Below are 144,179 nucleotides of genomic sequence, written 5' to 3' on the forward strand. Positions count from 1 at the left end.
CTAACTTAGTTGCAGCCTGACATCGCGGCAGTGAAATAACTGGAGACAAAAGCTCTTGCAGATCTTAAAGCCCAAGAGAAACTTCAAGTAGTGCAACCCAACATGTTTCCAAAGTAGTCTCCACTGAAATGCTTCTGGCTAAAATTTTTCTCTGAACAGTTACCCACTGCAAATTGTGGTTTTTATCTATCATACCCATTAGGCAATATTTAGGCATAAAATTTCCCAATAATAGGCTCAGAGTCATATTCTTAATACTCTGAAATATTGATTATGCAGGGAAAAAATGACCTGAAAGTTTTCTTTGAAAGTATTACTTGTATATAATTTATACTGTTTGCAGTCTAAAGTCAGTCCACATGTTTGAAGTTCTTACAGGCATGGACTTGGAGCTACCATGTGATGCACCATTATGTTCTAAACAACCTATATTAAATTAAGTATATATTGTATGAAAGAAAAGAATATTCACTCTGAAGTAGATTATCAGTAGTAGATTCCTGAAATTTAACTCAGCATGAAATTCACTCCTGAAAGGTACTATTTGGGAAAGGCACGTAAGATAGGAATTTCATTTGCTAAACGTGAACTTCAAGGTTACTCAGTTTAAGTTAAGTGCAATTACATGGAGGAAAATCACATCCCATCAACAACATTCCATCTTTAGTTTCTTAGGAGCAACCTATAGGGCGTTATCTACAGGTACATCTTTGAATCTGTGGCATCAAACACATTGTATCGACAAGTTCAGTATGTACATTCATTACCAATCTCCTGAGCTACCCAGTATTCCACAGTTGTGAAAACATACTAAATTGCTTTTTTTCCTCTGGTTTATCTAGTGCTCAGGAAAGGAGACTGACAACCTGGGAGACTGTAGTATTCTGTTTAAATCACAGGTAAAAGGAAAGAGGCAATGTCAGACTAAGGAACCAATACTGAATTAAACCCTTGTTGAAGCAACTAGATGAGAATAGCACAACAGCCTACTATCGACAAAGAGATCTCAGCATTAGTGACAAGTATCAAACGTCATCAAAACCCACATTCCACCACACATTAACCTTTTTAAATGCACATGTCTGCAGGGCAGGTCTCTTCACTGGTGACAAGTGACAGGACAAGGGAAAATGGCCTCAAGTCACACCAAGGTAAGTTTAGATTCTATGTTAGGAAACACTTCTTTACAGAAAGGGTAGTTAAGTACTGAAATAGGCTCCTCAGGGAGGTGGTTGAATCACCATCCCTGGATGTGTTTAAGAGCTGTCTGGATGTGGTGCTCAGGGCTATGATTTAGCAGAGGGCTGTTAGAGCTAGGGTGCTATGGTTAGGCTGTGGCTGGACTCGATGATCTTCAAGGTCTTTTCCAACCTGGGTAATTCTGTGACTCTATGATGTTCAGGGGGGAAAAAAGAAAAAAAAAAAAAAAAAAAGAAAAAAAAAAGGGCCATTTCCCTTTTGGGAAAATTAAGGATACATCCCTTAATGTATCATTTGACTCCAACCCAGCTCCTCCCAAAAATGAACATTTTCAGCTGCAGTGCGGTGCATATTGAATGGCTAGGATATGACTGAAAAACAAACAAACAATAATAGAGATGGTGATAACTTGTTCATATTTTCTTGTTGATTAATATTTGGCCATTGCACAGTACAAAATAAAAGGTTAATTTGTTAGAAATAGCACTTAGGCTATTATCCTTTATTTTGCTAATAACTCTCTTAAAAGCTTGTGAGAATCAACTTGCCTCCAGATGTGGCAATGAGTCTTGCAATGGCACAGTCTATCTGTTATTTTTGAAGCAAAAAACAAAAATCTACACCACTCGTTATCAAAAGTTGCAAAAATTTCCCGATTAGGATTTCTGTGGAAAGGGAAGGAGAGATTTGTTTGTTTATTTTAAATATTAGCTGTAAAATTTGGAGGCCTTGTCCATTTTACTTGGAAATGAGCTACTAAACACTAAGTCAGTTTGATCATCAACTGTACACTTGACCATCACTCATCAGTGAAACATTCTCACACTAGCAAAGAACATGTTCATTCAAGCATTAGAATTGAGTCCTCTGAGGCCTAGCTTTAGTGCTCTATGTTAATATCCAGCAGCTAACTACTAATAATTGTCCACACTTGTAGGGGAGGATGACACTGGATGAAAAAAATCACAGCTTGTTCTAGTAACGAATTTAACTTACTGCATATATCCTGGAAACATAGCAGGCATTGAGAGTAGAAGGCTCACTGTCAGAGAACACAGAGCATATGTGCAGTATATTCCCACACTGGGAACGGAAGCTTGCTATTGTACCCTAGTGGATTAAGTGGATAAGGTTTCTCAATAGTCACTGCTACAGGGAATCTCAATAAATATTCTGCCTGGATTCTCTTTTGGAAAACAAAGATCTTGATAAATGTATTTCATTACTGAGAAAAAAATTGCTACTTAGTCTCCATTGGGCTTAGGAAGGAAAATAACACCTGCTTCTTTTCATCTAGAAATACATCATCAGATTCATCACAAAGAAATCCTACATTAATGCAAGGATCTGAAGAAGTCTCTTCAGGTCTATACCAGGACCTAAAGTTTTGGCTATGTTTACGTCCGTTACCAAATAAACACTGTGGGTCATACCCTTAGCTGATTTAATTAATGTTGTTCTACATGTGTGCCTTGGAATACACCTAACTGAATTGTTATAGAAGGATGTAGATGCTACTGAAAATTAATTCTTACTTTAAAGACCCTCCAAGAACAAAACTATAACACAGCAACAGGAACAGCAAATCAAACCTGTGAAACCTCAGTTTTTAAGACCAACTGGCTAGTAGTTAACCACAGACCTTATGAATAATAATCTACATCACTGACAAGACTGGTAAACTAATATGTGGGTGGTTTTTCTCATTTTTTTAGTTTTTTTATTTATTTATTTTTTCCCTCCAGATACATGTTTTACATCCTGAATGCATTTCTCTTAAACAGAGCACAAGTAAATTAATCCAAAACATGCTGGACAGGTCCGCTTTAAAAGGAATATCAGGAAGATGGAGCACAGAAGAACTGTTAACACATGTGACCAGAAAAACATCCTTAATCCATCTCAATCCTCTGCCCTCTCCTCCCTCTGCATGAGCAGACTTGTTCACTTCTTCTACCAACAAGTATCATCTGTGCTCTCTAGGAATTTTATTTTACTGGCAAAAGGCCTCTTTTTTTTCTTTTTTTTTTTTTTTTTTTTTTTAAGAACAAAGCTTTGGGCATGGCTAAGCACATTACTTTAATAATAAAATACTTACATATTTTATAATCAGTAATGTTAGTTGTCTCAAACTTTCTTCTTATCCTTTCACTACTAAGTAATGTAAGAACACCCTCCAGAACAGAAATGTGTAAAAACATTAATAGATTAAATTTGACAAAATAGGCAAGAAGATTTTTTGTTTTGGATCTTTGGAAAATGGTATAGTGAAACCAAGTCAAAAGAGAACAGTTCTAGTAAAACTGAGATCGTTCTATTAAATTAAATCATCTTTCAAACACCACTGATTGTAAATACAACCTGACCAGCCAGCTGAATTGAAGCAAACCAAAATAACTAAAAGCAGTTAAACTATAAGTATACAGCAGAAAAATCCAGTGGTCTTAAGTAGCCCAAACATGTTGACAGTTCCAGCAACAAACATGACTATCTAAAAGTTTCATACAACTCCAACTTTTCTTTAATAAGAAACGTGTACTTCTCCACTATACACCGCATTTCTCACTGGCAGCCACAGAAGCGCTTGGTCAGACTTCTGCCACTCTGGGACTCACGGCTCTGTTTGACAATTCTCAGTTGGCAGATGTTTCTTCCCGTCTGTTATGTTTTCATTACTCAAGTGGATGGTAAAAGCAGATGCCACTGTATGTAAGACAATTTTTTCCCACATACCTATGAAACAAGAAGCATATTATACTTAGGCTTTGATTCGTTAATGTTAACTTGTGATTTCCCACATACATACTTATTACATAAATATTTCTAAATACACATGGCAACACCACATATATTGTTATGATATTGTCACAAACACACGCTTGCATAGCACAAAATACATTACTGCACCAGTCTTAGGAAAGCAAAAGTAAAAATCTAAGCTTGATAAAACATCAGCTATTAATTTTAAAACAAGTGAAGGGACAGGCACTGCTTGCTACATCAAGAGAATAGCAAAGTATGAAGAGCTGTCCAAGAAGAAAGGCAAAGAGTAAGTCAAAAGTTTATGGGTGAGAGAGACCAAGGTAAGAAAGGGAACTCTGTGGTTGGTGTCTACTGTAGGCCACCTGATTGAGTGGAGTCTGCTAATGAAGCCTTATTACTCCAGCTACAATTGCCTTCTGGATTACAGGCTCCTGTCTTGCTGAGGGGCTTCAACCAAGCTGACACCTGCTGTAAAAATGGTATGACGAGTATGACGATCCATGATTTAGGTGCTGGCAATTGTAATATTTTTCTTTTCTTTTTTTTTTTTTTTTTTTTTTTTTACATGAAATCATATGCTGTTTAAGATTTTGTATTTTTAAAGAAGAGACAGCAAAATTAAGATTTTTTTTTTTTTTAAAAAAGCAGTGTTCTTAACAGTAATATAAAAATGAGAAAGAACAACGAGACCAGGATCACTAATGAACATTAACTATGTAATTTGTAGATGGAATTAATACATAAGCACTACACATCTAAAACACACAAGCACTTTACTGAGGAGTGAAAATGTAGAACTATATTCACGTTCCTAAGGTCAGCCAGATGAATATATTCATTTTTAAAGACTTCAATGTAGCACTTTTCACAGTGCCGAGAAACTTGACATACTATTTAACACTTTCACAGGGAGCATTCCAGGCTGACTCAATCTACTAGAATGACTAGAACATTAACTGCAGACACACTGAAAGCACTTGCACTCAATTATTGAGTCACACTTTTTTTTTTTTTTTTTTTAAATCATAAAATGAATATTCCCAAGGACTGCAATTCATACCAGTATCATCCTCACAACTGAATATGGACCCTTCAGCATGACTCTTTTGCAAACAGCAAACTTGTTGCTTACTGGAAGCTGAATGTTCACAGGATTAGACTGCTATAAAGCCTATTTGCATTCTATCAAAAGGAACAGGCAATAAAGGAAAGAAATAGAAAGTGATTTCACAGATTCACTCTAGTAAGCTTTTATTCATCAATCCATTAGGGAATTATACTAAATCTTACTGCTGAGCAGCATCTTTCCCAGTATAATGAGAAGTCTAGCTTTCATTACTCCAGATACCATAGACTGATAATAATTGACTTTAAAATTTACCTTTAGTTGCCATAAAGTTCCCTAGATAAAGAACAGAGTGTACATTTGACCTGTTAAAAGATGGATCCCGCCAAACAAACAAGGCGATACACATTCTGAGCACTTATATGGATTTGCAGAAAAAAAAAAACAGAAGAGGCAGGAGCCTCTGTCTATAGCACGTGCTTTATAGCAGAAGACAAAGGTGATCACCCTGGTCCCCCTGACTTAATGACCATTTACACTGTCCTGAACTATATTTGTTCTGGTTACCCTGAAAAGAATCCAGTTCATGCATTTCTAGAGGACCCCATGATAGAAACTAAACAATGCTAAATGAAGTCAATGTTGTAATGCCACTTTCATCACAAGCTTTGCCCTCTAATACCATAGTACCCCAGCAGCATAATCTTGTTACCTGCATATCATATCTGTGGTAGTATTTAAGGTTCACAAGCTTCACAGGAATTGTCTCCAATTGAGAAGTCAACATGCAAAGTCGTATGCATACATACTATGAACATAAAGTAGTGAATGTAGGATATAACAAATGAATAACAAAAGACATAAAGCTGGCTAAGAGTTACCTAGGAACCACAAACTTGCCAAACTACTTCTATTTTATCCTGTAATTTCCTACATAGATTTCTAGGCCTGACTGCAGTGAGAGAAAGACTTCAAAACTGCCATTTTACATGAGAACTGCGTAAAATTTGAGTTCCTGGGAAAACCTCCAGTATTCTTTACAAATGAGTATATTCAAGAACTCCTCAGTTCTTGATATTTTGAGTGGGCTAAAGGTGCGACATCTGAAAGCCTTGTTTCTGCCCTAGGGCAGTGAGGGAAACAAATTTAAGACAAAAATCTTTTTGCTTTAACTACTTTTGTACAGTACACTATCTTATCTTGAGACACTTAATTCTGATAGATTTTAGTCTGTACAATTAATCTAAACAAATGTAAAGAACTCAGTATCAGCTTGCTGCCTGCTTTTAACAGTGAAGCACTATAGTTTTCAATATAAAATGCTTACATTGCTACTTCACTAATATTTTGATTTGAAAATGCCTTCTTTCCACTTTCCGCTGGTTACACTGCAGGGGAATGACATCCAGTAGTTTTTTCAATGTATTTTAATAATTACGTAAAATTAATAAGATGACTATTTATTTTAAATAGATTCTCTGAGATTTACATGGCTGAGGTTTTTATCTCTTGGCATAATTTTCTGCACAGAGGTTGTAATCCTTTACTTTATTATACTGCATCCTAAAATAAGAATCTCAAAAATCCAGCTGAAACCTCAGTACGGTTATATGAATATGAAAGTCAATTTGTAGAACACTGTCCAAGAAAAGTAAAAATCAAAACCTATTTCTGGTTGTGCTACACTGCACTACCTTCATCTCTCAGTCTCCTTTTCATGTCCACAAGATTTACCTGCCATTATGAGCATCATTAATTATCTAATTGTACATTTTTCTTTACAGCAACCAATAACATCAATAAAGACGACTCAGGTCAAATTCGAAGATGGCTGTATTTGGATTGCTACCATTCTAATCCAATGTTCTTCTGAAATAAATACTACTCAAACTTGGCAGAGATAAATCACGTGAACAAAAAAATGGTTAACACAATTTCTAAAGATCCAGTATTTGAATCAGTACATACATCCTTAATCTTACTTTATCAATAAGTAGAACTCAGCTGGGCACATTTGTTCTAAAGGGTTTTATTTTGTTCCATTATACTTTTACAAAGTAAAAAGCACAAGGAATCGTTAACTTCAAGAACTAAGCTAACAAGACCTGACACATCTGGCCTGCATATAATTTGTTACAGTAATAAATGAACTGGTTTGAATCAATCTTGAAGTATTATTAAAAACTAGTGATAATAATACTTCATAGAATGTTATGACTATTTTAGAGATCTATTTATACATGGGCCTTTCTCCATCCCTTTAAAAAATACTTCAAATTGCATCCAACTTCTAGCTTTCCATGCACAAAATTAACTTTCAAAATTACATATTCAATATTAATAAGTTACTTAAGAAGCGAAGCTGGCTAATCTAGTTAACTAATACTGATTTTTAGAACTCTCATTATATTGGGCATGAGGGAAGAATTAAGCACTGAGCGGAAGAGGCAAGCAAACAAAAACCTCTGAATTTCTCAGACCCACAGTGTGACTGTAAGTAATTTGTCAGTGTTCCACTTGGGCCTGACTGCACCGCAATGACAGGGAACACAGTTAAAATGACTCACCTGAATAGATAATGGACAAACACTATGCATGGCATGGTTGTAAGCCTGAGCTAGACTTTCCTTGCCAATTCAGTGGCTTTGCAGATTGTTTAATTTACATGCTGATTTGAGAGCACAGAAAAAATTACAATTAATATTCCCTTAAACTGATCCTATGACTTATTTAGCATCCTTAGAGTATAAAATAAGTGGAAAATTCTCATTAGATTATTCTCACTACTGGATTTTTACATTTCTTTTCCTCATTTGGCAGAAAGATGACTTAAGTAAGCATAAACAATTTTATACGCTAGTTGTTTTCAGAGTAATAGTTTATACATTTGGATAAGCTACTTAATCAGAATATGTCAAGTAATAAATCAAACAAATACTCAGAGAAGAAAAAACAACAGTTTTTCCTAAGCTTCAGTAAGCAAAACTAGCTTCTTCCCATTTCTATTCTAGGACAAATCTTTGCTTTCTTCCTCTATAGCTAACCAAAGGGTCAGAAATGCATTTTGATTTATTCACTGTTCTACTAAACAATATATAGAAATACTTAATGACAAGAGCCTTAAATCTAAGCACACAAGAGTAAACAGCACGTACTTGAATTTTATGAGCTGTTTAGTTGAACAACCTTATCTTCTTCAACACCAGACAGCTCTATCTAATGAACTTCTATGCAGTTTCATACCTTAATTATACAAACTTAACGTTATTTTCTTAGATATCACTGGGAGTTGTAGTATATAACAAGCAATGGATAATTTAAACCCTCTGTATTCAGGTAGCAGCACGCTCTCTACTGCTGTTCAACTTCACTGATGCTCTTCCCCTGACATTCTTTTCTGCTACGAGTCTTTCAAACAAGCTTACAGCATTGCTAATTTATCATGTCAAGATAGAGCTAACTGTGTAGGGTAAATGACACCACTAAGCCTTTGATATCAGCAAAGATAGCTCAGCAGAATTACTACCAATAGTTAAGTTACAGTCTTCCCCTCATCCAACAAGATTTCTATTGAATTTTAATTTAGGATAATTGCATCTGTTAAAAGCTAACAAGATTTTGACAATGTGTACTAAGAAATATATTTGGTAAACTGATAGAACATATTTAATTTTGAATACATTCATTAGTACAAGACTCCAGTTTCATATTCATTAGCTTCCTTGGATAAAGATAGATACTTGAATTTAAAAACTCAGAATAGATTTAAAGGTGTAGTCTGAACTTAAATTCAAGTGCCATGCTTAACTCCTTGCTTGTATTAGCTCTTTATGTCACTCATTACATAAATAAGGTTACTTAAGTAGGAATCCCTTACTGAAGAAAGAGAAAAAAAGGTTTCTTTCAAATGTAGCATGTGTATTTCATTGTGTTCTGTTTAAAACTTCTTTCACATTAAAAATATCATTATCTCTAGCAGTTATTTCAGTAGTAGCATAACTTATTATATAACATACGTGCTTCACAGTTGGTACACTTTGGCACAGAAATAATACCTTATAAAAAAGACAGCAATATAAAGTTTACTCCCATTTTCCAACAGCTCAAAACACGTTGGTTTTTTTTTTGTTTGTTTGTTTGTTTTTACTATAGCTAAAATACTAATAATCATAAACACCACAGTTATTTAGTGCTTAGAGCTATTCTCACTGTGATTTCTCTCCTTTCCTCCCATGCTAGAAAGGCAAATATTTATACCCTCTCACTCACAGGTCACAATAGTTACCTGTATATTACTCAGCGCTAAGCAGCGTGGCTTAAGGAACCATTCATCCTGGCCAGGTACAGGGTTGAAACCTACTTCAATTCCACAAGACCCTACCTGACACGAGGCAAAGACAGAGTTCCGGTGTTGGCAGTTGTCAGATAAAAGCCAGCTCCTTGCAGCAATCCTGTTTGCAAGTACCTTGGGGAAACTTTGGATGCAAACCTCAACAGAAATTAGAGTAGGAAGCTCAGGAAAAGGTCTGCTGGATTACTTTATAGACATTTCACAAAGATTTCTAGCTAATTTTTCAGCTTTCTCTCTTCTATAGAAAACATTTAATCTCCTAATCAACACCCATTCAACCAGCCTCCTATACTAGAATGAAGTTGCAAACCCATTTCTCCTTTTGCTATCTGGAAGGTTGAATATATAAATGACTGAGGCTACCATAGGGGCTCAAGAGCCCTCAGAGGGCTTCTATGTAGTGGTGACCATTGCCTTCCTCCAATTGGCCATGCCCAGCTGTGGTGGTAACAGCCAAACACTGCTGTGTCCGAGTCCCAGTGGCCCTGCTTTGTGCCTTCCAAAGTTGATTAAACATATTATTTATGAGTCTTTGTGCATATTTCTATATTTCATGTAGTTTAGCATTACATCTGAACATCAAGATTGGTCCCCCATCACATCCTCATCTCCAAATTGGAGGGAGGTGGATTTGATGGGTGGACAACTAGATGGATAAGCAATTGGTTGAAAGGCCGCAGACAGAGGGTGGTGGTCAATGGCTCTATGTCCAGGTGGAGGCCGGTAACGAGCGGCGTCCCTCAAGGGTCTGTCTTGGGACCGGTGCTCTTTAACATCTTTATTAATTACATCGATGAGGGAATGGAGTGCACCCTCAGCAAGTTTGCTGATGACACCAAGCTGAGTGGTGCAGTCGATACGGTGGAAGGAACAGATGCCATTCAGAGGGACCTTGACAGGCTGCAAAGCTGGGCTCAGGTGAACCTAATGAGGTTCAACACGGCAAAGTGCAGGGTTTTGCACTTGGGCCGGAAGAACCCCAGGCACCTGTACAGGCTGGGAGGAGTTGTCCTTGAGAGCAGCTCGGCAGAAAAAGACCTAGGGGTCCTGATAGATGAGAAACTTAACATGAGCCAGCAGTGCGCTCTGGCAGCCCAGAAAGCAAATGGGATCCTGGGCTCCATCAGGAGAGGGGTGGTCAGCAGGGATAGGGAGGTGATCGTCCCTCTCTACTCTGCTCTTGTGAGGCCCCATCTGGAGTACTGTGTCCAGGTGTGGAGCCCTCAGTACAAAAAAGATATGGAGATTTTGGAAAGGGTCCAGAGGAGGGCCACAAAGATGATCAGGGGGCTGGAGCACCTCCCCTATGAGGACAGGCTGAGGGAGTTGGGTTTGTTCAGCCTGGAGAAGAGAAGGTTGCGGGGTGACCTCATTGCAGCCTTTCAATACCTGAAGGGAACTTACTCCCAGGAAGGGAGTAAACTCTTCGAAAGGGCTGATAATAGCAGGACTAGGGGAAATGGTTTTAAGTTGAAGGAGGGAAGATTTAGGTTGGATGTTAGGGGAAAGTTCTTTACTAGAAGAGTGGTTAGGTCCTGGAACAGGCTGCCCAGTGAGGTTGTGGATGCCCCGTCCTTGGAGGTGTTCAAGGCCAGGTTGGACGGGGCCCTGGGCAACCTGATCTAGTAAATGTGTATGTTTGGTGGCCCTGCTAGGCAGGGGGGTTGGAACTACATGATCCTTGAGGTCCCTTCCAACCCGGGTAATTCTGTGATTCTGTGATCAAACCTGTAAAGGCAGTCATGATTTTTTTTATTGCCACAGAGCCATCACCACAGAGATGGCTGCCAGTCAATAAGAGGCACAGACAACGATGAGGCCTGTTGAAATGCTTGGGAATAAGGTGAGAAAAATTGTAGAGGTAGGAAGTGAGCATAAGGAAGCCCCCCTTCCTTGTTCAGCCTTCTGAGGCATCTGGCTGCCTCAAGCGCTGGAATACAAGCCAGTGTTCAGACAGCACAGAAAAGCAGCAATGCTCTATAGTGCACTGTGTTGTCCAGTGTTTTTTCAAGCACATGCTCTGAAAGTTGTAACAACAACCTACATCAAGAGCGCTCCACTGTCTTCACAGGTAGAAGTAATGATAGCCAGAGATTATGTAGAGATTCCCATTCTCCATTTTCTAGTATTAGTAAGCAACAGAAAATCTAAGAGATAATAACACGTCAGTTTTTGTTTTCCCTCCTCCTTACATTCTTCAGTAATTTTACAAGCTATTTATCTATGCTTTAGCATGTGAGATTAATTCAATTATCTGCATCCAGTAATTAATCGAATTACATGAAAAGTTGACATTTGATCTAACATCTTTTGTTCTTTTGCAACCAAGTAACACTTGATAACAGTTTGGCATTGCTTGTAAATCCTTGAGGAGCAAAGAAATTAACATCTTAGCACCCAACTCTGTAATAATATGCTTGATTTCATAGAAAAAAATAGACAATAAATTAATTTCCATACTTATATAATACTTCTCTAATGCTTTAGCTGAATAAACTCATTGAAGGGTGAAAGCTGAATTTTTTTAAGCATATCTGGTTCTTTGAATGTGCGATGGCATGGAAAAATGATAAATCTGAATCTATGCGATAATTAATATTTCAATGCAAAGTGAATATGCACACTAGGATTAATTAATTGCTGCCTATTTTTTATCTCAATAGTGAATAAAATACTCACCTAGTATTCTAGGGTATGTTACATACATAATTAATTTAGCACTGATCATTTGTAGCCTGCTATTTGTTGCACCTCTCACTGTTTTTAGACAATTTCACAAGAAAGTGAGAGAAATGTCACAAACAGCTGGGAAAGGCCATCTCATCTGTTAGCTCTGCCCAACAAGCACTCTAATAACTCCACAGTCACCACTATTAAGTGGCAAAACCAGGGGAAAATTTATGGCCTTATAGCATTATCTATGTCTCTCCTTCTTGAGGAAAACATTAGTATATTATTTTCTTCTTCCCTATGAATCCTTCTTTAATCTACATTCCTATGTTTGTTTTTGTATTTTTGGTTATGTTACATAGCTCTTTAAGATATATCAGGCAAAAGCCTCTGCTGTCAAATAAGAGATGAATTGTCATTTGTTATTTTTACCTTAAGGGGATTCAGTTTCCTAAAATAATGTTCAGCTCTTGAGGATAACAGCAGAATATTTACTTTTCTCACTGTTGAAGCACTGAGCGCACAACAACGGATCATCAATACATTCTATCTGGACTTCTCAAGGTTTCTAAAATAGTGAGACTAATAGTTTCAACTCTGATTTTCTCATTTGAACTGTTCAATGAAAGTTTTTTTTTTTCTTTTCTTCTTACTTTTATTTAAAGCACCAGAAATATTTATACATTTGGATCCTGATCTGTGCTTTGCCATAGAAAAAGAAAGAAAGAAAGAAAGAAAGAAAGAAAGAAAGAAAGAAAGAAAGAAAGAAAGAAAGAAAGAAAGAAAGAAAGAAAGAAAGAAAGAAAGAAAGAAAGAAAGAAAGAAAGAAAGAAAGAAAGAAAGAAAGAAAGAAAGAAAGAAAGAAAGAAAGAAAGAAAGAAAGAAAGAAAGAAAGAAAGAAAGAAAGAAAGAAAGAAAGAAAGAAAGAAAGAAAGAAAGAAAGAAAGAAAGAAAGAAAGAAAGAAAGAAAGAAAGAAAGAAAGAAAGAAAGAAAAAAAGACCAAAGGTTTTATTTATAATTAAAACACATTAAAAGGGTTAATTAAGTTCCCAGCCACTGTGGGTATGTTGAGGATGAGTGAAATTAAGAGCTTGTCTGTTGAAAAATAAAGTCCCAATTCTTGGAAAAATATAACAGTCCTGACCCTGTAAATAACAGCTTCTGCTGCAGCATCCACAGTACACCTTATTTATGATAGAGGATACTCTGAGCTTTGTTCTGAACTGAATTAAAAAGAGCAAAAGTTACATATTATGTGTGTTTGAGAAGTTTTTCTTTGGGAGATTAAATAACTAAAAAGTATTTTTCCGATTACATGCTAAAAACCAGTCTTAGGTTGCTTTCAATGTAATGGAAAGAAAAGTACTCCAGAAGGACTTCACAATTAAATCAACCTAAAAAGTTGACCAAAAAGCCATAGAAAGAACACTGCCTGGGAATAAGGTCACTGCAATACAATCTTAGATGCTTATTGAGTAACCTTGTTCATACACTACAGAAAGTTCTAGGAAACTAATTCCCTGAACGCAAACTTCAAGGTGAAGAAATATCAAAAACTAGGAAAAAAATAAATAATATTAATGCTTTATGAAGGAGACTGTGGAAATTTAATGACTAATTATAATTTAATCCCTGGTAGCAAGGTCTGGCTTTTTGATTCTAAGCATTTACAGCAGCAAGCTCACTTCTGTAGTCAATTCCATACCATAACCAATGTATGCAGTTTTCAGAGGTATTTCAAATTAGTCGTGACCTAATTTCAAGTGCTCTAAAAAAATATTAAACCAATAGGTCACATATTTCTGTAATTACCTTTTAAGTATCTCAACATAGCTGCCCAATGTTTTAATATTCAGCCCTTAATATTTACATCCATTATGTTAACTATATGTCTACAATATAGCCAGAATTAATGAAAACTTAACATACTTAAAATGCTAGCATGCCAACATGACCAAAATTAGAATTAAATAGAAAACAAATGATCCAATTTATTTGAAGGGAAAGTTGCAATTGACCTATGCAAGAGCAGCTGCAAGAAAAATGGGTTTGTTGTATCACTAGAGATGGAAGTGTCCAAACTACAAGCAAGTTTAACCTCCCCACTTAGGAAGAATGGAATGTCATGCACAGCAATGTATTCTTTACTGATATACCTACTTTGCTTTTCCATAAAGCCTTCTCTTAAAATAAAAATGAAGAAGTTTAAATGGGTCATTAAGAATTTAAAAGCTGTATGCTCATGGATACTGTTCTAAACACTTTTTAAATCACCATAGTCTATACCCTGCTCATCGAGGAAAGGATTTCAACATTGGATACTTATACAGCAACACAGAGGTAAATGCATTGTAAATATCCATTCTGCAGTGTCAATTAAAAAGAACGCAAATCAAAATATCAACCTAAGAAGAAATCTGTGTTACAAAACTTGTTTTAAAAGTGTAAATGTTATTACTTACAACACATTGAACACTTAATCAGGTTCCTTTTACATCTAACCTACCTTCAAAAACACACAGTTGTCATTAATTTCTTGTACACAAGAGGACATAAAATTGGTAAAATTTATAATAGAAATCTCTTCCAGGCAGAAAAGTCCCTAAATGTAAAGAATGTGTATTTAGCGCAAGATCATATGAGGATCAATAAAAACACAAACGCAGAATCAGGCATTCTCAATTCAAAAGTAACTTGTGAGTGTGATAATTTCATTTCTGTAATCTTAATACAGCAATTTCCTAGCATTAAAAATGTTTGGCAGAAGCAGTTTTAGTATGAAAACTTTTTTTTTTTTTTTTTTTTTTTTTTTGAGATAGCAGCTCAGAAGAATTAGATTGTATATGTAAGTGTACAGATGCATGGGTCTGGTATTCTCTACCATGCATTGTGTACATGTCTACGATAAGACTATTAGAAATAAGCTTCATGAAAAAAAATAAAAAATCCTGCAGTGCTGCTTGGTTTTCTATCATGCTTGTTAGGTTTCTTTCTTTCAGCTTACATCAGAAAGATTTATATTGTGCAACGATTCTTGGTTTGCTTATAATATGAGAAAATATTTTCTGCCTTTGTTCTTCACAGTTAAACACCAGCTGAATTTTTCAGCTCCCCTCCCAATACTTATAAAACACTTCCAGAGCAAAGAACTCAAATGTAAGCATTGGTTTGCACAAGGCTTAGAACCTTTTATCAACAAGTATCGCTGAACTTCACAAGAAAGATAAGCATTACTTGCTCCACAAAGGAACTGCAATGAAGTAAGTCAAATGACTTGATCCACTCCATACACAGCTAATACTGACACAGTTAAGGACAATGTTAAGAATTCTGACTATCAGTCACATTGTCTCTACACTGAAACACACTACAGCTGTACCATTTTGACAAATGGTGAGCACGATGCAGCTATCAACATGTCCTGTAGTTCTGATAAGATTTTTGTAAATAATAACTCTGTCCACCACTTTTGTTTCCTACTAATTCAGCCTACATTCAAACTAGATCACTTTTTAATCAATCACTAGATCACTAGAATGTCATTTGCTCTTTTCCTGAAGGGTGATAAATCCATAGCTCTCACAAAATCTAAGTCACGTGATTATACAGCCTAGAACACGCAGAAAACTTGCTAAAGCAAACAATAATGTATTTTGTGTACTACTGGAAGAAGATCCTAATGACTGACAAAATAGTGTCAAAATAGACTTTCTTGTTTCACAAGAAAAAGAAAGCACTAGCAAAACCAATTCCAGTTCAGTATTCTTATAGCTATAAGCCTGTTTCAGACTTCATTGATTACCTATTGATATAAAACACATACTAGATGGAGTGAAGTATTTTGAATAGATACAGTCCATCGACGTACAGTCGAGGTACGCTTTTGATTCTACAAGGGAAAGTATGAATCAATAAATCACCCAATTAAGTAACTTCAAAATTCTTTCAATGACTTTGAAAATATATTTTTTAAAAAATGGAAATGTATACAGAAGATTCATTGAAAAATTATGTTTTTGTTTGTGGGCTAAAGGGAAGAGAAAAGTTTCAGCATAGAACGAGGGTCTTTGATCATTTGAGAAAGATAAAAATCAACAATGACAATATACTAATAAATAATGTTTGGTATTTCTACCCTCCGATTTTAAAACTCCTCCTAAGTGTAAATAATGCACCACTTAGTACAGGAGTCTCCAAAAAAAGTGAGTAATGTATTTTAACTTTGGCCCTGGCCCTGTACACACCATTAATTCCACAGCAAATTTACCCATACGGTTCCTAATACAACCAAGGAAGCAACACACAGAAGGAAAGCTTCAATGTGTAATAATAACCCACTATCAGAGTTCATAAGTTCACAATCAGGGGTGCGGTCTAATAGGAGACCTGTAGCTCCTGGTACTCCCCAGTGGCCAGTACTTAGTCTGATTCTGTTTAACAACTTCAACAGCACCCTGGATGAAGGGATAGAGTGCACCCTCAGCAGGTCTGCTGATGATACAAACCTGAGAGGAATGGATGACACACAAGAAGGTATGTTGTCATTCAACATCACCACGATATCTAGGGACTTGAAAAAACGAATACCCAGTGAAAGCAACACTTACGAAATTAATGAAACTGGGTTGTTTCCTCCAAAGACTTGACTTAAAAAAAAAAAAGTGTCTTTTTCAAACTGACATGATTTTATATCCATCCTATTAAATACCCTGTAACTTTAACCAATTCATATACAAAGGTGTTTTTCAGTCAGTACACAGCAGTGTACCATTATGATTCGTCAAACCAAAATTCTGTTACAATGCCAAGCGTATTATTACATTTTCTATCACATTTTACATAGTAAGCAAGATATTAAGGGACATCTGTTATAAATGTGACGATCCATCTTGGCTGGGTATCTTAGCACTATAAAATTTACTTTATCTACTAAATAGCACAACTGGTTGCACTAGACTATAAATTCAAACATGGTAAGCTCAGCATAAAACAGAAATATTTAAGTGTTTTCTAGAAATGGTTTCCATGGATTTTTAGCAGTGGCATAAATTGAAAGTCTCAGTAATTTTTTCAGGTCCTGAAGAACAGTTATATTGGCATCTCATGGATCATATTGTTCATTTTGATGATGTAAAATGCTGGCATTAACTCTCATGTAAATGGCCTCCATAAATTTGAATTGTGGGATAGAGGCCCACTTATATAGATTGGTAAATTAATTCTCCTCTAATGCTACAAATGCTGTCCTATTTATCATGGCTAAATAAATCTGATATTTTAATCGTTAAGAATTCAACACTAGAAACAGCTGGACTTTTTAAATTTAAACCAGCACGTAAATTTACCACCACAGGTCTATAAAACAAGGTCCTAACTCTATCAAGGACTTTAGAAGCCATCAAGCAGTTCTTTATTAGGGAAACAATATTTATGGAAACTTCAAGAGTCCAAATTAGCCATAGTTAAAGGATTTCATCCACTTCTTTTCTTTCTTTTTTTTAATGCTTTCCCCAAGTTTAATTCAGATTTTTTCAAAATAATAAAATATTTCTGCTGTCTTTTCAAGGAATCCAATAATAGTAAATCTTTAATGATTAAAAATAGATCATCTGCTAGTCATAAGGTGTGTTCAGATCATTATATTCATTAACTGCATCTACTCTCAAGGAATGGGCAAACAGCACCAGGCTACAGGTTTTTACCTATGCATTCAAGTTATGACTCTTTTGCTCTGCCTGATACGTGAAGCTCAAATCATATTGTAAAGCATAATTAATTATAAAGAAGTGAGTTGAAGTGGTTAAGGAAAAAAAAACAAAACAAAACACCTTTCCTTAAAGAATATAAGCAAACTGAACCCAAGATAATTTCTCAATTAATAGAAGGATACCGAAGTACTCATCAATAAAATATAAAATAAACGAACCAAAAATTCTCCTTGTGTGCATGCATGCTTTTTCTATTTAAAATTTATGCACAGTAAGAGAATATCTTAACTATGCGCTTCAGATCTTCAAAAGATGATTCAAGATAGTAACAGTGTAAAGTTCTTGGGATGGCAACTAAAGGAACGGGTTTTTAAGAGGTAGTTTCAATATTAAACATTTTTAAAGTTAATGTATTCTTTATCACCTGTGACCATGGTGATTTTCACTTGTTAACACATGCAAAAACTCTGTGAATTACGATTTTTGCTTTTTTATTGTATTTATTAATCTTTCATTTTTCCAGTGTTGCTATTTTGTTGGTGCTCTTTTTTTCCCCACGAAGAATTTCACAGAACACCCTTATCAGATTGTTGAGTCAGAACTGTTCAGTCAGACACACTTTTCATTGAGGCAATTTTCTAGATTTTCTGTGATACTGCATTTGATCTTTGTCTGCCCTCATCCTCAGAGCGTAAAGTGTTTCCAGTAATTCAGTAACCTATGTGACTTGCATCTAGCATCTGCTGTTTTGTTTAGTGCTATTACCCACTTCTTTTTATATTTATTTATTTTAATGCTCATGAAAGTTTTAATTAAAATGACTTCAGTGAGAACAACAGCCTCTATTAAGGGTTCAAGCCTCCAGTCCATGGGAGCCAGACATTATCTGCCAATATTTCTTAGGAAACAACATTTTGAAATACAGTACATAAATGGTTTCAGTGAAACTGTGAGACACTAAACACTATAACATTACTCTGTGGCTTCAATTGCACCTAATGTTTTCTAACTCAGAGGATGAAATGCCCAAATGCCTTAAAGCAGAATGAAATAATACTCGAACTCTTCTCATGAGTATCTACCTGACTTCTCATCTACCACAATCCCTAAGTACTCCTTGTTCTGCTGTATGGGTTCTGCTGTTGCCTCAAGAAAAGGAGAAATAATCTGGTCAGCAGCAGGAAACAGGAAGGATTCTCAAGCAAGGAAGAAGTCAAGGTCAATGAAACAGAGTAAGACAGTGATTCCAACGAGATGTGAGAAACAGGCAGAGTTTGGGTTAAGAGCACTCAGTGGCTAGCACCGTTCGTGGCTGAAGAGTGCCATGTAGTGGAACAGCCTCCTATGGGATTGCTGCTGACACTCTTGTCACAGCTTCGTGCCCCACCTGCACTGCACCATCAAGCTGGTCTGTGTATATACTGTCTAAATTAAAGTGTATATTGCTATCTGAAAACAAATCCATTCCTCCTGAACAACAACGCATGTATAGAACGAATAGCACGCATTCCATTTTTAGCATAGCCAGCAGATCTTCTATGTAATACAAGGAGATACACATTATAGAGGGGGGGAAATAAAAGAACAACAAAAAGAAAAAAATTACTTTAGACATAATTAAATGTAACTGAGCTACTACAGATTAGGGTTATAATAAAAATCTAAACCTGAAGTTTTCTAGCTGCTTTCAGCCATAAACAGAAGTTGATATCAAATCTGTGTCCATGTGAAGTTGAGTAAGCAATGCCAAATGGAGCCTGACATCCAGCTGCTTGATTCTCAGCAAAATTTGAGCAGGCAAAACAGAGTGGGCGTACATTAAGTGTAAGGACTAATTTTAGGAGATCACTGTTTTAGATCACTGCCATTCCAGATTCCTAAGGCTTCCTTCCGCTGGAGCTCTGCTCCTCCTGTACTCTTCCACCAACAACATGCTTTATTAATTTGGCTGTACATAGTATTGCGTCACTTCAGAAGGGGGAATCTCACTCTTTACTGAAGTATATACGTCATAATAATGCAAACACACACACACAAACCCAATTCCTATATAAGCATTGTGAAGCTACTGCTTAACTCAGCACTTACTGCACAAGCAGTTGTGCAGATTACAGATTAACAAATTGTCTATTCATAATCAACACCTTCCATTTACCAATTCTTACTTGCATTGGAAAGTTAGGAATAAAAGCCCATGCTCTCAGTTGTGATTTTAATTGTAAAACCAAGAAGCGATAATGTCAGAGTAACTGCCAGCCTCCTCAGGCTGATAGCATCTATGTAACTGCAACCCTAAGCAGCCTGCCTCAGAACAAATGAAGTATATGCTAGTGACAAACAACTGGTATATGTGAGATAAACACAAAAGCATAAATCACATTTTGCGTAGCCTATTTTTATTTAATTTACATCAATCTTCTTGTTATTATTCACTGGATAACAAAATACCCTAAGAAAAACCTGTTTCTTCTTTACCTAATATTAGATGCAGCAGGAAATTATAAAGAAACATTCATTAAAAAAACCTATAATAGTTTCACATAAACAGAGTGAAAATTGTAAGTGAATAAATTTCAAGAAATCCATTTAACCAGTATAATCTAAGTGCATCACCTACTGAGATGAAAGACAAACTCCATTTTAACTCCTGATACCTCTTAGGCTTGTTTTATGACCACAGCTACTCCTGTGATATGTACAAATAAACTACCTTCATAACTTAACCACGGGGTTCAATAGATTCATTGGTTTTAGTGAGTGCTCTTGGTGAAAGTAGCTGGCCTAATCATGCAAAACTGAAACCACACATCAATTTTTCCATTGCATTTTATGGCAGCTAAACAGAAATGGAATAAATGCTACTTCCCACCCCTCCTAACAGACTACATTCAAGTTTCCATGGAAACCGTGGACACCTGTGCAGAGAAAAGTAGAAAAGGGTGAAAATGTTCTCCCCGTTTTTTACCATTTCCCCTTTTCTCTCTTTGATCCACACAGAAACGTTTTATGTATAATTCATTTTCTGCTGTCCCTTATTTCTCCCTTCACTCTGCATGCACATCCACGCCTCAGGAAATTTCCCTTGTATCATCCCCTATTGGCTACCCAGATGATTTTGAAGTGTAATGAGTGAAATTTAAATAGTTTCAGATGCCTAGTTCTTATTATTACAATTACGGGTCCATATTTCAAGCCAGGAGATCATGAAAGAACCCAGCCAGAAACTCTAAGTACTCAGGATGGTCAACTATATCTTAGAAGATCTTTGGAGATCTTCCTCAATTACTGATACAAAGCTCTGAGACACATACCACGGGATATTAGAGGTGGTACCAGACAAAACCCAGAAAGGGTTTAAATGGCATGCACCAAACAAATCCCTAATAAGCCTTAGAAGAATTTGATTTGTTCTTCCTGAGATGAAAAAAAAAGACTAATAACTGTATTGACTAAATATAAAAAGTTGCACACTTAATGCAGGTTTAGCTGTAGACTCAAGATAACTGAGGAGGCAGAGACCAGAAAATAAATCAATTACAATTCTCATTTTATCATTATTACATACTTCTCGATTTTGAGAACACCCACTTACTGTAAAACAAATAGTACAACTTTCCACGAGAGGTTTAAAATATTCATAGCACATAAACTGTTCAAAAGCACCCACCATTAACCAGACTATTCTGAGACTTGCATTATTTTTTTGTGGGAATGATCCTCACCACCTTATCTCTTTGGAAGACTGTATCACATCCTGCAAAAAGGACCCATCAAAGTAGCTGATGTGCTGGGCCAATTGTTTTCCATAGCTAGAAGTTGCCTGGTATCATTTGTGTGTTCCTAATAGTTTTCTGACACACAGTGACTTTACTTCAATCAGGTTTCACCAAACTTTCAGAAGCTGAAGTTTTTTCTTACAATAACATTTCTGCATTTTTACAAGTTTATGCCCCACTCCCTCAAGCTATTTTCCTAGGCCAGCCCACAATTACATAAGATTACTGTTAGCACTGTTAGACCTTCTCCATAACATGGAATAGTTGAAAAATAGCATCCTTCTGCATGTCACAATACTATTTGTTGCACCCCATTTTCACTCCAAGAATTTGTCTGAAGAACTTAAATAAACAGCTCTAGTATAGAAAAAGCACCTGAATGTCTTCCTGAATGCTGTAATGCTATAACGGGATGGAAAGTAACACTATAACAGCAGGCTAGCAAAGTCTCCGGCCACAGCAACTGAAAATGAGCCCAGATGCAAAAACAAAGGAAAAGAACTGCTTACCTTAGAAAGGCCTCAGATAGACAGTGATATACAGCAAGAAGCCCTCACCTCTACTGCCACCCCTTAAGTGAGGTCTGGGAAGGGGCTGAACCTGGCTCCATCCCTTCTGGTCACTCAACTGCATTGCGTGCACCTGAGCTCTCCTAAGTTGGCCCTGCCTTCCCACCAGGTGATCCATCACTGCTTCAGGCTATGACTTAACATTTCCACTGTAAATGTGCTGTTCCAGATTACTTAGTTGCTTCACAAATAGTATCTAATCACTAAATCTTAAATAAGAGAGCACAGGCGCTAAATTTCTGAGCATATTTTGATATTATTGTAATTCTAAACTCTCCTCATCAGTGCAACTGATTTTCTCACTCACTATTACTGTCATGTAAAAAATAGAAATGCAGAAGTATTCAAACAACCTGTTTCCATGTATCGGCCTTAAAAAAGAAAATCTTATTGATGTCATTGCTTCTTAGCATTGAATACACTGTAAATAGTATTAAAATAAACAAGACAGTAGGAAATGGAAAGAAAATTAAAAGAAGTCCTTACAGTTGAAGTATTTTTTAAGGATGCACGGTATGGTAACAAAAATACCTTGACTCTTTACAGGGTAGCATTTTCACATGAAGTGTTACCTGGAGTAACCCATGGAGAAAATCTGAATAGAAACTACAGAAATGGGGACAGTGGGGAGGGCACAGACTGATTTTCAGAGACAGAAAGCACACATCACTAAATATTTCATGAATGCCTTCATGATTCCTAATGTCTGTTGGAGGATGTTTGAACTCCATATCTCTTACTGAAGCACTTAAAACACAGGATGAAGCGATAATAGTAGTAGATGGACTCTGCCTTACCTGTGCCTTTCATCTACTGCCTCACTCGTTTCAGTATCACATGTAGTAATAGTGCTTTCTCTGCCTGAAATGAAAAATACAAGTGACCAAAGATGTAAACATTCCCCTCAGCCATGTGGAACTTAAGGTCAGCCTATTTCCTTTCTTCGTATCTACATTCTGTCATCCTCATATGCTGCAGTCTCACTATATCCACCTCTCCAATTATAGCATCTGAAAAGAAACATTGCTCTCCTCAACTGGTTACATACATCCCATTGTTTTGGGAATGTAACGTTGCTCTTTCTGTCACAGACACTTTTACAGACAGGGTTAAAAACTGGGCATGCTTACGCTGTTTGAAAGAACACATTAAAAAACAACTGGGAATATCACACGTCTTTATATGGGATTTAATTCCTGAGAAGAGACAAGCACGCTCGCCCAGAAAAGCAAAGAATGCTTGTGAATAAACTTTGTTGGTTTCCTAAAGGAGTTGCCATGGGGCATCAAAGCAGAACACGTTCTGGAGGAGGGAGGCCTACGAGTGACCTTAGGGATGAACTCCAACAGCACCAGATCCTTCTAGATTAATAAATTATTTTCTGTTTTTTAAAATGTGTATTTAAATCCATTGGTTTCTTGCATATATTCTCAGTTCCTTGATTTTTGATCACTTTGGAAACATTTATGTACCATTTATGGACCAGCTAATGGTGCCTCAGCTTCGCTTGTTTTCTTTACGGATAGTGCAAACATTAGCATTCAAAGAGCTGCTAAAAGCTTAATAAATCCCAACAAAGAAAATTCTTCATAACTAAAAAGAGGGAATTAAATTGCTCATCCTTTCTACCTCAAGAGTCCTCTGCCAGATAAAGAACACTGACCATGGGTAGATTATAAATATTGATAGTCTTATGATTATTACATAATAGAAACATTTTGAGTATCTAAGCTCAGGATTTCTTGTAAAAAGATGCAAATTTGCTGAGGTCCTGGAGGAACTTACCTCAGAGCTCAGGTGCCAAGAAAATTCTACATCTTGCACATTTTATTTCTATCTTACAGTTAGGAGTCTCAGCACACAGAAAGGTATTTTTAATGCATTTTTTGCAAGTAGATCACTCATTGAAATAGATTGCTTCAATACTTCTTTCTGTTCATAAGGTGCAAGTATGTGCTGTCTGGAAGGTTCTCGAAGCACAGCAATACAGTGATAAATTTTGAATGAACATTAGCAATTTATCCTTTACTCTTACACTTAGCTGAATTCCTTTAAAACTGTCAAATGAGAATGAACAGCAATAGCTAAATTAAAGATCACTACCAGGTACAGATAAAAATGAAAGTTGCAGAAGTATTTTTTTAATTACTCAAGACATTCAGCTATAGGAAACACTTGTCTCTCCATCTGATTGCATACGGTACAATGGCGACATATATAAGCCTCTCCATTAGGGAATTAACATGACCAAGCTCCTGCAGGCCAGCACAAGTTGTCACTTCATATTGCCTTTTCCTTTGGACACAACTGCTTCCAGCTTTCTCTGGAAGACACAACACAGTGCAAAACTGCAGGAAGTTAACACTTGTCATCACAGTGTGTTTTAAAGCATTTAATTTAAAACGGCAGAAACGTGCAAAAAATGAGAAGAATCACTTTTCTGTATCACCATGTCAGCACAGATATAACTAACTCTGTCCAGTGAAATATGCACCCCTTTAAAAGAGAAATACATTTCTCTCCTGTTCTGCTGTTACCAAGGAATAGAAAGCTGCGGTCCACTTCATATAGCCTTATAAGTAATTCATTAAGCCTATACGACCCTGTTCTCTGAGGCTGTATAATCACCATGACATTTCATATAACACACAAAATATTGATAAAGCACACATTGAGCAGCTACTTAAAAGAATAGGTCTCTGGATCAGTGAGCTGATATAAGGTAATATAAAAAGCAAAACAGTTACTGAGACTAAGCTCTGGGTGAGCTGCACTGCTAGATTTTTCTTTTTTCCATCAGTTCAGCAATATAGAAAGCAATTTAAAAGAATAAATATGTATCTACGACTTGTCTATCATGTTACAAAGCGATTCATTAATTTTGACTGCATAAAGTAACTGATATAAAGTAATTAATTGTAGAGGATATATTATTGCTTGTGCAGAAAGACACTCTACCACTATGATGTCAACACAGTTTGTGTGCAGATACTAGAAAATGTGCAAGAAACATAAAGACAGGATTCCTATATACTGGAATGTCTCTACTGCTGCAGCTCACTACTGAAGTACTTTCAGTTTTTCCATGATGCCTTCTCCCCTTCAGCTGGCCAAAAGATCTGAGACCAAAATCTATCTATTGATAATTTTTATTCTTTCTTGAGGGGCAAGACTACGTATATGAACAAAATGCTAATGATATTAGAAAGCTCCAAATTACAGAAAATTATTTTGCTATTTCCTCAGCAACATAGAAGATTAAACACAGGTTATTTGTTTGTTATTCCCTATCTTCATAACAACTTTTCATTTGAGTTCAAACACCCATTCCTTTCCTTATTAGATTCTCTATGTTCTGTCTCACAATAAGGCAGATTCAGCAAAGCTCCAGGAGGAAGGTTTTCTACTTCTTCAGCATACTGACACTCTCTACTAAAAGAACAGATAGTAAAGTGCATGATTTCTGTGGGGTCTGAACTCCACAGTTCAGACAGTTGGTCCAGAACATCAACAAACCTGATGTTTACCATTTACTTTTTGCAAAACAGCCTCTCTAAACACTGTCTCCTCCATCACATTTTGTCTAATTTGTACACAAGATGTGGTAAAAAAAAACTAACATTATAGACATCATAGTTTTAATCATATATTTAAACTTGAGAGTCCACATGCTTTCCTCTCCAAGAGGAGGTAATAGCTGTACTTTGTGTCATATAAAAACATGAGTGAAAAAAAAACAAACAACATTTTGAATACTCTAAGGAAGCAAATAGAAAAAATAATTACTAATGTACGCTTACTGTGAGCTTTGCTAATTTGCCCTCTAATTCATAGTTTCTTTCCCAGCTGGAGAAAGAGGCCCTAAAATAAGCCCCATCACTTAGAGGTAATTAAATACTTCTTAAGTATTTTAATACCTCCTACTTTGGAAAAAACATACAGTGAAATAACTGAAATACAGAAAGAATGGTAAAACATAATTCTCAGCATAGAGGATCATGCTGTCCACATTTCATGATCTACCTAATAAATATTGCAAAATAATCCATGTGAATGAGTTTGCAAAGGGAAGAAAGCACTATTCGTGATGATGAAAGAATTCAGAACTTGCTCAAGAGCACACAAGTGAAATGAATATTGCACGAAGAGGATATGCAATTAAGAAATCCCAGAGAAAGGATGTAACATTGTTTTCCTTTGTCACCTGGCACACCGCACACTTAACCCTGGACCTTAGCCTGGCTGCTGCTGCCTTTTACAGAATTCAGAATGAGGATGGCTGACAGCTTGCTGAGCTCTCCATCCTTTGCTGGCGAGCTAGTAGAGCTAAGGAAAAAAAAAACAACAACCCTCACTTTTTTAATTGCAGGGTTCCTGTGTGCTTAGAGGCATCAGAGAAAGTTATGACCAATAATAACTAATTGTCCAAACAAGCTTACATCAGGGAAGTTTCAAATAAAATAGCAACTTTGGTCCCATGCTTAAGAAATGATGTGAATCAACTTACTGTACACTGAGACTGTCACTTAAGGCATATATGCTATTTAACCACTCTACCTATAGTCCATATCTTTGTCAGCTGAAATGTTATCTGGCCAAGTTCTCTGCTCTGACAAAAAAATTTCTGCCTGCCTGAACAACAAAAGAAGTCCTACTTAATTATTCTGTGCAGTCACTTCCATGTTCTAGTCAGGATTTGTAAATATGCAGTAAGAGTTAATTAGAAAGAAGCCTTGAAAATAAATTTAATGGTACGGCCTCTGAAATGACTACAGTAGGGCATTAATAATGGTGGGAGAAAAAAAGTGGTAGACTACTTTTGACGAGACAGAAGAAAAAATCCCTTCTTTTAACTTATTTAAAATGGTGTAATGGTAAAAACATTTGTAAGTCAAAGCAGGGCATAATAAAAGGAAGAAAGTACAGCCGTGAAGGTATGATCCTCTGTAAATTACAGACTATAGTTTTCATTTCATTATTCTTACAAATCTTTTATTTCCCACAGAATTTGTGAAGTCTCTCTAAAAGGACCATACGTGATGATATATAAGAGGTCAAGACTGAATTCTTTCTTTAGAACAGGCTTTACATTTCTCAGATATGGCCACATCTGCCATTCCCTGTGGTGAGAGAGATGAAGTGATCTCACAGCACTGTCTATTCACACATCTCTTGGCCTTTCCAACAGACATCATCACAGATCAAACAGAACGGCACACAGCTCACAACTGGAACGGGATGAAAAGTGAAAATTAGGACTGATGGAAATATTTTCCCCATTCTTGCCAAGTTCATTTGATCGCTACAGGGAAAGCTGAAATAAATTAGTTTGAAAGGTTCCAAAGTCAAACATTAAAAGAAAATTAACTATTAAATACACTTATAGAATGGCTCTGAAATGGTAAACTGATAATCTTATTAACTATTTTCCACAGTTTCATTTGTGCAATGATGTCGGTCAATACTTGGCATTCCTGTGGACTTTTTTCACCTAGCCTAGTGCAACTATGGCTTGCACACAAAGCATAGAAAGTTCATTTTCTGATCACTTCAAACAAGAGGGAAAGTGAGCTTACAAGAGCTCCTGAGAAGCCCTTTTTTTCAGTACCTCTTCCATGAATTAACCCTTATCACAACTAACATGCATCTGCAGTCAGCTTTCCTAACACAAACAGATTTGAGACTAACATCTACTTCAGAATGGATATCCTGAATGCTTGTGCAGCTACAAAATTTGAAGTCAAAGCCAAGAAAATTATCACATGTAACTAACAGTACATTTATGTACTGTCCTACTGTGCAGTGTAGTATTTTTCACCATTTTAAACACCAGATTTAGCTCTGCTGTACTGTTTCTGTGCCAACTAAGATACTTAGAATGCCATAAAATGTCCTCCTCTGGAGAAGAGACATCTCACTGGAGTGAGATGCACTAATAAGGAAATAAAACTGTCAAAAACCCCTAATGATTCTACCAAAGATGTTCTTCGCTTAGTCTTAACCAAAATGAAAGGTTCCATCTCTAGAAAAGTCTGTTATAAACACTGAAAAGAAAGGATAATATGAACTACAGTGGAAACAAACCACACATTTGTGTTAGGAGTGACCTTTATCTATGCTACTGCAGTCAGAAATGCCACAAAGTTTGAAAGATGTGGCAGGTCAGAAACAAGAGACATGTAAGGTCAGTGTAGAATCATAGGATACTAATACCAGCAGTTCCAGTTACAAGAACTACAACAGTTACAAGCATATTTTAAAAAGCTGGAGGGGACTTGATTGCTTTCTAACGGATGGGAGCAGACTGGAAGGAATAAGAGGTATTACAAGCACAGAACTGATTCATACTGCCAGAGTGAAAAGAATAGAATGCTAAAGTAGTTAAGTTTTCAAAACACCACTGAAAGGATTAAAAACTTATTTCATTGTCCCTCTCAAACTTTTGGAAACACATATTGCAACTGTTACAGACACTATAAATCATAGCAGCAATGTAAACATACTGAATTTCCCATATTCAGTTCCAGTTTCCCATAATCCAAATTACGCTCATATGAGTCAATTTCTGATGATTAACCATCACTATGATTTAGTAGTTTTTGGGAATCATACAAGTAAGTATTCTAAAAAAGAAATTATAAATTTTATATTTATTTACAATATTTTTGGAAAACTTTCCTTTAAATTCTTTTCACTATATAATAGCATGGTAAATTGCAACATAATAATTTTATTCTCAACATAAAAATACCACTGCTCAAGTAAGATCATTTTGATGCCATATTTTGGTAGCCTATGAGTGCTTCCAGTTATGGTAAATGAAATACAGCAATACAGGAAGACAAATACTTTCCCAAGTATATCGCAGTCAGACACACTTAGCAACATGTTTTTAAGAGGGAAAAATAATATGTGTGCTAAACAGTTGTGTTCTGAATGTCTTTCTGGCTAATATGATAAGTTTTTTCTTACTTCAGGCAGCCGGAAAGAAAAATATTTCTCTCATGAAATTCTTGTTGAATAAGAAGTCTGATAATAACCAGACATACACACAAAAGCTGTCATCAGATTCCAGTCCAAATCTTGAGGTGGTAAGTATCTATGTATATAATAACTTATAATTTAATTTATTCTGCACGTTACCAATTGAGAGAATAGAGACTTAGATGAGGATTGAAGGCAAAGAGTATTCCTCATTTTGAGCATTTCAAGTCTCCACACTTTCTTATTCATGTTTTCATCAAAAGCTATTAATTAAGGAACCAAACAGCTCTTATTGACAAAAATGCATTGAAAACAGTAATCAACAAAATGATTTCTCATTATCATCAGATAAAAAGAATGGCTATGTGATTTTCTTTTCCAGATGCATCAGAACCAGGCATGGAAAAGGGATGGTGAATGGTGAAAAAAAAGCACCCTCTCTTCCTATCTTTTGTCCATCTGGGAGGATTTAAGGAACTAAAGGAAATGACAAACCATGACAAAGTCAATGAGAAGCATTTGCTCATCCCTCTAGTATGGGTGGTGGTGCTGGTGATGATGTGTTGTAATTTCCCGTCTAACATATAAAGGAATTCAAGACTGCTTTCAGCAATAATACATCTTGATGTGGGCTGCTGTAGCATGTAATTTCTGTAGCCTAACAACATCAGACTTCTGCTGAGCTGCATGGCCTGCCCTGATTGCTTAAGCCAGCTAAGGCCAAAGTGAAGCATAAGCAAACACTGATGCAGATCATATCAAGCATTTAGCTATCTCAAAAACGAGCCTATGAAAAACAAATTCATGATATCCAAATTCTAATTCTACTTGCAAATACTAATTCTTGATTAATAATTTAATTCCAAATTAAAGTAGAACTTGAATCAGATGATTGACATCTGAAATATTCATGTTAACCACGACTGGGTTTTGCTCTCTCACCCCAATTACTATCATTCTTAAGCTAAATATAAGGGTTAGTTTCCAGCAAGATTTTTTTTTTTTCTAAAATATATATATTTAGCCAGTCAATCCTCTTATCTTTATACTTAGAAAAAATGGGCTCTCCCAGGGACTATCTGTGATTCTGACCTAATGAGATACCATACCGTGCCTCAGAGCACTTGTAAGTAATATGGGATTAAAGAATTCTTTCGTTGAATCATGTTCAGAAATACAAAAAAAGGAACATACAAAGCTTGCCCCCTATTGACATCTGTAGCACTGTCGATTGTTTGAAGATGTGTGTCAATCCAAGGATTAAAGGACACACACATAAAGGAAAACCTGGAGATCATTCCAAGCCAGCATTTCTCAGAACTGTAAAGTCATAAGAGCTCACCAAAAAATAAGATACTGACACTGATCTTAGCCCAGTCTTCCCTAAACCAACAACTTGCCACTCCTCATCTTCATGCAAGATTAGCATAGGGCAAAACTGTACTGCAGGGTTCGTGTGGAGCCGGATCTGCCTGCTCCCTTTTCACACCTGGATGTGGCAGTTCATACATGACTAACAGGTGCTGCTGTCACCTGTACAGGTGACCTGCTTTAACACAACAAGGCTTTAATGTGCATGGCTTTAACATACTTAACGTAATGGTTTTTAGTATGCTCACAACTACAGAAGTTATAAATCAGTAGAAAGCTTCATCCTGGAGAGATAATCCTGAAACGTCACTCTAGCCATACTTCCACAGAAAATGAGACTTACCAGCTTTGCTCAGCTGGAAAGACTACCTGAGCATGGCCAATATCTACATGTGTGCTATTAAAATTTCATTTTTTTCACCTGATGTTATGTTTTAAACACTTGGTCTTGAAAACTTCTCTTTTTCCATCAGTTTTCTCTGATGAATACAGATCTTTTCAATAATTGACGCTTAGTTTGCTTATTGTTGGTTTCCAAAAGGAAAAAAAAAAAAAAAAAAAAAAAAAAAAAAAGCATGATACTCTTCAAGCTCTTGTAGCTTTAGTTTAAATAAATTCTTACTTTCATGTATACATACTGATATGATGACGTTGCTCTTTCTGACAGAGAGAGAAGTACAAGTGTGGCTGCATACAAAATCACAACAGTGGGTGACAAACTTTTGCAAGCTGGCTGCAAATAAAATGTTAAAATCTGCAATTCTCTTAGTCCAAGGATCATATCTGAATGCAAATAAACACAATTCTTTGGAAAGTGTGAGCAACAGATGTGTTCATTTCCAATACCCTTGTAAGGGAAAAACACGGGTTGCACTGTTCCTACAAGTTGATACCCGCAGTCCAATCTAGATGAAACATTCAGATTAAGCTCAGAAAGCAGAAAGGCAACCCCAAATTGTCTATGTCTTAAAAGCTAGTTAATAAGTACTTGCGATTAATCCATAAAAGTGATACTTCAGTTCACTGATCAAAATACCTTTTAGAAAATAATACCATCTCTTTTGCAAGTGTTTACTCTTGTAAGCAGATTTCCTTTTAAAAGAACATCTACAAATGGAGTCTTTGAAAAACAGAAATACCATCGTGACTAGCACAGTACAGGAAGAGTAATGTCATGCTGATGGCAGAGTAATAGTATATAAATACATAGGATTAGACAAATTAGGTTTTCATGTATTTAACACAGAATTCTTATGGATTAAAAAGCACATCACTCCTTTCCCAGTGAAGAGGACAGCAAATATAACAATCTGGGAGAAATCAGGCTGAAAAAAAAATATATATGGAAACTTCTGCTATTTCACAATCGGGGTAACTAGGGCAAAGGATGTCTAAAAAGAGGCTGATAGTGAATTTTTGGACTTGCATTTTAGATACAGTCTTCCTAATTATGATTCGTGATTTAGTTATGAAGACAGAAAACCTACATTGTTACAGTAACCACAACATCCTTAAAATTCAGTTTCTTTTTGGTGCAATAATCATAAATATATATATACATATACTGTTTATATATATGTATATAAAGAATAAAATATTTTTAAGTTTCTGGATACAACTGAAAGGCATTAAAGTGGAACGCTGAAAAAAATGTATACAGATAAGATTTGAGGAATGCCAAACTAAAATGTATGGAATGAGTGTTATTCCAATTGCTAGAGTGTTAAAGGGGAAACTTACAGTAACCTTAAGAAACAGATAATGAATGGCAGTCTCTGTTTTCTGATTAAACAGAAAGCCAAGACTAGGTGTGAAGCGTGAAAATAAGATATAATTTTACCTCTAGCATTTTTGTTTTAAATACTGACCTGATTTGGACTGATTATATTAACTGCCTGCTGTAAATCTCCAAAAAGTTGACTCATTCCTTGCTGTATAATTCAGAACGTTAACTGTTCTCTGAAAACCTCCAGGAAAGTTCATTCCCTTCTTGTATAATTCAAGCACATGTTTATGAAAATCCAGACTCGTGTTGTTGTTCTAAGTATGATCAGCCCAAGCAACACTCAAAATGGAAATACATAGGAGATAAGACTGTTCAACAAAGCATGTGGCATAAGAAATAAAGCATTCTGGTTTATCTGTTAGAACTGCAAAAGAACTTTTGGGAGCAGTTTTATTTCAGTTAAAGTAATTCAATGCTCAAAACTAACTGGTCAAAGGGAAGATTTACCTGAAACATTGAGTAATAGCAAGTAAATAGCATAATTTACCAGAAGTGAAACACTAACATTATGTTATTGCCTTTACACATTATGCAACCCAGTTCATCAAGGAAGCTGTTATCTGGGAAGGCCTGGCCAAAAAAAAAAACCAACACCAAAACAAACTACAAAAAGCACAATTAATGCATCCTCTGCAGGAAAGTAGAATCATAAAAAAAATCAACTCTAACCCAAGCATAAACCGTCCACACAATGACAAACACCACCTTCACTCTTTCAGATTTCATCACCGTTTGCAAGCTAGCAATCAGATGCAACATGCCAGTCCTGGTATATTATTGCAAACACAGGCTGGCTTGGCATCCATCAAAGTCTTTCACCTAAGCTGTGGCAAAAGCACTTGGAAAGATTTCTTAGTGTGATCCATGTCACTGATGCCTATTTTGTTACTAATTCTCAAGGTTCTTCGCAGCATGAGAAGCCATCATTATAACCATCAAATCAGAACCAGGTTAAAGAAACCAGGCATGTCTGACACTACCAGGGGCTCTACAGATTCCTTACCCCCTCTGTGAGTAGGCAGCATAATGAAGGGACACAGTAGGCTTTTTTTCCTTCTCCCTCTTAATTTCAATTTACGCTAACAAAAACCTCTGAATTACTACAGAAAGTTACTTCTTTATGACAAAATGCCACATCTTCCTTAAAACACAAGATTCGGGTTTACCCAGGTCAAAGATATATCTTTTTTTTTTAAATATATATATGTATAAATTGTGTTATTCTATCTTAACAGAAAATTAAGGCTAAATATGCACAGTACTTCAGTGAAAGTGAGATCTCGTAATCCATATACTAAGTACATTAAATACAATCTAACATAAACAAACACAAGCCATTCTTAACTTCCACTCTGACGAAGTGGACCAAGCAGGGGAGTACTTCTACACAGTCATTTTCCATTTCCTGAGTGAAATAAAACCCAACATCTCAAAACATGAAGCTATCTACAGTACTTAGGACAGCCTGATGGACTTGAGGAAAGGGATTAACTCCGTTCTAACACTGAATAAGAAGGAACCAGTAATCTTCGGACTGTTAAGGATGAGGAATAGAGACCAATCATGTTTTGCCAAATGTTTCTCCTACTGGGCTCCAGAAGAGGTGACAGCAGTAATGTCTTAGGGTTTGATTAATTGATAATCACAGACTCAAAGATACACTTTTTAAAACACATATTCACAAGGTGTTGCACTGAGGAATTAATATCTTTCCATTTCATTGCAGCAACTGTCCACTGACCTGCTTTCTTTAAGACCTTTGCTCCTTATGGAGAATAAAATTTACTTTGTAGAAAACAAAATAAATGCAACACAATTTGTATTTTGCAACCCTTTTCTTCATACTGTAAGAAATTCAGGCAAATTTTCATCTACCTTGTTCGTTGTTGATGGTAGGCATATGAAGTAATTAGAAGTCCGACAAAATACGAAGGGCAAAAAGAATGGGAAAGAAGCCCAGAGAATCAAGCAAACAGTTCAAAAGTAACCAGAACTGACAGCAAGAAAGTAGGGAAAGCATTTAGTTCAGCTTGGTTTTGAAAACTTGGACCAATTTGAAAAGTGACAGAATAGTGAAGTACCAGCCTTGGGGCATCAGAGGAACTTCCAAAGATTAAGCTGTTTTCTTCATAACTGACATTAATAATGAGTTTGCTGAATGGGCCAACAGACTGTTGGGAACTTGGCACATAATTGCAATAGCCCAGCTTGCTATAGTGCTTGTCAGCACTCCCTGCCAATCTGTCTTTTTGCTATTTCCACTTATTAAAGCTGTTTTGCTGTAAGCTTTTCTGGAACAAGCGCTTTGTATTGGCCACATGGCTGCACTGTCCACAGCATGACTCAATGAAAACCAGTTCTAGAAATTGGGATCATTGCTGTTAATAGGCTAGAAGTACAGTTCCCTCATTTACACTACGGATTATAACATGAATCACAGTATTTCTTTCATCATGGTGAGGAAAATGCCCTGGCAAACATTAAGTTGGCTTTGTGTGCTTTTTGACCTAACTAGCTTTGCCTTTAACAAATATTCAGCGCAAACCAACAGCAGAGCAATTTTACACTTTCCTTTATCTGTTTCTTCAAGCAAGTTGTCTAATTAATGATTCTATCAAAAGGCTAATTTTAAGAAGCTTCCGAAGGCAAGATTTTGGAACTTTGCTGTACCATACTAGTAAGATTAATTTCCTCTTATTGATCTTATACAATTTTAATACTGCTAGGTTAGCAAATTAAACACTACTAGAAAGCAAGAAAATGTTGATTACATTCCTGTAAGGATGATGATAAAAACAAAGATAGGATAAATATGGCTTAAGAAACACTTGAATCAAGTCTAACCATATTTGCTTTGAGAGTTGATTTCTCTTAAACTACTCCAATAAAGCAAATTAACTTTTCACAAAATAAAATAAAATTTAAAAACTCTATTAATAATATTTCAAAGAAAAATAGGGTTTGTTCTGAGATTGCTCCCTAAAAACTGGGAGAGAAAACTCAGTTCTAGTCTCAAATACTCTCACTAAAGACAGACGATAAGGAAGTAAGATACCACCCTATATGCGTTATCATTTTGATACTGTATTTGCTTATTATATCCAGATAAAAACACAACTCATTTCATTTCATGTTCACTTCACAGTTGGTGAACGTAGCCAAATGATAAAATTATTCCTGTCTGAACTTGGTAGAGGGAATGAAGAAGATTTAAATACTTGTTTGAGGGACAGAGAAAGGTGAAGAATACAGAACACTGAGATAAAGTAGAGAATTACAGAATAAATACTGAGGACACTGCATTTTAACACTCGCACTTGGGATAAGCTTCTACTGAAAAATCCTGGCCAAAAAAAGTTTACAGTTTCAGTAGTTTGCAGCTGTGTGAAAGCAGCAAATATTCCCTTCTCTCTGAAAGAGTATTTGGCATGCAATGGCCAGCCATGGCACTGTGTAAAAACAGCCTCTTAATCTAAATTATTTCACCCCAAACCTGCTTCATCTTCCTGATATAGATTGCTAAATGATACTAGACAGGACATACAGTTCTGAATGATCACCCTGTGATAGGGGATGTTTTGCAATGTTCCAGCTACTCCTAAAGCTATTAAAATAATGATCAAAAGAAAAAAAGACATTAAAACCAAGTACGGATCGCTTACATGAAATATAACTTGAAAATTTAGTTAATCCTGTACATTCTACTGGAGATGTGCACGTGTGTGTGTTAAAACAGGCAAACGCACCACAAGATTTACAAAGACCGCCACTCACGCTACTTGTCTGAAAATTAGTCCTGCTATCAGAGGCCTGCTTAGAATGTGCGTTGGACTCAATGATCTCAAGAGGTTCCTTCCAGCTCCTACAATTATGTCATTATGTGAACAGCGTCTAGATAAGATACACATATCACAGAGAAGTTCTATATCCCTAAAGCATTAAGGACTTTAAGTAAGTCACAGATTAATATGGGTATTTGTTGACAAAAAAAATCCCAACTCAATTTACTGCCTTGTTTTGTTAAAAACACATAACAGTTCTTTGTTTCTGGCAAAGCTTTGTGTTAAGCCTGAATCAATATTCATCTTGCTGGCATGAAAAACAGTATTTGGTTAAGGGATGATACACTTTTCTCAATAAAAAAAGATTTCAAAAAGGATGTGTGAATGTCTGAAAAATATTATAAAAACATAGTTATTGGGAAAGATGCCTAAATATTTAACTTGATAGAGATAGCACAAAAATTAATCAATGTATTTAAGCTGAAAAACCTCTGACTACCAATGCTGCTTGCAAAACCTCTACTGTTGGAAACACACTCATCAGGTAAGCATGAGACCAGAAGCAGTTTCACAACCTCGCAAAGCAAAGTTGCTCTTCCTAAGCTACTGTCCTGACTTCTTATCCCTGTGTCTCCTACCTTCCTACTTTATAAACTCGCACACCTGCAAGAACACAGAAATAAGAAGATTTATTATTTACATACTGAAGGAATAAATAAGAAGCTTTTTTTTCAAAAAAGTATTAGAAGTATTCTCCATTCTTTTTAATTTCCTTGTTAAATAGGATAGCAACACTCTTCGTCTAACTCTTCTTCTGTCTAAAACCAGATAAGCTGAAGCGGACAGGACTTTGTATTTGGTCATATAGCTGATAATTTTTGCACTAACACCATGCTACCCTTAAACACAAGTGTCTTTGAGTTAGGGAAGCTGAGCCATAGAGAACTGTCTAGACTTTCTAAGCTTTGTCTTATATGTGTTTTGATAAACTTCTTCAAAATACCTTTAGAACAGAACAATATCCCCATGGCTTTGTGAGATCAAAATGACAAGGTCATCATGCTGGCTTGATCGATAAAGTTTTGATTCATCTGCTCGATCAAAAGCGATTAGCATCACATTGGATGGGTGGCTCCTAGGATGCATCTGACTGAACTTCAGTAAGACCAGCAAACTGCTGGCATCAAAGACCCTGAAACAGGGTGTCACGGTTTGAACTAAAAATCCACCTGCGTCCGTGACAGGGGGCCGTAGGCCCCGGAGGGGCCCTAGGCCGAAAAGAAAAAGTTAATTAGGAAAAGAAAACAGCGGCAACGATCTAAGGAGGCACACTTATTTACTAAATACTATATCGAAATACAGGATAACACAATATAATACAATATAATTGAAAATTGAGCTAACGAATCAAGCAAAATAGGAGAGAGAATGAGTCCCGTAACCGAGAGGCCTACTGTAAATCTAGGCGAACGGCTGAAGGCTCCCACACACTCCCCTGAATGCCAGAACTCGAAAGACCTCAGTCTGTTCTGCGACAGAGTTAATATAGAGTCCAGGTCCCGTGACCTATCGTGTTGTTCCCTGGGAGATGTAGTCTTCTTCTGTAAGTTGCAGATTCAGTAAAATTATTCATGCTTTATATGATGTTATGATGTGGAATACTGATAGCAAAAATTACAACATTATTAAACCATGACATTCCACCCCTTATTCTACATCATTACATTATGTTTATGCATACATACACACTCATATGTATAATTGTGAATAATCAGCAACCTTATTTTCCTCAACAATTTATATTTATTCCATACAAATCCCTAAGTTGAGAACAAAACTCTATAACCTAACCTACTATTTATTAATTTTGAGAAAATGGCAAAACTGCCAGAAAAAGGAAAACGTGTCAGCGGTAGAGGGAAAAGGCAGCGCTAGTAGGGCGTCCCCCACATCAAGGTGCACTCATCTTTTCCCAGCCACCACAGCAGATTTCCTTTTGACTTATACTTCTTTCCATGTGTGCTCTACACATGCATGGCCAGTGCAGGATATAGAGTCCAGATGGAAAACTTGCTTACAGAATGCCTAATTAAGGTATATAGAGAAAAAGTGTTTCCTTAATATTATTCCACTCTATCTTAAGTCCTATACCTAATTGAACTATTCTGTACCTAATTGAAATATTTTCTGAGACTCTACCTATATATTTACAGGAAAATCATTGGCTGCACTCCCCCAACATCAAATTCCCTTGTGGTACACATTGAACATTCCCATTTTTGTCCATCACCCACCATGTGCACCCAGGTCCCTGGGCAAAGACAGTACCCCGGAGAGGTTTGCCCTTTCCAGACGCTGGAAGGACCCAAACTGTTTTTCCCAACACACTCTTTATGTGTACTACAGGAACCTTATCTCCCTCCACGGTACGTAGGGAACTGGATTGGTTAGGACCATTACGATTACTAGATCCTCGAGTGTTGACCAACCAGGTGGCTTCTGCTAAATGGTTCTCCCAATTTTTATACGTTCCGCCACCCATTGCTTTCAACATAGTTTTCAATAACCCATTGAATCGTTCAATCTTACCAGAAGCTGGTGCATGATAGGGAATATGGTAAATCCACTCAATGCCATGATTTTTGGCCCAAGTGGTTACAAGGGAATTTTTAAAATGGGTCCCATTATCTGATTCAATTCTTTCCGGAGTGCCATGCCGCCACAGGATTTGCTTTTCCAACCCTAATATGGTGTTTCGGGCGGTAGCATGGGGTACTGCGTATGTTTCGAGCCACCCAGTGGTTGCCTCCACCATGGTGAGTACATAACGCTTACCATTGCGAGATCGTGGCAAGGTGATATAATCAACCTGCCATGCCTCTCCATATTTATACTTTTGCCATCGCCCTTCCCCCCAAATAGGTTTCATCCTCTTGGCTTGTTTAATTATGGCGCATGTTTCACAATCATGAATAACTTGAGCAATAGCGTCCATAGTTAAGTCCACCCCTCGGTCTCTGGCCCACTTATATGTTGCATCCCTTCCTTGATGACCTGAAGTCTCATGGGCCCACCGAGCTAGGAATAATTCACCCTTGTTCTGCCAGTCCAAGTCTATTTGAGCCACCTCAATTTTGGCAGCTCGATCAACCTGATGGTTATTTTTATGTTCTTCAGTAGCCTTACTTTTAGGCACATGAGCATCTACATGGCGCACCTTTACAACAATGTTCCTTATTCGGGCAGCAATGTCTTTCCACAGTTCAGCAGCCCAAACAGGTTTACCCTTTCGTTGCCAATTATCATTTTCCCACTGTTGCAACCACCCCCATAAGGCATTTGCCACCATCCATGAATCAGTATAAAGATGAAGCATTGGCCACCTCTCCCGTTCAGCCACATCTAAAGCCAGCTGAACAGCCTTTACCTCTGCGAATTGACTTGATTCTCCTTTACCTTCGGTGGCCTCTGCAACTTGTCGTGTGGGGCTCCATACAGCAGCTTTCCATCTGCGATGCTTCCCTACAATACGACATGATCCGTCTGTGAATAGGGCAAATTTTTTTTCGTTTTCTGGTAGCTCATTGTATGGTGGTGCCTCTTTAGCACGTGATACCTCTTCTGTAGGTGGTGTTTCAATTTTTTTACTCTCAGGCCAGTCCATGATCACTTCTAGAATTCCAGGACGGCTGAGTTTTCCCATTCGAGCTCGTTGAGTAATTAATGAAATCCACTTACTCCAAGTGGCATCAGTAGCATGATGGGTGGAGGGAACCTGTCCTTTAAACATCCAGTTTATTACTGGCAAGCGAGGTGCTAGAAGAAGCTGAACCTCTGTCCCAACTACTTCAGAAGCAGCCCGAACCCCCTCATACACGGCTAAGATCTCCTTCTCAGTCGGAGTGTAGCGCTCCTCAGACCCTTTATATGCTCGACTCCAAAATCCTAGGGGTCGGCCTCGGGTCTCTCCTGAGGCTCTTTGCCACAAACTCCAGGTGGGACCTTTCTCTCCAGCAGCAGTGTAGAGGATGTTCTTCACATCCTGTCCCGTCCGTACTGGCCCCAAGGCCACGGCACGGGCTATTTCTTGTTTTATCTGCTCAAAAGCCTGCTGCTGCTCAGGACCCCATGAGAAATTATTCTTCTTCCGTGTTACCTGATAGAGAGGGCTCACTATGTGGCTGTAGTTTGGGACATGCATTCTCCAAAAGCCCACTACTCCCAGAAAAGATTGGGTCTCTGTTTTATTTGTGGGCGGAGACATAGCAGTGATTTTGTCAATCACATCTGCTGGGATGTGACGACGTCCATCTTGCCATTTTATGCCTAAGAACTGGATTTCCTGGGCAGGCCCCTTCACCTTGCTGCGCTTAATGGCAAAACCAGCTTTCAAAAGAATTTGGATTATCTGTTTCCCTTTCTTGGAAACCTCTGCTGCTGTATGGCCCCACACCACAATGTCATCAATATACTGCAAGTGCTCAGGAGCATTACCCTGTTCCAAAACAGCTTGGATCAATCCATGGCAAATTGTTGGGCTGTGCTTCCACCCCTGGGGTAAACGGTTCCAGGTATACTGAATACCTCTCCAGGTAAAAGCAAACTGTGGCCTACATTTTGCAGCCAATGGGATGGAAAAGAAGGCATTAGCAATATCAATGGTGGCATACCACCTAGCTTCTTTTGACTCCAGTTCATACTGGAGTTCTAGCATGTCTGGTACAGCAGCACTTAATGGAGGTGTAACTTCATTCAGGCCACGGTAATCTACCGTCAGCCTCCATTCCCCACTGGTTTTACGCACTGGCCATATGGGGCTGTTAAAAGGCGAGTGCGTTTTGCTAATCACTCCCTGATTTTCTAATTGGCGAATTAGCTTGTGAATGGGGAGCAATGAGTCCCTATTGGTGCGGTACTGCCGTCTGTGAACCACTTTGGTGGCAATTGGTACCTCTTGGTCTTTTACCTGGAGCAACCCCACAGCAGAAGGATCATCTGACAGACCAGGTAAAGTTGACAGCTGCTTAACACCATTTGTGTTTACAGCAGCTATCCCAAAGGCCCATCGATACCCCTTGGGATCCTTGAAATATCCCATCCTAAGGTAATCGATTCCCAGTATACATGGAGCCTCTGGACCAGTCACAATAGGGTGCCTTCGCCAGTTTTTACCAGTGAGGCTTATTTCGGCCTCCAACATAGTCAATTCTTGGGAACCCCCAGTCACTCCATGGATATATATTGGTTGTGTCCCTTGGTGACTTGAGGGCATTAGGGTGCATTGTGCACCAGTGTCCACCAAGGCTTTATATTTCTGTGGTTGAGATGTGCCAGGCCACTTAATCCACACAGTCCAGTATACTCTGTTGTCCCTTTCCCCCCCCTGGCTGGGGGCAGGGCCCCTCTATTGTTTACCTCGTTGACTTGCAGCAACTGGAACTCTCCCCTTCTTGGAAGAGTTCACCTTGGTAGTTGTTTCACCTTGTAATTCTTTCACTCGTGCCTGAAGTGCAGAAGTGGATGAATTACACCACTTCTTCATGTCCTCCCCATGACTACAGAGGAAAAGCAACAAGGCAAGACGTGTAGTCTCATTGTTGATTCGAGGTGACTTATCATCGTCATTTGCTTGAATACGAGGACGTCTCTTTTTAATGGTTGAGATTTTCGATGATACAGGTCGAGAGGAACTCATGTTGTTTAGCTTCCTCAATAGGCGATTGTGGAAATCCTGGTTTCCATCATCTTGTACCACCGTGGATTCATCTACATCAGGCACATTAGCCAATTTGTCAATAATATCATTTTGTGTTCCCTCCACTTCGTTTAACCTTTCCACAATTTTGACAATGGCTGAAGTATACAGATTAACTTCTGTGGCGCTTATAAATAATTCAAGTTCCTGAAGTCTGCCAATTAGTTCATTCACAAAGGGTTTCCTGTCCCCTTTGCCATATACTAATGCAAGTGCACTGGCATGCTTTTCTGGAGCTGCTTTTGTAAAGTCACGCCACATTTGTCGTGGAACGCGGACTGCTTCAGGATCATGTAATTGGTCTGGATCGTTACGATTGAACTCGCGGCTGTATAGCATTTCCACCAGAGCATTTTCTCTCAAAAATTGGATACCTTTCTCAATATCAGTCCAAAGTTTTTCTGCCTCAGCTCTAAGACTCTCCTTCTCGGCCCTGAGACTCTCTCTCTCAGCTTCAAAAACTTCCCTCTCAGGAATGGTATTGACTAAGGCCCGATAAGCATTAGCTAGGCCCAAAATCATTTGTGCCTCCTGAGATCTGCCTGAGCCACAACATTCCTGCCTCAAATATGCAATCAAACTCTCAGGATTCTTCAAGTGTCAAGCTCGCAGGTGCAGAACCGCAAACACGAGATAGCTCCTTAACAGGGAAAAAAACTCGTAGCTCTGTTAAAAGCTAAAAGAGCAACAGAAGAAAACACAGAAAAACAGCAACTCAAATTGCCCGCATTCTCCACCAAAATCTGTCACGGTTTGAACTAAAAATCCACCTGCGTCCGTGACAGGGGGCCGTAGGCCCCGGAGGGGCCCTAGGCCGAAAAGAAAAAGTTAATTAGGAAAAGAAAACAGCGGCAACGATCTAAGGAGGCACACTTATTTACTAAATACTATATCGAAATACAGGATAACACAATATAATACAATATAATTGAAAATTGAGCTAACGAATCAAGCAAAATAGGAGAGAGAATGAGTCCCGTAACCGAGAGGCCTACTGTAAATCTAGGCGAACGGCTGAAGGCTCCCACACACTCCCCTGAATGCCAGAACTCGAAAGACCTCAGTCTGTTCTGCGACAGAGTTAATATAGAGTCCAGGTCCCGTGACCTATCGTGTTGTTCCCTGGGAGATGTAGTCTTCTTCTGTAAGTTGCAGATTCAGTAAAATTATTCATGCTTTATATGATGTTATGATGTGGAATACTGATAGCAAAAATTACAACATTATTAAACCATGACATTCCACCCCTTATTCTACATCATTACATTATGTTTATGCATACATACACACTCATATGTATAATTGTGAATAATCAGCAACCTTATTTTCCTCAACAATTTATATTTATTCCATACAAATCCCTAAGTTGAGAACAAAACTCTATAACCTAACCTACTATTTATTAATTTTGAGAAAATGGCAAAACTGCCAGAAAAAGGAAAACGTGTCAGCGGTAGAGGGAAAAGGCAGCGCTAGTAGGGCGTCCCCCACATCAAGGTGCACTCATCTTTTCCCAGCCACCACAGCAGATTTCCTTTTGACTTATACTTCTTTCCATGTGTGCTCTACACATGCATGGCCAGTGCAGGATATAGAGTCCAGATGGAAAACTTGCTTACAGAATGCCTAATTAAGGTATATAGAGAAAAAGTGTTTCCTTAATATTATTCCACTCTATCTTAAGTCCTATACCTAATTGAACTATTCTGTACCTAATTGAAATATTTTCTGAGACTCTACCTATATATTTACAGGAAAATCATTGGCTGCACTCCCCCAACATCAAATTCCCTTGTGGTACACATTGAACATTCCCATTTTTGTCCATCACCCACCATGTGCACCCAGGTCCCTGGGCAAAGACAGTACCCCGGAGAGGTTTGCCCTTTCCAGACGCTGGAAGGACCCAAACTGTTTTTCCCAACACACTCTTTATGTGTACTACAGGAACCTTATCTCCCTCCACGGTACGTAGGGAGCTGGATTGGTTAGGACCATTACGATTACTAGATCCTCGAGTGTTGACCAACCAGGTGGCTTCTGCTAAATGGTTCTCCCAATTTTTATACGTTCCGCCACCCATTGCTTTCAACATAGTTTTCAATAACCCATTGAATCGTTCAATCTTACCAGAAGCTGGTGCATGATAGGGAATATGGTAAATCCACTCAATGCCATGATTTTTGGCCCAAGTGGTTACAAGGGAATTTTTAAAATGGGTCCCATTATCTGATTCAATTCTTTCCGGAGTGCCATGCCGCCACAGGATTTGCTTTTCCAACCCTAATATGGTGTTTCGGGCGGTAGCATGGGGTACTGCGTATGTTTCGAGCCACCCAGTGGTTGCCTCCACCATGGTGAGTACATAACGCTTACCATTGCGAGATCGTGGCAAGGTGATATAATCAACCTGCCATGCCTCTCCATATTTATACTTTTGCCATCGCCCTTCCCCCCAAATAGGTTTCATCCTCTTGGCTTGTTTAATTATGGCGCATGTTTCACAATCATGAATAACTTGAGCAATAGCGTCCATAGTTAAGTCCACCCCTCGGTCTCTGGCCCACTTATATGTTGCATCCCTTCCTTGATGACCTGAAGTCTCATGGGCCCACCGAGCTAGGAATAATTCACCCTTGTTCTGCCAGTCCAAGTCTATTTGAGCCACCTCAATTTTGGCAGCTCGATCAACCTGATGGTTATTTTTATGTTCTTCAGTAGCCTTACTTTTAGGCACATGAGCATCTACATGGCGCACCTTTACAACAATGTTCCTTATTCGGGCAGCAATGTCTTTCCACAGTTCAGCAGCCCAAACAGGTTTACCCTTTCGTTGCCAATTATCATTTTCCCACTGTTGCAACCACCCCCATAAGGCATTTGCCACCATCCATGAATCAGTATAAAGATGAAGCATTGGCCACCTCTCCCGTTCAGCCACATCTAAAGCCAGCTGAACAGCCTTTACCTCTGCGAATTGACTTGATTCTCCTTTACCTTCGGTGGCCTCTGCAACTTGTCGTGTGGGGCTCCATACAGCAGCTTTCCATCTGCGATGCTTCCCTACAATACGACATGATCCGTCTGTGAATAGGGCAAATTTTTTTTCGTTTTCTGGTAGCTCATTGTATGGTGGTGCCTCTTTAGCACGTGATACCTCTTCTGTAGGTGGTGTTTCAATTTTTTTACTCTCAGGCCAGTCCATGATCACTTCTAGAATTCCAGGACGGCTGAGTTTTCCCATTCGAGCTCGTTGAGTAATTAATGAAATCCACTTACTCCAAGTGGCATCAGTAGCATGATGGGTGGAGGGAACCTGTCCTTTAAACATCCAGTTTATTACTGGCAAGCGAGGTGCTAGAAGAAGCTGAACCTCTGTCCCAACTACTTCAGAAGCAGCCCGAACCCCCTCATACACGGCTAAGATCTCCTTCTCAGTCGGAGTGTAGCGCTCCTCAGACCCTTTATATGCTCGACTCCAAAATCCTAGGGGTCGGCCTCGGGTCTCTCCTGAGGCTCTTTGCCACAAACTCCAGGTGGGACCTTTCTCTCCAGCAGCAGTGTAGAGGATGTTCTTCACATCCTGTCCCGTCCGTACTGGCCCCAAGGCCACGGCACGGGCTATTTCTTGTTTTATCTGCTCAAAAGCCTGCTGCTGCTCAGGACCCCATGAGAAATTATTCTTCTTCCGTGTTACCTGATAGAGAGGGCTCACTATGTGGCTGTAGTTTGGGACATGCATTCTCCAAAAGCCCACTACTCCCAGAAAAGATTGGGTCTCTGTTTTATTTGTGGGCGGAGACATAGCAGTGATTTTGTCAATCACATCTGCTGGGATGTGACGACGTCCATCTTGCCATTTTATGCCTAAGAACTGGATTTCCTGGGCAGGCCCCTTCACCTTGCTGCGCTTAATGGCAAAACCAGCTTTCAAAAGAATTTGGATTATCTGTTTCCCTTTCTTGGAAACCTCTGCTGCTGTATGGCCCCACACCACAATGTCATCAATATACTGCAAGTGCTCAGGAGCATTACCCTGTTCCAAAACAGCTTGGATCAATCCATGGCAAATTGTTGGGCTGTGCTTCCACCCCTGGGGTAAACGGTTCCAGGTATACTGAATACCTCTCCAGGTAAAAGCAAACTGTGGCCTACATTTTGCAGCCAATGGGATGGAAAAGAAGGCATTAGCAATATCAATGGTGGCATACCACCTAGCTTCTTTTGACTCCAGTTCATACTGGAGTTCTAGCATGTCTGGTACAGCAGCACTTAATGGAGGTGTAACTTCATTCAGGCCACGGTAATCTACCGTCAGCCTCCATTCCCCACTGGTTTTACGCACTGGCCATATGGGGCTGTTAAAAGGCGAGTGCGTTTTGCTAATCACTCCCTGATTTTCTAATTGGCGAATTAGCTTGTGAATGGGGAGCAATGAGTCCCTATTGGTGCGGTACTGCCGTCTGTGAACCACTTTGGTGGCAATTGGTACCTCTTGGTCTTTTACCTGGAGCAACCCCACAGCAGAAGGATCATCTGACAGACCAGGTAAAGTTGACAGCTGCTTAACACCATTTGTGTTTACAGCAGCTATCCCAAAGGCCCATCGATACCCCTTGGGATCCTTGAAATATCCCATCCTAAGGTAATCGATTCCCAGTATACATGGAGCCTCTGGACCAGTCACAATAGGGTGCCTTCGCCAGTTTTTACCAGTGAGGCTTATTTCGGCCTCCAACATAGTCAATTCTTGGGAACCCCCAGTCACTCCATGGATATATATTGGTTGTGTCCCTTGGTGACTTGAGGGCATTAGGGTGCATTGTGCACCAGTGTCCACCAAGGCTTTATATTTCTGTGGTTGAGATGTGCCAGGCCACTTAATCCACACAGTCCAGTATACTCTGTTGTCCCTTTCCCCCCCCTGGCTGGGGGCAGGGCCCCTCTATTGTTTACCTCGTTGACTTGCAGCAACTGGAACTCTCCCTTTCTTGGAAGAGTTCACCTTGGTAGTTGTTTCACCTTGTAATTCTTTCACTTGTGCCTGAAGTGCAGAAGTGGATGAATTACACCACTTCTTCATGTCCTCCCCATGACTACAGAGGAAAAGCAACAAGGCAAGACGTGTAGTCTCATTGTTGATTCGAGGTGACTTATCATCGTCATTTGCTTGAATACGAGGACGTCTCTTTTTAATGGTTGAGATTTTCGATGATACAGGTCGAGAGGAACTCATGTTGTTTAGCTTCCTCAATAGGCGATTGTGGAAATCCTGGTTTCCATCATCTTGTACCACCGTGGATTCATCTACATCAGGCACATTAGCCAATTTGTCAATAATATCATTTTGTGTTCCCTCCACTTCGTTTAACCTTTCCACAATTTTGACAATGGCTGAAGTATACAGATTAACTTCTGTGGCGCTTATAAATAATTCAAGTTCCTGAAGTCTGCCAATTAGTTCATTCACAAAGGGTTTCCTGTCCCCTTTGCCATATACTAATGCAAGTGCACTGGCATGCTTTTCTGGAGCTGCTTTTGTAAAGTCACGCCACATTTGTCGTGGAACGCGGACTGCTTCAGGATCATGTAATTGGTCTGGATCGTTACGATTGAACTCGCGGCTGTATAGCATTTCCACCAGAGCATTTTCTCTCAAAAATTGGATACCTTTCTCAATATCAGTCCAAAGTTTTTCTGCCTCAGCTCTAAGACTCTCCTTCTCGGCCCTGAGACTCTCTCTCTCAGCTTCAAAAACTTCCCTCTCAGGAATGGTATTGACTAAGGCCCGATAAGCATTAGCTAGGCCCAAAATCATTTGTGCCTCCTGAGATCTGCCTGAGCCACAACATTCCTGCCTCAAATATGCAATCAAACTCTCAGGATTCTTCAAGTGTCAAGCTCGCAGGTGCAGAACCGCAAACACGAGATAGCTCCTTAACAGGGAAAAAAACTCGTAGCTCTGTTAAAAGCTAAAAGAGCAACAGAAGAAAACACAGAAAAACAGCAACTCAAATTGCCCGCATTCTCCACCAAAATCTGTCACGGTTTGAACTAAAAATCCACCTGCGTCCGTGACAGGGGGCCGTAGGCCCCGGAGGGGCCCTAGGCCGAAAAGAAAAAGTTAATTAGGAAAAGAAAACAGCGGCAACGATCTAAGGAGGCACACTTATTTACTAAATACTATATCGAAATACAGGATAACACAATATAATACAATATAATTGAAAATTGAGCTAACGAATCAAGCAAAATAGGAGAGAGAATGAGTCCCGTAACCGAGAGGCCTACTGTAAATCTAGGCGAACGGCTGAAGGCTCCCACACACTCCCCTGAATGCCAGAACTCGAAAGACCTCAGTCTGTTCTGCGACAGAGTTAATATAGAGTCCAGGTCCCGTGACCTATCGTGTTGTTCCCTGGGAGATGTAGTCTTCTTCTGTAAGTTGCAGATTCAGTAAAATTATTCATGCTTTATATGATGTTATGATGTGGAATACTGATAGCAAAAATTACAACATTATTAAACCATGACATTCCACCCCTTATTCTACATCATTACATTATGTTTATGCATACATACACACTCATATGTATAATTGTGAATAATCAGCAACCTTATTTTCCTCAACAATTTATATTTATTCCATACAAATCCCTAAGTTGAGAACAAAACTCTATAACCTAACCTACTATTTATTAATTTTGAGAAAATGGCAAAACTGCCAGAAAAAGGAAAACGTGTCAGCGGTAGAGGGAAAAGGCAGCGCTAGTAGGGCGTCCCCCACATCAAGGTGCACTCATCTTTTCCCAGCCACCACAGCAGATTTCCTTTTGACTTATACTTCTTTCCATGTGTGCTCTACACATGCATGGCCAGTGCAGGATATAGAGTCCAGATGGAAAACTTGCTTACAGAATGCCTAATTAAGGTATATAGAGAAAAAGTGTTTCCTTAATATTATTCCACTCTATCTTAAGTCCTATACCTAATTGAACTATTCTGTACCTAATTGAAATATTTTCTGAGACTCTACCTATATATTTACAGGAAAATCATTGGCTGCACTCCCCCAACATCAAATTCCCTTGTGGTACACATTGAACATTCCCATTTTTGTCCATCACCCACCATGTGCACCCAGGTCCCTGGGCAAAGACAGTACCCCGGAGAGGTTTGCCCTTTCCAGACGCTGGAAGGACCCAAACTGTTTTTCCCAACACACTCTTTATGTGTACTACAGGAACCTTATCTCCCTCCACGGTACGTAGGGAGCTGGATTGGTTAGGACCATTACGATTACTAGATCCTCGAGTGTTGACCAACCAGGTGGCTTCTGCTAAATGGTTCTCCCAATTTTTATACGTTCCGCCACCCATTGCTTTCAACATAGTTTTCAATAACCCATTGAATCGTTCAATCTTACCAGAAGCTGGTGCATGATAGGGAATATGGTAAATCCACTCAATGCCATGATTTTTGGCCCAAGTGGTTACAAGGGAATTTTTAAAATGGGTCCCATTATCTGATTCAATTCTTTCCGGAGTGCCATGCCGCCACAGGATTTGCTTTTCCAACCCTAATATGGTGTTTCGGGCGGTAGCATGGGGTACTGCGTATGTTTCGAGCCACCCAGTGGTTGCCTCCACCATGGTGAGTACATAACGCTTACCATTGCGAGATCGTGGCAAGGTGATATAATCAACCTGCCATGCCTCTCCATATTTATACTTTTGCCATCGCCCTTCCCCCCAAATAGGTTTCATCCTCTTGGCTTGTTTAATTATGGCGCATGTTTCACAATCATGAATAACTTGAGCAATAGCGTCCATAGTTAAGTCCACCCCTCGGTCTCTGGCCCACTTATATGTTGCATCCCTTCCTTGATGACCTGAAGTCTCATGGGCCCACCGAGCTAGGAATAATTCACCCTTGTTCTGCCAGTCCAAGTCTATTTGAGCCACCTCAATTTTGGCAGCTCGATCAACCTGATGGTTATTTTTATGTTCTTCAGTAGCCTTACTTTTAGGCACATGAGCATCTACATGGCGCACCTTTACAACAATGTTCCTTATTCGGGCAGCAATGTCTTTCCACAGTTCAGCAGCCCAAACAGGTTTACCCTTTCGTTGCCAATTATCATTTTCCCACTGTTGCAACCACCCCCATAAGGCATTTGCCACCATCCATGAATCAGTATAAAGATGAAGCATTGGCCACCTCTCCCGTTCAGCCACATCTAAAGCCAGCTGAACAGCCTTTACCTCTGCGAATTGACTTGATTCTCCTTTACCTTCGGTGGCCTCTGCAACTTGTCGTGTGGGGCTCCATACAGCAGCTTTCCATCTGCGATGCTTCCCTACAATACGACATGATCCGTCTGTGAATAGGGCAAATTTTTTTTCGTTTTCTGGTAGCTCATTGTATGGTGGTGCCTCTTTAGCACGTGATACCTCTTCTGTAGGTGGTGTTTCAATTTTTTTACTCTCAGGCCAGTCCATGATCACTTCTAGAATTCCAGGACGGCTGAGTTTTCCCATTCGAGCTCGTTGAGTAATTAATGAAATCCACTTACTCCAAGTGGCATCAGTAGCATGATGGGTGGAGGGAACCTGTCCTTTAAACATCCAGTTTATTACTGGCAAGCGAGGTGCTAGAAGAAGCTGAACCTCTGTCCCAACTACTTCAGAAGCAGCCCGAACCCCCTCATACACGGCTAAGATCTCCTTCTCAGTCGGAGTGTAGCGCTCCTCAGACCCTTTATATGCTCGACTCCAAAATCCTAGGGGTCGGCCTCGGGTCTCTCCTGAGGCTCTTTGCCACAAACTCCAGGTGGGACCTTTCTCTCCAGCAGCAGTGTAGAGGATGTTCTTCACATCCTGTCCCGTCCGTACTGGCCCCAAGGCCACGGCACGGGCTATTTCTTGTTTTATCTGCTCAAAAGCCTGCTGCTGCTCAGGACCCCATGAGAAATTATTCTTCTTCCGTGTTACCTGATAGAGAGGGCTCACTATGTGGCTGTAGTTTGGGACATGCATTCTCCAAAAGCCCACTACTCCCAGAAAAGATTGGGTCTCTGTTTTATTTGTGGGCGGAGACATAGCAGTGATTTTGTCAATCACATCTGCTGGGATGTGACGACGTCCATCTTGCCATTTTATGCCTAAGAACTGGATTTCCTGGGCAGGCCCCTTCACCTTGCTGCGCTTAATGGCAAAACCAGCTTTCAAAAGAATTTGGATTATCTGTTTCCCTTTCTTGGAAACCTCTGCTGCTGTATGGCCCCACACCACAATGTCATCAATATACTGCAAGTGCTCAGGAGCATTACCCTGTTCCAAAACAGCTTGGATCAATCCATGGCAAATTGTTGGGCTGTGCTTCCACCCCTGGGGTAAACGGTTCCAGGTATACTGAATACCTCTCCAGGTAAAAGCAAACTGTGGCCTACATTTTGCAGCCAATGGGATGGAAAAGAAGGCATTAGCAATATCAATGGTGGCATACCACCTAGCTTCTTTTGACTCCAGTTCATACTGGAGTTCTAGCATGTCTGGTACAGCAGCACTTAATGGAGGTGTAACTTCATTCAGGCCACGGTAATCTACCGTCAGCCTCCATTCCCCACTGGTTTTACGCACTGGCCATATGGGGCTGTTAAAAGGCGAGTGCGTTTTGCTAATCACTCCCTGATTTTCTAATTGGCGAATTAGCTTGTGAATGGGGAGCAATGAGTCCCTATTGGTGCGGTACTGCCGTCTGTGAACCACTTTGGTGGCAATTGGTACCTCTTGGTCTTTTACCTGGAGCAACCCCACAGCAGAAGGATCATCTGACAGACCAGGTAAAGTTGACAGCTGCTTAACACCATTTGTGTTTACAGCAGCTATCCCAAAGGCCCATCGATACCCCTTGGGATCCTTGAAATATCCCATCCTAAGGTAATCGATTCCCAGTATACATGGAGCCTCTGGACCAGTCACAATAGGGTGCCTTCGCCAGTTTTTACCAGTGAGGCTTATTTCGGCCTCCAACATAGTCAATTCTTGGGAACCCCCAGTCACTCCATGGATATATATTGGTTGTGTCCCTTGGTGACTTGAGGGCATTAGGGTGCATTGTGCACCAGTGTCCACCAAGGCTTTATATTTCTGTGGTTGAGATGTGCCAGGCCACTTAATCCACACAGTCCAGTATACTCTGTTGTCCCTTTCCCCCCCCTGGCTGGGGGCAGGGCCCCTCTATTGTTTACCTCGTTGACTTGCAGCAACTGGAACTCTCCCCTTCTTGGAAGAGTTCACCTTGGTAGTTGTTTCACCTTGTAATTCTTTCACTCGTGCCTGAAGTGCAGAAGTGGATGAATTACACCACTTCTTCATGTCCTCCCCATGACTACAGAGGAAAAGCAACAAGGCAAGACGTGTAGTCTCATTGTTGATTCGAGGTGACTTATCATCGTCATTTGCTTGAATACGAGGACGTCTCTTTTTAATGGTTGAGATTTTCGATGATACAGGTCGAGAGGAACTCATGTTGTTTAGCTTCCTCAATAGGCGATTGTGGAAATCCTGGTTTCCATCATCTTGTACCACCGTGGATTCATCTACATCAGGCACATTAGCCAATTTGTCAATAATATCATTTTGTGTTCCCTCCACTTCGTTTAACCTTTCCACAATTTTGACAATGGCTGAAGTATACAGATTAACTTCTGTGGCGCTTATAAATAATTCAAGTTCCTGAAGTCTGCCAATTAGTTCATTCACAAAGGGTTTCCTGTCCCCTTTGCCATATACTAATGCAAGTGCACTGGCATGCTTTTCTGGAGCTGCTTTTGTAAAGTCACGCCACATTTGTCGTGGAACGCGGACTGCTTCAGGATCATGTAATTGGTCTGGATCGTTACGATTGAACTCGCGGCTGTATAGCATTTCCACCAGAGCATTTTCTCTCAAAAATTGGATACCTTTCTCAATATCAGTCCAAAGTTTTTCTGCCTCAGCTCTAAGACTCTCCTTCTCGGCCCTGAGACTCTCTCTCTCAGCTTCAAAAACTTCCCTCTCAGGAATGGTATTGACTAAGGCCCGATAAGCATTAGCTAGGCCCAAAATCATTTGTGCCTCCTGAGATCTGCCTGAGCCACAACATTCCTGCCTCAAATATGCAATCAAACTCTCAGGATTCTTCAAGTGTCAAGCTCGCAGGTGCAGAACCGCAAACACGAGATAGCTCCTTAACAGGGAAAAAAACTCGTAGCTCTGTTAAAAGCTAAAAGAGCAACAGAAGAAAACACAGAAAAACAGCAACTCAAATTGCCCGCATTCTCCACCAAAATCTGTCACGGTTTGAACTAAAAATCCACCTGCGTCCGTGACAGGGGGCCGTAGGCCCCGGAGGGGCCCTAGGCCGAAAAGAAAAAGTTAATTAGGAAAAGAAAACAGCGGCAACGATCTAAGGAGGCACACTTATTTACTAAATACTATATCGAAATACAGGATAACACAATATAATACAATATAATTGAAAATTGAGCTAACGAATCAAGCAAAATAGGAGAGAGAATGAGTCCCGTAACCGAGAGGCCTACTGTAAATCTAGGCGAACGGCTGAAGGCTCCCACACACTCCCCTGAATGCCAGAACTCGAAAGACCTCAGTCTGTTCTGCGACAGAGTTAATATAGAGTCCAGGTCCCGTGACCTATCGTGTTGTTCCCTGGGAGATGTAGTCTTCTTCTGTAAGTTGCAGATTCAGTAAAATTATTCATGCTTTATATGATGTTATGATGTGGAATACTGATAGCAAAAATTACAACATTATTAAACCATGACACAGGGTCTTGCCACCACTGAGTTCAGAGAACAACATCCCAGCTCAGTCAATGCTAAGCCTTCTCCTATGAGGTTTCAGCATTATTTTCCCTAATAAACTGAATATAAATCTATTGTTCTATTCTGAGCCGCCACAGAGAAAGCTGAAGAAAACTATTTTGTCACCATAAAAAATACTATTTTTCTGTATTTGACTATTAAACAAAACCAACTATTCTCAAACAGCAAATGAAGCATAAAATCACATGGACTTTGATTTCTGTTAGGATCATTTCTGAAGGAAGAGAGGACAATTTTCAGAGATTGGTATACCCCGACATACAAGCATAATAAAAAAAATAATAAAAAGCACTGACTAGATCAGATATTAGAAGCATTGCATAAGCAATTCTAGACGCAGCATCTCCTCTCATTATGGTTTCATCATAACTTCAGCTCTCAAGAATGAGATGATTGAGGTTGCATGAGAAATTATTTTCACCTACACAATCTACTACTTCTTTATATGCAAATAGCAGTATTTGAGCTTCAAATATATAAATATATACGTGTATATTTTCATGAGGAATTTAAGGAAGCCACCTATCAAAGAGTGAAAAATTCTTTTCATCAATCTGCCAGAGAAGGAAAATTGAAATTGTTATAGCTTAAAATTTTATGCAGGTTTTATTAGACACCCTAGAAGCTTCTCAATAAAATATTACTTTCCAGTGACAATTACTGGAGATATAACCCAGAAGGTGAAGATATGGTTCAGATCTTATTGGCATTTTACGTATTTAGGCTGTCTTCTACTATTTAGTTAAAAATCATTCAGGAGTTTACGCATAAACAAACATTTTTAGAAAGCAAAGCTATATTCTGTCTATAGTCACAGAGAGGTATTTTACGCTAAGCAGGGCTCACAGGAATACTATGGAATACTATTTGCTTCATAATATTTGAGCTGAATGAAGTGAAGAAATATCCCCAATAACACAGCAATTCAAATATAATTTCTAGAATTATATTATTTCAACCTCTTTCAAATACTTATTAAACACTTGATTAAATTACTGATCATATACTCAGTGATACAATAGTTCCAATGTATGAACATGTAAGCATGGTTAAGACCACAGACAGAAACACAGAAGGACAGCCTTTAAGGGACAGGAGAGATCAAGTCCCTTTAAGGGGATGATCAAGGGACCATCAAGAGCCAACCCCCTTACCGTGGGTAGGGTCGCCACCCACCAGATAACACTGCCCAGAGCTCCATCCAACCTGGCCTCAGACGCCTCCAAGGATGGGGCACCCACAGCTTTTCTAGGTAGTTTGTACTACTGCTTCACTGATCTCTGAGTAAAGAATTTCTTACAAACACCTAACCTTTATCTCCTTCCTGATAACAAGCTCCCCACAGGTACTGGAAGGCTACAATGAGGTCTCCTCAGAGCCTTCTCCAAGCTAAAGAAGCCTTACTTCATAGAAAAGGTGCTTGAGACCTCCAATCATCTTTGGAGCCCTCCTCTGGACTCAATCCCACAGCTCCACATGTTTCTCATGCTGGAGCCCCCAAGCCTGGATGCAATACTACAGATGAGTCTTCATGAAATCAGACTAATGGGAAACAATCTCATTTGCCTCATCCAGTTGGCCACCTTTCTTTTGTTGCAGCCCAGGATAAAGGTAGCTGTCTGGGCTGCAAGCAAACAGTGCTGGCTCATGATCAACTTCTCAATCTCTGGGACCTCCAAGTCCTTCTTCACAGTGCTGCTCTCAATAAGTTCTCCCAGTCTGTACTCATAGCCAAGATTGCCCTGACCTACGTGCAACACCCTGCTCTTCAACTTGTTCAAACTCATTAGGTTCATGTGCCCACTTTTCAAGTCTGAGAAGGTCCCTCTGGATGGCATCCCTTCCTTCTGTCATAACAACTACATCATTCAACTTGGTGTCACAGACGAACTGGTTGAGGGTATGATCTCTCACAATCAGAGATTTAAACGTGGTGGAAGGGCAATACAAGGGAGTAGTAGCAAAGGGACTAGCACAGATGGAATGGAGTTACAAAGGAAAAGCGCACACCCATCACAAAAGATCTAGGTTTGCAGGGAAAACTCAACAAGGGAGGTATCTCCAATCAGAGATCCTTCCCCAGTATCAGTCAACCCTTAAACAAGGTAAGAGGAGTACAGCCAGGCACCACCCCTTCAGGTCAAACAGCTGAACTGACCACCTGTGCTTCCAGGGCTGACAGGGTCCTTTCCCCAGCTGCTCAGGCCATGACTTAAATGGTGCCATAAAACTCAATCCCACTATGTCATCAATAAGAATCTTAAAGAATCCAAGATGGACCCCTCAGGGACATACAGGGACACAGGCTGCTCCAAAGGTAATGGCTCCTATTTATTTCCATGGAAACTACAACAGATACAAAGAACAGAATAAGACTATTTGAGGGAGCAAATTTTCAGCTACAGAACGCTATTCTTGAACATAGTTATCACGGTCAGCTATGCATTTTTGCAAGCGATAAACAAGAACCTGCAAGCCATGTTTGTAAAAATCTGCACCGTTAGAGGTGAGCCATGGTCCCCACTGCTGAAATGCACCTTTCACATCCACTGACTTCATAAACATCCTGTGCCATCTTTTCCTCAGAGAGAAGTTAATTTGCACATCTTTTTTTCCCCCTATGTGCACTTAAATGTCAGATGCCACTGTCAGACTGCCCTTCTGCTGCCATTTGTCAGAGAGCAACAAAACGTAACGTAATATCAGTGAGAAGGTTCAACCTCTACAGCCAAGACACCAATATCCTCCTCTAACATCATGGCCTATGGGAGGCATTACTTCTGGAGCAGCTTTCATAGATCCACTGATCACACCCCTCTGGATGCAATCATCTGTTCAATTCTTCATCCATCTTCAAATCTATAGAAACAAAAAGTTTTCACAATATCCTTTAATAACCAGTTTTCAATTCCCAGATTAAAACCAATCCTTCCTTACCTTAAGTTTACCATCTAAGATTTATCAGTAACAATGAAAACTTATTTCACATTTTCACAACAGTCTCGGTTATCCATATAACAAAACCAACCAACCAGTTCAAATCTTTTTTTCCTTGCCATTTTCCACCCATTCAGCAAAAAATATTTCAGTTCCTCTTTGAAGCACTTAAGATCTTGGTTTCCTTTTGAAGACAACATCCAGGATGTTTACAGATGGAGCGCAGTTAATGCATGCACTGTTTAAATACAGTGTTTGTTGGGGATATGAACAGAATCCTCTAATTTGTGTACCCATCTGTCTCTTTAAATATGAAATAATATTTAATTACATCTTTTATTTTTGCTTCATTTTTACTGAGCACATCCACAATTTCATCTTTTGACATTTTACCATGTCATTCTTTAAAAATGGAAACAAACTTCATAAAGCAGCCTCTACTAGCTTTCGGATACCTAGCAACTCAGTTGAAGCCTATTATGCTGCAGTTTGTTGATGTCCATGGGAATAACATTTTGTTCAATTTAATCAAGTGTTCTTCTGCTTTTTGCTTCAAGATTAATTTATCCTTCTTAGCTAAATAAACTGGTCCTTGTTTATTTATTTCTTAAACCTTCAGACTGATGTATTGATTATATAATTCCTGAACCTCTACAGCGCTTTTAATTTGATCAGAGAAATGAGACAGTCATTAAGAATAATTTCATTCCCTTCAGAGCCTTGTTCAATTAGGGGCCTGTATGAGTTGAAAGGTCCACTTTATAGACTGAACAGTATGTCCTCTATTTTTCTATCACAATATTCAAAGAAGAAAAAAGGGTTTCATTAGTGTAGCAGAAATTTCTCTTTGGACCAGATCATACATCCCCTGATGCCCATGGAAGGACGGGGATAAAACAACTAAAACGGCTAAAACAAAATGCAGTGGAAAAGGAAGGAATCTGACATTTACTTCTATGTCTAGGTAATCCTGCCTAAGAATATGTATCCTTGATATATTACTCATGCATTACAAAAAAAAACACAAAACAAAACAACAAAAAACAAACAAACAAACAAAAACTTCACAGTCATTTTTTTAGAACATTTTAGTGGATAATTTTGGAGGATTATTACTTTGATGGGTAAATATTTATCTCTGTTGACAGATCTTAAGTTTGGTGAGGTAGTGATCAAATTCTTCAACTTGGTTTACACTGCTTAAAGAAAAAGGTATGTAAGAGTTACAGCCACATGTCATGGAAGTAAATACACAATGTAGTTAAATCCCAGTGCCATTTCAAGGGAAAGTACATATCATAGAATGGCTTGGGTTGGAAAGAATCTCAAGGATCAGCAAATTCCAACTCCCCTGTTGTAGGCAGGGCCACCAACCTCCATATCTAATACTACACCAGGCTGCCCAGGGCCCCAGCCAACCTTGCCTTGAACACCTCTAGGGATGGATGGGGCATCCACAGCTTCTCTGGGCAGCTCTTCCAGTGCCTCACCACCCTCAGAGTATAGAAATTCCCCTGATATCATACCAAAATCTTATCCCTCTTAACTTAAAATTATTTCCCCTTTTCCCTCTATTATCTACCCTTGTAAAGAGTTGAATATATACTTATATAAGAATATATATTTGTATATGAACACATATTTGTGTTCATGCCTAAAAAAATAGATTAGGTTCTCTAATTTGAATCACTTCTCAATTTTAATTTTCAATCAGTGAAACGAGTGTGAATGTTAGATACAGATTTCCATATTCTCCTTACATTCTTTGTTTACCATAATGCACTGATTCGATGTCTTTGCAGAAAGAGAAGAAAAATCTAGAGAAACCACTGGATTTTTCAACATTTCAAGTGGACAGAGCAGAAACAGGCAAGTAATATGTTAAAGAGGAAGAGCTGGAAACCTCACAACATATTAAAACTCCCATTTTAGAGGGCTGGAGTGGGTGATTTAGAGGAGGGGGGTGGGACGGGAAGTGTGGGGTGGGGGGGTTGTAGCAGAGAAAGAGAAAGTGGAGGGAGAGGTGGTTGCTGAGGCCCTGTGATTAGAAAAATTCAGGCCACTGACTTGCTAGGTAGAACATTTACATTTAATTTTCTCTTATCTCTATCAGAGTAAGTAATTACTTCTGTGCGTAAGGTTCTAGCTGTAAAGACTTCACTCTGACTGCAAAGCTGTCTGATTTAACTGTCTACGTACTAGGGTACTACTGAGAGCTTCTAGAAAGCCTCTCTTATTTCACTGATAACATACATTCCCAGATGGAAAAGCCACAGTTTGTGAATTTAAAATTTATTTTTTTTACTGATTTCTTTAAATAAGATTTGTTTCTTGAAATTAGACACAAGAAAGAAAAACAAGGGTTTTTGGAATTCATGAATACTAACAGAATGGGAAAGAAATGCTCCACCTCCTCTTCAGAATAGAAATCTGAAAATCTTAATAAATAGTCTTCAATAATAAAAACCTAATAAATAAACCTCACCATTTCTTATTCAAGATATTCTTCAGCAAGGACTTAACTACTTGCTTTACTCTCTAAGCTAAAGAGGTTCTAGCAGAGACACTGATTAATAGAGAGCTAAAGTCTGGAAAGAAAAACACACATTAGGCTGACATTTAAATACTGTGCCAGAATCCTCAACTTCCAAGTAAATCCTATGCTTAGAAGTGTGATACACTAAATGCTTTTTTCTCCCTTCCTTGTGTCCTGAAAACCAAACAGTCCTATAACAACAGCAGAAAGGCAGAAGGAAGAAGATAGAAGATGCCTACCTCTTTCTCTCAGCAAAAGGGCACACGTGAAATCTGCGAAGATGTCAACTGCCTGATATATAGGAAAAGCAAAGACCCAGTGCTTCTGAAGGCAATTTTATGATCTTCTGGTTACAGCTCATTAAGAGTACACTCCCATCCCATGTTTTCCAGGAACAAATCTTTCTACAATGAGGCATTTATAGGAGAAAATGAGTTTGCACAAACAGTAGAAAATAGAACTAAGTAACGGAGCATTTCAACAAGAAATCCAGTTTGATAACAATCAAGTCTATTGTGGAAGCATTTAAATCCTCCCCTCAGGACTTCATTCAGAAGACCCAAACAAACAAATCATACCAGTTATTCTGCAGCACATTACATAATGATTGGACAGATAAGTACGATAGGAAAGGTGTTACAACAAAGGTGTGATGATGGAGAGACTGACAGAACAGAAGGATGCTACAATGGAAGGGAATCGACAGATTCTAAGTACATGGGGGAAAGCTTCATCAAAGAAAGATATCCAACTAGAGATCCTTCCCCAGAGGCAGTCAGCCCTTCAAAGAAGTCTAAGAGAGGTGCAGCCAGGCTCCAACTCTTTGGAATTTGAATTACCTTCATCTGTGCTCCCAGAGCTGACTGGATCATTTCCACAGGTGCTCAGTCGGGTTCAGGCTGTGACTCAGCAGTTCTCATACAAATCAATATCCCAAATTTCTTGGTGAGCATCCCACAGTCTTTTTTTTTTTTTTTTTTTTTTTAATCTTCTTTGCTGGGGATTTTTGCACAGGTAATAGCTTAGAAATTAGCAGGATATTTACTCAGGATATACGTGAACTCCACAGTAAGTATGACTAGAGGGTACAATGCAATTTCCTCATTTGATTTTGTTAACTGAAAAGGCGTTCGTTTGGGAGGTACTTACCTAGAAGCTGAACAACAGATACTATGATCCACAATTTCAAAATCATGTGATTACAGTGTTTTGTAGTATATCGTATGCTATTTATACAATATATGAAACAGATATTCCCAGATCCACTATCCTCCCTGAAAAAACTTCACACTAATTAAAATAAGTACTGTATTGCATATAATCTAATTTACATCATGACAGCCAGTACATCCAATAAAGTATATGGACATAGAGAATGTAAAGCCCAGTGCATCCAGCAGCTGGGATTTACTGAGCAGAAAAGGACATCCTGCACCATGAGCATCTAACAGCATGCCAACTGTTTAATCCAGCGTACCTTGCTTCCTTTCACTGTGCTGAAAGGTAACAAGCACACCTATCCTTGGAGAAGATAAGCCTGAAATTCCAAAACAGGAGAAAGGCCGCAGAAGAAGATGAAAATCCTTTCTGACTTAAGTCAGAACAAGGCCTTTGCCTAAATATCCACAATAAAAGAGATTGAATGTCTTCATTAACACAAAGAAAGTGGCACAGTAATGGAACAAATGCAGCAGAGACTAAGTGACAGTGACCGGGGCCAGCTGACAGCCATAGGATTGTCTAACAAGCCCCCATCAAGGCACGCAGCCTGTAGGCAAGCCAGGAAGCCAGGTCGCCAAGGGAAGCTACACAAACAAGCACACAGCTTGCATCAGGCAAAGACCAAGCAGACTCTAAAGCATGCGACTCCTGTGGATGTGTCAACCTTAAACAAATGGAGTCCAGCGCCCAGCATCCAAATACGTTTTCCTCAGGTGCTCAAAAATACATGTTACCTTCACAGCACCTCTCTCACTGGGATAACTATTCTGAGGAGTTGAGGTGGTGACTGAGTAAAAGCTGCTCAGCTCTGTACTTGCTGATAGGAGGAAAGGAGAAAGTAAAAAGTATACCATGGTGGTGACAGCAGAAAATAAATTACCTGCCACCAGTGCTTTCCTAACAAATGAAGGCCATCAGCCTCTTTGGCATTTACATTTAGAAGGATATGAATGTATTTTTGCCCCAACTATATGCCTTTTTACATAAACTTACTCACATACCAGCTAGTACCTTAAGTTCTGCTTAACTGCAATGCAAATGAAGACTAAATTGTAAACTGTAAACCTAAAACATCCCTCAAACTAAACATCTACGCAGAAGACAAATGAATACACAGAAGGGGTATTAAACCCAGCAGAAATTCACAAAATATCCAGTTATGGTTGTACGGATGACCCTTACGAAAGTTTTGTTGCCAAGACTCTACAGCATACAGTAAAAACTACCATTCTAACATTTTCAGTTTCTATCCAAATGTCTAGAAATGCTATAAAAAACAAATAATGCTGGAAGTCTATCAAAAATCACCCAAGAATCCTAAAAGCTGAGGACAAACTTAAAGAATGAGCTTAGAGGAAAAAGGAATTTTCCACAAGCAGTTTGATAACTCTTAGGAATTACACAGGAAAAGAATTATATCTGCATCAAATAAATAATGAATTGTGCTACTCACAGCTGGAGGAACATAAAGAAAAGAAGCATAAAAACATCCCCTTGTAGCACTTGACTAGAGTAGAGAAAAAACAAAAAGATAAGCAAAATGCTCAGATCAACCCAGGTTTCTGAAATTCAATAGAATTGGAAGGATTCAGACTGAGCAGCTAATTATTTGCATAGCCATTTCTGACAGATCCAACTTGTTTGTCAGTAAAAATTCATCAATACTAAATTGAAGTCATTGCAGTGATACTCATTGTGGCTAATTCTGAAAGAAATGCTAGTGTACATCGACATGCGTAACTTTGAGATTCTTTTCTAAAATAAGACCTTGCTTTGTAAGAGAAATAGCAAAAGACAAATATGCTATGCATAAACATGTGATATAAATGTAGGTAACCTGAAGGGCTTTTATATGAGGGATGCTCCAAAAGTAATGCCTCCTATTTCATTATGTCAGTGCATGAAATCAGATGTGGATGTTGGCAGTCTGGCAGGAGAGGCTGAACCTTCCCACCAATATTCCATTACTTTATGTTGCCGTGTGACAGATGGTAGTGGAGAGGCAGTCTCACAGAACTGTGTCTGACATTTAAGTGCACAGTGATGTGGAAATTGAATTCCCCTCTGAGGACAAAATGATACTCACTGACATTCAGTGACACTTGTTGAACATTGATGTAGACCTAACAGTGGATGTGAGCACAGTGAGGTGGTGGCTGGTGCATTTTAGCAGTGGTGACAGTGGATCACCTCCACTGGTACGTATTTTTATAAGCATGGCACGCAGGTTCTTGTGCATGACTGGCAAAAATGCATAGCTAATGGTGGTGACTGTATTACAGAATAGTGTTTTGTGGCTAAGAATTTGCCACAAACTGTGCTATTGTGCTCTTTGCACCTGTTGTAGTTTCCATGGAATTAAAATAGGAGGCATTATTTAGCAGCATTTTAAAAATTCATAGCTCTAATACTTACTGTGCAAAGCCATAGTAAAAGGCCAAAATTAATTCACATCTCACAATAAAATAATGCAAATTGAGACAGACATCTTGCCAGTTTTAATAGAAGCTGACCACTATTATTCTAGATAAATAGCCCTGTATTCAGATATACCTTATTGACAGATAAAATTTGCTGCTCAGTTATGCAGCAGGGCAATGAATGAACAAAACGAAATGAAGAAAAGCAAGCAGATATCTGGCATCAAAAGAATGACTTTGTAGGATAAAAACAAGTGAAACATGGGGATGAAATGAATTGGAACTGAATCTATTTGCATTACAGATTGAACACGATGTGCTCAGAAGAAAGGCAAGCAACACTTCACTGAGCAATAGCACAATAAGCTGAAAATCCAAGCAACATTTTTGTATTCCAGAAATAAGTTTTTGTTGTTGTTAACACTTCAGTCATAGATTTTTTTCACCAAAACTTGTTAGAATATATATATATATATATATATATATATATATATCCTGGTTTGCATCTCTATTTTCAAGTTATGTCATAGTTCTAAATATGTGCAAGAGCTGTGGGAAAACTGACAGTTCTTGCAGCTTTTCAATTACTTCATTTTTTATTTATAAATATTTTTAACAGACACAGTAATGTGCTTTTACTTCCTCTAATAAATTGCTCAGTTTCCAACTCCATACACATAGCAAACCCATTCACATATTTGTAAGCATAAACAACACAAAGGCTAAAAAGACCCAGTTTGTTTAAATGCCACACCAAGTTCACAGACTTAGGAGAATGAAAAAGTACTGTTTTCTTTTACAAGAGTTTATAATTAACAAAGCACACTGAAAACAAGAAATAAAAAAAATAATAATTGACCAACCAACAAAATCCAAAAAAGCTAAACTCCACATCCATACCAAAAGAGAAAGAATAAATTATGGAAAAGATCTCTAATCTTTCTATTTGTTTGCAATGATTCTGGAGAAGCACATTATGAAAAACTCCAGTAGACTATTCAGGTTCCTCACATCTAAACCTCTCAGGATATATTTAGACATAACAAGCAAATGATACATTTGATTGTATAATCACTCTCTCCTTTTCATTCTTTTTTTGTCTTCTATTATCATCTCATCTTCTGGTCTACTATATTTTTTTCCATTTTATTTGCTACTGAAAATTGGATTGTTCTCCGCTATTGCCTGCACTGTCCCAGTAAGAAGGCCATTCCTGATCCTCTAAATTACCAAGTGTGTTTGCGACCAGAAGAAGTGAAGTTCTGGGTGGTGACTTTGGCTTTCATTGGCAACAGCTGTGCTGAATCACTTAAGCCTATGGCAGTTCCCTAAGGACTACAAAATTAAGGGTCACAGACACAAATTTTGCAGGATTCACATAGCCTCAAAAGCAACATCAGAGCCAGAAAAACATCAAATTTTATATGAAAACCATATGGGTGAAGGATGAAATCCTTATCTGATGAGTTAAAAAAAAAAAAAAATTTGAATCAATTTTAGTGCTTTAAATTCTAGGTCTTTCTAACAAAACTTTAAATCAATCCCCATAAACGGAGTAAAAATTCAATGTTATGCCCTTCGCTAACAAAGGACTGTGTGGCTGTTGTAACCACGGGGACTACACTGCTAGGAAATTTAAAAACTTCTGCTTCAGATGCAACATGATTTCACCAGTCACGAGTACTCCTGCAATTAAAACAAAGCTTCTATTGACAGAATTCAATCACAAGAACACGTATAATCTCCAAATAAAAATATTCCTCCTGGTTTGCTGATGCCTCTCAGAAGGAAAAACATAAATATTATACACACCTTTAAGTAGCATCACATAATATAACTTGAGAAGCATGCAGGTGCTCGGGTGGCCAGTAGCCTAGATGTTTATTCAGAGGATGTATAGAGTAGAAAACACTGAACAATTTGTGTAACTCATCAATGTAACAATATACATATTAATTTTTAACAGTAGCAGTTTATAAGAAAAACATTAGGTGACTAGGTGATGCATATCCATCTCAGAAGACATAATGCAACTGACGACTCTTCTTACAGTTCATCGTTCCCTCCCTGCAGAGGATTAATCCAAAAGCATCATGAGGATTTACTCTAAAATTCAAACATTCTGCTGCAAATTAAATTTTCCATGAGTTTTCTAGAGAGTGTATTCACTAAGCACCAACACAAGATTTTTACAGGAGAATAAGAATGCCAAGTAATAATGATGTACTTCCTTTTTCTCACCATTCTGCATGTGAGTTTGCTCACATGGAAGAGCTGCAGCAGCAAGGCTGTCCCTCTCCAGCTGGGCCACAACACCTCAAGGCAAATTACTGCTTGCAGGAGAGCTAACATTTGCCACTGCTCAGCAGAACTTACAAAAAAAGACTTGGCTGAAGAACCATGGCACAATACAACATGGAGCGCAGCAATTGCAAGAAATACACCATGTCTTGTAACTGCAGATCTTATGCATTTGTAAATGTTGAGTACTATTCTGAAGGAAACTGACACACTATTTACTACAGTCCATTAAAATAGTTCAAGATTGGCCTTTTCCATCTTGTGCTGAAAAACCGAGAGCTTGAGGTGAAATGCTGAGATTTCCAGTGAGAAGAAACACTAGCAAATACTGGCTTAGTTTCAGCAATGGGACAACTGCCCTAAATATCCATGTTTTCTCATTTAATTGCCAAGTGAATTACAACGTAGAATTTCAAACCCCATCATCAAATTTTCACTTATGTGGGACTTTATCCAATGTTTCTAGTACTTCTTAGTGTTCATTCATACTGTACCAAAGCAGGAAATTCTATTAAAGTGCTCAATTATTTTTTCAATTACCTGCAGTATGATGCCAGATTTGGGAAGTGCCACCTCATTTATTGGTATTCACCATCCTCAAGCTGTCAGCATCAATGCTCATTTTTGAACTGCCAGCTGCCAAGCTGCATTTCTAGAGTTGTTATGCATCTATGCTTCAGCCACACCATTCCCATCATTACTTAGAAAAACTTCTCTAAACTCCGAATCCTAAATTAGATGTTGTGCAGTCACCCACAGAAGGGTATCTGTATCACTAGATGCAGGATTCTTCACTCATCTCTTCAGACAAACATTTGATCTAGTGTTCATCATGCCATGAAAATAACATCCAAGTACCCACAGAAATTAACATGCAAAGGGAAATATTTACTCTGCTCCCTCAACTAGGCTACAGCAGTGAATGTTGTTTTCAACAATATTATGTGGTTTTATCCCTTTTTTTCCTCTTTTCTTAAGCAAAGTTGAACTTCTAGAACTTCCAAAACAAGCAATCACTCAACAACATGCAGCCATAATGTTTACTCTTTTAACACAAAAGTATCAGCATGTATTGTTTAGAATACTGAAAGCAATTTAGAACAGTAAACAATAGCAAAATCACCACTGCCTTCAAGCAAAAAATCCAGATAGAGAGCATAATTTCTACTTGCATTTTGTGTATTCTGTAGCAAACTGTTTTCAGAAACACGTAGGTAAAAAATCCTAGCTTGCCTGCAACATTGACCATTAACTTTTCCATTGCAGTTTGAAATTCATCATGGAAAGATAAAACAACAGAACAGCCAAAGCACCTCAGGCTCTGTCTGAAGTGTAATTCAGAAACAGCCTTGACTCTTCTCCAATTGTACTGCCGTATTGTGTGGTGGTAGAGCTGTAGCTACTGGTGATTGAAGGACAAAGTAGGAAAAAAAAAGAAAAGGTAATAATGGTCAGAACAGCTGGCATGCTGGTACAATGCAAACAAGCCCTTCTGGACAAACAAGCTCTCAAATCTCAAATAAATGATCTTTTCTAATTGAAGGAAGGTGTTGCATTGTTACTTAAAACTTGTCTGTGTTCTAGTATCAGCTGGGACAGAATTGATTCTTTCCTTGATAGCAGCTAACATGATGTCATGCCTTGGCTTTAGGAGAAAAGAAAGGTTAATAACAAACCACTGTTTCTAGTCATTGCTGAGCAGTGCTGTACATAGCCCAAGACATTTTAATCATTCAGTTACTCGTTTTATCATGCCAGCAAGGAGAAGGTGTGTGTGTGGGGGGGGGGGGGGGGGGGGAGGTGAGGCAGCAGGAGCTGGGAAAGGACAGAAACTGAACAGCTGAGGTACACTGCCCAAATGGATATCCCATACCACATGACATCATGCAAAAAACCCTGAGAACAGTGGGGAGCTAGATGGGCAGGCAGCTTCTACTTGGGGTCTGCCTGAGCATCGGTTGGCAGGTATGGAGCAGCTATGACGTGTAGAACTTATTTTGTACCTATGAGGACTGCTCCAGAAATAATGCCTCCTACTTTATTCTGTTGCCCACAGTGTCAGAGGAAGTTTTTGGCAGTATGGCTGCAGAGGTTGAACCTTCTCACCTCTATTCCACTACATGCTGTTGCCATGTGACAGTCGGCAGCAGCGGGGCAACCTGAACAAATGGCATCTCTCCTGGAAGTGCTTAGGAAACAAAGGTGTAGCACTGAATTCCTCTGTGCAGGAAAAAATAGCACCCATTGACATTCATCAATGCTTGCTGAACATTTAACGAGACCAAACAGTGGACATGAGCACAGCGAGGCAGTGAGTTTCTGTAGTGTCAACACTGACATTGTGCCACCTGGGCTGGCATGCATTTTTAACAGTGTGTCATGCAAGCCCTGTTCACAGCTGACAGAAGTACATAGATAACCATGGTGGTTATGTTGAAAAATTATTTCTTATTCTCTCTCCCTTTTCTGTCTTGCTAACCAGTTTTTAATCTCACTCCACCAATTCTACTTGGTTATTTCTTTCCTTATTCTCTCCCCCATCTTTTGGGTCAGAGGGAGCAAGACAATAATTTAATTTGTGTGGTGCTTAGATGCCTCCTGGGTTGAAGCACAACAATTTATATCTATTAAGATATTATTTCCATCTGCAGCCCTTGAATGACCTCTGTCTGACACATTAATACATCTGCAAAGGTCAGAGCAGCACAGAGCAGAAAATAAGCCTGTTTAGCAAGAAGAGCTTCCTGTACATACAAACTATAAAAATGCAAGCAGATACTATTTTGCTTTTTCTCTAAGTACATGAGAACAAGGAAATCATTCAGTAGTTACTGAATACATTTTACAAAGAGAAGGTCCTATCAATGCTGGCAGATAAAGCCATGCATTATCTTAAAATTCAGATTGGAAAAGATCCCTTCAGTATTTCTGGAAGAGCTGAACCCAGGGTTAAAGTCATTGCTTCAGAAGTCTGCCACTGGCAAATCTTGCATACCAGTATCATTGAAGAGCATTGCTGCCCACGAAATATGAGAGATGAAAATGAAGTTCTAACAGAGAAGAAATGGCCAGCATATCAGAGGAATGCTCCATGTTAAAAGAAACTTGGAGAGTGTGAGTTCTTGTTATCTTCTTGTATGGGGATTATTACTCCACTCTTTTGATATCGGGCACCTTTTGGCCTTGATTATTCGAGACTCTATAATCCTGAAGAAAGCAAATACATAACTTGATTTGAATCGAAGCTTGAATTAAAACCTTTTAACTTATTTTTTTCCTCCATCTTCAGGGTCTCATAAAGGTATAATTAAGAGGGTTTGTTTGTAGTGTTCACTGTGGTTGATGTGGTCTACTTAGACTTCAGCAAAGCCTTCAACACTATCTCCCATGCTATTACTCCTACACAAGCTGGCAGCCCATGGCTTGGATGGATACACTCTCGGCTGGGTAAGGAGCTGGCTGGAGGACCGGGCCCAGAGAGTGGTGGTAAATGGAGTTAAATCCAGTTGGAGACCAGTCATGAGAGATGTTTCCCAGGGGTCAGTGCTGGGGCCTGACCTCTTCAACATCTTTCTTGATGACTTGGATGAGGGCATTGAGTGCACTCTCAGTAAGTTTGCAGATGACACCAAATTGGCAGGGAGAGTCGATCTGCCTGAGGGTAGCGAGGCCCTGCAGAGAGATCTGGATAGGCTGGAGAGCTGGGCCAAAGCCAGCGGGATGAAGTTCAACAAGACCAAATGTCAGGTCCTGCACTATGGCCACAACAACCCCAGGTGGTGCTATAGGCTTGGGGCAGAGTGGCTGGAGGATTGTGTGGAGGAAACGGACCTGGGGATACTGATTGATGCTCGGCTGAACATAAGCTGACAGTGTGCCCGGGTGGCCAAGAAGGCCAACGGCATCCTGGCTTGCATCAAAAACAGTGTTACTAGCAGGAACAGGGAGGTAATTGTCCTCCTGTACTCGACATTGGTGCAGCCGCACCTCAAGTACTGTGTTCAGTTTTGGGCCCCTCACTGCAAGAAAGACATTGAGGCCCTGGAACACATTCAGAGGAGGGCTACAAAGCTGGTGAGGGGTCTGGAGCACAAGCATTATGAGGAGAGGCTGAGGGAGCTGGGATTGTTCAGCCTGGAGAAGAGGACGCTCAGGGGAGACCTTATTGCTCTCTATAACTTCCTGAAGGGAGGTTGTAGTGAGCTGGGGGTTGGCCTCTTCTCTCATGTAATCGATGATAGAACTAGAGGGAATGGTTTTAAGCTGCACCAGGGGAGATTCAGGCTGGACATTAGGAAGTATTACTTCTTGGAAAGGGTAGTCAGGCATTGGAATGCACTGCCCAGGGAGGTGGTGGAGTCACCGACCATGGGAGTGTTCAAGAAACGTTTGGATGTTGTGTTGATGAATATGATTTAGCCGGGAAGTATTGGTAATGGTTGGACTGGATGATCTTCTAGGTCTATTCCAACCTTGATAATTCTGTGATTCTGTTATAAGTTGTATAACAAAACCTGTCTTACACAGCAGTAGGTTTAGACCGCCTCTGTCTACTTTCAGCTCAAAAACAATCCTGTTACACCAAAGTACATAAAAAAGTTCCTCTCAGAAAAAGTAGTGACAAGCATAGGACAAAAGCTGCAGTCAACAGTGTAGCCAATAGCTACATTTCTGTAGAAGGACATACATAGTTAAGGTCAGGTTCCACAAGGGGAAAACACAGGGTACACCAAAACTATGAGCTACACCTATCAGCAAGAAATACTGCTAGCCTTCCGGAAACACTGGAGGTAATTTAGGCAATCAAGTATCTGTACCACTGAAAAGTACTTCCAGTGTAATACAGTACAGTCCTAGGTTTCTAAGGAAATTCGTACTTTACAGACTTGATAGATCAATTTAATAGGCAAAACAAAGAAACATCGTGAGAAATTCATTATACTCATGAGACCAAATGCACTTATATACACTGTTCTGGGATTATCTTTATAAAACATGTAAGTATTAATTTTTTTTTATTATTATTTTTTTTAAGATTTGTATTTCATTTCTCTCCTATACCCAATTGCTTTATTTTAAATGACAATCTCAGGAAGCTAAATGAATAGTTGGTTTCTTCCTGTTGTAAAAAGATAATTTGCATAATAGTAACAGGAGAGTGACTGCAAGTGAAGCTTTTATCATAATGTATACAGATTCAGTCCTGCAAATCTTCTGTCACTACTGTGGGATCATTCACTTTACATTTGGATAACTCACAAAAATACTTTGTCAGTAATGCACTCTATTAGTACAGTGTGTGTAGAATTAGCATCTTTGAGACTAACAGAAATCTCTGGTCTCCTATTTTCTTATTTTGAAGGCATTCACTGAAGAGCTTACGTCTTTTTTCCCAATTAGCATACAGAGAACACCCCTTGGGTATAGACACTGAAATTGGTTGCAACTTATCACTACTTCGTGTTCTTTTTTCTTTCATGTCTTACAGGTCAGTGACCAGCTGTCTCACAGGAAAAACTGCAAATCTCACTGAGCAGTTAGCTTTGAATACGCACTTCATTATGGTTCATGCAACTAGCATTCCTTTTGACATTTAAAGTAGATAATTGTGGCTATAGGCTCACTAATGAAGAGAATTTACCAACAAAAATAACATCCTCGATATCTAATCGCAGCCTCTAATTCTTGCCTCAAGCCCAACAATCTGAAAGCAATGTGTCCCACAAAGCATTGCAGGGCTGTGTTACTTTCCCAGACTGAATGACACAACATTTTCCTGCATAGTAACCTTCCATAGTAGGCTGTAAAACTGGGATAGATTGTATTTACCCGGTGTTTGTTTCCAGCGACAGATAGCACAGTATTTACAGAACTGCCGCACACTATGATTGCAAGGATAAGAAAGAGATGCAGTGATAGACATTACACAACAAGAAGATAGTCAGAACAGGAAAGGCTGCACTAGTGTGCTATACTCACTGTTCCTAAAAATTAATATAACAAATTATCAAGTATAATTTTGTTAATTATAGTTAATTAAATGTGGAGGTTGATGGCCCTGACTGTGGCGGGGGTGATTCATGATCCTTGAGTTCCCTTCAAACCTGGGCCATTCTGCGATTCTCTCTTAACATCACGACGTTAATACTGCTTTTATATTATTAGAATAATTACCAAATAAAATACTTTGTGATGGATTTTGTAAGGGAAAAATAGATATTCTGCTGTACAAAACTCTGGTAGGGTTTCAGCCATACAAACCCACATAAGCACCTGTTGCTGTACATGACGGAGAGTGCTGGGAAGTACCTAAGAAATACTGTGAAAACAGAAGTGCTGCAGCTGTTCATATTTAAGAAGAATGTGAGATGAAACAGCACTTAGTAATGGCTTCTCATGGCTTAAGAGGAGTATTCAGCAACCAGAAAGAGAACAAACAGAGCAAAGCCAAACATCAATCTTACCCTGTTCTCTGCTTCTCAGAGTGCTTGCCTGTCTATATTAGTTGGATAAATCTCACTGATAAAAAAAACTTTTTATTATTATTTCATTTTCGTTGACAGTGCCAACAAGGAGAAGAGGGAGCTAGAAGTCAGGGAAGAAAAGTTATCAGAAGAATATGTAAAGGTAATCAATATTGCACAATACTATGAAGAATGCAATTCTGCCTACAGATGACAACATATTTCAGGTTCTCTTGAAGAGGTACATTTCTTGTCAAAGTACTGCAACAAAAGGGTTCAAGTTTACTTATACTAGAACAAAATTATTAGAAACATTAAAGAAAAAAAGGAAAAGGCTTTCTTCCATACTTACAACTGAGTTGAAACCTTTATGGTACACAGACTTTAAGTTACTCATAGCAAGAAAAATATTTCCCACAATTTAGAAAATAAGAATTTAGAGAATAATGAAGGCAGTTTTCCTCAAATAGTGATTTTTTTTACTCACAATCTTCCCTTATGAATAAGATAGCTGATCATCATCAACTATTTTGTCATCTTTGTACAGATGACTGCTTAGACTAGACAAAGTGGTCCAAAAGATCTAGCAGCTATTGAGTAATTCCATTCGCTACCACAAGAGGGACTAAGAAAGCAGAGGAGAAAAGAAGAAAAAGAATCATCAAATCGTGTTAAAACCTTCATTAATTTCTGGGCCCCTCTGACTTTACTAGATGTATAAACTAGCTCTGTACAATGACAGTCCTCCCCCTAAGGCACCATAACGGCTGGCCACTAGAAGCTCCAACAAAATAATAGGTGTTCACTTAGGTTTGCTACTATGACAAAAAGGAAATGCAATAGCACAAATGCATTTCGTGCTATATTGTTAAGGAAATAGAAAGAATCAAGCCTGAACATGCCAAGGTGATGATGTTATCTTTCTACTGAAGCAAGTCTATGAGGCAAAGGGAGATCCTTATTTAATACATCTATGTAATGTATTAAAGGATCTTTTAAACGCTAAAATAAATGTTAAAAAGGGCACTTACACTGTTAAAACATGTCTCTGAATTCTCAGATGATGGTCATGAAGTGATGGTCATGAACTTCATGGAATGAAGCTATGATTTTGACACTAATGCATTAACTTCTCCGCCATTTTCAACACACGTATCTTGTTTCTTCATCATTAGGAGGCATTCGAGTATTTCTTCACTTGCTTCATAAAAACCTAATCTCACTTAAAACAGCAGCAGCTGCAAGCTTTTTAACGGCAACCTGTTACATGACAACATATATGAAATAGCCTTGAATTCTTTAACAAAATATGAGTCACACTTCCTAAGAGTGAAATCATAGGCACAGTCTTCATGGGCAAGAAAAAAGTAGAAACAACACAACTCTTGTCAATCAAGGACAAAAGCTATACTTTGGTTTTAGCAGCCTTGATATGAACAACTGACATGGCAACCTAAAAGTAGTCCAGAAGTCTATTATCTATAATGGTTATCTCTAAATTTAAGTCCTTGACAGTCTTGTCTTCCTTGAATTTAATCACTGCTTGAATCATTTAATAGTTTAACATACTTTTAGTGCCCTGACATTGAATTTCAGTAGCTTAGTTACACATATGAAAAAGTACCTCATATTTCTTGTTCTAATTCAACTACTGAATAACTTCAGCATAAAATTACATAAAATGTACGTATTTGATTAGAAGACGCAGTCAATTCCCGTCTTCTTTCAAGTTTTCTTTACAGTTCTGCCTGTAAACATTCAGCTGCAATTTGTTTCATTTTCCTTCTTTACAGGTAAGTTACAGGTAAGAATCCAATTTATGGAATTGGATTTCCACCTGTACTGTTGTACCAAACAGTACAGTTTTATCTAAGAAGAGGATGTCTTACCAAACCAGCAGCCCAGGTTGTACATTCTTCAGTCATTAAAGCAAATTTTGTATGAAATCCTTTTTATGACTTACTGACTACCTCAAGATTCATTCTAGGCTTTATTTTTCAAAAGAACCTTCCTAAAATTTAGGAATAACTATCTTAAAAGGGATGAACTTCCCTCAATTATACATTCAATCTATAAGATAAGACATTTTGGGGAGGTTATTTATTTTCTCCAGGTTTCTGTGGTCACAAGACTAATATAAAGAATTTGAGGTCAGTTTCAGCGCTTCATCCTCTTCCCTAGAAGACATCCTATTTAAGAAAATACAGAGTAAAAGAAAAAAATAAAAATAAAAAATGAAGTTCTCAGTATTGAAGCATACTTTCCAGCAAATCCAAGTTGAGTTTATACAATTGTTTTATTTACACCATTATGTTAGAGGGCTGGCTCTGTTCCACCCATTAAATAGACATGTTCCATGTCCAGTTACAGAGTGGAGGCATTCAGACTGCTGATTACAAAAGCACCTCCACAGAAAAATACAAAACAGATGCTTCAAAGAAATATCACAAGGAATCACATGAAGTGAAAAGGTTCACCAAACCACTGGGACCCACCAGTGTGAGTTTCCACACCTCTCATTGTAAAAAATGGATTATAGAAATGCAGACTGAAGGAACACCCTGATGTTCACAGCTTACTGAACTCTGTAAGGATTTCAGATACCACATCCATATCAAGCTCACAATAAAAAAAACAAACAGTCAGACAATTCAAACCTTCCCTGTGATGAAAAAGTTACAAGTGACGCCACCTAATAGGAAAAGGGAACTATAATTACATCACTTCTATATGTGGTCAAAAGATGACTGCACAGTTGTTTTTTTTGTTTTACTGTTGTTGGTTTTCCCCCCCCCTCAAATATATGTACATAATTCAGTATTACAAACCAGTTTCCATCAATGCAAGCATTCTGTCAGCAGCCTTCAATACCCACATGTCAACCATGCAAAATGCAATACAAAAAGTTCATCCTCTGTAAACCCATATGCATACATGTGTACAAGCATGACTGGGTACATGATAGTGACTTTGTCCTGAGCTTAGACATTATGTGCTTCTACACACTTCGGTCTAAACTGAAGAAAGCTTCTTTCATTGTTTTTTGCTTACACAACAGATGACATGAAAAATTAGTTCCATGGAAGATGAGTACCCTGGCAGCACTTTGATTTGTCTCAGTAAATAAAACTTCCATAAAGACTAGTATGTAAAGTTAATGTCAGTTGCTAACAAGAGTTAAAGAGCTCTATAGAACACTAGATAGCGTTTGGATGTTCAGATATTATTTTGCAAACACGTAAACTTCTAAATGAAGGTTGGTGTTAGTAGCCATTTTTCTGGAAGAAAACTAAGTAATTACGATCTTCCATTTAAAAATATTTTAAGGAAGGGGATACTCATTAAGGCATATGTGCTGACTTGTATGTACTTGGAACCACACTAGTATGATTATTAAAAATAAACCCACCATCTGCACATCAAAATTAAGCTACTTTGCTTCATCCCAATTTATCTCTTCTTGACTATGGCATGCACATAATTCTTTTGCTTTTATGCCTTCTTAGATTACATCTGCAATTGCATATGCTGCTATATGGTTGGCTGGGGACAGATCTGGACTAAGAAGAACATGCCTGACAAAGCCTTTCCTTGCAGATGCACAGGAAGATCATGGGCTACTACTGAAAATAAGGTAACTAATAAGGAATTTTCAAGAACTGAAAAGGAGCACCAGCTAATCAATGCTGTTCTGAAACAATTCTATTTGTTCACAACATTTTAGAACTCTTTGAAATTGGTCATGGAACTACTTATGAGAAATTCACCTGGATCTGTTAATTCTTCAAAGGACGCTACCACAACCATTTGCATTCCTGGTGTCAGACGTGGATATATCTCCATCCTCTCTCCCCCCCCCTACTTCCAACACAATACTTGATGCTGCCCGTCATTTGTGTAGGTATTGAAATAGCTGTTCTGGAAGGAGATGGCAAAGAATTTGCTTTCCTAGCAGAAATACTAGCTTTTTCAACCTAATTCTATCAATTTTTTTCACCACTCAAAAGCAAACATTATCTAAAGCAGATTTAATACATTTTAGACAGGCAAAATAGTTGAATTAGCAGTGAACAATGACAGGATTTGTTTACTTTTTCAAGCTATCAGGTTTAAAAATATTCTCAAAACCAAACAGCTGCAATAACGTAACTGGCATAAACTGCTGGTGCTTTGATGGCTTCTAAGCCAGCTATCTTGATATACACACACTGAGCTTCTGACCTACTGTTTCAACAGTCCATAAAAGATTGCAAATTATTTCTGCTAGTCCAGTGAGGTAGAATTCCTGTCAAATTATACCCCATTAAATGAGTGTTGTCCATCTACTATGAAACTATGCTGTTATTGGACCTTCATCCTAACATGACAATAAACTTGAGAACAAGCATCTACTCCATACTGAGCTAATTCGGTTTGCATGAAACCTGACTCCAAAAGAACATCTCTATAGAAACCACAGGCTTGTTTATCAGTTTTGCACTAAACTGATATTACTTCTTTGCAAGTTGAACAAAACCAGGACCTGAAAGTGAAGATAGACCGGTACAAGTACCACTTACACACAGTAGGGTAAGTTCAAAATGCAGCTGCACTCTTCAGCTTCCTCTGCATTGTGCTGATCAGCGGGAAAGGCTATATAACCAGAAAGGTTCATCTTGGATTTGAGCTTGTTGAAGTTCAGCTGGAGCTTCCCCTTATGAGCATACATCAGAACTAATATGCAAGAAACCCTCTGCAGCTGGAAGCACCTGTGTGAGCCTAAGCAAATGGGACCATAAATACACATGCTCATTTACTTTAAACACTTGTAAAGAAGATAATCATTAGCTCCACTTAATCAATGAGTAGACAAAACAGAAAAATAAAGGACAAGTTCCTCCTCAGATGTTCTCATGTCAGTCATTCTGAATGGTGAAGTTAGTTATTAGAAAAAATAAATACAGCTCAGCAAGTTAGTAAAGCTCCTTGGCAGTGACAGCTAGACCTCCTGTTTAAGGTCTTCATTGTAAAACCAGTCTTAACCTCTCTTTAGGCCAAAGACAAATTTTCCCAACTCCACAGAAAAGGGGACACAATGGATTTCATAAAATATACCTGCAATGCAATGTTCTGAACTTGTTCAGCAGATGACACAGTTGCAAATACCTTATTTCATCAATTCAATTGCTCTCCTTAGGGGAATTAAGATCTACCCTGGAAACTAAGTCAATAAAAAAAATAAAAGTCTTTTTGACCTCATAACACAAGAAAAGGTTTGTCTACTTCAGGATTTGTCAAAAAATACTTGTCAGTATCTTGCAAAAATATTCATTAGCTAAAACACTTTGCAACAGAATTTTTAAGATAATATTTCAAAACTTATTTCTGAGTGGAAATATTAAAGAAAAAGCTCACGTGAAACCTTGCCCAAAGACCATTCCCTTACACTAATGACAACAGCAAAGAGTAACAGTACTGATAATAACAACTTGTACTGCACCTCACAAACAAAAGAATGAATGCTGTGTCTTTTGAGGGACATTTCATTCAACAATTAAGAGGAGAATAGCCTTACTGATAAATTGTGTTTGAAAAACACCTGTCTTCTTGCAGCTACCTAGACATGAGTTATAGGTTTGGAAACACATAAGTTTCACAAGATTTCAAAATAGCAACAATCTCTTACCAGAGATTAGTTCCATTGCACTAACATAACATAAGGAAAAAGAAGTTCAAAAAAGAAGCATTCTCACTGCTAAAGAGATACAAGAAGTATAAGCATGACCATAAAACACAAAGATAATGTTATTTACAGAATTATTCCTGCAGTCCTGTAGATTCTTCCAGAATCAAAGCTGTTCTCCATAGCCAGGGACATTTTGAAAGCTGCCATAACTAAGCAACAAAACAAACTGAGCTCAATTCCTCAAACATAGCAACAAACAGATGAGAGAAGCCAGCTCACCTGGTCGTCATGTCAGACATTAGCTTTAACAACCTCCCTTCCCAAAACTATGCAGCTGAAGCTGCTCAAGCAGACACTGTTAAGCCTCAGGCCCTTCCACAAGACAACTCTGCCTTCTCTAGTTTATAGAGATCAGTCTTTTCTTCCACTTCAATGAAAAGGAGAACACGCTTTTTTTCCTGTCTCATGTAGTTACTCCTACAGTGCCTTCTCGGCCCACAGAATGCGAGCAAGGCCTCAATGAAGCTGTGCTGTGTGTATTGCATTTCCCATAAACCTTACTTCAAGCTGTTTTGCATAGAGAGTACAATAACTCAGGTAACTCCTGCCACCTTGCCTCTTCCTGAATGAGGAAGCAACAACATATGAGTGAATTAAACATAAAAAAAAATCTGGAAGATTGTAACAGTGAAGTGTACAAGGCTTTACTATTTGATGCTAATACTTAACTACAGAGTATGAAACAAGACTGCAACCTGAACTTGTTTAGAAAATAAAGCTAAAGAGATTATTTGCCAGGGCAGAGAATTACACATTATGCATGCTTCATATTAATACTCTTTTGGCATTTCCAGTGTTGAAAAGCAGAAAATTGCTAGAGCTTTAACATATATTTTACAAATAAGATTATTAAATGAAGGCCTCCAGAATAGCTTCCCACTTAACAATCAGGAAGATCAGTGCAATAAGACACGTAATGACAAGGGAATTGTAGTGATAGAAAGGTGTAACAAAAGAGAAAAGTGCTCACCCATCTCCAAAGGTCAAGGTTCACAGGGAAAACACCACAAGGGAGGCATTCCCAACCAGAGACCCTTCCTCAGTAGCAGTCAGTCCTTAAATGGTGTCTAAGATAGCTGAAGCCAGGCTCCATCCCTTCCACTCACACAGCTGTATTGCCTTCACCTGTGCTCCCAGGGCTGACCGGGTCCTTTCCCCAGGTCCTCAATCAGTGGGTCAGGCCAGGACACAACAGTTACCATACACCACCACATCACCGCCCCATCCAAAGTAAGGAGAACACTGCAATCCCTCTCTGCTATAAAAATAGATTCAGCACCTTTAAAGACTTTTCATTAAAAGGAGTGTAATCATTGCATGCATTTACATACATTACCGCAGCCAATTGAGAAACTAGTTGGATTCCAAGATAATAATTCTTACTGCAAAACCCAAGCCAACCTGAAAAAAAACTTCACTGTCCAGCTAGCACTTTTTATTCTCTCCACTGTACAATGCTGCAGTTCCCAAGCTAGTAACAAGGCATGAGAATTTTTGAATCCTGCTCCCTTAGGGCCTTCTGCTTTAATTTTAAGCCTCTGTAGGGAAATGGAGCTTGTAAGCTTTGATTTCATTTTGGAGTGCTTACACAAAGTCCTGGGAAATAGGTTTTTCCTGTAAATACTGTAGTTTGTATACATCTATTTTGCGAGCTCTGCTGTGCAGAAAAGCTGCGAGTCCTCAGTGCTGTGGGTTATTGTGTCTGAGAGCCCTGTTAGGAAACGTGAGTCAGCATGAAAACAGCCTGCAAAGGAAGAAAATAGAGGAGACTGCAGTGTCCTAAGCAGAAATCATGCATTGCTGCCCATATTTCATCATCATTTCCCGTGGCAATAACAGACAACGGAGAAAGGCTCGTCTTTTGCTAGTGCTTTTATTGTAGTAAGACACACTGGGGCTAGATGGGGCTATTTTCTATGCGTGTTCAGCCACATCCATTGGTGATACTTCTAAATTGCTTTACTTAGCAAGCAGATGGGGTGAGCAGGAAACAAAAATCCTCATTTGCTTTGTGGATAAAACAACTGTTCACAGGAAAGCATTTCAAAAAGAATTGCAGAGATGTTTGTCTTGCTTCTGTTTTGATTGTGATCTAGACACACATTACTGTGAACTACTATGCATTGTTCATGAATACAAAGAAGGCCTATTTCTACGGTATAACTTCACTTAAAAAGAACTGTTTCCTTAAAAAACAGAGACATTAGAGAACTTTTGCAGATATTCTGACTATTCTTGAGTCAAAGGGGTTATTAGTACATGAACAGGGCTTACACAGAGGAGAGCTGATTTCAGTACCACTTGCATACATTGTGCAAAGGAGCATTGCGTTTCCCTCACAGTTCACAGAAGTTACACAGCAAAATTCAGTTCTCTTTTTTTTTTTTTTTTTTTTTAAGATCTCTGTTTTCACCTCCCTTTTCCATTTTGTCATCTGATAAAGGAAGGAAGGGAAAATAGAGCACATGAAGGAAGGAACAAATAATTTAAGTGAAAAAGGCATTTTTGTACAAATTTTCATTATAATATCAAACATTTTTACAATGAAAAAATACTCCATAAATGTTTATGAACTTAAAAACTATAAAAATGCTTGACCATCTCAGGCTTTAATATTCTTTACCGGCCTAAAAGACTTTATGAATAGGGGAGAAGTAGAGCATTCACACGCTGGCAAGTTTTAGCCAGTGTTTCCCAGAAAACATAGTCATAAATAAGACAGGCAAACCAAGACCAGACTGCATTAGTGCGATGCACAGAATGGATGAATGGGTGCACTTGACTGGATAGAGCTCTGGGTCCAGTCCTCTACAGAGCTTTAAAGAAGAATAAAAAGGGACAGTATGTGTCAAATGTGAACAAAGGAGAATTTCACACATGTGAAAGATTCAGCTTCACAAGCTGAGGAAATGGTTTGAAAAGATGGACTGCTGTTTCCTAGGGACAAGCCTAAAGTCATTTAGTCAGCTACTCATTTTCACAAAAAACAAGGGAGGAATGATGGTCTGGCAGTACTTCTTATACAGAACCAGAATCTTAACACGAGTCAACAGTGCAATGACATTGTACCAAGAAAAAAACAAAACCACTCATCTTAAGTTTAGATATCTAAATAAATCCTGATGGGATACTGTTGTGCTTGGCCTGGTCCTAGCCTTGCCTCAGTGAGATAGCAGCGACTGATGGAAGAGTAAGGATGGGTCTTCAGTATGAAGACACTGAGAAAGAGAGTCCAGGGTAGGAAAATAGAAATGTGAAAGGCCTAGAAGTCATAACCTGTAGGAAAAAGCTGAAGAAACTGGGACGAAGAAGACTGAAGGGAAAATGATAATAAGAACCAAATATTCAAAAAAATTTTTAGATGGAATGCAGTGTTTCTTACATCCATGTAAATGAGAAAAGATATAAGGTTCAGGTTAGGCATCGGAGAAGTCTTAAAAATAGGCTGAGTCCTCTGAGGTTTGCAATCTCCATACCCACAGAAAGGTTCAATGCCTATCATTTCTAGGATCCCACATTATCTGCTAATTCCATTCTGGGTCAGGGACCTCCTAAGGTCTTCCTAGTCTAGCTTTCCATTATAGGTTTAGTGAAACTAAATATTTCACGTGTTCTGAGACTTCACATGAAATGAAATGCAGTCAGATGATGACTTTCAGAAGTGGGTTTAAAGCTACACATGAAAATGAATGATAATCAGGCAAAATCTGGAGACTAAAATAAAAGCCCCCCCCCCCCCCCCCAAAAAAAAAAAAAAAAAGTTCAGTGGGTCTCCAACATCTCTTTCCTAACTAAAAACTTACAAGTGTGGTCATACTCTCTGATTTGGAAACTCTTTGTTTAAGGATAACCCCTACACAAGCAGAATCCAAATCCAAAAGAGAAAATAACTCTCTTTACACCAGGAAGATGCAGTGCCAGCACCACGATTCTATTTGCCTTTAGAGGCAACAAGGAAGAATTTTCTTTCACTTCATTTCTACTATTTCTTAAAAAAACAAAAAAACAAAAAACATTCAAAAAACTAATATCATAATCAGCTAATCTGGGATATGTGAATGAGTGAGATTCTGTTTGTACACAGATACCTCAGAAATCAGTAATGGTGTAAATGAAGATATAGAAAAGTTCATGACAATTAAGTGGGAATTTATTGCAATACGATACCGTTTTTTGTTTTTTTTTTTTTTATTGTAGCAGCCCGAGATGGACTTTTTAAGCACCATGTCATCCGAAGTCTGAAAAATAAAAATGCATATCAAGCAGTCTTGGACTTATAATTTCATTTATATTAACCAGACTACTTGGAGTTTTCAAAATTGATTCACCACCACTGTTTGAACATTCTGTGACAGAAGCAATGCATGTTAAAGCAGCTAAGTTCTCCTTTCAGCTTGCCTAATTAACTGCATTTTTGTCACAGGCAGTAGCAAAACATCAGAATATATCTATATAGGAATTCTGCATACTAGACTGAGTGAACATCAGAGGAAACAAAGTTGTGAACATATGAGTCAACTTCATGATTTGGCAATGATACCATTGGGTATCTTCTTTCCCCAAGATAGCATACTCCCAGTGTTGTTCTTTTTCAGCAACATCACTAAAATGAGAAACATTTCTTATTCTTATGAGCATGTGTGGTCGTGTGTGCTTAAATAAAGAAGAACGTAAAATAGTCTTGAAAACACTGAGGAGACTGAAAAACATCAAATCTGCAATAACATCAAAAAATTCTGGTTGAAAACAAATGCTGAATAGCTAATGCAGAAAATAACCTCAGCAAATATTGTGTATGAGCATACATTGTTTGAGTATTTGCAATAAATACACACATTAATGACAGTCTGAAAATAAACTACATAGAAGGGGATTTGAACATTGAGAAGAACATGTTTGTTGTGAATAATTTATCCAGTTTCAATATTTGCTCTTACGTACACTGGAATTGAATTACTCATATCTACACAAGCATAACTGTCAGAGTGTTTCAACTCTACCTTCTGCCACAGGTTTCTGTACGACCTTGAGCACGTTATAGTTTCTTTGTTCATCACCTCCGCCATCTGAAAAACAGCAAAGAATGAACTCACAGAATTGTGAAGACTAAAAGCTTATGATGCACACAAGTAATGTTACATCAGAACGGGCACTTAAACCTTTTGAGTGACTTCTAGGGTGATACTGAAGGAACTTGTAGTACATTGCTGCTATTTATGTATAGATAAACAAGATCAAGCTGAACCACAATTCAGTAGTTTTAAAATCGTCCCCCATAATACATCTAAAAGTGAGGATGAACCACCAATTTGGCCCTTACTGAAATGGTAGGATAAGTCTCTACAATTAGGGTAAAAATAAAGGTAACAGAGTGTTTTACTGGCTGTAATCGATATGCAGTTACACTTGTATTCAAATCAGTTACTGCATTTCCTTCATCAGATAGAACTTAAAGAAGTTTCGTACCTCGTTATTACCTCACTCTATTTTCTCTTTCATTTCAGCCTTCATCTTCTGTGACTACACTGTTTCTTAAAGAAAAAGATGTAAAAATAAAAATGACATAAGAATTAAATCCTTGAAGAAATCACATAAACCTGGAGAAAAGATCCTCTCGTTTATAAAAGAAAGAGAATGCATCTAAAAAGCCTGAAGAAAGGAACAGAATCCTTACCAGTTGCAAATAAACATGGCTTTAATTAATACAGTACTAGCAGTAAAACTTAAACAGGCACACTTGCCACTCTATTCCAGTACATAACACTTGGGCTGCAAGGAACCCATTAACGTGATAGATAATTTCTATTAATATAATGTACCTACAAAACTATTTATATGCCACAAGCATCAGACTAGAGGAAGTACGCTCCGGGAACTCTATCAGTACAGAAGGGAAGCTTCACTGGAAGGAAGGCACATTAAAACAGTGAAGGATTTTAATCTCAGGTATACCTTCACAAATGCAAAGCAATTCCATCAAAGCGTGTAGACTTACTCTAGATTCACACAAATGAATATGACAGACAGGTAAAAGAGAAGAAAACTGCTGCTCAACAGTTGACAAGAAAATTGGAAACAGAAATACAAGTTAGTGTTAGATGGATCTACTATTCTATATGTTTCTAGTGAAATACCTGAGCTTCCCAAGCAAGGTTTTTGAACTTAGTGGCTTTTCCATCTGTTAGTGCACACTGACTCTAAGTTACTGTGTACTACCACAGTTAGAAAGTCTAAAAAAACCCTGCAATTTAAAACAGCCTATTTTCACAACAAATAAAGAAATATTTCAGTAACTGTGAACTGCTTCCACTAACATTTGGTTACTGTTCGATAATTTAACAGCTATTACATCATATAATGTAATGAGGACTCCCATACTCAAATATCAATACCTATTAGTACTCAGCTTCTGAATTTGTCAATACAAAGTCCTTCACAATTTTTACCTCCAGCTCAGCATTTTGGAATTCGGTTTGTTCATATTTGGTACCTTAGAAAGAAAGGTTGTCAGTGCTGACACAAAGAGGGATTAAAGAGAAGCAGTATGTTTTATTCAGCATATAACGTTTGATTTACTGTACCTTTGATCTGAAAGACATTCAAGTTTACTTTAATTTTTTTTCCTGACTCATTGCACTGTGTTCTGATCAATTCCTGTGGATGATGTATCTGGGTCATCACTGCCCTATTACTTATCGCTTCCAAAGAATCACGTGTTAATGTATTATCTGGTTTCTTCACACTGAAATCAACCCAAAAATATAAGTCAGAATCATCCTTTTAGTTTTCTCATATTGAGCTGTATCGTATGAACGTGTGTGCAACCTCAAACTGGAAGAAGCACTTAAAATTACTCACTAAATCAAAATAATGAATTGTTAATTAAATAATAAATCCAAGGACCAGCTTTTTCCAGCCTAGTGATCTATCATGTCTTTTTTCCAACTGACATTGCCCAATAGAATAAAAGCTTGAACCTATTAAAAAATTATGGAGGCTGACAATACAGCAAATCTAGAATGGCATAGTTGATCCTTATATTCTATTTTTCCCTTTTAAATGAAAAGTTTAAGACATATTTTTGTCGATAAATAAGAGTTGAACTCTTTGACTGTCAAAACAAAAGATGCAACCATGGCAAACATCCATCTAGACATCTTTTCAAAGGAAATATTTACCACTAAACTACCTATTTGAATCAAAAGAAAGACTTTCTTTCATGATATTAAGCTTTGCTTTAAAACTATTTTCCTCATAAAACATGACCTGTGATCTCCAATTTTATATATATATATATATATATATTTTATTTCTATTTTTTTTCCCAGCAAAATGCAGAAATATTCTGATCAGTCAGTCTAAAATAGCTTTCTTTAAGTCTTCTTGACAGACAGAACTGCTTGAGGTATCCCTAAGAACTAAACAGGTTTTATCTTTTTTTGTTGTTGTTGTTTCTTATTTTTAATAAACAGAAACAACTGTAAAGTAAATTCCAAGTTACATTGTGGAAAACAAACATTAAAAAAAACGAGAGCTAGAACACACAGAAAATGAGTAAGTAAACTGTAATGTGTTGCTCACTTTATGAGTCAAATGAAGTTGTGATGACAAGATCCAAGGTCACTTAGAAAAGGCTGTGACAGAAGGCATAAGGCGCATCATAAGGCACATCATAAGGCAGAAGAAGGGCCATAGTGTCCACAACTGATGAAGTTAAGAATAGAAAACCAGGAGTCGCAGAATTTACTTGGTTTTCTTCTTGACTTTTCATGCTCAACTTCTTTGGTGTTCTAGCAAAGCCAAGACACTCAAGGAGCTTGAAATAAGATGCCCTTGAACAGAATTTATCTTTGCATACTTGTATGCCCATTCCTATACACTATTTTCATCTACATAAAACAAAGCTTACACTTTCTGTTGCAGAGTTAAATAGCTGAATCAGTTGAAGGAAAAAGACAAGACATATTCTGACTTTTACAGGATTTACAGGACAAGTCATCAGATCAGATGGATCATCAGGTTCTCAGTTTTAACTCAACAGTGAAATCTGCAACTATTTCACACCTTGAGAAGGGATGGAATATATGGAAGATTCTCTCAGATCTCATCTCCAGTTGTCTAAGATAAGGTATTAACTATGTAATGTTGACCTGCCTCTGCCCTGAAAGAATTACTACAGTAAAACATTATTTCATTTAGGAAAGAATCAAATTATTTAATTCATTCAGTCACTCCTACCTTTCATTAAGAAAGGTAGTAATTCATTAAGTAATTCACTGATAATTTTGTAAGAGTACTTTTATGTGAAAGAGAAACTCTGTATCTGAAGGTACAGAGGAGGAGACAGTCTTCAGACAGAGGGGAGGGCTTTTGCTATTTTGGTTTATGGCTCAAAACCCATAAAGTTTCTCAGTTCACAGACTCTCTCTCTTTGAGTTTGTAGTGATAGCCACATTATAAATTTATGTTCCAGATGAAAGTTTAATACAGTGTCTGGAAAAGACATCCCTATAGATGAGGTCTTATTTGTTGTGTTTTGTTGTTGTTGTTGTTTTTTCAACAACAGAGTCATTGTTAAAGAGATGAACAACTTCAAATCTTAAAGGCTGCTCTATTAATAATTACTTTCCCATTTCTTGCCCACTAATACTTTCAACTATGATATTTAAGTTATTTGATATGTATAATTTTGCTTTCAGTAACAGCACAAGTGAAGCTGATAGTAGTATTTTTCAAAAACTGCAGATTGGTATTGCCACGGTACCACTTATCTTTCTGTCTAGAAGGGATCTTTATAATAAGAAAGCATGAAATTCACAGCAAAAATTACATCTTCTCTATTTGAAGAATATATAGTAAGCTCTTCAGCTTTACTGGGTTATTATCATCAATACTTGCTGCAGTCAGAGTACCCTGCCTATAGGGAACATTAACCTGGGGTTAGAGCTTGGTTTTCTGGGGTGATTTTATTTTCTGAGCTTATTTCATAATCCAAATGATTGTTTCCTGAACTGGTATTACACCTACCAAACTAAATTACTGCCTAAATTTCACTAAAAGAAAAGAAACCAAGAAGTCTTTCTAAAAAATATTAGTTGCAAGATAGAAAGAAATGAACTAAACTGGTTGATGAATGGCTTAACATCCAAGTCATCTTCATTTTAAACTACTACTGCAACATTACCCCCCAGTGAGTTTTAATTAAAATGTTACTAGGCCTTGATGAAATGCTACTTAGTGAAATTAAATCCTGATCAGCATGTTGGTTAATTTCTAATCATTTACAGTATAACACTAAAATACAGTCTGCAGTCTGCTCACTTGCTAATCAGGAGGGTGTCATTATGCAGTCTCTACCTCCAGAAATAATCAGTGTAAAAATGACCGGAAATTTAACTACAAATAGTTGTCCAAAGAAGGGTTCCAATCTGCTACTCTAAATTTAATTAAGTGCATATTCAGTTATTTTTTTTCCCCCCTGATTAAGTTCTTGTTGCAAGTTGGGAACATTTTAACTAGATTTCAGTATAAAATTAAAGAACTTAGCTTAGCATAACTATGTGGGCGTCTACGCATGCAACTGCTATATGAGCGAAGAAAATGTAATTGCAATAAAATTCTATTTCTCTATATAGTAGTTAATAGTCACTCAGAAAATAACCAATATAGGAGGAATTACTACCGATGTTCTGCATTTAGAGATGAGTAAAACAAGAAAACAAATTAGAAATAACTTAAGCCATCACAATAAATAAATACACAAGCTATAGCAAATCACAGAGACAGATATATTTAACAGTATTTAGAAATTCAGTAGCTAAGTCAGAAAAAATTTCCCATAAGTAGCTTTATTTCTTATTTTTTCCCCTTCATTTTGTTCCATCAAAATTGTTTTAATTACTCCTTTTGGCCACTGCCCTTGACAGGACCTCTTCTAAACCTTGGACTTCAACTAGTAAAAGCACCTAATTACTCATCTTTTTCTAAAGATGCATACAATTGTGAAGAAGAAATAAATGTAGATGAGTTTTGCATGATTTTCCTGTTAGCACACCTCTATGTGTGCTAATAATCTCGTATCCTGAAAGAGGGTTGGATGCTTTCAAAGATGAAGACACATACAGACCAGATTTACATTGGTAATGGAAATCTGTCTTCAGAGGTTCTGGCAGTGAAAAACAATTTTGTGATCACATGCATGATTTTACGCTTTTAACACTCTTTTTATGAAGGAAGGTGCTACATCCAATCTTTTTAAAGTAGGGTAAATTTAAAAAAAGGAAAGAAAGAACCAGCATTTCTCCTTATGTTTTCAGACCCTCTATTCAGTACAAAGTCAGTCTTGTTTGCCAGTTTTTAAATACCTGCCTCTATGAAGTATATTCTGTGCCCTTAGCTGATGTTTTTTCACTTAAAAATAGAATTTTTTGTCCAGCTAACACCTGCCAAAGCAGTAATTTGTTAATAAATCATTATTATTGCCAGCCTCCTTGGATTCCTTTTGTTTCAGCAAAATTGGTTCTATAAGAGATGCCTAGCTATACCACTTTCATGCCTCACTTCTGATCAAGTAATATGGACTTAATTAAGCATAAGACAGGTTTTGTAAACATATATAATGTATAAGTAGGTTTTGTTGACGTCCATCTTGCTATGACTTGTAGGTTACTAATGCAGAACACTTGCTAGGTCAATCTCTTCATTTGCCATACTAGTCAGTCTACCCAAATGCGTGACTTGGAATGTTGTGGACTCTTATCACTTACATACTAAAGCAACTAAAAAGAGTCACTACTGAAACAAATAGGCACTATTTTAAAGCTTTCTTATTAATCCCACTATTTGTCCAAAACAAATACAATAAATTAAACTTGCCAAGCAGCAGCAATGCAAACCTACCCTTCACCTGACAGAGTTGTCTCTCACAAAATGATTGTGTGAGATAACAACGTGAAAAAAAGCTGAAGCAAGGAGCAAACCCTGCTCACATATTAGCATTTTGTGTCTGAAGAACAGAGGTATTAAGTTCTGCTGACTGTCTGCGACACCTCAGCCTTGAAAACACATGAGGGACAAAAGAATGAAAAGATGGCCTTGTGTTGTCAATGCATTTTATTTTGACCTATTTTTCCTGGAAAACTTAAGTGCCTGGACTATGATAAAAAAAAAGTCTCATACAACAGAATTCAGTATGTTCTGTGCTGAAGACAAAACGGATGCAAAAGGAATTGGGCATGTAACTGATCTTTGTTTAACACTTTCAGCAAGATATTGTAATTTGAAGGATGTTGACGGATGTTAAGCTACACCTGTTGCATTAGCTCCAGGTCAGACTTAGATTTAATTCAATGCTCTTTTACCCCATAAAAATTTCTTTTGTTCCTCCTTTGTAAGCTGAAAGAATAAAGCTGGAAGCAGGATTATGCAAAAGCAAACATTCTCAAATGAAACAAATCATTTAGGCTATGCCTGAACTGCAGAATCCAGACTAGCAATCTGTTCTTGAAATGAGTCCTGGTTTCTTTTGGGCTTATGGGCTGGAGGGAAGCACTAGAACACTGCAAACAATATCCTGTTCTGCAGAGCCATGAGACAACTTCCCGTCATCCATACAGAGTCTAAGAGAAACTGCATCAAGACTGGAAATGCTGATTTGCTTTTTACAACACCAAACATAACCTTCTTCAGTTATCTTTTATGATCAATAAGACAATGCTGGTTGCAGTCCAGAGTAAAATAAGCTTGTTAAATAAGGCCCAAACACTCATTGGGGCTCTCAGATATTATTGCATTCATTATCTAATTGAACAGAACAGTGTTCAAATACACTCTTTTTACATACTAATTTACTAAATACAATGTCAATATTGGTTAATACTTTAGAGGTAAGTTCTTACTCGCTACTTAAACTACATTCATTGAATTTACATCAAATTCCTATTTTAAAACAATCATTTTACTAGATATAATTACTACATAGGTACAATAGTGAACTTGTTCCTTTCTGTTAACCCCAAATAGTTAAAAGTCACGCATTTCATCTCATTAAAAATACTATTTCTTCATTATCACAATATATAGCCTGTATCACAATAATATTTATCGCTATGAGGGGCTTCTAAATAACGAGATGGCCACACTGCAGCTCGATTAATTCAAGCCAATCTTTTAAACCTGTATTTTGAAAACATGCACTTTTCAAAAGTTAAAACATCCCAAACAGCATCTGCAAATACATCTGCAGTATAAATAAAAATACTAATTACTTTTATCTTAACAGAGATTTTTAATGTTTAAAAAAAAGCAGCGGGAGCTGACCTGAGGAAAAAAATGGCACACTGGAGAACATCTGCTTTTCCTGTTAGCAGCTTGATAATAAAATTGATTATTTCTTTAATCTTCAAAACTAACATAAACGTTCATTTGGTACAAACTTGAATAGGATCATCCAATTTGCAAAGCTGCCATGACATTCAGCAGTAGACTATTTGGTCCAAAGTATTTTCAACTAGACTGGGAGAAAGAGATTTCTTATTACATTCTCATCCACAGCAACATAGAATCAGAGAATTGCTTTTATGATATATAACATAACAATAATGTAAGTAGTCTAAAGAGAAATAGAAATCAAGTCACAAAGATTAAGTCAGTACTCACTTTGCACGCGCACATATTAAAACACCGATAAATGGATGAGAGGTGTATCATTTTCTCAGCAATCTCAGAGTTCTTTGAAGCAAAGGAGTTTAATTCTGCAAGTTACAGAGTTCTGTGGAACTGATGTGACAGACCACTTGAAAAATATCAATATCCTCATTGCATTCTTGATTTTAAACAATGAAAGAATGGATGCAAAAAATAGAAATGATATATGGAGATGTCAAATTACTACAAAAATCCAGATAATATGATATTGCCAATGAAGCAATTTTCTACCTCATGAATCTTGCTGTAATTATGAAACAAGCTTCACTTGCATCACCAATCTTTTCAAAGTATGAAATGCATTTTAGAGCTAAAAATTGACGCGATACAAATGCAAGCAGTGCATGTACTAACAGTGGTCATCCATGGCACTCTCAGACCTTTGGAGGAAAAAAAAGCTGACCACTGCAGCTTTTTAGGTACCTTATAGCTTTCTTTTTTGTACCTTTTCTGCTTTTCTATAACTTGACATTACTTTTACTTTCGCTGGAGAGAGGTATGGTGCCTCAACACTCTCTAAAGCACTCAGCTGCACACACACAAACACATATTATTACACTGCTCATTAAAAAAAGCAAACCTCATCTATTTTTGCATAGTTAACTAATACCAACCTCTAATCTTTAAATAAGTGATCCCAGATCTTGAAACTAGTTGACCCTGTGATATTTTTAAAATAATTCCTCTTAAGGAGATATGTATTTAATGTCAAATGCTACCCCTCTAAACCTATATGAATTACACATCTTTCCTCAGCTTCAATGGTCATACAGATAAATTAAAAAAACACTCTATACTTTAAAAATAACAGTGACATACACTATCACAAAAATATAGAAACAATAATACGTTAATCCAGAAAAGAATATAAGGCAATTCAATTATAGAGATGTGTAATACCTATTAACATCCTAGGGATTTCTCAAGACCACTTAGAGTTCTGTTGGAATTAAATCAGCACCTCATACAACAGTAAATTATCAGTTCAATATGGCAAATGTAGGCTGGAATGCGCTCAAAGGCAGCATAGATCAAAAGAAATCTAATGGCTACTTGAGGCCTCATGGCAGATGAGATGATGAACTTATAGGACTTTCTCCTAAAAAAGCATCAACAATAAATCCCATGCCATCAGCAAGCACTGTCATCCTCCTTAGCAGCCACTCCTTTACAAGATATCCCAGTAGTCTAGTATGGGCATACAGAAAATTTACACACAAAATGGTCACTCTGACAGCTTGCAGAACAGTCCACTAAAATAAAAGGATGGATAGTGTTCTCTAAGTCCTCCTAATATGAAGAGTTGAATTTCAGATATTTGCAGGTCATATGAAGTATAATTTGATTTAATCTGGACTCCAGATGGACACTCATGCTAGAATTCTCAATCAAGCTTAAGGAATTCAGATGTTTGCTTCCCTTGGGAGCCATGTGTTAAAACCCTCTAAGTTTCTCTAGAAAGCTCTGCTTAAATTAAATAAAAAAGGCTTGTACATTAATCTTCTCAGGGTTAGTGTTCCACCACCGCAGCATATTTTGACAAGCTGTCCACACAGAAAGCATTTGCTTAGATTTAGGCCTGGATTTCCAACAGTGATTTCAATTTATATTCTCACTGCCAGTAGGTATCTATTAATAGTTTTTGGGTGCATTTTTCTCCTGTCCTGACTCCTAACACATGCTTAATTCCTTGGTTTGGTTCACTGGAAGATTATAACACAAATTATTGTATTTGTTTATTTATTACAATCACTACAAAGACCAGTTGATGTAATGAAAACACCAGGATATGTTCTAGCTGTTCAAATACGAGCTCAACAAGCATGAAATCAAGGTTTCGACTACTCTACAAAAAAGCCTTCTATTATTGCATTCTCACACTCCAGAATTCTTTGTTAGACATAAGATTACACACTGTCACATCACTGGAAAATAATTATCATGGGCTTCACTAGCTGAACTAATGAATTACTATGTCCCCACACAAGACAAGATAGTTCTTCTGTTATGAGTCTCTTCTGTGGCAGAATCCGTTGGAGGATGTAAGCAACAAAATGAATGCATGCCAAAGCATATTTCACTTTACATTTGAATAAGGTTTATATCAGAAAATTGGCTATCTATCTCTGAAGACTCAGAAAGGATTTGAGACCAAGTATTACCACGCAATGCAGTACAGTAATAATTTAAATTAAAGAGAAAGGAGAAGAAAGTGACAGGGCTGGATATATTTCAGGAAAATGCAGGGAATAAGAGAGAACATAAATACACATAGATACTACAGGCTTGGGGCAGAACAGCTGGATTATGGAGCAGAGAAAAGGGAACTGGGAATAATGGTAAAAACTCAGCTGACTATGAGCTAGTACTGTGCCCAGGTGGCCAGCCCAAGTGCAGCTGAGGCAACTGGGATTGTTTAGTCTGGAGAAGAGGATGCTGAGGGGAGACCTTACTGACTTCTATAACTACCTGAAAGGAGGTCGTGATGAGATGGGAGTCAAGCTATTCTCTGAGGTACCTGAAGACAGAATAAGGGAGTTGTGTCTAAGAAAGGTTCAGGTTAGAACTGAAGGAAAAATTTTCTCTCAAAAAGAACGGTGATGCATAGGAAGAGGCTGCCCAGAGGAGTGACTGAATCACCAGCCCTGGAGGCATACAAGAAATGTTTAATGGACAGCACCAGTGGTAGGTGAACTTAGAGGTCTTTTCCAACCTTTATGATTCAATGAAAAGGAAGCTGGAATTTGTAAGCAAATTACATGCAAATGGGTATTGCTGTGCCACAGGAAAGGTGAAAGGAATGGATGGGTAAACAGAAGGATCTCCAAGAGACTCTAGAAAATGAAGAGATTCAGTACAATAAGAATGGAAAGAGGGAAACAAAGAAGGAGAGGAATAAACAAAAACAATTCAAAATGGGTGCATAACTGAAGAATCATCAACAAGATATGAAGGATTGCATACTATTGACCTCACTGGAAAACATGACTGCATGAATCATGGATTTCAAATTTATAATTCCACTACTGACAATATGACTCTACTTAGGAAAAAAAACAAACACCTATGTAAATGACATTTCCTGCCTCAACAGACCTACAAACAACGCCTGTTACTAGTCAGATCCGCTGACTTGAAGGCATAACCTCCCCTCTGCCCTTGTTTGCTCTCCTTTTTTAATAAATTCAATATTTATTCTTTATAATTTTATTTGAACAAGACTTGATGCTAGGAAGAAGAAAAAGTCCGGATTTTCATTTGTGTGCTTTATTGGCCTCATGTTGATACCAAGATTAAACTATATTTTGCTTTTAAGGAGTCCTTTCAACCACAGTACATGGACTGATGAAGACTGCCTTTTTGGTTCCCCCTAGGAATGCCCGTAAAAATGCTTACTCACAGATTCAGTCCAGAACTTCTGTCACTACTGCCTGAAGAGTGAGGAGAAGTGAGGAGAATGATTCACAGACAGGAAGCAGAAGGATAAGTCTCATTACTGACATCGATGCAAACCATGACACATAGTATAAACCAACTGAAAAATACAGCCATCTTCACACAGATGGCCTTCAGTTTAAACTTGTAGTTTAACAGCAGTGACTGAGATGTAAAACCTAAAAACTTTCAGTATGTCCTGCAGTGACTTACTGAACTTCAGTGAAGCAGAAAGCAAGTTAGTCAGCAGACATCATTTGAGCATAACTCAGACTATCAGTGCTGCCTACAGCCAGATTCCTATTACAGAGCTTACACTGCATTAATACACCAGTCTGGATACAAGAGTACACTCTACACAAAGGGGTGTGAAGGCTTCTGTTTTGGACAATCAACAGCAGAGCGTGTTTTAGAGATATACACACAACTACCTAAACCTGATCTCTGAGTCTTAACTGATATATAGTATCTTATATTAATAAGATTCTGCCAATATTTTAAATGAGATTTTTCATGGAAAACAGACCTGCAAAACTTGCATCACCTCCCAGTAGCATCCATCCACTTCCTACTGGTAGAAAAAGTATGACTGAGCTGGAAATATGGGAAAAAAATGGAAGCGAAGTACCCACAGAGCTAACTTAGCAGAATAATTTCTGTAGCTTCAACAGTGCTGTTTCAGCTGCTTGTCTCCCTGCAGTAAACAGTCACCTCCAATCCAATACGGAGCACTGCTTTGAAGCACTGACTGTCAAAGCAGCTTGGCTAGTTATGTGTGGCCAGCAGGCAGATGCCCCTGAGAGAACAAAACCGCCTGCCAAGCTAGGCAATACTTAAAATGCTTTTGAAATAGCCTAGGAAAGTTAATTTCTTAAACTACTAGTGGAGTAGGGTTTTTATTTTGCCAAAACAAATTATTATTTATTTTCTCCCCTGAAACAGCAATTCCTTTTCAAAACTCTCTTCAACAGTGCAAAGGATTTCACATATTCAGGCACACAGTTGTAAACTTCAGGGAAAAAGAAAAAAAATAGCAGAGAATTCATGCTTTTGATAAGACCAGTTGAGAGAAAGTTAGTTTTGAACATGGTGTATCTCATAGGATTAGATAAAGCACTCAAGCTGAGCAGCATTTGATTCTATTGATTATACTCAAAGTATGCTTCATTTATGTACATTCTGAGAACACTCATTACTATTCTTTCTTACTTCACCTATCAGCTCTTTACTCATTACTTAAGAAGTTCTTCACTAAGCAAGAGACCATTTCTCCTTAATTATTATGTATACCACGTGTTTACAGTTATTCCTTATATATTTTAATGCAGAAGTAGTCACTCAGAACTTCTACTGACTATAAGTACAAAACCATATTTCTGAGAGTAGTTCAGCCTTTTACCATCGTTGCTGTGCCCTTATTTGATATTCCAGACTTTTTCCATTACTATGCTGTTCTAGGCTTTATTGTTAGCATTAGCACTGAGCAACATTCTTCACAGCTGAAACTTGAAAATAATTTATTAGTGTTCTGTCATGCTATCATTCACATTACCCCATAGCAGATCCAGCAGAAATGTTAAAAATGATTATTTGATAAAACATACAGTTTTATTCATACTAGTTTGTCTTCATTTATTTCCAGATTCGTAAGATTTTGAGCGTCCTGATAAAGGTGAAAGAACATTTTCCCACTACACCATGAATGCTTGTACAATCATAGAATGATATAGAAACACAGAGTTAGAAAGGACCTACAAGATCATCGTAATCCAACTGTCCTCCAATTACTGTAGCTACAGCAAACCACTAAACCATATCTCATATCTCCTCATCCAGACACCTCTTGAACACTGCCAGGGACGGCAACTCCACCACCTCCCTGGGCAGCCATTCCAGTGCCTGAACACTTTCTGAGAGAAAAAGTTCTTTCTTATGTCCAGTCTAAACCTCATCCTTGGGTCCTGTTTGTTGCCTGGCAGAAGCCGCCAAGCCCCTCCTCATCACAACCTTCCTTCAAGAAGTTGTAGAGTGCAATGAGGTTTCCCTTGAGTCTCCTCTTATCCAGACTAAATAAACCCAGCTCCCTGAGCCACGCCTCATAAGACTTGTGCTCCAGACCCCTCACCAGCTTCATTGCCCTTCTCTGGACACGTTCCAGGGCCTCAGTGTTTTTCTTGTAATGAGGAGTGCAAAACTGAACACAATATTTGAGATGCAGCCTCACCAGAGCTGAGTACAGGGGGATGATTACTTCTGCTACTGCTGGCCATACTGTTCCTAATGCAGGCCAAGATGCCGTTGGCCTTCTTGGCCACCTGGGCACACTGTCAGCTCATGTTCAGCCAAGCACCGACCAACACCCCCACACCCCTTTCCTCATAGTCACTCCAAAATACCTGATATAAGGTTTCACCATTTGTACCAATCTTTGCTCCTGTCAATAAAATTGAATAATTTCATCTAATGATCTACAAATAGACTCACCTGTATTTTACATCTACGCCCTTGTCTAACCACCTTAATGACAAATCTTATGATTCTCCAGCACCAAAACCTACCACAAATCAAGATGATGTAAAATCAGACATCATAGTATAGTAGGTAAAATTTGGAAAGTTAATTTATATGTATTAATTGGAAACATTAAGCATTAGAAAACTTAGAATTGGCTCAGGAAAAACACTAAAGGAATTGAAGTGTTAATCTCCAAAAGTATTATCAAAAAGTTTAAAAAAATAAACAGCATTTAAGCATATTCAACAGTTTTTTTCTTCATTTTTAGTGCCAAAAAGACGTGACATAAAAATATTTCCTTCTTTTGTGAAAACAGACGCAAGTAAAGAAAAACAGGAAAACAAGGGAAAACAAAACTCAGTCACAAAGGTAATCCGGCATTCAAAATGTGTCTCAGTGACTATTTGAATTAATTCATATAATCATCATCAAATCTGCTTTCTTAGGCTATAAGACATACTAGTTAAATGAAAAGAAAAATTACTGTTTTCCTGTTCCAAATCCTCCAGATATCCTACCCTGTGTCACAACCTTGTTTGTTTTCCAGTCAAAATTAACCAACCTTTTTGTAGGCAGAGATGAAAAATAAATCATGGCATTCTATGATGCATGAAGTGGTGCTTCGTGAATTGCAAAACTGATCTGTCCTTGCTACATAAGCAGAACGTGTCATCCTAGATAAGTCAGTGTCTGTCACACCTGCTGGATACGTTCAATAGACTTAAACAGTTCATACTTAAACTGAAAAGCAACCCAGAGTTCCTAATATCAAGTGGTAAAAAAAAAAAAAAAAAAAAAAAAAATAAGAGAGATGCCATTACTATAAAAATACTTAGTTACTTCATGTTTTTAAAGAATAAAAAGGAAAGTTAAGAGACATACAGACGAACCTCGAAAAATCCATTAAGTGTTGTCTGTTTGAATATAACATATTGGAAACACAAATCAAAATTCTTGGTATGGCAAGCAGATCAACATAAAGTCAACATATTACCTAAGCAATCACAAAAAAAGCTTATCCGGGACTGGACAACGCAGGCTGAGCCCCCACTATATAGCAAACTCATTTTTCTTGTGCCAAGTTCATATTCTAATTTCATTCAAATATGGAGTTCAGTACTAAAACAACTAAAACAGCTCTTACAGCAAACTCGCAACTTGAACTGCTTAAATTTTTTTTATAATCTATTTATTTATAATCTATTTATAGATTATATGCTTTATAATCAGCTTTATAATCTATTAAGTAAGCAAAACAGACTTCACATCAGCAAGCTGAAAAGCAGGGGGAAAAAAAAACAACCTAAATAAAGCCCTTAGAAATATGCTTTCCACTCCTGATGTTGGTGCAGACCTCTGACTGACTCACGAGGTTCAGTGAGTTCAGTTTTCTTAAAATCTACGGCTTACAGGGTTTATAGTCTTAAAAAATACTTGATAAAACCATGTCTCCAAGGTGATCTCTGAGAGAGAGACTTTTTTCAAAACACATTAGCTACACTTAGGGAGCAAAAGTGGACGCCAGAGAATTTATGGTTGATGTTATGTTCTGATATTTTTAAATGCACAAGGACTTTTTCTAATAAGTTCAGATGTAATAATGAACTGAACATATCCCTTACAGTGATTTTATCTGCATTAAGTTACAAGGTGTTACAGGAACGAAGCAAAGTGCTACATGCATGCCTGGACAATGAGGAGAGTAAAAGAACACATTATTTGTCAGCAGTATTTAAGGCATCTAACATGGTAGTGGGAACACAGAGCTTAGGAAGTTCATTTTGTAGTACAAAACTACAGCTCAGCATCAAAAATCACTTCCAGAAGCATTCTACAACATCTGTGGGAAGTTTTATATGCTCCATGAGAGACTCAACAATTAAAAAGGGCATTCCTCTTTCTCCTGATTTCTCCCTAGAATTAGGATATGAAATTTCACATGGTGTCCTTCAAACATTTGCTATCCATTACTGCTTGACCTGTACCTTCTGTATATCCAAGTCATCTACCTTGGAATATAACAACTATACGAATAAATGCAAAAAATAAATATAACATTCTGCAAACATTGCATGAAACCTAATCTATGTGAAAATCTAAGTGCTTGAAATTAAGATTTCTTTCATCTTTTCTCCAATAAAAAACCTTACAGTTCCTGCTGGCGCAGTAAAGGATTATGGAAGACTACATATTTGTGAAACACTAGCTAAATAAAATAACAGATCCACTGAAGCTACAACAAGCTTTGTTAAATTTATTTCTGTATTTTCTGTTAGGTAGATTTAAAAGTTTATACTGTTTCCTCCAGTGCAGAAGAAAATTTACTTGAAATGTTTTTTCAGTACAATCCTTATTCTTGCCCTGACGTGGTTGGCTCTCTTCTCGTTATTAATGGCACCCAAGTGAAAATACGGGAGTTCTGTGGCTTGCCTTCTTAATAATGAATAAAGGTGATGCATTGTATGAAACTGTCTCAATAATTTACAAGGTAATATCAAGAAAAGACTAACTCTAGTGGTCTGCAGAAAATATACAGCACCAAAAAAAAAAAAAAAAAAAGGAAAAAAAAAAAAAGAAAAAAAACCTACAAGATTTACAAGCTGCACAAAAGTTAAAAAGCTAAAATTAAGTACTGAGTTCATAGTCTATAGGAAACATTAAACTCTTCACACCAAGCATGGCTGTTTTCCCACTTGTTTGAAATAGTAAATTATTTTCTATTTATGCCTGTTTTTTCTTTTAACTTAAATACAGAGCACACATTACTCTGACAGAACACACTTGTACCTCCGATCTCCTCCTAAAGAAACAGAAGAGGACAGAAGGTGTTAGTGATTATATCACTATCTCCGTTTTTGAACTTAAAGGCTGATGGGAAAGCAATGTGGGGTCACACATCCCCCTGCACGAAACTGGTAAAGACAAAAGGACGTCCACAGAAGGACTTATAGGAGATTTTCTTTCTGAGTCTTTAACCCAATGGATGTCTAGTTATTACTATCTGAACTACAATTTAACTTCCAGCAAGAAGTGACCACTATTATTTCCATAGCTTTTGTACTCATTACAGTCCACGAGACATAAACACAATCATCTTGTGATGAAGAATTGGCCCTGGAAAGACATGAAGAGAGCTTTCAGGATAGCATTTATCACTGAAATGCCAAAGAAGAATTGAAAATAATAAAATAATGCATGGTCAATAGTGTTGAAAACATACATGCCTGAGTTATTTTACAAAAGCTTCTATGAAACCAGGATCGAATACCACTTGCTAGAGTTACACGAGCCAATATTTTCCAATACTACCCGCCCCATGATATCTGAATTCTAGCCAAATAATCACAGCAAATGAAGCAATAGTAACTTGCGGAACCTTGATTATCCAGTCAAAGAAAATACAAAGATCCAGGTCAAACACAAAATTCAAGCACTGCCTATAGAAATATTACTCATTCAAACACTGCCAAAGTTATACCTGGGAACAGACTGTCTCACTCCAATTTGTAGGAGGGAGGCAAGGTTCTTTGATACGTGTATACCCAGCGAGAGATTAAGAAGCAACGGTTCAAATGTTGGTCCAACCAGTTTATTAAAGTCCTAGCCGTTTTTAGGGAGACGGGGAAGGGAAGGTAGGCGATAGGGAAAGTAGGAAATATAAGCAAGGAGTCTTTGAAGAGAGCAAAAGAGATAGTCACCACCGTGGGTCCAGCAAGGTACACAGTAGATCCATTGATCTCAGGAACTCGTCTGATCACCGCGGGGGATGGGAGAAAGCCAGGGAGCTCCGCAGCAAGCCGTTCCCGGGGGTTCTTCCGACAAAGTCTTCCCCTCAGGGAATTCTCCATCAAAGATGTCTTTGGGAGTTTGTCTCCAAAGTCCCCAGTTTAGCGAGAGCCTTTTATCCCCCATTTCGGTGGGAATTTTTCCTCTTCGAAGTTTGAGGATTGCAGTTCAGCATTTTTAGGGGAAGTACTGAACTTCCGAACAGACAGGCACTCCTTGAAAGATGATTTACAACCAGCTTTTGTGGCATTCCTGGCCACAGATAAGCCAGCAAGGAAGGAAGAGGGGGTCTCTGTTGCCGGACACAAGCGTTATCGCCTTCTGCAGTGGTCCACTCCTTCGAGCAGCACCCCTGAGAAAGACTGCTCTTCCCGTTTCTGCTTATCTTTGCGGTCGTAAGCAGAAACACTATGTCACAATGACACCCACCATCCGTCCTCCAGGATACTTAACAGTTGTCAGTCAGAGTCTTATCATCAGGAAGGTCTCATGAAGCAAGCTTTGAGACAATAAAAGAAAACCAGTTCTGTCTTTCACACAGACATAATCAAAACCAGCACTTATTGAAGAATGTACAAGTAAATTAATAATGTAGTATAAGCCAAGCAAAAAAAATAACAAATTAATACTTCCAGGTATACCATTTGTATTACAACATTTTACTATATGTAAATTATTTTTCTTAATATATCCCAGTACCTTCTAATGTTTTAACAGCTTACCAAAACCTTTGCTTGTAAGTACTGGTTTACCACCAAAGAACTCATATTATCTGTGATGAGTAAAATAAATTAATTAAAATTTATATTTATTATTTTATTTTACTTAAATATTCTCTTGAATGCTGTTGAACCTATCAGCCTTAAACCGTTTGTCTCTAAAGCTTAGTCTTCCTTAACTTGGAACTGATAATGCTCACACATAACCCATATATAAGAATCCCACCCTAAGTTCATAACAGCACTACTACAGCCACAGAGGTCACTATAAAAAAATGTTATAATTTATATAAGATACAGAGACTGAATGATAGCACCATTCTTCCAATAAACTGATGTCCGAATGCATCAAAAACTGTATTAAGCTTAAAAGAATTGAAAATCAAATGGAACTGGATGTACTCTACTACAGATGGAAAGAATAATTTTGAGAAAATTTCATATTTTTGAGCTCTAATGGTCAATTTAATCCTTCATTTAACAACTGGAAAGCTAAGAACATAACTATAAAATACAGTTTAAAATGTTAAATCTCCTTCATTTTCCTCTTCGTTCATAGAACAATAATTGTAACCTTTGATGCTATGAGTGTTTTATTATCTCATTTAGGCTAGAGGGACTTTTCAGCCAGCCACTCAGAAAGGCTTAACAATAAATGGTCAGACACTTGGAAGGCATAACTAAGTACAAACACGCTATATGACCACACAGGAAGACCTGCATTCTTTTTGGTACCTGATAAAGGTCTGATTCATGGTCCCCAGCTCTACTAGTTTTTATTAAACTAACGCTATTTAGGCGAGGATCAAATTTTGATTAAAATTAACCATTTTAAGATGCACAGTCACACTTTGAATGAAGTGTCAGTGATATCCTTCCTCCCCTTGAACTGCTTTGTTAAACCAGAAGATATCCAAAAGTCTGTTATTTCTCTTGCTGTTTTCTACTTGTACTGCTGAGCCTGCTTGTGTTTTCAGATGTCCTGAATCCTCTTAAGCCACAGAAGCTAGGCATGATGAACTGCAAATGAAACATCTCATGGAAACTTACTTATATACTTGTATGGGAGATTGGTAATCACAGCCTGAACCACTGATTAATCAGCTAAGTGTTGGGTCAGCTGTGGGAGGACAGGTGAGAGTAATGTAGCTGTGTTCCCGGAAGGGGTGGAGCTCAACTCCACCTCCTCTGAGACCTCATTTAAGGGCTGACCCTCACTGAGGCAGCATCTCTTGGAGACTGCTCTTCAGTGAAGACTGCCCCAGCTTCCTCAGCAAAGGCATCACCACTGGTGAGTTTCTCTCTCGCTTATAACCTCTGTACATTTATTACCATCTTTGCTACCATCTGTATATTTACCACCTATACAATACTAAACATCCAGCAAGTATAAGCAGCAAACAAGACATTCCAGATCTCCTGTTTAGTAAGTATTGGCCTATAAGTAACCTTTTCAGTGATTGCTGCAAACATATATGAAAAGAAAACTCATTGTAATTTGACTGTAGTGAGTACTCTTTGATAAACAAAGCATTACACAGCATTTTTTTCTAGCAATAAAACTGCCCTCAGAACTTCAATCAAAGTGAAATCTTATTAAAATTGAGTATAAACAGCTGCATAAACTGAAGTCAGGACCCAAGAAATCCTTGTTCTGTAGGAATAACCTCCAATCAAGGTAACCTATAAAGCTCATTGTTATTCATTTTATACTCTTCAATGTACCACTTCTCTTTCAAAACTCTGAACTGCTAGTAAAGGACCACAGTTGCTTACAGTTACTGAACACTAACTGCCTTCGCAACTCCTGAAAACACTGCGTGTTCAGATCCTTATTTACAAGCTTCCAAATCATCCCTGCAACAGTTATCATTAGAAGAAGTCAATATTTGTCAGAAGCCCTCATAGTCAATTTCCACTACACATCTCTCTTTCCAAAGTAAAGTTGGAGGCATGGCTTCACTATCTATTATGGGTCAGATCATCTGTGACATTCAATTGTTTTTAATTAGACTCCACTGAACCATTCAAGATCAAGCTCATCGTTATCCTATACCCAACTATTCTGTTGAACCAGATAATATCACACCTTTTAACAGCAGAGTTTTAATAGCATTAATGATATAGAGCCAGAGGATAGTGAGGGGTTTTTTTCCCAGCACGTAAGGTAAATTTCCTTTGAAAGCTAAATTTCAGGTCCAAGTATGTGAAATCCAGTAATTTAAATAGATGCATTATTACTTAATGATATGTTAATGACATTCTAAAGAAAAATAATGAGTGGTTGGAGGGGAGGAAATGAAGCAGACACAAAGAGAAACTGGGTTACTACTATAAAGGATCTTTCCTTCTCTCAGATCATTTATTTTCATAGTTCACTCTTGTCTAATTTGCAAAGAGAAAGGTGAGATATCCATGCCGATAGATCTTAGCTTTAGGATGTTCTTCACAGAGAACAAGTTACAGCCTACCCATGTAGTGAATGAAACCTGAATCAATTCAGTGTGGCAGAAATGAATCCTTGAGGCTGCAGTTGTCAAAATATACATACAAACTTCTTAATATTGTTCCATTAGACCACTATTCCTGATATGCTGTCATGCAACCAAACTCAAATGTAGCCAGGTCTTACGTCATTACACTACTATGCAGTGACATCGGCAACAGAAGATAACTCCTTTCATTCGACATTTGACAATTCTTTTTCAAACAAATTAGTTAATAAATTCCAAACCACTCAAGAAATATTTATGTCAAGTTGAAGGCTTTACGATCGTTAATGGCTTTACAATCTCTCGCTTCCAACTGAAGCAGTAGTTAGACCAATTACCAAGTGACACCAAGGTGGTAGGGTGGTAAAATGGCAATTTATTGAAGCATACACGACCTTATATAACCTATGTCCATTTCATCTACGCCCACTGTATTACATGTCAGTAAGATTCTTCCAGAATATGGGGAAGGGTCTGTCATGTCACATCTCGATAAGATCCCCGTATTTCGCCTAATGCAACACAAGTTCTGAGACAATCTTTCTTCATACACCTTCATAAAAATATTTTTGCACGCAGCAACAGCCTGACAAGACTCGTTAAAAGTTATGGCTAATTTTAACCAATAAATTCAGGCAATTAATAAAAACTTTTAACTGATAAAGCAGTTATCAGCTCATAGGAGTAACTACTTAGCTGATAAAGATGTTAATTGAACTCATATTTGAAACTCTGCTAAACTTATTGCCTGTGTGCCAGAAAATACCCAGCAGATTTATTAATTTCATAACTGATTGGTCTTCATGAAAATCAGATTGTGTATTTGAAGAAAAATAGATGAAGAAAGAAATGAAGTGTCAGAAAATAAAGTTCAGTCTTCCAAGTAATTATTCAACCATTAATAATATTTACAGACATAGTATATTTTAGTTTGGAATTTTTTTCCATGCTGGTTCATGATGTGAGAACAGTTTCCTCAGCGCTTTGGACACTGACTAAAAGCAGCTGAATCAGCCCTGGGGCAGACAAACCCATACAACTGTACAGAATACTGGAGACATGCAGTGAGCCACAGGTGCTTTTTTCAGCCCCTCTCTCCCTTCACAGACAGTTCCTCAGGATACTCCAGAATCTTCAACTCACAGCACTTGACAAACTTGTAATTAAATAGCATCTTTAGTGAATTTTAGTTGGTCAGCATGGCTGAGAAAATATTCAGTCGCTCAGTTTGAATTTGTCATTGGACAACACCAGCAGCAGCACTCAGAAATGCAGATAAGATATCCTTTCCAGATTCATTCCTGAAACTCCTGAAATAATACAGTAGTCCTTGAATATGAATAACAAAACAGGATTTTAATGCTGCAAAACACCAATTTAGCAATGTAAGAAATGAAAGGACCACAGGGAATAACTACAGATCTCCCTCAAATTACTGCTGCTATGCTTAGTAGTTTATGTAGCATATTATTCTGTGGATCTTAAATAGCAAAGTTGAAGAGGTTTTGTGAGTGCAGGGTGAAAAAAAGTGTATTATAAAATGCAATGTTTTCACATAAGGCTATTGGCTATTAAGCTGTGTTATTTTCCAAGGTACATTTGATTCATTTTATATTTTAAATCCATAGATTTGCACATAAAATCCTTAGAGTCCAACAGCTGCATTCAAAAAAGAAAGAAAATACAAGTTAACTAATATAGGATACACTTAAAATTATTTTTTACTATGAATACTATGTATATATGAAAATAACAAGATACAGTTTACCACAATGAGTGGGTAGTATAAACTCCTAGCAAACCTAAAACAGTTTATACAAATATTACTAGCTACAAAATTAAATAGAATTTATTTTACTTTCATTAGACATGTAACTTGCTATGATCGCACTAAGATGTGAATTACAGGTTTTGGTATTATCATCAACTACACAATGTTGTCACTCTCTTCTTAGTCTTATCATCATATTCTCATTTACCTAAGAAAGAGTACCAACCCACAATGCTTTCTGCTCGATAATCTTGTTTATAGTTTACCTTCAATCTTAATGACTTCTGAAACCAAGATTTCTGCCTATGCAAGCGTCTTCTTAATTTATGTATATGCACATTAAAAGGTGACACATTTCCAAGTGCCTCAAACATGCAAATGCCCAAGTGACATTCATCTGCAGTATGATTAGAAAGTAGCCCGTTCTCTGGAGTAAACACCAGCTCAAAAGAGTCACCAAATCATATTACGTCTATCTCTAGCTCATCTTCAATTAAGCAGGTTATTTCCCTACTACTTTAACAATGAAATATTAAGAGTAATATATGCAACATATCATTAAATAGAAAAATGCTGTAGTCAATATTATCTTCCATTACATTAGAAGAAAGGTTGAGCTGCAGCATGTTCGTTTTTTTTCTTTCTTTGGCTTGGCATGTACTCCTCCTCAGAGCTCCCAGACAGCTTTGACCTTCATTTTTGTCATGTTTTTCATTGTGCATGTACACTTACCACGAACAGGAGAGGTGACGGAAAGAAAGCAGCACCTTGTCTTTTTGGACCCTCCTCCCGGTAGAGTTGTAACAAGCCATATGAATTAAAGCAGGCATAAAAATATTTTCTTCTTCCTCTTGAAGAAACTAAGATACTGCCTTCTGCTTCCAGGAGAACGAACCTACTTATAAAGATATGCTAGTTGCTTTTCCTCTAAAAATAGGCTTGTCATAACAGTTACAAGAAAAAATGTCTTCCCTCTAACATATCTACTGCTCAATAATGCAAGTAGGGCTATATTTTACAAACTGACAAACATCTCACTCTTGACAATCCGATCTGAAATCCATGGCATCACATAGACAGGTCAGTGAGTGATCCTATCCAATGACAGCCAAGCATACTTGGCTGTCATTTCTCTAGTGATTTCTCTAGGAAAACTGTTTTCCCACTGCAATTAATGGAAAAGATTACCTAAAGAGTGTAATGGTGTCACACAATTTTGAACACCGTGTTACAAAAGGATCGAGAGCATCTTGAGTTCTCTCTCCCCCTGTCCCTATAGACATGACTGTCCAATCTGAACTGATTCTGGTCATTTTAAACCTAGTTAGCATAAAAGGAGCTTAATTCACCTATACAGCACTTCTTCCACAGTAGAAGAATTAGTTGCTAGTCTACTCGGAAGTATAAGGCTACATTTTTTCATTTCACATTTACACAGGAGATGTGCTTATCTCCTTCAGTAATAGTAACTGAAGAAACAAATATCTCCATCTTCATGAAATACCAAGCTACATAGAAGCTCCTTTACTATATGCTGTGCTTCCTCTCAATTGTTCCACAGACTGAAATACCCACAGACTATTTACTGGTGCTTGCCTGCTTTTATTCCATACCAGGAACATCTGGTCCTGGGCTTATCTATAGGATGAACTGTGTGAATGGTTAAGTTCTTCTCCTGTTCTGAAAAGATTCAATTTATCTGATATTAATAATAATTAGTAATGTTACATTCAGCTGATTTTGACTGACTTGATCTTTTCCCCACTTCCTCTACACTCACATTTAAGGTAAAACATACTCATTTCCATAAGGTTTTTCAGACAGTTCATTATTCATCATCATCTGTGTGACCTGTAAAAAGATTTACGTAAGCTGAGCACTTAGTCACCAGAGTCTCCCTCAGACTACAAACACTGCCAGTGTTTTCAATTTAATATGTATATGCATATAAAAGGATTAAAGTCAGTAAAGAATTATGGTCTTGCACATAACAGCACTTAATCTTCTAAACCTCCATTTTTGAAATTAGAATCAGACTAAAAGAATGAGTTACCATAAATTTGGCTTGAGGTCTAAATTGCACTGAAGGATAAAGAGCTACAGTCCTTCAAAAATTTATTTTTCATCTCTTATTTTCTTCCAAAGCTAAAAGCTAAAAACTTGAAACAGAACATTTTACTGACAGAGTAGCTAAAACAATTTCCAAAACTGGAAACATTTCAACATACATGTTCACATTCCATACCTGAAATCATCAAGCATTCTATTTATTCCATATACATTAGAGAATTATTAATTGTGTGGAAAGATAAAATATGGTAAAGATGAAGATATATAATTGATGCTAAAACTGCTCATATTTCAAACATTAAACACTATATTTAAATTTTTATTTTATTTTTAAAGAAAACACCATTGATTTCTGCAAGTTTAAGGAGAAGAAAAGCTTTTTCAAAGAAGACAGTTAAGGAAAACAGAGAAACTCAGTTCCTCATATGATTTTTCAGACTACGACATTCAATTACTCAGGTATCACATGACAAATCTGAGCGACCTTAGATTTCTTTAAGCTGAAATACAGTTATCTTCAGTAAGACCATTCTCCAAACTGAGTCACTGCCGCCATCTGGAAGTCCTTGCATTGACTGAAGATACTCATGTGTTATGCAAAGACTATAAATAGTTGGTAATATAATCAGAGATGAGTGAATGAAAACACATGGATTCCACCCATGTGAAATCAGTGGATTTACCGAAGTGTCATACAGAAAATATAGTTCAATATACCCAATTGTTTTCTTGGTTTAAAAAGTTCAATGGTCCGTTCATTTCTTGTATATACAGAATAGCCTATTTAAATCCTGTTCCAGGACTCCTGAAATGTCTCCATTAACTCTGACGAACTTTAAAACTGCCTTGTATATAAGTCACTACATGAAGATTTCTTACAGAGAAATCATTCTAACAATTGCCTTTTCTGAAGACAAGGGGAGATTAAAAAAAAATAATAATAAAATAAAAAAAAAACAATTAAAAAAAAAAATTAAAAAATGTTAGGAAAAAATGCAGTTAAATAGAGTCTACTGGCATTTGCCAAACAGTATATGCTTACCACAGTCTACAGCATTGAAATTTTTTCAGTAAATCTAATAATACAGTAATACAGTGTCAAGAAACAACTTCACACACACACACACACAAAAAGAAAAAACCTCAGCATTCTGCTGATATTGTGTTCACATATCCAGCTGCCTAATCCAATTACTTTAAAATAATTATATATATTTTCTGGTGAATATCAGGTAGAAACAGTACTTACATTGCATGCTTTTGTAACTTAGACAAAACATCTGGACAATCTACTGGAATAAATTCTTTGAGAGAAGAAATCAGACCTCGCACTCACACTGATTTATTAAAAATGTTTAAGAAATCATATGGGTTTATAAATAGTTATTGTGAGGTGAAATTTTGAGGTATCTTCATTTAAATATAAACGTTGCCACACTGTCTGAAGCCCTACTGACTATAACTCTTACAGCTTTCCTGGGATATGGGGGATGTGAAATCAGCACAGTTCTCTGAGAAGTACATATGGCAGAAAGCGTGAAAGCTAGAGCCATGGGTGTCAGGACCTGAGCCCTTCAGGGTCCCTTGCCACAGGAACACTCCAGCATCAACATTGCTTAGAGCAACTGTGACCACTGTGGGAGGGTCCGGGCAGCCCTTTTGATACTGACCTGTAGGATCACCACTATGACAAACCAGTCCTTCCTCTGTTTTATAAAATAACATTTTTGCGTGACTTAAATCTATTAGCTCAGCTATTTCATTGTTCAGTAAATAAGAGTTCATTAAAATACACTATTGAATGCTTAACAACAACATAATTGATATAAAGTATTAAAGGCTTCAGTTAATGATCGTGTTTGTTCTAACTTGATGGTAGGAGAACGATCAGCAATATTATTTATTTTATACTGTCTCCGTAAACATTATTATTCACTGAATATTGGTAACATGTTTTAATAATCTCATCTTCTATTTATTAACTGAACAATGAAAACCGATTATGTGCTAGAACTTATTCAGATTTTCACAGCTTTTTATATACTGTATTTGCACACAAGAGCAAATAATACATCAGTACAAGATCTCATTGATAGCACAAAGGCTACCTTTGAGAATCACTTCACAGAATCACAGAGGTTGAAAAAGACATCTGGAGATCAACCAGTCTAGCTGTGTCCAGCCCACAGCCCTGACCTGGCACAGCTGTCACTACAACCACTCACTGCCTTGTGCCATCATTATGGCAGCTCTGTCCTGACAAACAGCCCAGCTTGGCCCCGGGCATGTGCACATTATTCAGCACCAACCAAACAATGGTGTAGTATTAATCCAATCTGGGCTGAAACCAGGGCACGAGAAGGTCACAACGCAGTGCTAACTCAATTTATGAAAAATAAGTTTATGGATTCCTACACGATGGCTAAACACAGTCCTGCAAACAGCAAAAAGACATTGCACAGATGTACTTTCTGTCCTGCTAAAGTAATTTGAGAACAGCTTACAAGATAGCAAAATAAACCCAAGTTTTCTTTTGAGACTATTTTCTAGCAACATTAAAAAATTACCTGCCCATTTTCTAATGGAATGTACTGAGTTGAAATCTCATCACGTTTCTTAGCCAGTCTTTCATAATCCCTCAATTCACAATCATGCGTTATTCATCTCTTTTCAGCAATACGTACATTCACATACAATTATTTCCAAGGACGAAGCACAGGAAGAGTAAAATTTCATCAAAGAACTCTGATAAATACCTAGTGAGCTCAATAAGACTGGCAAACATTGCCATCAAATCACACAGATGCATTAATTTTACAAAAATAAGGTCAAACACACCAGTAGTGTTATATCTGTGTTTATGTGTTTTAATTAAAGTATTAAGACAGGTTGATACTCCTAGACATAAACTATATATTTTATGAGGGCTACTCTAAACGTAATGCCTTCTAATTCATTATTCTGGTCCACACTGTCAGAGATATATGTTGATGGTATGGCATGGCAGTAGAAGCTGAAGCTTCCAGCAATATTGTATTACATTTTGCTTCTGCGAGACAGTTGGAAGCACAGGGCAGTCAGACTGAATGGCATCTAACACTGAAGTGCATCTGAAGAAAGGTTATGTCACTGAATTCCTCCAAGCGGAAAAAATGGTACTCATTGACACTGACTGATGATTGCAGAACATTTAGGGCAACAAAAACGTTGATGTGAGTATAGTGAGGCAGTGGATGGTGCATTTCTGCAGTGACAGCAGTTTATCTCTGACCGTGCAGATTATTTGAAAAACACAGCATGCAAGTTCTTGGTCATCACTGAACTCTTTCAGTTGAGAATTGCCTCTGTTAATTAGTGTTATAGTGCTCTTGGTATCTGTTGTGGTTTCCTTGGAAACAAATAGAAGGCATTACTTTCAGAGCAACCTTAGTAGATACAGCCCTAGGCATCTCCTCTTCAATCAGTGTGGCCTGTGGAAGCCAGCAGGTTGGACACCCATACCCCAGCCCACCTTCCCTCCTAAAATAGTCTCCCTACAGTAGGTCACACATGAAAGCGTGCAGGTAGGTCTCCAATATCTAGAGACTCCACAGTCCCTGTAGGTACTCTGTTCCAGTGCTCCATAACCCTTAAACAAGTTTTTTCTCAGGTTTGTATGGAACTTCCTATGTTCCTGTTTGTGCCCATTGCCTTGTCATGTCATTGAGCAACATCAAAAGCGTGGTCCCAAGCACTTCACTCCCAACCTTTAGATATCTATAAGCACTGATTTGGTCATCATTTGACTTCTCCAAACTGTTCAGATACAGGTCTGTCAGTCTTTATTCATAAGCAAGGTGCTCCAAGTCCCTAATCATCTTCGTGGCCCTGCAGAATAAGATTATGCTTACTGGAGACACTGTTCCATCTTCTCATCCTCTACTGAAATAACTGCATGTTCCACTGTTACCAAGTGATTACCGAAAACAGAATGTTACATATGTCATTTTTAAGTCTCAGCTCCAGAATTGCTACTTGATAACTTATTGAGGTGAGTTCAGTTTCTGCCCCTGGTCATCTCACACAGCTACCTCTGAGACTCCTGCATCATCACTAGTAAGAAATCTGTTTTAACAAAAAACAACCAGACTAAAAAATAATATCAAAATTACTGTAAAAACACATCCAAAAATTACATGTTTACATTTCTTGTTAAGAGAATAATAAGTAAGGTTTAGTACAACTAAGCTCTGAAAGCTGCTACCTCAACAAAAGTTAAGAATTGAACACAAGGCCAAATCAGGATTCTCATCTCCAATGCACATTAACATACAGAAAAGAGACGACTGCTATCTTAGAACAGAATAAGATTTACTTCCCTTTCATCCAGAAGTGCACTGAGTGTAGTATATTCAGATCTCTCTGCTTCACTGCCTCATGGAACACTTCTGAAGTGGCACAGCTATTTCTGCCTCTTAGGGTTTGCTTTACATACACTTCTTTATTCAAAGGGATGGAATCAAAGCTTAAAGTACTTGACACTGTATTGGCAGAATGCTTAAGGGTTTAGTTTTGTTTTTAAATAACTTGTACATGGTTGCAAAATGAATATAAACTTGATACTTACGTTTGACAAACAGGGGAAAAAGAAACCTGAAACAGTGAAGATGAGTAAAAGTAGTGCTGCACAGTTTCTCAGGAGCATTTGTTTGCATAAGAAAGCGCACATTTTGCAATACTAGCAATATGGTGTCATAAAGGTCAGTGTCCTGCCTTCCCTTGCTGCAAGCCATGGTACTCCTCCAGGAGAATGGAATGGACTTTCCATGGACATTCCAGGCTCCATCAGGAGAGGGGTGGTCAGCAGGGAGAGGGAGGTGATGGTCCCTCTCTCTACTCGGCTCTTGTGAGGCCCCATCTGGAGTACTGTGTCCAGGTGTGGAGCCCTCAGTACAAGAAAGACATGGAGATTTTGGAAAGGGTCCAGAGGAGGGCCATGAAGTTGATCAGGGGGCTGGAGCACCTCCCCTATGAGGACAGGCTGAGGGAGTTGGGCTTGCTCAGCTTGGAGAAGAGAAGGTTGTGGGGTGACCTCATTGCAGCCTTTCAATACCTGAAGGGAACCTACACCCAGGAGGGGAGTAAACTCTTCGAAAGGGCTGACAATAGCAGGACTAGGGGAAATGGATCCAAGTTGAAGGAGGGAAGATTTAGGTTGGATGTTAAGGGGAAGTTCTTTACTAGGAGAGGGGTTAGGCCCTGGAACAGGCTGCCGAGGGAGGTTGTGGACGCCCCATCCTTGGAGGTGTTCAAGGCCAGGTTGGACGGGGCCCTGGGCAACCTGATCTAGTAAATGTGTATGTTTGGTGGCCCTGCTAGGCAGGGGGGTTGGAACTACATGATCCTTGAAATCCCTTCCAGCCCGGGTCATTCTGTGATTCTGTGACATGCCTTGGGCTACCTGTGCAGTACCTTCATCTTTGTATAACCTCCATGCCACAGGGTGCCCAGTGGCAACAAGTTTTCTTACACCCCTTGGATTTCTTCTGTTTCCATCCACACTTCTCTCACAGGGGAAACAAACAAACAAACAAACAACATTGAGTGCTGAGCAATGATAATTTGGAGACTCACCTAAATGACACAAAAATAAGACCTGATGGAGAAGGGCAACATTTTTGAGATAAGGTAAAACTTACAGGAGAACTCAAGAAGTCCTTTGCCCATCCAGCTTCCAAGTAACCTGTAGGAAAATCTCTGTCTACTGACAGCAGGCAAGAAAGTGATACCTCAACAGGGCATGCTTAATGGAGAAAATAGTCACAGCAACAAGTAGGAGACAGACACTGCTGAAACAAATCCGCATACTGCTTCAACTGAAAATATCAATTAAGAACGATTTCACTCAAGTGAGAAAGTAATTGGTTGACTACTTCACTATAGAAAGCAAGCCATAGTCACTGGCTGTTGTTCACCATAAAGTGTTCAGTCACTTCCAGTTGAAAAACTTGTATTCTATATAATTCTAACAAGTTTACATTTTCTGCTGAGATAATCATCATGAAACCTTACTTCATATCAAATTCCAATTCTTCTAAGCCTGATGGGACAGACACCGATGTGCTAAAATTTGGTTATGTAGAGTGTATGATATAGTCGGAGAATTTGCTTCCTTAAGAACATCACAAAGAAATGTTAATGTGACACGGGCAACAACATAACAATGCCTCTTTACTGCTGCATTGTGCCAGACAGAGAATATGGCACGTAGTACATGTACTTGGCAAGGACTCTTCAGAGAGCAACTTAAGTACACTGTCAAAACTAGTTCTGCACTAGATTTATTCCATAAAAAATAACCTCATTTTTTTACTATAAAACAAACTAAATAAATATGTTCTTTATTTTCTCAAAGAAAGGCTGGTAGCCAGCAAATCCTCTTGGCATATGGATTTACGAAATGGAGACTATAGAAGAGTCCAACACGTGAATTTCTCAAGTGTCCAAATACAGAAGGGACAGAAAAATGAAGGGCTTCCACCATGTTTCTAGCTATTAAGTAAGCACACTTCTTTATAGCGGAATACCACCTTTAGAAGAAAAGAGTTTCCATGACAAAATTGAAAAAATATCATCCTGACCTTGAAATTACTTCCCAGTGCATTTCAGAGTGGTGTGAAGTTAATCCAGCTGTAGGAATTTACTACAATTTAGTCCAGTCTCTTAGCAGAACCTGGGACCCTTATGTTAAACTGGCATCTAAATAAAAGCTCTTCCAGCACACAATGAACACATCCTCATCTTCCAAACCCAACAGCTGTTTCTACAGAATATGTTTCTATTACCTGATGATGCTACAAGAAGACTACCATGCCCTTAACAGTTCCTACTTAAACCTTATTAGTCTTGCACACCCACCTAAAGACTGGTTATATTTATTTCTTGAACTGAAACTGGTAGGTCTAATTTCTATAAAATAGAGATAGGACCAACCTGGGTTAACTGAATGCATTCAACATCAGAACAAATCAGTTGGACATGAGTTTATTGTAGGGACAGCATCTGTTTCCAATATATCTTCTTCATAAATGTTGTTTATGATACCCTCCACAATGCCATTACTTTTGTCCCTCACATTTTTCTATAAGGAAAACAGCTCCATTCAGTTTCCCACATCATTGTTAAGTAGCACTGACTTAATTATCACGTAGGTATATAACTGCAATTAAGCAGGATAACCTAATTTTCTGAACTGGGACCAAGACAACTCTTTAATGCCAGACAGATCATATATTTACAAAATAAAAAAATATGACCAAGTTCACAACTCTGATTTCAATTAAGCTATTTGTAAAGATAAAGTTTTATTTTAATATGCTCTAGTAAGCCAAACCAGCGCCAGTGAAATTACATTATGCAGATGATTAAATTAATTGGTGTTTTTGCTGAAGACTCTCAGCAACTAGAAAGGATGACTGTTCTCCTTTTTCTTCCTCCCTCTACTGTAATTTCAACATTGGCAAAGGAAAATTGTCATTAAGAGCTAATGATTTCCTCTTTTATTACAATATTTTCAAGCCAGAAATTGCACTCCCTGATCATTATTGCAGTAAGGGTGTTTACTCATTTATTTACTCAGCAATAGCTAAGGTACTTAGTAGAACTGTTTCGATACGCAGCAGAATGTAACAGCTCAGGAACAGTGAAGAATTTACAAACTTAACTCTTAAACTGCAATCAAACTATTAGGAAAGAGCTCTGTTCTTTCCTCCTTGCTCATGCAAGCAGCAGCAATACCCCAGGTATATGCTAACAGTAACTGCAACTACCTCTATTTTTTAATGACATTTGTGAGGTTAGGTATCAACCAAAAATCAACAGGGAAAAAAAAAAAAAAAAAAGAAAAAAGAATAACACATTACACATCATGTATATTTCAGAGAGTAACAGCTCATACAGTACTGAGCAGAAGCACTGTTCTCTCCACAATTAGCCTTGAAAAGGTAAAACAACACAGCTGCGCTAGATGGATGAAACTTGCTATGTTCACCTGCGTATTCATCTGAACAACCCTCAGTACAAAAAAGATATGGAGATTTTGGAAAGGGTCCAGAGGAGGGCCACAAAGATGATCAGGGGGCTGGAGCACCTCCCCTATGAGGACAGGCTGAGGGAGTTGGGTTTGTTCAGCCTGGAGAAGAGAAGGTTGCGGGGCGACCTCATTGCAGCCTTTCAGTACCTGAAGGGAACTTACTCCCAGGAAGGGAGTAAACTCTTCGAAAGGGGTGACAATAGCAGGACTAGGGGAAATGGTTTTAAGTTGAAGGAGGGAAGATTTAGGTTGGATGTTAGGGGAAAGTTCTTTACTAGAAGAGTGGTTAGGTCCTGGAACAGGCTGCCCAGTGAGGTTGTGGATGCCCCGTCCTTGGAGGTGTTCAAGGCCAGGTTGGACGGGGCCCTGGGCAACCTGATCTAGTAAATGTGTATGTTTGGTGGCCCTGCTAGGCAGGGGGGTTGGAACTACATGATCCTTGAGGTCCCTTCCAACCCGGGTAATTCTGTGATTCTGTGATTCTGTGAATGCCAGCACTGTATTCCAGTTATACAACCGGCTTAAGGTCTGTGATGATTTCTCATCATAAGACATAATAAAAAACAAAAATAAAAAGAATCACAGAATCACAGAATTGTAGGAGTTGGAAGGGACCTTTAGAGATCATTGAGTCCAACCCCCCTGCCAAAGCAGACTCCCTACACCATGTCACACATGTAGGTGGGCAGGTGCCTCCATGGGCAGCCTGTTCCAGTGCTCCGTCACCCTCACTGTAAAAAAGTTCTTCCACACATTCGTGCAGAACTTCCTATGCTGACGTTTTATCCCATTACCCCTAGTCCTGTCCCCACACACTACTGAAAAGAAACCAGCCTCACCACTATGGCTCCCACATCTCAGGTATTTATAAACTTGGATCAAGTCCCCTCTCAGCCTTCTTTTCTCAAGGCTAAACAGACCCAGTTCGCTTAGTCTCTCCTCAGAAGGGAGATGCTCCAGGCCCTTCACCACCTTTGTGGCCCTCTGCTGGACTCTTTCCAAGAGATCCCTGTCTTTTTTGTACTGGGGAGCCCAGAACTGGACACAATATTCCAGATGAGGCCTCACCAGGGCAGAGTAGAGGGAGAGGATCACCTCCCTCGACCTCCTGGACATGTTCTTTTTAATGCACCCCAGTATGCCATTGGCCTTTTTGGCTACAAGGGCACACTGCTTGCTCATGGCCAATCTGTCATCCACCAGGACGCCCAGGTCCCTCTCAGCAGAGCTTCTCTCCAGCAGGTCTTCCCCCAGCCTGTACTGGTGCATGCAATTCTACCCAGGTGCAAGACTCTACATTTGCTTTTGTTAAACCTCATCCGGTTTCTTACTGCCCAGCTCTCCAGCCTGTCCAGGTCTTGCTGAATGGCAGCACAGCCTTCAGGCGTGTCAGCAAATCCTCTCAACTTTGTGTCATCAGCAAACTTGCTGAGGGTAGTCACTATCCCCTCATCAAGGTCACTGATGAACATGTTGAACAAGATCGGACCCAGTACAGACCCCTGGGGGATGCCGCTAGTTACAGGCCTCCAGCCAGACACCGCACTGCCAACAACAACCCTCTGGACTTTGCCAGTCTGCCAATTCTCGATCCACTTCACTGTCCACTCATCTATTCCATACTTCCTCAGCTTCGTTATAAGAATGTCATGAGGGACAGTATCAAAAGCCTTACTGAAATCAAGGTAGATTACATCTACCGCTCTCCCCCTGTCCACCCAGATAGTGGCATCTTCATAAAAGGCCACCAGGTTGGTCGAGCACACCCTCCCCTTGGTGAACCCATGCTGAGTACTCCTGGTAACCTCCTATCTCCCAGAACCCCACAACTTATCTGTAATATGATGGAAAATGCAGGAATGACAGCATAGCAGCAATACCCAAAGCAGTAACAGCTAAGTATATGCTCAAATACAGCAGCCATGAATGCAAAAGCAAAGAAAGAATCTGCTTACCTTCAGAAGACCTCAGGTAGGCAGAAATCTTCAGCAACAAACCCCCACCACCCTGAGTCAGCCCTTCAGTGAGCTCTGGGAAGGGATGGATCCTGGCTCCAGCCCTTCAGGTCACTCAGAGGCATTGTGTGCACCTGAGCTCTCCTGGGCTGGCCCCACCTTTGTACCAGGTGCTCCATTGTTGCTTCAGGCCATGACTTAGCATTTCCTCTACACTTGTCCCACAAGCCCTTACCTCAAAGTAAAATTCATGTTAACGAAAGCTCAGATTGTTGTAGAAGATGTTAAAATTTTTCAACACCCTATTGTGAAGAATGCTATTTTCAAATGCTGGAAATACTTAGCATCCATAATTATATTTAGCATCTAAAAATATTTAGCAATATTTAGAATCTAAAAAAAAAAACAACTGTATCATATACACAAAGTCTTTACCACACCAAAAAGCACTTCAAAAGCTATTTATATAAAGTTTCTCTAATAGAAATAAATCTGATAAGGCCAATTAAGAGTTTAACTGCTTCTTTGGATCACCATTGGCAATTCTGTCACAATAATTTCATCAGTAGATCTACTAACAGAATACACTAGAAGATTCCTGATAAAATTCCTTACAGATTTAAAGTCATGTAAAGGACGGAACTGTTTTTCTTTTGTTGTCTCAAAGCTTGTTTCATGAGGCCTTCGTGATGATAAGACTCTGACTGACAACTGTTAAGTATCCTGGAGGACGGATGGTGGGTGTCATTGTGACATAGTGTTTCTGCTTACGACCGCAAAGATAAGCAGAAACGGGAAGAGCAGTCTTCCTCAGGGGTGCTGCTCGAAGGAGTGAACCACTGCAGAAGGCAATAACGCTTGTGTCCGGCAACAGAGACCCCCTCGTCCCTCCTTGCTGGCTTATCTGTGGGCCAGGAATGCCACAAAAGCTGGTTGTAAATCATCTTTCGAGGAGTGCCTGTCTGTTCGGAAGTTCGGTATTTCCCAAATAAAATGCTGAGCTGTAATCCTCAAACTTCAAAGAAGAGAAGGAAAAGACCCCTACCGAAATGGGGGATAAAAGGCCCTCACTAAACTGGGGACTTTGGAGACAAACTCCCAAAGACACCTTTGATGGAGAATTCCCTGAGGGGAAAACCTCGTCGGAAGAACCCCCGAGGCCGGCTTGTTGCGGAGCTCCCTGGCTTTCTCCCATCCCCTGTGGTGATCAGATGAGTTCCTGAGATCATCAGACCTACTGTGTACCTCGCTGGACCCACGGTGGTGACTATCTCTTTTGCTCTCAGCAAAGACTCCTTGCTTATATTTCCTACTCTCCCTATCGCCTACCTTCCCTTCCCCATCTCCCTAAAAACAGCTAGGACTTTAATAAACTTGTTGGACCAACATTTGAACCGTTGCTTCTTAATCTCACACTGGGTATATCAAAGAACCTTGCCTCCCTCCTGTAAATTGGAGCGACATCATTTCGAAATAAAGTTTAGCAAAGGCATGATGTGATTTGAGGAGGACCTTTTATAACCACCATAGCAGAGAGCAACAATATCTTTGTAAAGCTTTGCAGCATTCCCAATGACTGTGTTATATATATAGAACATGCAGATGATGAACGCATGTATTATTGATGATCGGTAGGCAAATGTTTCCTACTTAATTCTAAGCACAGTATCTCAGCCTTCTTTGAATTCTACTAGACTCCCCACAAGTGCCTGTGTGGAACAGACTGAGCGACAGTGAAGTAGGCTTGAATGATATCTCAGAAATATCTCCACATTTGAAAGTGCTTTATGTGCTATACATTAGTAGGGAAGCATTAAATAAAATTGATTTTGACCTACATGTTGCTGTGGAGGATCATGTTCTCTGCAAGCAGACTGACAAGGATGCAAAGTGTATGTTCTTCACACTATCATTTCATGGAATCTTTCTAAAAATATAATTAGCTAAAACGACAAGTTAGAAACTGTGTTAATATTAATTGTAGCAGATGGAAATTTGAGGGGAAGGAGAAAGGCTAATTTAAATTTCCTTTAATAAATCTATTTAAAAATAGAGCTGTACCAGCTGCAAGTTATTCCCAGCCAATTTGGATTCATTGAAACTGAAAAAAATACTGTCAAGTTCACGGGTACCCAACTACTCGCTCACCCATACAAAAGCAACAGTAGGCCCTCTTAACTTGTGACACATTCCACATAAACTCTTCCTTCCAGAACACGATAGCTGTAATAAACTTTGTCAAATGCTAAAAAGACCTATCTCTTCAAAATACGGATAGGAACGTATAGCACTTGTCAGTGTAAGGGATATTGCCAGAGCTGTGCAGAAGATAGGCAATTTGCCTACGCTGCAGTCATATCTGCACAGAAAGTGTGCTTGAGACCCCATACAAGTCTAGCTGTTATAAATAATTCTAGGTGTCAAAAATAAAATGCTGATTTACTTAAAAAAGCCCAGACCCTGATCTGGCATGTTACCGAATACTTAAAATCCTTCAGACTAGTAGAGGTTTTGAGAATGACTGTTGGTTCATTATCTACCAGGTTCACATAATTGATGTGTCACTAGTTATTTGAGAAACCCTCTCTTGCTTTTAAAGTTTTCAAATACATACATATCATAGGTAGCAACCTTAACAGAAACAAGCCTTTCCAGGTAAAGTATTTATACCATTTCACCTGCAGTCATTCGCAATATTCTTTCAGACTCAGTTACTTTCCTTTAAAGTTTATTTAACTCTAAGTTATTCTACAGTTAGTTTTGACATTTCTCTCACTAATAGAATGCCTCATCTCTTTGGAGATACAAACGCCGCTTCAACAGATCAGGTGCCACCTCCAGTTGCTGACTATCCCACCAACTTGACTCAGAGCAGTCAAACTTCCCCCACATGTTGACTCAGATCTTTCACTTCAGCGTGAAGCACCTCCAGTCACTGAACCTTGGATTTTACATTTGCTTGTGAATTAATAAGAAATTCTTCATGCAAACTCGTTCAATGGATTAATGCATGCAGGTCATTGCTGGCTGTTCAATCAGATGAGAAGTGATGGAAATTAATTGCACTGAGATTATAATAGCTTTTGCTAAGAGGTCGTCACATCTTTTGAAGGAAAATGCAACAGCAGCACCGTCTACTCATGTTCCGAGCTTTTTATGCTTGTTAGAAGACACTGTAGCTAAAATATTGTTTCCAGTATAAATTTAGTTGCATAAACTCAGTCAAAATTTCCAGAGAGAGTAGGCTGTTACTGTACGAGTTTCAGGCTGTAATCATAGGTAAATCACAGTCTACACAATCTGGTTATTCTATAGACAGACAAGGACATTATTAAAGGACAACGCAGGTTAATGTAATGTTGTATATACAACAAAATCTAAATTTACCATTTCATCTGATTATATACATAATATAATAAATATATTTCATATATGTGTGTAATATGTATATATGAGGTATATATATATGCATGTTCAGAGCAACATACGTATACATATATATTTTTATCTATATACGTATACATGCATTTGCTCTGAAAGTTATATCTATTTATTTCCATGGAAGCTGCAACCAAATACAAAATGCACAGTAACTCTATTTGGTAGAGAAAGTTCTCACCTACACTTTCTCATGCATTTTCAACAACTATGAACCAGAGCCTGCATTCCACTCTCAAAAACCTGCTTAGACATCTGGAACATGGCTTGATTTCATGTCACCATCACTATTGCTGAAATGTACTGCCCAACTCCTCACTGTGCTCCATCGACTGTGTGGTCTCCATAAACATTCAGCAAGCATTAATGAATGTCTGTGGGTGCAATATTTTACACAAAGAAGAATTCAATGATGCACCTTGGCTTCATAGCCATTTCTGTGTCAGATGCAGCTATGTCAGACTGCCCCACTGCTGCCATCTGTCACAAGACAACACTCCGGTGGCGCAGTAGTAGGAATGCTGCTTGCAACACCAGAGGCTCGGGTTCAAATCCCCCCTGCAGCGCAAGTGGTAGAAGCGCTGCTCTGCTACACAGGAAGCTTGAATCCCGGGGGTTGGACTCAATGATCTCTAAGGTCCCTTCCAACCCACACGAGACTGTCAGACTGTGAGACTGTGAATATTGCTGGGAAGGTTCAGCCCCTACTGCCATACCACCAATATCTACCTTTGATGTCATGGGCCAACATAATAATAGGAGGCATTGCTTTGGGGGCAGACCCAGTATAACTTGAACAACTAGGTAGACTTTGCAGAATTAACAGCGATTTTGCTGTTTAAGCACTCATTAAAATGAATGCTATTCATGGCATTCCAAAGATGTCACAGCATTTCCTGCATACACCACAAAATTCCCTGCTACTAGATGCTGCAATTCAACTGTACAATATTATGAAGTATTTAGTATTTCTTGCCTAGTTATTTAAAACACACTTTCTAAGTGGAGATGAGCAAGATGCAGGTATATATAATAGGATTACATATTAATAGGCACCAGTTCTAAATCACAGCGTTTACTGCCTTTTTTGCAATTTAAGATTGCAAAATCTTAAGAAAGCAAAATCTCTTTTGTTATATGCATCTGACTTTGCCCAAAATAACTGGGGAAAATGTATACATATAAAGACACATATTTAAAAATGCTGTTGCTGTATTTTTCTTCTATATGTTTAGGTTTATTAAATTTTAAATTGTTCAGTAATTCACAATGAAATAAGAATAACTTAGAGCTTTTGAAGTAGATCGAACTCACTAAGGACAGGCAGCTTTATTTTAACATTTCAAACATATTCTTACTATAACATCAGAAAGCAGGCTAATAAAGCAATATTTTCCTTCTGCAAAAGCCAAAACAAGGTATATCTTCTAATAATAAAGCAATTTCCTAACATAGAAAATGTAACTACAGTAGTTACATGAATTTTGTCAAAGAACAATCTGTGTCATCACCTTAGAGTAGCATAATAAGGGAGACAGTTCTTCAAAGATTGCATTAAGCTAATACTGACAAGGATATGAATTATGCTAATATAGTGTATATGAAGATTTCGGTGCTATACAAAACTGTTATATTTGATGCACTGGGTACCCACATGCTATGGATATTTAGCAAGCTAAATATGGGGTCGAAGTCATTAAATGATCGTGAAGAACATATTCTTGTAACTAGCGAAAACAAGGAATTACTTATTTTTAAAATAAGAATTCATGCCCTTTTCATCAGATAAGAGAAAAAAGAAATCAAGAAATTTACTTACTATTTACATATACCTCTCTGACATCAACAGCCTAATCTTTCCAAAAGTAGAGAAGAACATAAGCTTCACCATAAGGCTATCAATAATGGAGTCACGGAAGATGGGAAGAAAGAAGAGATTGAAAGCAAAAAGTGTTCTCCCCATGTTTTCTTGGTTAACTCCTTGTTTAATAGCATTTTCAATTTACATTCTACTACATGCTATATATATTTGCTGTTCAGGCCTTCTTGCAGTGATTACATATTCTATGATAAATAACCTCTCACTCATTCTACTTAGAGATTTTTTGTCCTTATTAAACTTAAAGAACAGTTCTTCAAATGGTAAGGATGTATTAGCTACACTGAATTTATTTTCACAATTAATTTATGTTAATATAGTCTGGATGACTTTTCTTTCCACTTTCTATTCTTGAAATGTCTAATTTTTTCAGGTAATGGGGAAAATCTAGCTGACTACTAAAATCTTCTGAGCCATAAACTAACTTATTACAATACAGCATTTCACAAAAGAATGAATTAAGATTTCATTACAACATTGACTCTTTTTACCCGTTCTAAAATCTTTTTGGCAGGCTTCTTTAATGAAACAAGTTAGTTGAGAATGGGGCTCATGTTGACGTTCATTAACATTCATGTTGACTGCACTGACCAGATTCTCTGGTTTGAATGTGTGTAATGCAAAATCTGATAACAACATGATTGTCATGGTTTTGTAATTTTGCTATCAGTATTCCACATCATAACATCATGTAAAGCATGGATAATTTTACCGAATGTGCAGCTCACAGAAGAAGACTACATATCCCAGAGAACATCACGGTTGGGGATAAGTCACGGGACAAGGACACTATATAATCTCACTTTGGGGCTGGACTCACTCTCTTGAATCCTCAGAGCCAGGGGGGAGTGTGTAGGAACCTCCCAGCCATTTCGCCTAGAGCTACAGTAGGCCTCTCAGTTTTGGGACTCACTCTCTTTCCTGTTTTGCTTGATTCGTTAGCCTTAATTTCAATTATATTGTATTATATTGTGTTATCCTCTATTTTGATATAGTATTTAGTAAATAAGTGTGCCTCCTTAGATCATTGCCGCTGTTTTCTAATTTCCCTTTTTTCCCTTTCCTTTTGGTTCAGCAGCTCTATGGGCCAGCTGCCCCCTGTCACGGGTGCAGGTAGATTTTCAGTGACACCCGTGACAGATTTTGGTGGAGAGTGCAGGCAAAAGCTGCTGGTTTTTTGTTTGTTTGTTTGTTTTGTTGGTTTTTTTTTTCCTGCTGTTTTTTTTAGCTTTTTTCAGAGAGTTTTAGCTGTTTTCAGAGAGTTTTCATTAGTGAGCTATCTGAGGTTTATGTTGCTGCACCTGAGAGCTTGACCTTGAAATTCCAGGCAAACTGCCATTACTCCAAAATATTTGTAAACTTTGAGCTCTGCTATCTTGCTATTGAAGAAAAAGGAAAAAAAAAATAAAAATTTCTGTGGTAAAACTGCTTTTCTTGGGACTGCATGCTCCTCGTCCCTTCTTTGAATCCTTTATGCAGTTTTTGAATGACCAGTTGACCACACTGTCAATCTTGTCAATCTCCCTGAACTTACTGTTGGTTATTTTATTAATCTCACTCAGTATGTGGACCTATAATATTTGGAGGAAGTCTTCCCCAGAACCAGAGAATACTGAGTGGCAGGGAGTGTGGAGAGGCTTTGAAGAGACTTTTAAAAGACAGACATCTTCAGTGTCATGGAGCTTTACTCCTGAACACTTGAGGAATCCCAAGAGCCTGATCACATGTTTGAGGCAGGAATGTAATGGCTCAGATAGATCTCAGGAGGCACAAATGATTTGGGGCCTGGCTAATGCGTATCAAGCCTTATTCAATACCATTCCAGAGAGGGAAAATGTTTTTGAAGCTGAGAGAGGGAATCTCAGAGCTGAGAGAGATGACCTCCTATATCAGCGTAACATCCTCCGATCCGAGCGTGACACCCTCCAGTCCGAACTTGATGCCCTCTGGTCCAGGCAAGACGCACCCCAGTCTGAGCATGACGCTCTCCTGTCCAAGCACAACACTCTCCGGTCCGAGTGCGACACTCTCCAGTCTGAGCACGACACTCTCCAGTTTGAGTGTAACAACCTCTGGTCAGAGTGAGACCCCTCCCCAAGCCCAGCCAGGGCAGTCGGTAGCAGAGCAGCACAGCCCCGAGTGGACGACACCTGTCTCAGCTATCCCAGTGGGTCTGTTCCATATCTGGAAGGGGTCAGTGCGCTTCCGGGCTGAGCGGGCGCCCGCCACTATGGCCACAGGGCAGGAGGCCACACTGCCCCCGGTCTGGCCCGCTGGAGGCCCAGCCATCTGGCATGAGGGGCTAACCTTAGATGTGGCTGAACAGGAGAGCTGGCCAATGCTTCGTCTTTACACTGATTCAAGGATGGTGGCAAATGCCTTATGGGAGTGGTTGCAGAAATGGGAACAGAACAACAGGCAACAAAGGGGTAAACCTATTTGGGCTGCTGAACTGTGGAAAGACATTGCTGCCTGAATAAGGAACATTGTTGTAAAGGTGCGCCATATAGATGCTCACGTGCCTAAGAGTAAGGCTACTGAAGAACATAAAAATAACCACCAGGTTGATCGAGCTTCCAAAATTGAGGTGGCTCAAATAGACTTGGACTGGCAGAACAAGGGTGAATTATTCCTAGCTCGGTGGGCCCATGAGACCTCAGGCCATCAAGGAAGAGATGCAACATATAAGCGAGCCAGAGACCTAGGGGTGGACTTAGCTATGGACGCTATTGCTCAGGTTATTCATGACTGTGAAATATGCGCCATAATTAAACAAGCCAAGAGGATGAAACCTCTCTGGGAGGAAGGGTGAAGGCAAAAGTATAAATATGAGGAGGCATGGCAGGTTGATAATATCACCTTGCCAGGATCTCGCAATGGTAAGCGTTATGTGCTCACCATGGTGGAGGTAACCACTGGGTGGCTCAAAACATACGCAGTACCCCATGCTACCACCCGAAACACCATATTAGGGCTGGAGAAGCAGGTCCTACGGCAGCATGGCACTCCAGACACTGTGCCAGCAGTTCCACTCCTATCCCTGACACCTGAGCAAGAAGCAGGAGCTCATGGTGAGGATGGTGTAGATGTACCAAGTGGGCCACCCCGCAGTGAGGGGGTCGTCCTGAGGCCACGAGGCCTGGGTTCGCTGTTCCCCTATGAGGGTTTGGAGATGGACTCTCCAGGCCGGGACGTGGAGCTGCTGGCACCATCATCTGCTGTGGATTTCCTTAATGAGCCTCTCATTGATGTTCCTGTTCCACTGGAGGGAACAGATGCTTCGGAGGATGGGATGGGTGACTTGGAGGATGGCTGTACCACCAGCCGTGATGCTGGTCTGCTTCTCCCCTCTGCTTATGCTCTGGGCTCCTGCCCTGACATCGAGATTGATCCATTGATGGAGACAGAGGAGGACAGTCCCAAGAAGTCCTCCGTGCAGCAGCCCAGTAGCTTAGGGAAAGGACGAATGCACCTTGATGTGGGGGACACCCCGCTAGAGCTGCCTTTCCCCTCCACCGCTATCATGTTCCTTTCTTCCTGGCAGTTTTGCCATTTCTTGGGTTAGTAAAATGATAGTGTGTTAGGTTATGAAGTTTTGTTCTCAGCTTAAAGATTTGCATGAAGTGGATATAAATTGTTAAGAAGATAGGGTTGCTGATTGCTCATAACTATATGTGTGTGTTTGTGTGTTTTATCCCCCATTTCTGTGGTGGTTTTTTTCTTCTTCTTCTTCTTTTCTCTCAGTTTATTGTGACATACCTGTCTTAACAGATAAGTCAGTAGGGAGTGGTGCCTCCATTTCCAGATACAAGCATTATCGCCTTCTGCAGTGGTCTGCTCCTTCGAACAGCACCCCTGAAAAAGACTGCTCATCCTGTTTCTGAAGCAGAGACACTATGGCACAATAACACCCACCATTCACCCTCCTAGATACTTAGCAGTCACTAGTCAGAGTCTTATCATCAGAAAGGCCTCACGAAGCAAGCTTTGAGTCAACAAAAGAAAACAGTTCTGTCCTTCATACAGACGCAGGTAGATTTTCAGTTAACCTGAGACACAAGATAAATATAATTATAAAATAACCCAAACTGAATGTGATATGTGGTACAAATACCAGGAAACAAAGCTGGTAGGCTAAAACTTTGATATACAACTTCACGTATATCTTATCATAACATATCATTATCATTGAGATAAATGGTTTAGCACAAGTCAAAGAAACGATGAGACATTTTGCAGGAAGAAATTTCTTGTACAAAACTATTAAAAATGCTTTTCTTTGGGGTTAGGTCAGGAAGTGAATTTTTCCTTATGCCAGGAAGTGTTATTTGCCCCAAGGAGTAATTCTGTAGAGGTCAAGACACTATGAAGGCTTTTTTTCTGACGCATGCATTCACCACTGCTGGGCATCAGTACACCTGACTGCATTCACAGTTGTCCTAGTATAATGCAATTGCGCCTATAAAATGAATTGCATACAAGATTGGTTATTATAACATGTTCTCTGTTACAGGGAAATTACCCACCATAGCCTTCCTTACTGACAAATCTTATCAATATTATTTCTTGCTACATGCGCAGACTATTCAAGTCAGCAGTACCCTGTGTGTTTTTGACCTATTTATTCTTTTTAGCTTCTATTTCATTTCCCCAAAGTCCTGAATTCTTCAGACCTGCTTTATTTTTCTTGGGAAATATAAAAGCCTTACCCTGGGGAATGTGCATTTTTAACATTACCTTAATTGTTGCAGCAAGCTGCATCTCTCTCATAGCCCATTCGACTATAAAATGATGCAATCTACAGAAACATCTGAAGACAGGTTACAGTGGATGTGACAAGGCAATTACCAGAAGTTTAGAAAATATGCAGTGCTTTTTAAGGATTACCCCTTACTACAAATACTTTCCTAAGAAAACAAAACAACACAAAATAAAACCCAATAAAAACCCATACCAATCAGTTCTTTTTTTTTTTTCAAAATCAGCTTTGTTCTTATTGTTCTTGATGACTATATCTCAATACCTCTTTTGATAGTGTTCTGAAATTTCAGGCCTGCTAGTCCATCAAGATCAGGTTTTAACTTAAAAACGTACTATGATTGTTGTTTTTCTGGAAAATACTTTGGTTTTCTGAACCAAACCAAGGTGAAACCAAGTTACAAGGTGCTGTTTCCAAATCATGTCACAGGTTTGGATATAGTCATCAAAAGGTCAACAAAAAATTATTCAAAACTTGTAATCAAGGTCTGAATGCAAACCTATTCCAAATATCTTTAAGTGTAACTGTTAAGCATAAGAGCAAAAAAGTGACAATGTTACGCTGGATCAGATTCAAATAAGACGTAACACATGAAGTACATAAACATGACTCGCTGGCACTAGCCAACTTATAGTTGTAAGCTGTGTAACAGGGTGATGACTAATATGGAAGGAACCATTCAAAAAGTCTTTTCCTCTTTTAATGTTTCTAACTCATCCATTCTGTTCATTTACTAAGTGATTTAGGCATATATCTTACCCATACACAGCAATATGACAAATTCAGAGAAATAAATCATTGTGTGGTATGGATGTTAAATTGGAGAACCCATCTACAAAACCTGCATTAATGCTGTCTCGTAGACTACCTAAACTGAACCTTAAGCTTTAGCACTATCAAACTGCACACTTGGGAAGATGTCAAGTTTAAGATAAACGATCTAGTCTATAATGTGATAAAGTATTTTCAAGAGCCTATCTTAATCTACGTCAGGGTGAGCCAAAATCAGAACTATGCCAGGAAGTGCACCTTACAAGATAAGTGTAGATTGTACTAAGTGATGCTTACCCTTGAACCTTGGCATTTTTCTCTCTCTTGACTATGGCTAATGAAAAAAGAAGTCTGATTCGTAATTTCATTTAATGTAGAATGAAAACATCAAGGAAAATTATTTTTTATATTGCTGGCTTATTAAAAATTCCCTGCATATCCTCCATGACTCTATGATTCTCCTTTTAGAGTTAAGTATGGGTCAGTTCCTTCAGTACTGAAACAAAGTTTTCAAGAGCATGTATTATTGAGATGCTAATTCTCTAATGAGTCTAAACTGCAACTAGCAATCTAGTCTCTGAATGCTATTCTGCCCAGAGCACTTCAGCAACAACCTGTCACTGCATGCATAGCCATGTATAGTACAAAAGCACTGAAGGAAACAAAGAGGGACTATCCCCAGCTTTGCTACATACAGCCACTTTGCTGGCCATACCAAAGTGAACACGTTGCCATGACTGCCTTACCAAGACAACTTGAATGCATTTTGCTGCAATAAAAGAGGAGGAAATGATAATCTTGAAGGCTTTTTAAGATGCTCTACAGAACAAGAAGTGCTATGAGACCAGTTTTGATGTTTAGAGCGTTCATTATTTTTGAAGCTGCTACAGTGCTAAGAAGTCATAAATAGTAAAGCATCTGTGAATGACTTCAATGTCACCAGACGTGACATTGAAGCATCTAAGTGAACTAGTCAGAACATACTTTTGAACTGCAACATCTAGTGCAATAAATGTACATGATGTATAAAATCTAATGAGCCTCCTTCAGCTGCAATAGTCTATTTCCCTTCTAATGAGTTTCATTCGGCAAAGAATTCTCCTCTATTTTAGTTATGTTTGGATGTTTGCAAATACGTTATTAAGAAGAATTCCCCCTCAGACTTTCATTTCAAAGGCCGCAAAATATACTCCCTCACACCCAAATATAACTAGTATCACAAAGGCTGAAAATTTAAATGCAATTAAGCATTCTACATATAATAATGGCTTTATTTTATGAAGATTAAGCTACAAAATAAGCAGATTGCTTCCATATTTAAGATTAACTTAACAAATGTATTTTACAAAAGTTTTTAGAATAGCATTTATCTGTTATTCTAGTATTATCCTACAGCCTTAAAATTTTCACTCTGAAACTGAAGGAGTTCAAATAGAAATGAAGTTGCATCTCTATTTTGTGTAGTTTTATTTTGTGTGGTTTTGCTTCAGTTAATACAATAATAAAAAATAAATAAAATTGTGAAACTGCTAGTACAGAAACCATTTGCATGTTATGTAATTAATTCAATTTTATAAGGTAGGGGACACAGCATTCCAACAGACCCCATGATTTGTAACAAATCTTTGGACCAGAAGTTAATATTCTTGAAAAAATTAGTCATTTCTCTTCCATTCTAAATTTGTGTTTCAGTTGCCAGAGCTCCTGTATTATCACAGGGGCAGAATGGTGTATTTTAATCCTGATCTTAGTGGGACTTGCTCCACATTTCATTTTAGTATCAGTTGCACACCATTCTACACACCTTATCCTATGATCAAAGTAGGCCAGATAGAAAGGATTCAAAAGGTCACATGAATATTTGTATTCTTGCTTGCTTCTTGTTTTTTCATTTCTACTTCATGCTAATCATCAGTATGACCCACAAAACAAGCGAATCAATAACCCTAGCATGGAAACATCAATGATTTTTTATTTGTCTCTCTTCAGAAAACCACTGAATTGGACCATTAGAATATTTTCTTCTCCTTCTGATCTTTTAACTGGATTATTATTGTGCTTCTTTGATTTTCTGAATGGGTTATTTTAAAAGGAAGCGATGATATGAATTCTAAAGCTGCTGTATCCTTTGAAACAGAATTTAAATGCTGTGATATAAAAGGGCAGAAAGATTCAATTGACTCAAAAAGTAGACAAGATGGATAGTCTCAAGACTAACAACACAGAAAAATATCTAGTAGTTCTAAGCAATCTTAGTTCAACTGATGAGACAAGCAGTTGGAAAAACCTGATTTGGATAGAAGGAGGTGTGCAAATATTTACTTATCAGAAGAATAATAACAAAAAAAAAAAAAAAAAAGGAAAAATAAGAAAAAAGGAAAAAATTGATCTGTATTTAGTTAATAGATAAATGGATAAATTCTACATTCAGTTCTTAATAAGTAGGACAGATCAGCTGTAACTGTCAATGTTGCTTTTATTTGAGCAAACTTTTCTTCTGATCTAAATATGGTGGAACCACCCTCACATCATTACCAAAAAAAAAAAAAAAAAGCACCCTGTGTGGGCATAAAATATTATTGAAGTCATGCTGTTCTTTCCACTTTGCATTCTCATTAAAAAGTAGATAGCACAGCTCTGCAGTACTGTAAATATGAGATCAAAAGTCAGAAAATCTTTAATATCTAAACCTTAAAAAATAGAATGTTTTTCTATGTAGAATATATTTCATCTATGACATTTTGATGCAGAACATGAGAGATGCTTGAAGACGTTTTTTCAGCTCTCACATTTCTGCTGTTGGACATGGGCTGTAATTACATGACTGTTTTGGTGTTAACTTCAAAATAAACCTTGATTCCTTCTCCTTATGAAATGTATAATTTCCTTTTGAGCACACTGAAATAAGTTACTGTAGAAACATAAATTTCCATTTAATACTCTAACTTACACATAGAAATAACATTTAGGTCTGAAAGGAGACAGGTGATCCAAAAATAAGAAAACAAGATATTACCCCTTATTAACCTAGGATAGACCTACAGATTGCCTACATCACTGTCAAACTAGGGCAAGAAGTTTTAAAGAAAATGTAATATTTATCAGTTTAAAAAAAAATACACTGCAATGCAAAACTTGCCATAAGTATTTCACAGAAGCCTTTTGTATACTATATATTTACTGATATGTCAAATGTCTTCAGTTATAGTAAGTCCTAGAACCCATTTTGAAATATACTATATAAGCTTGATGTTTACATTTTCAGAAAAACTAGTAAATTGTTGTTTGGTTGGTTTTTTTTACTCACAGATTTGTTGAACATGTCAGACTGGCTACTTCGTGCTCTGAAAGTAATGCCTCTAATTTTAACATGGCATCCCATGATATCAGAGGCATATGTTGGTGGTACGACAGTACCCTCCCTACCAGTATTGTGCTGCATTTTGTTGCTGTGTGAAAGATGGCAGCAGAGGGGCAGTCAGATAAAATGCCATCTGACAAGTGCATATGGAACAAAGGTGTGGAACTGAACTGCTCCATGCAGGATATATGGCACCAACTGGCATTGCTGAATGTTTAGGGAGACCAAACAGAGGATGTGAGCATGGTAAGTTGATCAGCGGTGCGTTTCAGCAGTGATGACAGAACAAGACAAGGCACGTTCCAGACAGCCATGAAGATTTACACAAGTGTGGCATGCAGGATCTTGTTCATGGATGGTAAAAATGCATGTAAACTAGAAGTTCACATTACACTTTTTTGAAGATTTTCGTTCCTGTATTTTCTCTTGTATTACATGACATCAAAAAATGCATCTAGACTCATCAACATATAAAAGCTTCTGTATAGTTTTAGGTCTCTAATCAACTCCCTTCACATTAATTATTTGGCACTTCTAATGCTAAACATGCGTTTGGTCTAGGTCAGGGCTACCATAACAGTCCCAAAACAGAAATCTTCCAAATTTAAAGATCTTTCTTCTATGTAGTAACACTACCAACACTTTTCAAGCAATCTTAATGATTATTACTCATCTAGTCCCATCAACAACCCACATGTTGATTTTAAGAAGCTTATTTTTGTTGTGCGTGGTCATACTCAAAAGTTCAGTACATACAAGGGAGGCTTCATCTATAGCAATCGATGCAAAACTATTTCTGGATTTGAGCAATACTGCCACAAGTTTGTCAAGATTTAACAACAGCAATCAAAGAAACCAAGTTTCTCTACCACAAAAATCAATAAAATGTTGCCTAGTTGAATTCTTACAGAAATTCATGATTTCATGGGAACTTACAATAGTAATGGATTCACCTTATGTTAACATGAGGCACAAAAAAAAAAAAAAAGCTTTCATTTACATCTGGAAAATGGTAGGAATCTCATGGATCTGAAACACAGACAGCCACAATTACACAAGGTGATTATTTTCCTCCTCTTAACATAACAGACTGTTAGCTACTGTCACCAGCAAATTCCTTACATTCAAGTTCAGCTTTGATGACCAAAAACTTAAGATACTATATTTCAGTCTTAAAAATACCATAACCATCCTAAAAATTATTCTGCCAAGTAGCATTTCTCCTTAAGATGAGAATACCCCCCCAGGCTCAATCAAAAGGAAAGCCGTTAAGAATGCTTATTACGAGGGAGTTATAGAAGAGACTATAATGCAATATTAATGTTTCTTCTGACAGATGAAGATAGAACAGTAGAAAGAAAATCAGCCAACATTTCCAGGCACTATGCATTGATCACTGATACAATGGACTGTGGGAGTTTACCTTCTGTTGATTAAAAACTGTTAGCTCTCATCTAGCATGAGAATATTATTACATCTCACTAATGGGCTCCATTCAAAATACTGTGATTCTACAGAATCTCACCTCATCCAACACTATTTCATGGCTGAAAAGAATCCCAGTTAAACCCCAGATGGTGTTTCTGCATCGAGAGTACTAGAAAAAGATTTGCAAGAAAATAAATCACAAAGGAATATACCACACAGCCATGTTGTTTGTCCTCAGAATGCTATCAGTTTCTACTCAGACAACTGATTCATGCTTAATCTGTCACTTCTCTCTTTCAGAGAAAGGACTCAATGTGTTTTCAATTTCATCTGGTAGTCTTCTTTTTTCCTAATAACTTCTTTTATTTCATTTTGTATTTCCTCCATAAAAACTGCAATTAAAGAGGAGCTTCCAGTGGAAGCAACAGATTTTTGGAGTTTAAAACAGCACTAAAAATAGCTAATCTCATTAACTTCCCAACTTTTATTTATTTATTTATTTATTTTTTAAGCAGCAAGGGGAATGTCTTCAGCTGATGAATATCTTCAGCTGATGAATATCAAGAAATGATATAGAATTAACTGGCCAGACATAATCACTGCTTTGCACAATTTTTTTCACCTACAGGTATGAGGAACAATCTCCCTACACATGTGCTCTTCATTTGATTAATTCCTGCTCCAAATTTGTTTTCATGTAGAGTTTCAAGCAGGAAAGAAAAAGACCAAACCCTCAGTCTCTCAAAGTTTGTGGATGAATGTATGGCAATGATTTAATACATAACTCAATTAATAGTACAGGAGCACATCTTAGAGAAGATGCAGGCTACCTACTAGCAGGCAAGTGCAGCCAGATGTCATCTGTTTGCTCGCAGAAGAGCTAAGCAACCATGGAAAAACATATTTTGCAAGATGACTGACATCTTTCCCTGATGAAAATTTGAAATCACTGGTTGTGGCATTTTGGTGTCTTTATGTTGTCACCGATGCAGTAGGAGCCTACTGCTGGTTGGCATTAAAAATATCAACAAATGAGATACCACACTAAAACACAGATGGCCAAATGGACCACCAGCAGCTGGAAACACTGAATAAATCCGAGTTCCCCAAGTTGAGTACTGCTGCACATCCTATATATCAGCAGAATAACAGACAAAAGAAAACAAGGGAGCCCATGGCTCCGATGAGACATGTTATTGCCAGGCAACAAATACATCAACTGTCTAAAGGACTAGGAGAAGAAAAATATTTGGAAATAGTCCCTTAGAATATGCACTAAACAGTAAGCAACTATTAATAAATATGGCCATGCACATAATGGACAAACAGTTTAGCATTTTGCTCTCATCATTTCAAGAATGCCTTAGCCGTAGTAAAACCCACCTGAGACAGTAGTTAAGTTCAAACATAACTTTGAGTAACTGAGTATCTCATTGACGGTAATGATGTTATGTATTTACATATGTGTGCTGCAGCAAAATCTATTCCGAGCCTTCTGTTCTTTATCCAACAGTAAAATGAAAAGATATATTTCCATAGAGTTAGTTTATTAGAATTTTCCAGAAAGAAATCCATGTTTAGACTAGGTTAATATTCAAATGGGAATTACCATGTGTATTCTTCTGTGTATTAAGATAGTATTTTAATTTGATTTTAATGACTGTGAAGCGCTCTGAGATGTTTGCAGGAATACGGCTATATAAACATAAATGGATGATTATATTATGAATTTCTAGCATGTCACTTGTAGGACAAAGAGTTAGAAAAGCTGAGATAACAGTCAACCGTAATTCTTTAGCAGTAAAATGACTGTAAGGCAGCGTTAGTACCCTGTGCAAACCTGTCTGGCTTTTTGTCCTCACATTTGTACTATGGCTTCACTCTTTTTTCTGTGCCATTTTCTTATTCCTAAGTTTATAAGGCAGAGCTGCAGAAATATATCCTCATCTCATTTAAATTATTTTTAAAGAAAATATCAGACAAGAGAATTTCGCTCCTGGAAACAAGAGTCAGAAGTACTAGCATTAACTTGACAAAAACACAAGAACTATCATGCAAACTAATACATGCAACAAATGTTCTTCCTTTTTTGCTTTTTATTTCTGATGTCACAACCTGGACACCAACTTAGCAGTTCAAACTGTGAGATTACTGGTTTTTTGGGTCCACTACAAGCCATCTGTGAAATGTGTGTGAGGTAGCTGATGCATCGTTATTCTAAACTGAAGCAAAAAACTTCTTCCTACTCTCACATAATTTCTGTGACGCTGATAAAAGGAAATATGAAATGGGCCTCTCACATGAAAATCCTACATAGTACAAAGGCCCTGATTCAGATAACCAATAGAGATGAAAATATTATCCTACCCATGTTGGGGTTGCATTGATTTATAACAGATCCTTCTCTTTATATAAATAGTCAACTAGCACATGCAGATTTCACAGACTCAGGAATCCAAACACCACAACCGGACTGCTAATATTTAAGTCAGCAAGACCAGTCTGTGAGTGACAGATGTAGGAGAAATATCCTATATGCTAATGTAGCACATAAGAAATAAATTATTCATGCATTTAAGCATAAAGTATTCAAATACGGAGGAAGACGTTTTCAAGCCTTTCAGTAAAAACACTTCCTAAAAAATAATAGATGTTTTCCAGCTACCAAAATATATTATGTGGTCTACCACTTAAGCACCTCTTCAACTTGAAAACACCATATTTCATGTTTTTTTTTTCTCTGTATAGTACAGTATAATAAATTCTTAGAGTATTTTAGCCAATTGAGAAACAGACTACCACAGCATATGACTTTCTGTTGTTGACATTTACATGCATGGAAGAATGTCAAGGGACAGTAGACTGTTCGTTGTTACCACCATTCCTAACATGTGCCTGTCTTCCTGTATTTCATGAGAAAAGGCACATGGCTAACCAGTACTTCTCTTATTTAATTAGACCAAAGTCTTTGTTACAGAGATACCTAGAGAACACTTCCTGCAATGTAATGTTCTGTAACTCTTCAGATATCCAATGAGTATTACCACTGCCTGATTGTTAGTGCTATTTCAAAGTGCATTAAAAAGTCTGGCGTTTCAGACAGCTCTGAAATCTACCAGGACATAAAATGACTAAGTACTACTTAAAAACAGAGAGAAAATATTCCTCTTGACACCTGTATGGTGACAATAACATAAAAATAGTAGTAAATATCCAAAAGGTTTTTGTACGGTGACAATAACGTAAAGATGGTAGTAAATATCCAAAAGGTTATTTACAGGAAAAACTCACCCGTATGGAAGCATTCAGTCTGCTGGGAAACGCTGAGGCAATCCCCACCAAGGAGTGATCTCCAAGAGATGCTGCCTTAGTGGTGGAGAGCCCTTAAATGAGTTCTAGAGGAGGTGGAGTCAAGCTCCACCCTTTCCAGGAGCACAGCTGAATTACTCTCACCTGTGCTCCCACAGCTAACCCGACACTTGCCTCAGTTGATTCATCAGAGGTTCAGGCTGTGATTAGCAATTTTTTATTAGAGGAAGCTACTATTACTTAGAAGCATCAGTGTAGAATTCTGGAGAATTCTGACAGCAGAATAAATCACCAAGAAATCTTTTGACAAAGAATAGTAGGAGACCGGGAGAGAGTTGCAAAACCCACAGTAAAACTCTAAGTAGTTGTCTCCTGGGCAAAACTGTTCCCATCACAATGTAATCGAGACTACCAGGTATTTTCTAATCCAGTCTACTGGGCATTTGCAAGACCATATTATGATATGATTGACTCATTCATCTTCTTACAGAATGTTATCGGGTTTATATTCCAAACGTTCTCTTCCCTTTCCCTATTATAGCCAAGCATTCGTATGTTGGTGATTGTTCTTTTCTCTACCAAAATCACGGATTAAACCGAAACAGTTATCCCTAGGGTTCAATTGTTGCTTTTCTGTCTTGTCTGTACATCAGAAATAATCAAAAATGGCAAGAGCTACAAAACATATTCAATCGAGAGATGTAACCGTTAAGACAAAACTGACAGGAGTAAAGCTAAAGAACCACTGGCATACAGCATAGGATGATACACACTGACTCATTTTTCAGTATCTGTTAAACTTAATTTAGGATTCACGGGTTTTCACAGTGAACTCCCATACTGTTAGCCATAACTAAACAATCCAGACTGCATTGCTAGCATGAAGTGTAAGGTATTAATTCAGTGACTAAGAAGTTTAATAGGAGTCCTGTACAAAACCTGCTTCATATTTCTAAAATATGCTTCTCCTGCAAAATTAGACTTATTAATTTCTTTATTGAACATATAGAAGGAGTTCATTTAAATGCTCTGGAGTATCCATGTAGTTTATCTGATGTTTGTTCCTTAGGCTTTATAATAAGGATTTTTATTGGGGGGGGGGGTGGAGGGGTGTAGGAGAGAGGTGCTGGACTCAAACGTACAAGTTTGAAACTTATTCTGCTTTTCTATGATCTCTCATGAGTTTTGTTACATAATGAATTTACAACAAACAAACCAACTAACAAACACACTTCTGGAATAAACTGAAAGGGAATAAAAATCACAGATTTCAAGCCTTTATCACTGTGGAGAAAAGCCTAAAAACTTGAACTGTGTATGGTACTAAGGATTAAAAAATGGTAGGAAAAAAAACAACAAATAGACAAAATAGACAAATATGAAAACTCAGAGGTATTATTCATCTCGTAACTTTTAGGCCAACCATGATTTTTAGCTCTAACTACTCCAGCACGGCATTTATGGGTTTTCTCATCTTGATGTTGGAACTACACTCTCAAACTTCTTACCATTTTCAGGCAGAGTTTATTAATGTTTTTAGGTCTCAAGATGACTGAGCTTCTTTCACCCCTGGGAATTTTTGTAACATCCTCAGAACAAAACATTCTGTGAGTTTCATTTTCTGCCTATGAGGAATTGCTATTTACTTTCAGGTTGGACATGATTAAAAATTTATCCTCAAAGAGCTGTGACACATTGGAACAGGCTGTCCAAGGAGATGGTGGAGTCACCATCCCTGGAGTTGTAAAAGAAAAGGGTAGATGTGGCACTGAGGGACATGGTTTAGTGGGCGTACCAGGGCTGAATTGACAATTGGACTCGATACCTTAATGATTCTATTTGATATTAAGTGCTATATTATTAAGTCAGAGGCACATTCATGGCATGATTGAACTGAGCTCTGGGCTCACACTTAGGATTTTGAGACAGAAAAGAAGAAAAATGAAAAAAATACTGTATGTTAATGCAGCACATATTTTGTAAACTGTCTTATCTCCAGGAAAAAAAAACTTTCCCTCAATCACTTCATCACTTATCTAGAGAATAAACTTGTACAGATCAGACTCACTTGCCTAGGTAATTATCTAACTCCTTTCAAACTGCTTTGAGCCTGCAAGTCTGAGGGTCACTGAATCCTACTTGCTCCGAATTTTGACTTCAGCACTGAAAAGTGGATCATATAAGATCCCTTCACTGGATCTAACTTAAAATTCAGAAACAGATTTTGAGACCACATTTGGAAGATTATTATATTTTCTAGTTCTTTGAAGTTATGATACTGTTGCTCACCTTTAAGACTTTGGGGCTGAAATTATTAAGGATGCTCTATCCACTGTACTTGATTAAGTTCAATACTTGTTTCAGGTTAGCTACTCATTCAGCAACAGTGAACTCTCATCCTCAGCTGCTTCAAAGAAAAGGGCAAGAGGTCCAACTTATTTGAAGAATCCATAATATATATTATTATACCTTTCTTCTATAATTCCCTCTTATTTACAGTCTCCGATTTCTTTTCTAAAACTTTTGATAATCTTGGCCTTAATCGTAATTCATGGCAAAGAGTTCCATGGACAAACTTAAGAGTCCAGAGGAGTGATCCATGATCCAAAGGCTAGAGCACTTGTCCTGTGATGAAGAGAGTTGGGATTGTTTATCTCTGGGAAGAGAATATATTAGCTTGCCCAGGACAGAGAAGAGAAGAAGCACAGATATATCTGCAATGTAATGAGCAAAGAAGAAGAAACCATGGTGCCTGTGTCAAGGATGAAATCTGTTAACAAGCATTTTTCTGTCTCAGATTTCATCTGCGCTTCACTGGTCAAAGTATTCCAAACCAATTATTTATGCTTCATTACTTCTGGATGCATTTGAAGAGGACAGTCCCAAATGCAGAAGTGTTTCAGGAAACATGAATAGTTTTGTATTTTATTAGACCACATCCCTTTGTTATTTTCACCCTACAGCTGATTAAATGTGTGTACTTAACACAGATTCTCCCAGAGATCTTTACGAACATGATTTGATGTATTCCCTGCCATTTTACTTCCAGTGATGTCACATGACATAACTGGTTCATGTCTTATAGGGAACCTCCCAGATGATATTGCTGATATCATACTATAGGTGTTCTCTGATAACATTTTCACTTCCATTTTTCTTTCTCCTGTTCATTTCAAGTCAGAAATAAATACTATGATATCTCTGTATGGAACTGCATCAATAACTAACAGTGAATCATATGTAAGTAACCCGCAGGAAAAGTGTAGTATTTTAGCAGTATGTCTTGAAAGAAGAGAATGATTCAGTTCTTTAAATTATGTTTAAAAGCACCATGCAAACAGGAAAATAAATGCAATTTATGTGTTGCCTAACTACCCTCTGCTTTATACCATCCGACTGAGGAAAAAATTAAACCTATACACATGAAACATATTTTTATATTACTTATATATGGTAAAAAGACACATGTCCTTGAATTCTCTAGGTGACCACTGGGATATTAGTTAAATCAGAATGGAATGGTTGTGTTCCTCCAATAACACACACAGGTTACTTTCAAGAGAAATACTTACACCTACTGTGTTTTTGTGATTGAGTGCTCTTTGATGGCAGGCAGGGCCTCATTTGAAGCTTTATTGCTTATCAACGACCTGATCTGTCCTTCACAGCAATGAACAATATTTTTGGCTTCTTTGCAAAAGAAGATGTAAAGCTAGTGCAGTAGTACTACGAAAGCTAAGTGCTCATCACAGTGACAGACAGTCATTATAAATTGAAATATTTTTAAATGCACTTATCCCAAATACTCATAACTTTCATTGCTATTTCATCTACGTTAAAGTTCTTCCTGAACAGCAAATACCCATAGGACATGCACATGTATCTACCTTACTGCTGTTTTCTGTTTGCCAGTCATGCCCTGGCTTTATATCATATCATAAACCTATTTACTCCTATCAGCTTTATAAAAGACAAAATCAACCTAACATCAATGCACTTTAAACACAGCAAACCTTTGCAGATAGATACATTATCTCATTCTGCAAGTTGACTCCCATGTCTCAGTTATTTAGTGAATCACTACTTTTCAGAACAGCAAACCATTACATATGCATGGATACTTATCTTCAACTTTTTAAATGAAGGTTTCACTTTATTTGTTTGTAAAATAGAATAAACTCACCTGTACATATGGTGGATAAGCAGCATGATCACCTTGGATGATGACTGTAACATCACTAGCATAGTACCTATGCGGTACTTAAGAAAGACACTGAAGTTCTTGGTTCCCGTCAGAGTGTGACTCCTATGCACTTAAGGTTATTTTATGCCTCCTTCAGCCAGCAGTTCTCCTCACCATAATTACCATATCAGATAAACTACTTGTTTACAAAGAAACATATCGGTGTCCTGCCAGTAGCACAATTTAATCTTCCCCGTTGCTTTGGACATCAGCAGATCTGCCCACCTCGCAGTCAGAACACAAGTCAAACCCCTTCTAGTTACAAAAGATGAGGAATTATTTTGGACTGGAAATACAGCAGGCTGTAACCATCTTAAAGTACACCTTTTGTCTCTTGCAATTATATTCCTTCACAAAGCCACAATGACATAGTATAGTTTAGGGAATGAGTTTCACACCTTTGCTCTTATACAAAGATTCTGAAGGAGAAAAATAGGAAAACTTCGGGGAAAAAAACATTCCTATTCATTTACCATCCTATGGCTCTTAGGAAAGTAGGTTTCTGACAGATACCTTTGAAAGCAGTCTGTTACCACTTAAGAGATATTTTCCATGTATTTTCCAGCTGGACCATGGTCAAACCTTAACCCTTGCATTCAGTAACTAAATCTTTTAGCTCTCACAGTGTATATGTGCTTGAAACAGCAAAGACACGTTCCAGGTATGATTCCAATCATTGGATGCATAAGGCAAGCAGCAAATTCTTTTAACATTGCAGTGTGAAACCAAGTCAAAATACCAGTTATCCCCCCTTCGCTTGAAGCACATCATTTCAGAAATCTTGCTTTGCTTGTGATTGATTGCCACCACAGACATCACTGCTGAAACAGTGTCACACACACTAGCATTTATATTCTGTTCTCATCCATCTAACAAAAAGAAATGCTTGCATATTTTTGACAATGATAAATTGTGAGCCATTGAACAGAGCAAAGACTTAGTTACTTTTTTGGAAAATCACATCCTGGACAAATATCTGCATGACACAGAGGATTTGACAGGGAACACAGACAGCAGCAAATGAACAACAGCAAGGCTGGCAAGTAACCTCATTTTGCTTCCCTTTCCAGCTAAACTGAAGGTCATCTCAAGTCTTGTGCTTTCTCACAAGATAGAAGAAATATAAATACCTACAGAAGATGAGATGAGGATAGGTAGTAAGTAAACTTCAAGACTCTTGCAAAACATTTAGACCCCTTCATTTCTGCTTACTGCCTCACAATTTGTATTAAATGGCTGCTATGAAGACGAGAAGCAGTTTGGCACACCATGATGACAACTAATGACCTTCTAATGCTAGTCAGAAATATTGCAATCAGGATTACGACACATCAGTTCTGACCTTTTCTCCCCAAAATATCTCCATCTGATTATGCTTTCTCAAATGTAAAGTAAGAATGACACATAAAACTAGAGTTACACTTTTGTCTCATTCCTTTTGATCCATTGTTCCCGAAAACTGTAATTTCACTTGACGAGGAAAGCAGAAAATATTTACTTCTATTAAAAGAATTCATGGCTACCCTGGTGTTCAAAATTAGTTCTTATGATCTCATATATTCAAAACATAACTGAAAAAATAAAAGTTCTAGAAAAATAAGAAAATAAATAAAAGCCTAAATCTACAATTAATTCTGTACAGTTGGGGTGTGTGTTTCAACTCATCACCTCAATTAATGGTCCATAACACATTTTTCTTGTTACTTGTGTGCCCTATACTTAATATAAAAAATATGCAGCCACTGCAGAATGTATCAGCCACAAGAAAAGAAGTGACAAACCTCTTCGGTGTGGCCAATTCACCTCTCAGGAGAACTCTGATTTTTAAGTACATCTCTTTCCATTCGCACTGCTGAGGATAAAAGATGATGTGCATTGAAGAAACAAAAATTTACCTAACATCTATGTCCCTGAGGTTGTACGCAGTATCTTATAAAAGTGCATTTCACAGCAATAATGCTTCAATTTCCCACTTGACAGCTATATTTCTTTATAGAAATATGCAACCATTAAGACTTTTGGTAGCAGGTGATAAGCAGCAATTTTATTCCATTGCAAAGAAAACACACTAGCCAATTCAGGGTAGTCCCAAGATAAAGCTCATTCAAATATTGATTAACAGAAACATTCCAAAACCATTACAGTAGACATACAATTTTTATCCCAGATAATAGCTGACATAATGCAAATTAATTCATGGCACAGATGGTTTTCTAGCTTGACTCTTCCCTTGCTTTCATCAGAAGTAACACGAGGTCAGCAAAATTAATCATGAGTTAACATGGGTACATACCTTAGGAGAATCAATTTTAAGACTGCCTTTGTGTCATTATCTGACACAGAAATCAAGTGATTTAGTTCATTACCTTCTCATAAAGGAACACAAAGCAACGCAATATAAACACAAATATAGCAGCTGTTTGAAATTAGTTCTGTTCATACTCTTGGCAAGCTCCAGAAACTCCTCTCAAGATAAAGCATCTATAGTAATATGTGAAAAATAAAATACCATTTATTTTGTATATGTATCTCAGCAAGCATATCCACCATCTCTCCCATTTTTCACTTCTCACATTTGAAATGAAACCTCAAAAAGCATGGGCAGCACTTCCAAATGATGCAGATAAACCAGTATATACCAGGTAATAACACAGGTCCAAATTAACTTTTCTGTAATAGGCATAGGGAAATTCTGAAAGCATATTAAGGGCCTATGAACTGCCATCCTTTAGCAACACTGGGGAAGTCATCATTGAACAAGAAAATAAATAAGAAGTCAGTTGCAACCCCAACTAGAAACTAACTAATCCGCTTCAGTGGGGAGGAGGGTGGAGAGAAAGAAATATTAACAGCCAGCTAGGAAAGCAGCATTCCATGATCCAAACCAGATAGGACAGGAAGACCAAGCAATCAATTCTTAATTTGAATGGCTAAAATCTGTATGCGGATATGCCTTGGCAGTAGCACTAATAATGTTTCCATTGCTCAAAATCATACAAAGTAATAGTGTTAATCATCCAAAAAAAAAAAAAAAAATTGTAGATGGATCAGAGCCACAAGTGTTTAAGTGGGTGCTTCTCTGTTTCAGCACTCACTGAAAATTACTGCAAAAATTTGAGTAATATTACTTGCATTCTGATGATGTGATGATAACAGCAATAAAATAACTATAGATAATATAACAAAAGTAACAATAACAACATGAGTAATAATTTCTTGTTCTGCATTAAGATACAATCCCAAGCCTTCTTTTACTTTTTAAGCAACAAATGACTCTGGTCCCGAAAGGGGATTGTAATAGCTGTCATAATCAAATCATGCTTTACCTTCTTAAATATCTTCAAAAATGCTTCTGTTGAAAACTTTCAACCCACTTTTCCTCTATTTCCATTGCTGATCAACTTTCCAATCCTGTTTTTCACTGTATACAATTAACAGTCTAACTACTGCAACTAACATGTATCAAGTCAATTCTGAGTTTCAACTATATCAGTTTTCTTAAGGTGTCACTTCGCATTAACAAAATTATCACTGTTTTCTTTATTCAGAAATATTACTAGCTCATACCATATGACTAAGTATTAAGCATCATCTAACTTCTTTTTTGTCGTACGTCTGTAAATCTCATTTCCTATGGCAGTCACAGTGATTAGATCATACAGCAGCAAAGGGAGGGCCTATATTATCTAATTTCTCCTACAAGTTCCCAAAATAATATGGGATTTTAGGTGGGAGAAAATTTTACTGAAGTTAGAAAATATATTTACATATAGATATTTTATACAGCAAACTATCTTTCCTGGTCAACAATGGCAAATATAAGTCCACGCATAAGACACGCATTCCACAGTCAAAGGCTTATCTGCAGGCAACAGCACTGATTCCACAAAAGAGAGAACCAGACTACACAGATGATTTTAAGTAGGGTATGATTAGATTCCTGGTTCTTAATGAAACCACCAGAATTTGTGTTTTACTACAAGAGTAAAGCTAATGCAGAAAAGCAACAGAAACAAATGGATAACAGAATGTTTTTCTTGATGTTTTTCTTCCCTCCTCCCCCCCCCCCCCCCTTGATTAAACACTTCCCCTAACCTATCAGCTTGCAATTCAGTACTAGAATCTTGCTTTAGGTAGTGGATATAATTGCAATAGCAACTAGTAGCAATTTATCAAGCCTACTGAAAGAAAAGTATA

General features: G+C 38.1%; 1 long non-coding RNA gene across 1 annotated transcript; it reads right to left on the bottom strand.

Annotated features, from left to right (window-relative positions):
* Nucleotides 1-3,351: 3,351 nt before the first annotated feature.
* LOC107315584 (uncharacterized) lies at nucleotides 3,352-82,344 on the bottom strand. Its single transcript, XR_001555972.3, has 3 exons — nucleotides 82,277-82,344; nucleotides 22,902-22,965; nucleotides 3,352-3,933 (listed from the first exon to the last, which is right to left on the bottom strand). It is a non-coding gene; the product is annotated as an uncharacterized LOC107315584 (long non-coding RNA).
* Nucleotides 82,345-144,179: the final 61,835 nt, after the last annotated feature.

This window comes from Coturnix japonica, chromosome 8, assembly GCF_054131305.1.
Source record: "Coturnix japonica strain WE chromosome 8, WE-NBRP24, whole genome shotgun sequence".
In the NCBI taxonomy this organism is placed as follows: Eukaryota; Metazoa; Chordata; class Aves; order Galliformes; family Phasianidae; genus Coturnix; species Coturnix japonica.